This window comes from Amphiprion ocellaris, chromosome 17 (assembly GCF_022539595.1).
Source record: "Amphiprion ocellaris isolate individual 3 ecotype Okinawa chromosome 17, ASM2253959v1, whole genome shotgun sequence".
In the NCBI taxonomy this organism is placed as follows: Eukaryota; Metazoa; Chordata; class Actinopteri; family Pomacentridae; genus Amphiprion; species Amphiprion ocellaris.
In genome coordinates this window covers 15,978,102-16,122,280 of record NC_072782.1, presented here as the reverse complement: position 1 = coordinate 16,122,280, position 144,179 = coordinate 15,978,102, and the positions used below count along the sequence as shown (strand labels likewise).

At 40.8% G+C, this 144,179-nt stretch overlaps 1 protein-coding gene and 1 long non-coding RNA gene across 6 annotated transcripts; both read left to right on the top strand.

Annotated features, from left to right (window-relative positions):
- The first annotated feature begins 36,944 nt into the window (after nt 1-36,944).
- On the top strand, nt 36,945-128,953 carry col5a1 (procollagen, type V, alpha 1). Of its 5 annotated transcripts, none has more exons than XM_023281044.3 (66): nt 36,945-37,387; nt 55,994-56,161; nt 63,799-64,012; nt 64,430-64,592; nt 77,782-77,913; nt 79,425-79,532; nt 79,613-80,107; nt 80,735-81,178; nt 81,291-81,347; nt 83,407-83,448; nt 83,957-84,019; nt 84,106-84,180; nt 85,980-86,072; nt 86,550-86,606; nt 86,785-86,838; nt 87,076-87,129; nt 87,302-87,355; nt 87,476-87,529; nt 87,614-87,667; nt 88,118-88,162; nt 88,909-88,962; nt 90,114-90,158; nt 90,963-91,016; nt 91,104-91,148; nt 93,243-93,296; nt 94,397-94,441; nt 94,663-94,716; nt 95,561-95,605; nt 96,010-96,063; nt 98,095-98,202; nt 100,210-100,263; nt 100,702-100,755; nt 101,533-101,577; nt 101,773-101,826; nt 101,908-101,952; nt 102,054-102,107; nt 102,193-102,246; nt 102,338-102,391; nt 103,041-103,148; nt 103,260-103,349; nt 103,900-103,953; nt 104,213-104,320; nt 104,426-104,533; nt 105,656-105,709; nt 105,873-105,926; nt 111,752-111,859; nt 112,647-112,700; nt 112,810-112,917; nt 114,535-114,588; nt 114,833-114,940; nt 115,079-115,132; nt 115,221-115,274; nt 115,368-115,421; nt 115,545-115,598; nt 115,722-115,829; nt 116,054-116,107; nt 116,213-116,266; nt 116,513-116,620; nt 116,918-116,971; nt 117,077-117,112; nt 117,214-117,267; nt 117,420-117,687; nt 119,390-119,502; nt 121,246-121,314; nt 125,893-126,126; nt 126,324-128,953. In XM_023281044.3, exons 1-66 carry the CDS (start codon nt 37,288-37,290, stop codon nt 126,468-126,470), a joined length of 6,021 nt encoding a protein of 2,006 aa, XP_023136812.2. In that variant the 5' UTR covers nt 36,945-37,287; the 3' UTR covers nt 126,471-128,953. The 5 variants fall into 5 exon arrangements, with proteins under 5 accessions (XP_023136812.2, XP_054875440.1, XP_054875439.1 ...); XM_055019465.1 differs by lacking the exons at nt 105,656-105,709; nt 105,873-105,926 and adding exons at nt 111,381-111,434; nt 111,598-111,651 and having other exon boundaries at nt 36,946-37,387; XM_055019464.1 differs by lacking the exons at nt 105,656-105,709; nt 105,873-105,926; nt 121,246-121,314 and adding exons at nt 111,381-111,434; nt 111,598-111,651; nt 121,116-121,184 and having other exon boundaries at nt 36,946-37,387.
- A 6,136-nt stretch (nt 128,954-135,089) lies between these two features.
- On the top strand, nt 135,090-136,656 carry LOC129347301 (uncharacterized). Its single transcript, XR_008599334.1, has 2 exons — nt 135,090-135,481; nt 136,240-136,656. It is a non-coding gene; the product is annotated as an uncharacterized LOC129347301 (long non-coding RNA).
- The last annotated feature ends 7,523 nt before the right edge of the window (nt 136,657-144,179 follow it).

Below are 144,179 nucleotides of genomic sequence, written 5' to 3'. Positions count from 1 at the left end.
CTGACCCATTGAGGCATGGACTCCACTAGACCCCTGAAGTTGTGCTGTGGTATCTGGTATCAAGATGTTAGCAGCAGATCCTTTAAATCCTGGAAGTTGCGAGGTGGGGCCTCCATGGATTGGATTTGTTTGTCCGAACAGTTTTGTTTTGCTCCCCGCTCCCCACATGCATCAATGAGCCTTAGCCGCTCATGACCCTGTTGCCAATTCACCATTGTTCCTTCCTTGGACCACTTTTGATAGATACTGACCAATGCAGACCAGGAACACCCCACAAGAGCTGCAGTTCTGGAGATGCTCTGACCCAGTCATCTAGCCATCACAATTTGGTCCTTGACAAACTCACTCAAATCCTTGCGCTTGCCCATTTTTCCTGCTTTTAACACATCAAGTCTGAGGACAAAATGTTCACTTGCTGCCTAATATATCCAACCCACTAAGAGGTGCCATGATAAAGAGATAATCAGTGTTATTCACTTCACTTGTCAGTGGTCATAAAGTTATGCCTGATTGGTGTATGTCCAGCACTTTGGTGTCTCCATATTCCATGCATGTACATGATGAATCAGAATCAAAATGACCCATTTTGGTTTTACAGCACATGCACAGTTGGTGCTATTGTACCATATTGACCATAGGAGGTAACACAGACATGCACAGAACCTTGCATACATATTCATGGATGCAGAAAGTATCACACTAACCTAAAGAGTAATTCATGATTTCCACATCCCTGTGTGCTGACCAAGGTGTACTTTGAAAGCAAACATTCATGTGTTCACTCTGTTCACGCTACAGTGTGTTATCATGGGTGTTCTGAACAGCTGTGATTTTTTCTTTTTTACAGGAAGTAACAGTATGTCTCAAATTGGCCTGTAGTACTGGGTCAGTGTGATTCTTCCTGAACTGTGTCAAGCACAGTGGGTGGGCATAGCACGGGATTTCTGGATTTTATGTGTTTAAGCACTATTGATAGAAAGCATACACAAATCAGAGCTCCTCCAAAGTCCCTCAGGCACTACTTCAATTGCAGTTCTTTTAATGATGAATCCTCCTCACACAGCTTCCCCTCAAAACAACTATTTGTTCTGAGCACCATTCATTGTTCAGACACATGTGCAGAGAATGATAATATGCTGATGTTTACCAAGTATGATGTTTACCGTGTTTTATTTATCACAGCAGGTCAACATTTTGTACTGGAACAACAGAACGACAAACCAAAGTGTGACTATGTTATCAGTGAAGTGACAAGTTGTCCAAAATAAAGCTTTAATACATTTTTACTTAGAACAGACTTACAGTGGCTGATCAGTACTGTAACTCCATCAGCTGAAGCCATAAGTAGAATACATAATCCTGAGGTGATTTAAGTGTTAGTGAAGGAAAGCAGAGTACAGACTGAATGTAGCCTGTGACTAGGCCAAGACAGACGCAATGAATACACAGCTGTTTTTCACAGTGTACATGTGTTGATTAAAGCAATTTCACTGACTTTTCTTTTAGAGAGTATGATATACGACACAAGAGTATGATCCATTACATTGTTTATCCATTATTCATGATTCAAAAGAAAACATTAATTCACGTTCTGTGGAGAAAAGGTCAGCCTGCCAAGTGTAATCTGTCTCTGATCTGTCATTATGCAAAGCTGCATCAGAATCTCATTTCTTCCTTGCATAGCTGCCCTTGACACTTTAATTTGTAATTGCATGTCTCAATTACAAAACTTCATCATGTACACTACCAAAACTGAGAATTATTGGCTTGGCACTTGCCACTTGGAGCTCTCTATAACATGTGCAAAGCAGAGTAAGTGACACCATGTCATTTATTTTGCTGTCGACTTGTGATGATGTGTAGAAGTCACAAATGGTGTCTCTCTCTTTTGAGAAATAACAACGCAAACTATCCTTCAATGATATATTGATGCATGAATCAGATTTATGTGGAGAACCCATTTTACTGAAAGCCAGGCAGATAAAAAAGAAATCTAAAAAATGAGAAATTAAGAGACTCTTAGGCCAAACATATGGTTTTCTATATAAAAACATTGGATCTAAAGATTAAGAATAAGCCAGTTGGCCGATGCTTCATAATTCCTTGCTGCTCGTAATGACACTTTCTTGATGTCTTTATTGATTTGCAGTGAAGCTCGCTCTCTGTCTCCTGCTGTTCCCATCTGCCCAAGAGATTTTGGCTTTTCTTGAGCGATTGCTTTCACAAGTCGAAACAGTGCTGATGGCTATTTCATGGTGTTTGTACACCTCTTCAAATCAGCACTACTGGAGTGGCAATTGACCCAGCAGTTTGTGTTGCCTCCAAGAAAACACTAAATGATGGCATATCCTGTGGAAGAACTGGGTTGCATTCCTCCATTATGGATCCAGATGGCTGAAGAATCAATGCCAGTATGTGCTGCAGGTTTCTGGCAGTTATGATGGCTCACAGTCCTGCTAACACACATTCCATTTTGTGGTTCATTGTCTTTTAAGGGTTACTTACCTGTGTTCAGACAAAAATGGTTTAGAAACACTGTTCGATTTCAGTTCAGTCTTGGATCACCATCGTCCGACTTGGCTCCACAGAAAAATATCCAGACCATTTTGCTCTCTGTTTTTTTGCAGGATCAGCTGATGTAAGAAGTGTTAATGAAACACAAATGTATGTAGAATCTTTTCTGATAGCACAACCAGGACTTTGAGGTACTTTAAGGACTTCGCTGAAGCAGCATAACATGTATCCTATCCAACTAAACTCCTCAATATGTTGTTCACATAAGGACTGAATGTTCTTTTGAATTTATTGGACATCCCAGACTTTTTGAAAACAACACTGTGCTGAGGGAAACGGGATGAAACTCAGTACAAGCAGTTCTTGCTCGACATCCAGCACCACAAACCTGGGCTCTACTTCTTTGTATATTATACTTGCAGCGTTAATCAGGTCATCAACCAGCATCATCAGACCTACCTGCAGGAGTAAGATTCATGAATGTGACAGAAATTACCAACCGCCTCTCAAACTCTCACTAATTGTAGGTAAATGTATTGAATTTTTTGTACTGTATTGTTACAAGACTATGCCTTTAAAAATCAGAAATTTGATTTAAATCCCTGTCAAAGTCTATGGCAGTAGCGTACTGCTCCTAATGCTTCTGCAACACTTGTAACACTCCCTAAAAGTCCTGGCCCTTCAGCTTTTTTATCAAATACTGTATTGAGCCTGCATGGGAAATTGTGTTGTTGCGTATGACAGCTTGTTAAGAAGATGGGGTCAGAAGGTGAAGGGCCTTGCTAAGTGGCTCAACAGTGGTAACTTGGTGGTGTCGGGGCTCGAAATCCAAACTTTTGATCAGCAGTCTGAATCCTTAACCGCTGAGGCCCTAAGAATTCACAGGGAGCACCCATATGAAGTGACCAGGTACACTCACATGCCATTGTGTCACACTTAAGCTTGTTTTGCTGAAACTTTGCCATTGGACACATCACATTCTTATAGAAGAACCCTGTCTCTAAGGGTTTAATCCCTGGTACACAACCATGTCAATGTTAAAGAAAACAATTAGCATGCTCCTGACCTGACATGCCTTGTTTGGAAACTGCAGGCTCTGCCAATGTGAGAACTTCTATTTCTTTCCTCTCCATGTAACTGTAGACATTCATCTCCTCACTAGGGCCCAATGGTTGTATTGAGCAGAGTCCCTATGAAATAAACCGATCGACTAAACTAGATCTTTGCAAAGTTGTGCAGTGGGTGGCGAACATCACAAGAACATTTCTTGTTCTTTGTCCTGTTTTTCCTCTGAAGCTTCACATGTATTCCATAAAAATTACTCACATAATTTCTGACTTTTGGAAGCCACTTGCAGAGCCATACTGTGTTAGGACAGTAAGTTGGCGGTTAATGTGAAGTTAATCTAGTACAGATTTATAATCCACGAGGCAGACAGTGATGTGATACAGTCCTACAAACAAACAGGTTTCAATTTGGACATTAAATAAGGTTAAACGTCAAGACCACTCAAATCATAAAAAGTGTAATTTCCCATTTACCACTTGTGGTATCTTGAAAACTTTACAGAAACAATATCATGGTTTCTTCTGACAATCAACAGACCCTGATGTGGACAGTTTTCTCTACTTTCTTCCAGAGAAACAGTGCAACAAACTCCCATTCACTTCTTTGGTTTTGTGTTGGCACCAATGGTTTCAGGAAGCATCTCCAACTGTCTGCATGGAAAAATGTCACCATAGAGCAGCCCTATTCAATTAGCGGCCCGCGGGCCACATGCGGCCCGAAAGCAACCGTCGAGTGGCCCTAAAGCAACTGCCGAGTGATTGGGACTTGGGTCAGAGAAAAACAGAAAAACATCTTTCAGTATCACTGACAAATTCTTACAAAAATTCCAACATTATTGCAAACATTGAATGCAACACTTACCGTAACCTAGCAACTAACCCACAATGCATTGTGTTGAGGAGACGCGTTTGAAAAGTTAACATTAGCAGTTCTATACAGGCGAAAATAGCAGCATGTCTTTTTCTGTCCTGAAACGACAAATCGGCGAGGAAAACCGTCGGTTTAATCCTGCGTGAACTGACAAGTATTTATTTATTTACCACCAAGTCCGAACGCCAAACCAATGCGTTTACTCTGCAACGAGTGCTTTGCAGCGCTGAAAGATTATAATGTCCGAAGACACCACATTGAAAAAACATGCCGCGTTTCGGACAACTTTCCTGAGGGATGTCATGAGAGAGCGGCTATAATTCAGAGTTTGACTGCATCTTACAACCGGAACTGTACTACAATGAAGCGGACCTGCACAGCTCAGGAAAGGGCCACGAAAAAGAGGCCGTTCACAGACTCAGAAACTGTGAAGGACTGCATGTTGGCTGTCGTGGATGAAGTTTTAACGGACGGTAAAGTTAAGACCAGTGTGGCATCTGCTATCAAACAGGTCTGACACGTCAAACATTCTCGCCACAGATGTCTTCGAGACATGGTAAGTGCAACAAAGCAGCGTGCTGTAGCAGACACTAAAGGTAGTTTTATGTATTTATGTGACTATTTTCTGTTCACCTATTAGAAGTTTAATATTTAAGAAAGACATTTTGTTTTGACAGTTATTTCACTTAGTTGCACTTTATTATGCACTTTGATGTCAGCTTTATTTCGTTTCAAAGGGATAGTAACTATCACTGTGCCTACTGTTTATTTTTTTGATTATATGCACTGAAGATGTGACTGTCTCAGATGAGACCAAATATGGACAGGGACAAACTCTGTTTTTTTTATTTCAAAAGAAGAAAAATGTCTCAAGTTCTGTAAAGTTACTGTTAAGCAAGTTACTTTTTAATGCACTTTGAGATGTGACCAAAACAAAAGATGGTGTTTCTAATCTGCACTTAGTTTTTATGTTCATATGCACCTTAACCTGTGCTTATATTTACCTATCAAAATGTGTTGAAGTTGTGTGTTTGAAATGTAAAATTTAAAGAAGCAGTATTTCAGCACAGGTTTAGACTAAGTACTGCTCTTCTATTGTGTTTATGTCCTTTTGGATGTGGCAATACGTTTATAAACATCCAGTGTGTTTGTTATCTGATCTGTTTGTGTTTATTTTAAGTGGTTAACTTTGCTCACTGTCTGCTAAAAGCATCCGGCCCAGCTCATGTTCTTAGTCTGAAAATCCGGCCCGAGTCAGTTTTTAATTGAATAGCTCTGCCATAGAGGTACTTATTAACTGTTAATATAACATTTACTTGAGGCAAATACCAAGCTTCATACTGTTGATAATGAAGTACAAAGAGAGAGATATGAGACAAAGATTCTGCATGAGGTGAAAGACAAAGTTGCTTCTTGAAAGTAGATGTACTGTTGTTGTGGATGTGACACACAACTCATGGAGGAAAATATGGTAATTTGAAGCTCATAGCACCCGTTCAACTGAAGTTACATCAGACGTCTTATTCTTTCTCATAGGAGAAATCTGTAAAATCCCAACAGAGAGATGCATATATATATATTTTGTAAATCAGTGTGACTTACACTTACTTATTTTTTTCCACATTTTTCCAGCTTTTTGAGAATTTCATTATTGCTTAGATGTCTATCATGAATAATGGGTACACTTCAGTCCAGAACCAATAATAGTGTATTGAGGATGCTATTAATGGTGGTCAATTTGCCAAAATGTAGACAAATTAATATATACATAAAAAAAACTTGAAGTCTAAAGCGAACTAACTGCTTCCATGACACCATTATACATCCAGAAATTATGGAAAATGTACTTCCAAAACATAGCACTTGATTGTGATCCAAATTAATAAGATACATCCCAATCACAAGAATAATGAAATCAGTTCCTGAGTATGAGTTGCTTTCAATATACACCAATCAGCCACAACCTTAAAACCACCAACTGAATGTTGATTATTTTATTTCCATGGCACCTGTCATTGAGTGGGACACATTGGACAGTAGATGGAAACTTGATGTGTCAGAAGCAGAGAAAATAGGCACCTGTGACTTTGACCGGGGCCAAACTTTGATTAAAAGACACCTTGGTCAGAACATCTCCAAAATGTCTGGTCTTTTAGGATGTTTGTAATGACCATGGAGCAATGGGTGAAGGTTGACTGCTGATGAATCACGTGGTCTTTGACACCATAAGGACGGCAAACTGGTGGAGGCAGCGTGATGCTGTGGACAGCGTTCTGCTGGGAATTTTAACATTCGTGTGGATGTCACTTTGACATGTATACCCCTTCATGGCAACAATATCTTTGATGGCAGTGGCATCTTCCAGTAGGATAATATGCCCTGCCACACTGCAAACATTGTTCGGGAATGGTTTAAAGAATGCACACAAAGAGGTCAAAGTCTTGACTTAGTCTCCAAGAATGTCTGTGCAATGTAAAGAAAAAATAAATCCAATTCATGGTGGCCCCACCTCGCAACTTCCAGGACTTAAGAGATCTGCTGCTGCCTGATACCACCTTCAGAGGTCTTGTTGAGTCCATGCCTTGACAGGTCAGAGCTATTTTGGCAGCACAGTCGCAACTTTAGACAAAGCTGGCTTTTAAAGTTGTGGCTGATTCGGGTATTTTTGACATTACTGAGGTTCAGAATATCCCATCAACATGGTTCTTGTATTCCTGCAGCACAGACATTCATATATCCATTTTTATACAGATACTGGCCCTGTTTCCTGCTGCAAATTAATTGTGGGCTGTACTTTGTTATGCAGATGATTTATACATGAAATGGCAGATCAGCTTCTTCCTCTTGAAAATTAAATATAATCTTTCATTGAGCTCAGCGTTTTGTTGAGCTAATTTTTTATGCTGGTCCAGTCTGGGCATTTGACATCCTGATGAAATGCCGGTGAAAATGATGCCTTCGTTGGGTTTAGCCTCGAACCGCTGGAGGTAGTGGTGAGGAAAAGGATGTCGGCGAAAAACTACGTGCCATATTAGACTCAGTGACCTCCTTGCTTCATGCCATGCTGTCAGTGGAATGAAGCTCATTCTGTTACCAGCTAATTCCACTGAGGTGTGCCAAGGAGTGCTTGAGGCGCTGATTTGTGCCACAAAGGATGATTTGTCCGTCTCTCACTCAGTTCATCTTCCTATCTGTCTACAAACATGCTAAAATGGAGCACTACTACTCTGCATTTCTACTAAGGAACGACTTTCTTATCTTTTTTAAAAATTGCCTCAGCCACGTTTGCCTTTGATTCTCATTCTCCACACATTTTATGCTTCTATTTGAGTCATCTGTTATCATTTTGTATTCTGCATGGTACTCTAATTCCTTTTCCTTTCCACGGAACCCATCTCTCTGTAGTGTGCGCTGACGTCACACCAAATCCCCTCAACCCTGAGCCAAACTACAGCAAAAAATTGACCGCAGAAAATGTTGTCATCGTGTTTAATTCACTTAGCTCATTATTTCTTCCCACTTTCTTTCTGAAAAATACACGTTAGAGACACACACTTTGCCTTCCACAGTAGGCTTTTTTAACAAGTTTCTGGGTGTACATTTTTCTCAGTGGGTCGTATAGCTTAATAACTGCCAGCAGCTCCCTTTGGAGAAGACAAACCTCCAATGCTTCCTCTCTGCCCCTCCTCCTCCTCCTCCTTCACCTCCCCCCTCTGGCCTCCCACCCTTCTTGTAATTTTGAGAAGATTCTGGAAAGTGCTACCTCACCCTTTCTATAAACCCCCCATTTAAACACAGCAATACTTTATGTGCGATTTGCTGAAATGTTTCCACCACAGCTAGAGCTGGATTGTTAAAAGACTCTCTTTTCATTTGTTCAACTCCAGTACAGTGCACCAAATCTTAGAAATGTACACCTCTGTTTTTCTGTGCATTTGCTAGACTCATTACTGCTGCTATGTATTTATTTATTTATTTATTTTGCTTTTTGGGGTGGAAGTGGCTGACTTTAGAGGTATGGCCTCAAGAGAGATCAGACAGAAAATCAATTAGAGCATCCAGGTATAAGTCCTGTCTTGGCATCCTTCTCTTCCACTCACACTTATGTAGTGTGCACACACACACTCACACACACACACATTAACATCTGCTTGGAATGTGGTGGGGGCCAGCGCTGCAAACAGGACAGAAAATGGCGTGAGGGAAGGCAGGAAGGAGAAGGGAGGAGGGGGGAGTGCATGAAGGAGAAAGAGATCAGTGGAGTGAATATGAATGGAAGGCGAATAGATGAGCGATGGGCATGGAGACTATAAACCCGGAGATGATGGTCTAAAAACAGAAGATCTGGAGTAAGCCTCATCAGAGCCCTGCACACATGCCCTGAGAGTGCAGCACGCATCACTAACACGCACTTCAAAGAGCAGAGCTCAGGCAGGCCAGGAACAGTCTAGACACGCTCTTCCCATCACACCATCCAGTCCCCCTCTGTTCATTTTGGCCTCTCTCCACTTCTTTTAAGTTTATTTTGTTTCCATCTATGTGTCCCCCCTTTGGACTGTGCCATTGCTGTTTGGCAACAGTGACTAATGTCAATTACATTTATGGTCTCTTTGAACTTACACAAATGAAATGGTAAAGAGACTTCACAGCCACGTTTACAGCTCTGTGAGATGGTCAGCGAAATGCTAATATTAGCATGTTTACACTCGGAGTTCTAGCAGGTATAAATTTTTTTACCATGCTCACCATCTTTGTTTGGTGTGGGATCATGGTAATATTTGCAAATGTCATTAATTTTGAGCAGATATTGTAATAAACCACATCATTTTGACATACTGAACCAATTGAGAGTTAGATCTTGTGCATGATTCATGATTCCCATCCTGAGGGGACAATGAACATCTGCCAGTGTGGATGTAGCAGTATTTCACTGAGTAAGTACATTTTGTTTGCCCTGCTGGTGGTGCCATGGGTATATTAAAGAGAGTCATTGCTGCCAGTTTGTCCCAGCGGATGACTGCACCGCTGCAACTAAAATCTCAAGCCACCCATGAAGCAATTTCACCAAACATCTGTAAAACAGTTGACACAGCATCCCCCAGGTTCAAGCGAGGCCAGTTATCACTCTTCATGTTATTAATTTGTAAACCATGATGGTGTAATGTTTAACATACAATAAAGCTATAGGACCAAGTAGGTAAGGCCAGAAACAATGTGTACACAGACAAGAAAACCAAAAAAAGCTTTTAGTGTCAAGCACCTGGTTCTCATAATGCATCGTCTGGACACCACAGATCTAATATTTGTCATGATGTTTCACTAAATACCAGAAATCATGTGCAAAAGGATAATACAAATAGGATTGCTGAAGTCAACAGGCCACGTTGTTCAAAAGGTTTAATCTAGATCAAATGATCCAGATTTGGGAATCCTATATTTTGCTATCAAGGACCAGGGAATCTATTGTACATAATCCTCACTGTACTGAGAGAGTTAATAGGTATTCAAACATGTATCTCAGTTCAACAGCTTTAAAGATTTGTTACTGAAATACACCCTTCTGTTGGGATCAGGGTAATCCTAATTTTTTGTATCACCAGTATTCCAGTCCTATCAAAAAGTTTTGAACGTCACATTCGGAAGTTTGATCCAGATTAAAGCCAAAACTGGATTACATAATCTGATCCGGTTTCAGAATCCTTTTTTCCTTTTGAACTGCCTGTTTTTGATATTTGATTCAGTCCGATTTGCGCCGAACAAATGGGCCCTGGAGTCATCCTCGGCAGACCTCGAAACTTCAGTTTTGTTTTGTTTTTTTCATTAGTTGGTAATTCAGTACCAAAATGGTGGATTGACTGTCTGAAAAACTAAAAAAAAAAAAAAAACCCAGAAAGAATCATATCATTAGATTTTCAGTTTTCTGTCAGGCCTTGAACTGAAGTAACTGCGTGGGATGTGGAGTGTTCTGTAGTCAAAATCACTTTGTTACTCTGCCAGGGAATGTGGTGGAGTTATGTGATGATCGATGTACGTTTGTCTGTCTGTCTGTTTATCTGTGCTCAACAAGAATCAAAAACGGAATAACAGATTTGGATGAATTTTTCAGGGAAGGTCAGAAATGACACAAGGACCACTTGATTAGATTTTGGCAGTGATGTGGCTTATAGTCTGAATCCACGGATATGTTAAAGATTTCTGTATCATTGCGAGATAGCGGCACGGCGTCACTGTAACTATGACAAGTGAACACTGTCTGCTGCCTGCTGATGATCACATGATTGTGATCCTACCACAAATCTACCGCTGCAGACTTCGCGGGACTTATCTGCTGGAAATGATACAAGGAATAATTGATTAAATTGTGGGGGTGTTTCCACGTCCCATCAATTCCTGCCGCCTGCTGAATTTTTAGGCCACACAATTTGGTATCTGTACGTAACGTACACATGCGTAACACACGCCTGTGCTCAGCGCAACGTCATTTTTTAGCAAAGATTTCATCCATTGGAAATACAAAAATACAAAGACTGAGCAGCCTTGGCGGAGTACTGCGCTCGTTAAGTGCTTTTCTTGTTCCACCTGTCTCATTTATAAACACTGTGAAAAATTCGCCATCTGCTCTAACCAGATTCTGTAAAAACTGAAAATTTATTTGTGCACACCTTTTAGCAACTGTGAAGCCATGAGTGACCCAGGCACAACCAACAGTCACATTATCAAAATTTTGGAACTTTTTGGCTGAATTAGGCTGAACTGCAGGCTGTGTCTACACAAAAGCAGATAGGAGACAACTATGGGAACAAAATAAAAATGCAAAAAGTTAAATATTTACAGCATGTGGAACACCTATTTTTTCCAGAATTGGTAATACCCGTGGGCACGTGAAAAAATGTTGTGCATGTTGATTCCAGCATTTGAATTTCTTTGTAAAAGAAATTATCAATGAAATTCAAATCTCGTGTTGTCTTTTTTTTTATGATTTATTGTGTTCTAATGGTGTCATATGGCACAGAAGACATTTTTGAGTTTGGATTTTTCCACTTCTAGCCACGATTGTGCTGTTTTCATACTTTATAATGCCATTAAAAAAGAGCCCCCAGTGAGTAGAAATGTGACAGTTTTGGAACTACTTGGGTTTCTAAGGGTTAAATAGAGTTTTAGAAGTAAAAAGTAGACATACAATGGAACAATACAGCATAGAAGGTGTTAGAGTTAAAAAAAAAAAAAAGAAAAGAGAAAAACTAGGAAAAAAGTGATTGAAACATACACAGAGCGGATGAGTAGCTCCCAGTGCGTAGTGGGAAAATCCCCCCTCACTCCCTACAAGTCTTCCTCCTCCCTCCCTCACCAGTCGTCCAGGTCTTCAGGGACCAGGTCTGGATGGAGCTGAACTGGACTAAATCAAGGTTAGACACTGAGCAGACGGTAGGCAGAATATTCCACTGATCACCACAGACATGCTTCAGGATGGTTTTGTCTCAATTATGTTCCCGTCACTATTTCAACATCCACTGTTTATGTCTTGTTTGTGGAGTAAATTGCCTAAGTCTGTTGTAGTCTGGAGTTGTATTAGGGGAAAATCTTTACAGCCATTTTTTTATGCGTTGAGAGTGTTGTGGTGTGGTCGTGTGAGTGTGTCACAAGCCACATGAAACAAGAATCACACTGGGAATTCTGACATACACGTTGCCCCCTGGTACCACTCCTTCTTCGGACCGTCATGTCCTGTGGCTGTCTACATACTTTCAGCACCGTTTGTCCCCATCTGTGTTTTAACAAACACTTTTGAACCATATGGGTTTTCCCACTGAACATCGTCCCCTTACGACCCCCCCAAACTCTTTACCTCCCTCTCTGTTCACTGTTCCCTCCCACTTCTTTCCACTGAGAAAGACCCTCCTCCCTTTCTTTTTTTCCAACTGAGCATTCAGCAGCAGACATCTGGATTTCAACTGCAGACCATTACATGGTAACAGCTCCAACTTTTATGATCTTAGCAAGAGAAGTGGCAAGTAGTAGCCATAAAATGACAGACATCCAAGGAGAGGCAATACTGGAACAGGCATGTTATGAATGGGCAAATTGTGCCCCTGTGCTCCTTTCATGTAAGCTTTGATAAAAACTGTAGATTTTCTTATGTACTTCAGCAATAAATTGACAACAAAAAGTCATGGCTGTGCTCCTCCAGACGCTGTGTTTATCAAAACCAATGAGCACTTTGGCATGAGTTGCAGTGTTAAGATTTTCCATAGGACTGCTGCCAAACCTCAATGAGATGTTTGTGATGAATCCCGTTAGATGGAAAGTGTATTAAACGGGGCTGAGCGGGGAGATTACTAGTAAAATGATGAGCGATGGAACAGTCATGCACATGTATGCATTTCATATGCGTGTACGTGGCTGTGTGTGTGTGTGTGTGTGTGTGTGTGTGTGTGTGTGTGTGTGTGTGTGTGTGTGTGTGTGTGTGTATGCGCTAAAACTCACACAAGAGCAGGGTTGCTTGTATAAGCATGCAATATCCTAAGAAATCCATTACTCTTTGTGTGTAAAGCCTTGAAGTAAAGTGGGGGGAAGGGGATGACTGATGGATTTATATCAGATCCATGTACATGGGATCCTCCTGCCTTCATGCAGCTCCACCTGGTTGTTAATGCGTCTATTTAATACACTCGTCCACGCATACAATAAACAAGGGATTTTCTTGGGTAGCAGAAAGAAGGGCCGAGGTGAGAAGGATTCCTCTCTTCGGCTTAAAACACCACAGGGAAATAGTTTGAATGTCTGAGACGGGTGCTGCTGGAATTCAGAAGGGCCCATTAACTGCAGCGGGACATAACCGTATTACATTTGGTGAGGCTTCTTTGTGTGTATGTGAGAACATCTGCAAGGCAGATATATTAGACAAGAGAGATGAGAAGGAGACTAGGGTCAGTCAGGTAGGAGTTAATCCTTAATCTTTGGGAACTTTTACACATTTTGAAAGATTTATTGTATTTAGGTTTATAATAGTTTGGACTTATGATAGAAGAAATGTGTCCTGCATACTGGAGTCAGTTTCGCAGGCAAGGGTTTCTCTGGAAAGAAAGATGAGAAAGACACCAAATGTCTCGGAGTGTCTAGTGTCTAAGAGGGTTTGTATGAATTTGAGTCCAAACCCTCACGTTGGACCTCTTAGTCAGAGGTATCTGAGCCAATGACATCATGACCAGTTAAGGGGAAAAAAATGACCACAGGCAGTTTGACTCAGCACTTCTCACTGTTTCCAGCATTTCCTGACTGTCCCACAATGCTTCCTACAGAGAACTCCTTGTGCAGCTGAGTAAAAGGTTAAACATTAAGTGAAGTTCGGAACGACAAACAAGAATAAAGGCCTTTTACACTGCGCAATTTTGGGCTGTCTTGCTTGACAGTCTAGAGAGACGTGGTAAAATCTAAGGTGGTCCTCGATCACGTTGTGAGACACATCCACTGATGGCCCATTTGGAGGTTTGGCGACCACAGACAGCCTGCGGCAAACTTCAGGCAAATTTAGCAGCAGATTCTCACTGTGTTTCTGCTCCTACGAAGCACTCCTACAAACCAACTAATAACAATGACAGTGAGTAGAAATGTGACAGTTTTGGAACTACTTGGGTTTCTAAGGGTTAAATAGAGTTTTAAAAGTAAAAAGTAGACATACAATGGAACAATACAGCATAGAAGGTGTTAGAGTTAAAAAAAAAAAAGAAAAGAGAAAAACTAGGAAAAAAGGGACTGAAACATACACAGAGCGGATGAGTAGCTCCCAGTGCGTAGTGGGAAAATCCCCCCTCACTCCCTACAAGTCTTCCTCCTCCCTCCCTCACCAGTCGTCCAGGTCTTCAGGGACCAGGTCTGGATGGAGCTGAACTGGACTAAATCAAGGTTAGACACTGAGCAGACGGTAGGCAGAATATTCCACTGATCACCACAGACATGCTTCAGGATGGTTTTGTCTCAATTATGTTCCCGTCACTATTTCATCATCCACTGTTTATGTCTTGTTTGTGGAGTAAATTGCCTAAGTCTGTTGTAGTCTGGAGTTGTATTAGGGGAAAATCTTTACAGCCATTTTTTTATGCGTTGAGAGTGTTGTGGTGTGGTCGTGTGAGTGTGTCACAAGCCACATGAAACAAGAATCACACTGGGAATTCTGACATACACGTTGCCCCCTGGTACCACTCCTTCTTCGGACCGTCATGTCCTGTGGCTGTCTACATACTTTCAGCACCGTTTGTCCCCATCTGTGTTTTAACAAACACTTTTGAACCATATGAGTTTTCCCACTGAACATCGTCCCCTTACGACCCCCCCAAACTCTTTACCTCCCTCTCTGTTCACTGTTCCTCCCACTTCTTTCCACTGAGAAAGACCCTCCTCCCTTTCTTTTTTTCCAACTGTGCATTCAGCAGCAGACATCTGGATTTCAACTGCAGACCATTACATGGTAACAGCTCCAACTTTTATGATCTTAGCAAGAGAAGTGGCAAGTAGTAGCCATAAAATGAAAGACATCCAAGGAGAGGCAATACTGGAACAGGCATGTTATGAATGGGCAAATTGTGCCCCTGTGCTCCTTTCATGTAAGCTTTGATAAAAACTGTAGATTTTCTTATGTACTTCAGCAATAAATTGACAACAAAAAGTCATGGCTGTGCTCCTCCAGACGCTGTGTTTATCAAAACCAATGAGCACTTTGGCATGAGTTGCAGTGTTAAGATTTTCCATAGGACTGCTGCCAAACCTCAATGAGATGTTTGTGATGAATCCCGTTAGATGGAAAGTGTATTAAACGGGGCTGAGCGGGGAGATTACTAGTAAAATGATGAGCGATGGAACAGTCATGCACATGTATGCATTTCATATGCGTGTACGTGGCTGTGTGTGTGTGTGTGTGTGTGTGTGTGTGTGTGTGTGTATGCGCTAAAACTCACACAAGAGCAGGGTTGCTTGTATAAGCATGCAATATCCTAAGAAATCCATTACTCTTTGTGTGTAAAGCCTTGAAGTAAAGTGAGGGGAAGGGGATGACTGATGGATTTATATCAGATCTATGTACATGGGATCCTCCTGCCTTCATGCAGCTCCACCTGGTTGTTAATGCGTCTATTTAATACACTCGTCCACGCATACAATAAACAAGGGATTTTCTTGGGTAGCAGAAAGAAGGGCCGAGGTGAGAAGGATTCCTCTCTTCGGCTTAAAACACCACAGGGAAATAGTTTGAATGTCTGAGACGGGTGCTGCTGGAATTCAGAAGGGCCCATTAACTGCAGCGGGACATAACCGTATTACATTTGGCGAGGCTTCTTTGTGTGTATGTGAGAACATCTGCAAGGCAGATATATTAGACAAGAGAGATGAGAAGGAGACTAGGGTCAGTCAGGTAGGAGTTAATCCTTAATCTTTGGGAACTTTTACACATTTTGAAAAATTTATTGTATTTAGGTTTATAATAGGGGCTGCACAGTGGCGTAGTGGTTAGCACTTTCGCCTTGCAGCGAGAAGATCCCTGGTTCGCGTCCCGGCTTTCCCGGGATCTTTCTGCATGGAGTTTGCATGTTCTCCCTGTGCATGTGTGGGTTTTCTCCGGGTACTCCGTCTTCCTCCCACAGTCCAAAAATATGCTGAGGTTAATTGATTACTCTAAATTGCCCGTAGGTGTGAATGTGTGAGTGATTGTTTGTCTATATATGTAGCCCTGTGACAGACTGGTGACCTGTCTAGGGTGTCCCCTGCCTTCACCTGAGTCAGCTGGGATAGACTCCAGCCCCCCCCATGATCCTAGTGAGGATTAAGCGGTGTATAGATAATGGATGGATAGGTTTATAATAGTTTGGACTTATTATAGAAGAAATGTGTCCTGCATACTGGAGTCAGTTTCACAGGCAAGGGTTTCTCTGGAAAGAAAGATGAGAAAGACACCAAATGTCTCGGAGTGTCTAGTGTCTAAGAGGGTTTGTATGAATTTGAGTCCAAACCTTCACGTTGGACCTCTTAGTCAGAGGTATCTGAGCCAATGACATCATGACCAGTTAAGGGGAAAAAAATGACCACAGGCAGTTTGACTCAGCACTTCTCACTGTTTCCAGCATTTCCTGACTGTCCCACAATGCTTCCTACAGAGAACTCCTTGTGCAGCTGAGTAAAAGGTTAAACATTAAGTGAAGTTCGGAACGACAAACAAGAATAAAGGCCTTTTACACTGCGCAATTTTGGGCTGTCTGGCTTGACAGTCTAGAGAGACGTGGTAAAATCTAAGGTGGTCCTCGATCACGTTGTGAGACACATCCACTGATGGCCCATTTGGAGGTTTGGCGACCACAGACAGCCTGCGGCAAACTTCAGGCAAATTTAGCAGCAGATTCTCACTGTGTTTCTGCTCCTACGAAGCACTCCTACAAACCAACTAATAACAATACCACAGAAAATGACTCAGAATGTACTAGTCAGTGCCAAATTTGAATAAAGTTTAGGAGCAAAACGCACTCACATGCACGCAAAGCAAATGGAAGTGGAATGAAAAGCAAAAAGAAGAGCTGTGCAGTTCACTTGCCTTTTTACTTTACAGCTCGGTACTGCGATTCAGCTCAACTGTCTGGCATCTCTCAAATTTACATCATATTATCTGACACAGACTGAGACGGAGACTTCACTAAAACCATTTTGCAGTGTGGTGTGCAATAAACTATTATTGTTGTTACTTATAGGCACCTTAAGACTCTGTGCTACAGTAGAGGCTCTGTAAAGTTGTGTGTTTATTGGCAGAGCATGGCTCTGAGCTAAATTCAAATGTCAACATGTCAACATGTTGGTGTTGAGCAAGAATAATGAACATGATCTCCATCTTAGTTTATCATATTTGCATGCAAACAAGGTAGCTTCCCCTTACTGGTGGACATGCACAACCACTAATGGCAACAGATTTTGGAGGGATAAAAGGAGGAAGACCAGTAATTCACCAGTAACAGTCAGTTATCTGTGATTCCCACTTATCTCCATCTGATGAAGGTTTGTAAAAGTAGTCCAAGTAAAATAATCGCTGAAGAGGCAGGTGTTCGTGGCAATTGTCAACTCTCCATCAGTGTGGCACTCTGCAAAGTCATCCAAGTCTTCTTTATTTCTTTCTTAGGAAATTTAAATGAGGCCAAGCTGGCTGCCATCAAGGGAAGATGCATTTGCATATCTAGCAAACTGTCAACAGTAGCAGGTAAAGTTACTTTCAATGTACACTGTTATACCACTATAATGTTAGAGGGAGCAATCTTGCAAAATATAGCCAAAGTGCAGCATTGAGCCATGATTTCTGGCCTGCCCAAAAATCCCAGTAACAACAATTAAGAAGTGTATTATTATATAATATTCACAGCCTTTTCACATGTTTTCAGGAGTTATTTTCTGACATGTACAAAGCATTTTGGAAAAAAATCTCTGGATTGTCTTTAAGTTTAAAGGACCAGTGACAAATTAGTCTAAGATTAAAAAGCTGTTTGAACTTAATGCCAATACATCCAATAGATATGCAAACATTTTTTTCACCAAAAGCCAAAAATGCAACAGAGGAGAAGTCAAAGGATTATCATATCATTAAGACGGATCCTGGGCTGCACAGTGGCTGATGCTTAGCACTTTCACCTTGCAGTTAGATCCCTGGTTCGCGTCCTGGCCTTCTGAGGATCTTTCTGCATGGAGTTTGTACTTTCTCCCAGCGCATGCGTGGGTTTTCCACAGTCCAAAATAAATGATAATTCTAAATTGTCTATAGGTGTGAATGTGAGTGTGCTTCTCTGTCTCTCTGTGTAGCGCTGTGATAGACTGGTGGCCTGTCCAGGTTGTCTCCTGCCTTCACCCTAAGTCAGCTGGGATAGACTCCAGCCCCCCAATGACCCTAATCAGGATTAAGCGGTGTATAGATAATGGATGGATGGACAAAGATGTATCCTTGTGTAACCATAATTTGGTTTTGCTGGTTTATTTACACTGGTTTATTTATGTTTAGATTTTTCACTGGATAATGAAAAACTTCAACATGCTTTTGACAGTTGAGGAAAAGTCAGGGGATTTAGCCATCAAAGTCATAAGGAGTCATCCTTTGGGACCATGATTGAGAGTTCATCCATTGGGGACAATATACTGTGAAAATGCCAACTTATATTCTTTACCATTAATCAGAATTATAAAGTGTAGGAATATAAAATCTAAGTATTTACAAGAATAAATTTAATTTGCAACAAATCAGTATCTTGCTTCAACAAAATAGAGTGATCTCTGATAACTTTATTCTGCAGCTGTGTTGAAAGAGTTCTATTAAGTTGAATTTTGACTGACTGAAAATGCTGTGCCAGTAATGGGCTTAAAGCCTTCAGTATTAAAAAGAATTCAACAAAAGCCTTTTACCACAAGATTTTCCTTCCAATCTTGCATTTATAAGGGACTGCTTCTGCTTTATCATGTGGCAGCCCATCGGGGAAGAGGATCTCTTAGAACATCCAAAAATCATCAAAGCTACAACAAACCAAGAGAAACTGAGAAACGATAAAAGAAGATTTGTTCCAGATTTGGGGACAACCCCTTCCTTCCCCCAGTGGCATCGCTTATGTTTCAAATATACCACTTCAGACACGTAATGTGGACATTTTTCTCTCAGCTGAGGCACACCCACCCAGACTGCAGCTGTACTATCTCTTAAACTCCCCTTCTATCGTGGAGTCTCTGATTAGCATATCCTGCTGGCACTTAATTATTACAGCCTGTATTTGATGTTTAATTAATGACATCAGCTCTCCGAAGAGTACAAAAAAATAACAGTGGGACAGAGAACAGCAGGATCGATGCGAGCCAAGAACAGGGGCTGCATGCCACATGTGAGACTGAGGTATCGTATCTGAGTGGTTGCTTGCCTGCACAGTTGTGTACAGTCAGCTCAGGGGCAAGTAGCAATCCAGCGTGGTTCTCAGCTGCTGACAGAGTCAATGGAGTCACTGAGTTACATACAAGAGATGAAAAACACTAACCTCTGAGGCACAATTACAATTACAGGTGGTCACAATTAAATACATGGTGTAAGCTTGATGAATTTGGTATGTTTTAAGCATGCTCCAAAACTCAAAATGAATATGAAATGAATACATCGTGACACAAACAAAATATCTTCGCCAACCTTGTGATTCTCAAAAAGTAATGGGAGCTTTGAAAAGCATGTTTTCTTTAAAAAATTTCACCAAAATGTCATAATATTGTCAGAGCCATAGATTTCAAAAACCTAAACAATTGATGGATTTAAAACTTCCTGTCAGTCCATGAATGCATCATGTTTGATAAGTGGTTCCATTTTTAAAAAATGCTTAAAATGACATTGACAAGAGAAGTTGAGGGGAATTACATGCAGTATCACTCAAAAACGGTGTACAGAAAAGTGAGTAAACAGCAAGTTGTTGGAGGATACATTCAGCATGGTGAAATGTTGTTATAGAGTTAATGTTCAGAATAGTGTGAAAAAATTATAAAATGTAAGTTGTAAAATACCTATTAGTATGTGGAGCCATTTTCCCCCAGTATTGGTAACATTTGTGGATGCTTGGAAAAATGCTACAGTGAGTCTATTCCATGTCTTTGTCATTTTAAAATAAATAATCAAAATAAAAGGTCACATTGAGCTTTTTCCTTTTTTGAAATTTATGGCATTATAACGTTGTCATACTGCACAAGAGACACTTTTTATGTTCTCTCTTCCTCTAGCCATGGTTGTGCTGTTTTCATAGAAATGCAGGACTTTAAATAGAAGTGAAAAATCGAAACAAAGTGAGGAAATATGTGATGGAAAGATCAGAAAAAAATGTTGCAAAACTACTTGAGTTTCAGCTCTTCTTCCAACAAAACACGTTTCTCTAATACATAACGAAAGGTGTGAGTACATCAAACTAAGACAATTTAAAGTAAAAGAATACTGATATTAAAATGCACAAACTTCTCCCAGTGGATTATACAAAGGCCATTCAAGAAGCTAAAAGTCTTGGATGTGCTAACATATCTGATTTGTTGATTTATTTCAGAACCTATACTACTGTTCAAAAGTTTGGGGTCACCCAGGCAATTTCATGTTTTCCATGAAAACTCACACTTTTATTCATGTGCTAACATAACTTCACACGGGTTTTCTAATCATCAGTTAGCCTTTCAACACCATTAGCTAACACAATGTAGCATTAGAACACAGGAGTGATGGTTGCTGGAAATGTTCCTCTGTACCTTTATGTAGATATTCCATTAAAAATCAGCCGTTTCCAGCTAGAATAGTCATTTACCACATTAACAACGTCTAGACTGGTTTTCTGATTCATTTAGTGTTATCTTCATTGAAAAAAAAGCTTTTCTTTCAAAAATAAGTGACCCCACACTTTTCAACGATAGTGTATATTGCACACTTTTACTTTCTGAAACCACTGTTTAGTTTTACCGGGGGGCAATGGTTAAAGTGAACAGAGTCTGTCCAGGGTTGTTTGGATGTGCAGTGGTCCGTGGTTATCTCTCCAAACCTGTACCTGCTTCAGCCTGCTGTTTATTTATGTTTTTATCCGTATATCATTGTTTTGATCAGCCTGATAGATTTGGAAATAATTCCCATTGTTGGCCTACTTAGAAGTGAATTATGATTTTTAAAGTAGAGAAGCAAGGCTGAGGCTGAAGCAGGTACATTTCTGTGAGTTTATGTTTGGCTTGTTCAACAGGTGTTTCAGAAATCATCTCTTTCGCTCCCGGATTTCGTGGCTTTAAGAGATGGAGCACTGTTTCCTTCAACTTGAGTAATATACACCCAGAAGCCCATTTAATTATCTCTGCGGCCTGAGCCCTGCAGTTTGAGCAGGTCAGCCCCACCCTTGTGTAAACAGGCAGCAACACAGAGAGCAGAGGCGAAAAACCACCACTCACAAGTGGGTTTGTGGCATCTTCAGTCCTCAGCATGCTGTGCATTATCCAACACAATTATAATATGTTGACATGCAAATCATTTTCATTACTTTTCTGTCACTGATAATTTGTGCATCCCTAGATATGTTTAGAACAGTATAGACTTCAGAATACAGTTTTAGTAAAATGTTCTTCTTCTGATTTGATACTTTTGAAAAGCTTGAAGTAGATTTAATCCTGTGCAACCCTTAGCAGTTTGTGGTGTTTTTTTGCTTGTGTCTTTCTCCCACAGTGGGCTTATTTTTCAGTGCAATATGATGTCTGGATTAAATTTGATGCTCTACATACCATAGATGTTTTGGCTTACATTTTTAATTTGTTTCCATACTTCTCTCATATCTGTAAACACAGCCTGCAGTTCAGCCAAAAACTCTCGAAATTTTTGTCACAAGACTGTTTGTCCCAGCTGTGTCACTCATAGCTTCATGGTTGCAGCAAGGATTACACAATGTTTTGTTTTTACAGGATGTGGTTACTGCAAATCTTTAATTTTTGGCAATTTTATAAAATTAAACAAGCCATAGAAAATAAAGTGGTTTTCATGCATTGTCACTATTTTAAGCTTAAATTGGGTAATATCTCTCGATGGCACCGCAGATCACACATGATTAGTTCAAGGGCTGTCATAAAATTAAAAACTTGTGGATTTTTTCTGTTTAAGTGGTTTCTGAGTCTGATAAGTAGTATAATTTTCAGATTTTTTTTGTAAAAGATAACATGCCATTCAGACTGGCAAAGCTTTCAAATCAATGATTAAGCAGTTTTTGAGAGGAGTACGTCATTCTTTTTATGTTTGTTGTCTCTCTAATATAGTCTCTAGTACATATACACTACCGTTCAAAAGTTTGGGGTCAATAGAAAATATCCTAATTTTTCAAGAAAATCTGTTTTTTCACTGAGGATAACATTAAATTAATCAGAAATACAGTCTAGACATTGTTAATGTGGTAAATGACTATTCTAGCTGGAAGCGGCTGATTTTTAATGGAATATCTACATAGAGGTACAGAGGAACATTTCCAGCAACCATCACTCCTGTGTTCTAATGCTACATTGTGTTAGCTAATGGTGTTGAAAGGCTCACTGATGATTAGAAAACCCGTGTGCAGTTATGTTAGCACATGAATAAAGTGTGAGTTTTCACGGAAAACATGAAATTCTGTGGGTGACCCAAACTTTTGAACGGTAGTGTAGCTGAGCAATATTCCTTGCAATTCTACTGGAGTACAGATTTTCAGTACTCTCTCCACCTCTAACACTAATATATATATAGAGCTTAAGTCTGCTAAATGAAATTGTAATTCATAACTACTTCATAACTACATTTGACAAGGAGAAGAGGATGAATGATACCACAGGGCTTCTAGCCAGTGTCTTGTAAAAGGCCTGCATCAAAATGTGTTGTCTGAGGGCTAAAGGTCACCATTAATTCGTTCAAATTATACATCCTTGGCCCTCCAACCTGAATGTCTGTACACGTCTTTTGTCTTTAAACAATTAATCTAAATGGCAGTCATATTTGCTTAAGTGAATGCAGCTTGCAGCTACTTTACCAGAAATCGAAAATGGAAAAATAATACATTTTAATCAATAGAAACCACAAAGACAGGAACTAGTCTTCAAAGTTACATTGTGCTTTAGGAAATGGTCAGCAGAAATGAAAGGTTAAAAAAAAAATCATGTAGAAGGATCTGTATGATTATGGCATCAGTGTGTGTATTTAGCACACTACACAACGAGTTAAGAATGTACTCATGAGGGAACATTTTATCCGTCCGATTTCATTCTGTGAAATTTTTATATGCTGAAATTTTTTCCACAAGGATTACTCTCCGGACTCAGGAGAGAGGTGTCCCTCTAGAGCACAAACATGCAGGCCATGGGACACTGCCAATGGAGGATTTACACTCAACTGATAACTGGCAGCTGGTGAGTTCACGACAACTTGTCAAGCGTAAGAGCATATGTGTGGAGGGGAGATGTTTGTTTGCGTTCATTAAGTGTATGTGTGAGACTGAGTGCGTGTGCGTATCCATGCTTTTATGGCTTAATCTGATGTATTACTCTCTTGCGAGCAGCTGCTGAATGCTTTCACATGTGCTCAAGTATTATGAACTCATGATAATATTTATATGAACTCGGTTCCGACTAAAAGCCAATGGAAAACCCAGTGTGTCTTGTGCACTCCTATCATCATGATCAAAACAAAACACAGAAGGAAGGGGGGTGTACCATGTGGGTTTATTTTGGTCTGTGTAGGTGCCTTAAAGCAGCCATCAAAACTGCCTGCATAAAAATAAACACATTTAGTCTAATTCCTCCACCGATACTTGCTATTTCCCACCTCCATTTATTTGTTTTAAAAAGAAGGTTAAAAAGAAGTTCAGTACGGGCTGTCTAATTATGTAGGAAGATAAAGAAGAAGCTTTCAATTTTAAGACATAAACCTGTCACACAGTGCCAAGGTTTGGTTTGTCTGTTGACTTAACTGGGCCATGATGGACAGGAGGCGGGTCTTAACATAACCATAGACAAAACAGCCAGCTTTTATTTTGGAAAGGAGGCAGAAAGCAGGCACTGTCTCAATGTTTAAATATGCTAATGGTGGCACTGCTATGTCATAAGTTTGCTTTCATTCACAAAAAGGTGATCCAAAATGTTGATATAGAAATTGAAGTTTTATTGTGGCAGATTTTTTTTGTAAATGTTTTTTTTTCTTTTCTTTTTTTTTTTTTGCTTGACGGCAAAAAAAAAGAAGAAAAAATAAAAGAAAAGCCAAATCCCCAACCACAGCTCTGCCTGCATCATGGTGGCGTCTATGTGGTCCAAATGCACAAACTTTGACTTCGCCACGATGTGATGGTTGGGATGATGGAGCATTATACTGTGGTCACACTTTAAGGGTATAAAAGGTTAAAAGTATACAATTTCAGCAACGTCTTGAATATGTTTTATTCATCAAGTCAGTTGGTGTTGCCGAGTTGTCCTTTGCCGAAATCAGAGGAACCGTGCTTCCACTGTCCAAAAATCCTGAAACTGCGTGTTGCCCAGACAAAGGCTGCTGGCTTGTTTGAGAGGCAGCAAGCCCCATAAAAGATGACCCTGACCCTATAAGCTGTTTCTTTTGAAAGCAAGAATGACATCCAGCAAGCAGAGAATGTGGAAGGTTTGCAGGGAGCAAATTAACTAATGACATATTGGGAAACTGTGTTATATAATGCCTGACAATTTTGTAATCAACACATTAGAATACAGTGGAAAGAGGCCCTGGCAGAGGCTACAGAATATGTGCATGCTCCTTTATAGGCAGAATACTGTGGGCTGTAAGCAACAAAAGAGTTTTATCCATTTTTAAGACACTGTCCCTTCAAGGAAAAAGAAAGCGTTTCTGCAAATGCTCCAAATAATAAGTGCAATAGGTCAAGTGAGAAAACCCTCTACAATTGTACATAGAGAATATGTTTATGTAGAGCAACAAAGTCCAGTTCTATGAGCATGTACTGAGGTGGCTGGAGTAGATGGATGGCTCAACAAAACATCAGACTTTAGCATATGAGACCACAGGAATTTTTTTGTTTTATTAACATCATCCATCCATCCATCTGTCCATCCATCCGTCCATCCATCCATCCATCCATCCATCCATCCATCCATCCATCCATCCATCCATCCATCCAAGGATGAAAGGCATTTCAGACGGCTCTCTCTTCAATAACATTTTGTGGATCCTGCTGTCGCAGCCCATAGTGTTCAGAGTTAGATGAGACATATAATCCCCTCTCTAAGTTCTAGGTTAACCATCGAGTGTCCTCGCAGTTGGATGTGCCCAGTTGTAATGAGATGGCCAAACCACCTCCTGACTCCTTGCAACACAGGTCCAGCCACCCTGTGGAGGAAACCCATTTCCGTTGCTCGATTCTGCAATCACTCTTTTGATTACTACCCAGAGGGTTGGAACATGGATCGAGAACCTAAATTGAGAGCTTTCTCTACAGGCACAGCATTTCTTCACCACAATGGTCAGGTACAACACCTGCATTGCTACTGTTGATGATCACAGTCATGTCTTCATCTTGATCACTGGTGGTTGTAGGTCCCAAAATCTTAAATGATAATAGTAATAAAAAAATGGTTGCAACAGCTAAATTCAGCATAGAGACCAACTAGTATTGTTGTTGTTAAAATGAATGCACCATTTTTGTCCTTTATTTCTGTTGTATCACATTTAGTAGAGTTGCAGCATCAGTAGTGTCAGTGTTTATTGATGATATTATAAGGCTGCTATTTGCTTTCTCACATACAATTTTGATAAGGTTGAAGGAAAAATGGAAGTTTTTTCTGGAAGCTCTTAAATGCCAATCTGGTCTGATGATGGGGACAAAGGGACTTATTTTTCTTTTTCAAAATTTCCCCAAGTGTTTCTTGTCCACAGAGCCCAAAGTTTTTTTTTTTTTGTTTTGTTTTTTGGCCTTACAGTTATGCAGCTTTTAATGACTGAATTTGGGGATATTATGGTGATTGGCAGGGATTGACAGATTACGTGTTCCTGCTGACAGCAAACACTTGTCGTTTTAGTATTTCTAGAGGGCATGTACAAGTTTAGTCTATATCAGGTATGAGAACCATGTATGAAGACATGTTGACTTTGCTTAAGTCACTTTCCATAATATTTACATTTCATAGTTATCATATACCCGTAGAACGTGAAAGAAATCTGACAATCCCTTTTAAGGTGTGGGCCTGAAGGAATTTGCTCCTACTTGCATTATAGGGAGCAAAATAATGCTATCAATCACTTAAAATCACTCTAAAATGGAGAAATTTGTTTTGTTTAAACAGCTTGTAATGGAAGGGCATTTAGCTGGGACAAGATGTCCACTATTGACACAGTGGTTAAAGGCAGATGTAAAAATAAACATCAATGTAAAAATTATTCTGTATGATACAATCAAGCAAGAAAGTTGTAATAGGCGAACTGTAGAGAATCTTAAAAGAAAAATAAGTTCTGATGCAGAACCTTCATTCACCATGCTGATAGCAACCAATTGTTACTTTAATTTGAGGTGTTTGAGCTCTGATGCAAGATTACAGTGAGTCACAGGTGAGCTGCCAGGCCTCAACCTTTTCGAGTAGAATGGAAAATGGTCTGAAGAAGTGAGTGAAATACAAACTGGTCTGCATTTTTCAGATACTCCCAGATTGACTTTGGCCTTCTTAAACAGAAATATGCTTATTTCCACTGTTAAAATGTAGGCGCACGGTTTGAGTTTCGTAAACAGTTTGGGGAATTCCTACTGTCTGTCTGGAGCCTGATTAAAGATGGTTCACTCTCATAGGTAAATGGGAATTTCAGTCATTTTCCATCATCTTTAAACAGTGTAACATTACACGCCAAGTAATGTCACCTCTAAGGAAGGTTACGCGAAAGAAGCTCAGCTCAGACTTCTGAAGTATTCAGAGCTGACTGTGGATTTGACTGTCTTCTTGAGAAAACAGCCTGGCACCTTATACTAGCATTAATTCTGAAAACATAAATACTGTACTCTTGCCCTCTAATAAAATTGTTCTGTTCAAACCTAAAGAACTTCCCATAACAATGACATAAAGTAGTAACTTGTCTGCACAGTTTCACTCCTCAGACCTTTGCAATTATGCGACAAGCCACCTTCAGCAGTGAGAGAGGGACATAGCAAATGGGTCTTGTTAAAACACATGGGCATGAACTGCCTTTCATAATTACAGTCACCACTACAAACAGCCGACAGGGTGGAGCTGGGCTCGCAGGGGTGGGGAAGGAGACATGGTTAGTTAATTTCTTAGACAAATGGCGACAAGTTTGGCACTTTAATTCTTGCTGCTTCGGGCAAAAGTTTTTATTTAGGGTAGTGTGAGGTCTCTTCATAGGAGGATGGAGTATAAATCTGAAATGACAACATGGGATACAGCAGTTTACAACAAGAAAAAAAATATGCAGTTTATACTAATGTATGTAATTTGGTGTAGTTTTGCCAATTATACCTGAGATTGGCCCTTTTACATTGTTTGAACAAGTATAACTTACTAAGGCAAGAAAACACCTCACAGCTGTAAATTCATGTCAGACAACTTCAGCTAATTAACATCTACATCAAAGCAAGTGTCTTATTTGTTCAAATCTTCCCCTTTCACTTTAAAAGAGAACACGTATCGACTTGTTTTTTTTCCTCATCATCTTCTTGAATGCTTTGGCAGCTCCTGTTCATTGTCCTCACGCACTCCATACATCAGTGCTTTAGGCTATGCTGGCGTAGCTATAAGGAGTTTTTTCATTTTTACTTTTGCTGCCAAGGAAAACAGCAGTAAAGTCACCTGCTGGGATATGACAATTATTTGACACACACAGAGTAGTGAAAATTATAATTCGTTGTTGTAATATAATACACCAGTTAGCTAGAACCACCTGCCTAGTATTGTGTAGGTCCCCTAGCTGTGACTTGTCGCGACATGGACACAGGACTTTTGAGGGTGTCCTGTGGCGTCGGCAGTGGTTCCATTGGATCCTATGGGGTGTCAGGTGGGACCTCCATTGACTGGGCTTGTTCCAACACCTTCCACGTATGCAAAGTTAGACCAGAAGTTTGGAGGTTTATCAACATCTTGGGCTCATGTTCCTCAAATTGTTTCTGAGCAGTTTTTGTGATGTGGCAGGACGCACTGTACTGCTGGAGAAGGCCACCGACATTAGGGAGTGCCATTACTAGTAACTTACAAGGTGTTTTAGGGCAGTCCAAACCAAGAATCCCTTTCAGAGCTGTTTGTCGGGGAGGTAAAGCACCCGTTGGAGGCTAAGTACTTCTGAGCAGCACTGGCAAACTGTTGTGCGGATCTCAACGCTGATTGGTTAAACTCAAACAAGACAAATGCTGATTGAACTCAGACATGACAAAGGGCAGTCTTCTCTTTAACAGCACCATCAGCAACAAAAAAATTACCATATAAGCTGCCGTAACAAACCATCCGTTGTTCCGACATGCTCATAGACCTGGACTTCCAGTAAATAGTCTTAATTTTGGTAAGTTCCTGCAGTGAATAGCTGCCTAATGTCTGTTTAGGGGTACCTATCAAGTAACATCCCCATGAAAGCTAGAACCCCAGGTTTCCCAGAAGAAAACTGCATTGTACCAAAATGGTCAAAGTTATTCAAGTCACCTGTCAATGGTTTTAATGTTTTGGCTGATAGGTGTATATTATTACGATGCATTTCTTCTTTGATTTATTTAACAATAGGTAATCTGCAGGCTCTTCACTGCTACCACAGTGGAGAATGACAGCATATTCTGTCTCAGCATTTCATCTTATGAAGTCATATCTTAGCAAAATAATCCAGACTTACCTCCTGTGAGGACCCTCGTTGGTACAATGGTAGAACGTGATTCGGTTAACAGAATCCCTGTGAAAAGCATGTGATGACCTCCCTCTAGTACTTACTCAGCTAATATGCTTTTTTCTCTCCCTTTCTCATCCTTCTTTAAGTCCTTTGAAAAAAATGTGCATTTTTTGCACTCAATATGTTACTTCATGCGCATGCAAGCCTTGTGGTATTTGGGTCAGGTGGAATGCTGAACCGAGTGGTGAGGTAATTCTTCTTAAAGGCTTCTCCTTGATCTGCTGTGATTTACTCACACATTAGCACCCCAATACTCACTGTGCCCGTTTTTAAAAAAATGGAACCCTTGTAAAGCAAAGACATTGTTTTCCAGCTCAGTGACCAGAAATATAATTTTCAGTCTGTCTGTGGGAATTATCATCTGTGTGCATCAGACAATGCATGGAATATACAAAATTCTAAAAGATAGCCATTGAATCAAAGAAAGAAAAAAATGAGGAGACTCCTTTTGAAAGAATAAAGCTGGCAATTTTCTATGTTTTTGTTATTCTCTACACCATCTGAGGCTCTAACCCCTAAAGCCAGTTTGCTCCTAAAAACATCACCGATATAGACTTTCATTTCCAAAAAATAAAAGACTAAATCACTCTTTTAGACAGCTCAGTCCTCATGTGTTTAGCAAACATAACTCAGACAAAAGTGAAAGTGTTGTTGGGGACTATTCTAAGTCACCAATTTAGCCCTCTGAGCTCCACATAGTTCCTGGGCATTTTGTGCATTTTGTAGTTTTTTACTCTCTCTGGACTCATTTTTCACTACAATATAAAGGCAACAGAACAGCCATGGCTAGAAGTAGAGAGAGCTCATCATACTACACCATAAACCCTAGCTCTTTGATTATTAAGTTGCATTTTTTTAAATGGAGTCAACATGTACAACATATTTCTACAGATTATGGTTTGGGCTACCAGTTTACGGATGTTTCCAGTACTGAAAAAACGTTGCTATGCACTCTAAACAATTTATTACTCACATTTTGGAATTTTTGCTATATTTGCTTTGTGTAAACACTGTCTGCAGTTCAGCCAAGTAGTCAGATGTTGGCTGCAGCTGAGTCATTTAACTGCAAAAAGGCATAACTGCCTCACTTGCAACCAACTGTATCTGACTACTTTTGTATTTATTCTTTACAGCCTGTCCAGTGCAAACAACCTGTTTTTGCTGAGATTTTAAATGAGACATGTAAAATAATTTTGATAACATACTATAATTTTAGGCTTAGATTTGGTTAATCTCCAAGGGTTTCTCATGTCACAAGTGGTTGGTTTAGGAGAGCTTTTTAAAAAAAGATATGGCTTTCATATGGCTTTCAAAACGGCCAGTAGGTTTTTTTTTCTGAGACTGTAGGTGAGATCAGTTTAAAATAACTCCAGCAGTCATGCTACTATTGTATGTGTGTCATTGTCATGTTTTAACCATTTCTATAGGTCTGTGACACAGAGGTATCCACTGTTTCAGAGTTTTGATGCACAGGAAACTCCTGTATCATCAAGTCAGTGTGGATTTTGGCTCGTCATGGTCCTAAAGTATATATATATATATATATATATATATATATATATATATATAGTAACAATGGCTCTATGTCACCTCAGAATGAATATGTAATATGCACCACTTATGAGAAATAACCCCCCAACAATAGCATCAGAGAGTTCTTAGAAGTTAACATGTTCAAAGAGTGTAAGCAGATGTTCCGCATTTCTTAAATAGCACAAGTTGGATGAAGCTCAGTACTGTTAAAACAGGAAGGTTGCAGCCCTGCAGAACTAAAGCATCATGGAGAACACAAGAGTGTGCCACATGGCCGATACACTTAACTCCCTGTTGCTCTCTAACACAATCATGTTGTCTCCTCTTTTGAGGATGAGATCAACAGTTCAGCACCACTGCTGCCTACCTGCTTCACACTCTTTGGCATGCTTATGCAAGTCACGCAAGGCCATGCATGCATCACCGTCTTAGCGTGTTTAATTTAGTTAATGCCCAATGATTGATTCATGCTTGGCATCAATATTTTTGGCCTGCGTCTTTTACAAGAGGAAAAATGCATTTGAAATATCTTTCCACCATGTCAAAGGAGATGAGCAGCAGCTGGAAGTGTGAGCAGATAGGTGAGAGTGACTCATTAAACGCTGGTGTTTTTCTTCTCCGATGAAAGACGCCATCCCGACTGTATGTGTACGCTCGGGTTTTTTCTTCCTCTCCAGACTTGCTGCAAATTTTCCCTACAGTGTGCATGGGGAGGTTAGCCATGATAAAACCTGGCACAGGAAGGAGGCACACATTGTGGAATGGAAAATATGGTGTCCTGCCATAGTACATCATGCCAAACAGGCTTTCACAAGGCATAACAACAACTGTGTGCATCTGACAGAGAAGGCACTGGGTTCATTTTCTGGAAATCACTTCAGTGCTGTATTTGTGATAACTTTGACAAAAAAAGCACACGTTTATATACAGCTTGTTCTGCAAAGTCCTAACATTCTAGCAAATAATGTAACATCACAGAGTGAAAAAACATCTGTGATTTGACCTAGAGACACACATTTGTGTTTCAGATGGTTGTCCCAATTAATTACACACTGTCTTTTTCTTACATGCTTACTTCGATACAGAAAATCAGCTCCTGGGTCTCCCCCCGTCTCTGTTGCCTCTCTTGTATCCCCGGATTTGCATTTATGCCAGAGAGCCCACAATACATGCAAACACACAGAGACACTCTGAAGCTGTAATACAACTTTTGTTACTCTCAGATTCTTGATCTCGAGTACAACATCCTACATTGCGTAAAAACCTAATCTGCGTTCAGAGCTGCCAGGAGCTGCTCAGTGCCAGGATCCATGATTTATCTGGTCTTTTGGTGTGCTGTAGTTGAATTTCTCCCTCTTCTAGCTCCTCAACACACTATGATTAAAGTGAAACCACAGAATCAGCCCCATTCTGTAATTCATTCCCATCACAACAGCGAAGAGCAATGTTTTGACATGGATGCTGTGAAAAATTATTGGTTGGGATGAAATGGTTGAAAAGATGTAGCTTGCAGGTTTGAATATGTGTAATTCAGCTTGTACAAAGTTTACAAGTTCTTGACAAATGAAATGCTTTGGTTTATAGGGAACCTGAGCAGGAAGAAGACGTGCAGATGCAAGCTTCTTTTACAGTCTTGCTCATAAAGACCATCCTCTAAAATCCTACTTTTAGATGTTGCTAAAGATGAAAACCTTGTTTTATAAGGAATATTTTAGTAGACTTTTTAAAACTCCTTTTTTTCTTTTTATTTGCGAATGAAGCAGATGCTATCTAATGTGGATGCAATGTTCCCATAGAGGCAGTTTGTTAGTTAGTAGATCCTATGTGTAACAACTGGAGCTCAGTTTTCTTTATTTAATTAAACACAGTGAATGCGAATTCTACTGCTGGTGGTCTCTAAATCAAGCCACTAAAAAAAGACATAGTTTGGTCATGCTGTAAAGTAATATAGGATTATGGGAGTCATTATCTTCACTACCATTGCCCATGGGAATCTTTCTGATTTAACCAGTGACGTACCCAAACAGCTTTTTTGAGGGCAGCCAGGCTGGGATGCTTACTGACTCTGGGTGGCACAGAAACCGATACTGCTTTAATTTTTGTTTTCTGAGTGGCAAATGTCTGTAGGACAATGAGGATTCATATATTCTAAGCTTTTTTGTAACCCTCAGTTGATTTAAAAAAAAAACATCTGAAATGGTTATGCTTTAAAAGTTTAGGATTTATCTCTACTTCTACGAGTATGTGCAGCCCTCTAATAGGCTTCACAATTGGTTGTGTGAGGTGGTCACTGATTCCTCCACTGGGCTTGATTCAGGCTAAAATCATGTTCACGGACAAGGTAATATACATATTATTTATGTATCTATGTTTTAATGGTCCATGTCACGGAGATTCATATTCTGTCATTTTCATTCCAATGAATGCTGGACTTGTGTGCGTATCTTGAAGCCTTGAGTTCAGAATTTTGCTGTTGTCTTCTTGGTTTTGAGGCCTAGAGTTAGTTAGTTGGTCCTTAGTTCTATGAAACTGAACATTGTGAGTTAGAATCAGACCTGCTAGGCAATACAGTTGAAACCTACCATTCACAAAGTATCTCTAACCCTAACCCTGGCCAGAAAATACCATATTTTGTCTTCCATTTTACAAACTAAGCATCATGGTATATTCCAAAATCTTGAAACCAGCAACTGAAACCATAAACTCATATGAAAATTATTACTGAGGTAATAGGTCAAGTGAAAAAGCATAGTCATTTTCTCATAAACTTCTATACAATCAAGCTTCTTTCTGCAACCAGAGGAGTCTCCCCCTGCTGGTGATTGGAAAGAATGCATTGACTTTACTTGTTACATTTAGGCCACATCCATCTTTTGTATGGAATCTTTGGGGACAACTCAGTGTTATTACTTGTGGATAAATCAATCTAAACTACTAATTAAACTGTGATCCATCACAAGTGAGCAATACAAACTGTAGAATGAAAAGCATGACCATCTGGAGTTTACCCTGTTTCCATGACTATAGGGGATAAAGATGATGCATATATGCACTAAATAAAATCTCTGGATTTAAACATTGTTGGGAACATTTGGCACAAGGTAAGTACACAAATCAACAACGTATATAACAGTGGCTGGGTCCTGTTTAGACATTTTAATGTGGAAGTGTTACACAATTGAACCTGTATTAGTTAACATTTTGCAAATAATTGAAAGCATCCTGTCTGAAATGTTCCCATGGTAGAAAAGACTATTAATGGATAAAACTTAGAAACATGATGATCCTCAGCCAAGCTGTGACGTTTTTTTTTTAAGTTTTTGTCCTGTTTACTAGATCGACTCGTGCAAATCTAAGAACATATATCCCATGCTTCAACTTGACTGAGTAATGACTCCGAGAAGGGTAAACATTCAGATTCCAACACTTAGGAGTAGATGGAGATAACTGGTTATGGTTGAGATAGGGGTAAACAGATCAGTGGAGAAACTTGTCTCAGAATCCTTTTCTTAGAGTTCAAATCTAAGGTTTACACTTCTTGGAGTCATAATTCGGTCAACGGCAACCCTTGGACAAGGAGAACAAATTAGATGCAATTTGCTGCAATCAGGTGTTAAGGGTTTTAAAGTGCTATGCTGTGACAACTTGTGTTGGCGTGTGGGTCAAACTGCAATAACCCCATTGTTAGCATGCACAGTTTGCAAACCTTTTCTCTAACTCAATATTTTTAGCTTCCCCTTTTATTAAACCTGTTTTAGTTGGTTCATTTATCTACACAACAATTCCACCTAGTTGTTACTGGGTGTCTGCATGTAGTAACAACTAATGTCTACGTATGAACTAGTTCGTGTGGTGCAGCAGGTTTTGATTTAGTGTTATGTAAATCTTGACTTCACTAATGCTATAACCACACTACGTTTGAACTTAGGAACAGCTGGTGCACTCTGCTCCTAGTGAGTGTTTACTGAGGTTACCATCAAGCAAGGGTTTGGAATGTCTCAGCTGGTTTCAGTAACAGTCTCACCGGCTCTAGGTGTTGGTTTAACAGTGAAGGACAATAAAAAAGATGGATTGTATTAGGTTCTGTCTGGCTTTTATTTCTAGCCTGACACCTGGTGAATGTGAAAGTAGAAAATACAAAGAAAGGGGACTAAAGAAATGAATAGAGACACTTCAGCACTCAATCACAATTTCCTGTCCCAGACAACCCTTTACGTCTCACCGGGACTTACTTAATGAACAATGAAAGTCAAACCGAAATGAAGCATAACCATCAGTGTTCCAGATTCAGATAAGTTGACGTGTTTTTGGTTAGAAGACAAATTAAGTGAGCAAATTAAGGCCTTGTACAGGAGTAGTTTGTGAGCTCTGAGATTAGTCTGCTGTAGGCATAAACCCACCCTAAATATAGGGCTTGGGCCATAATTTGACCCATATATCTCACCACTTAAGTGTTATAGGGCTAAGTGGTCAGTTCAGAAACGCTGGTTCATTCTTATGTAAATCTCTTGGTTTCTGTTTCAGGCCAAGCCATTCATTTTATACAGTTGAGCCAAAACTTTTACATCTTTAAATCCAAAGATGTTTTCCCATGTGGTTGAAGGGGTTGCTTTAGGTAAAACTGCTCCAAGGTCAGCAAATATTACAGTCTGTACAGTGATGATATCTGACAGGTTATCGCATGTGTGAGGTTTTCTTTTTGCAAATACCTCTGTTTGTCAGTGAGGGAAGCCTCTGAGCGTTGGATAACACACATGCACATATAGAACAGTCATGCTACAACTACTTTCACCAAAAATTACCATCTGTCAGAGCTTTTTCGCAAATTTTGCAAACTAAACAGCCAGATGTTAAAGACGCTCCTTTGCCAGACACCTCCATGTCTGCATGTAGGTACGGTGAGCACTGTCACATGGTGTCAGGTGTCGCCATAGTTACAGTGCTGTTTGTTTACTGTGTTGAAAACTAACTTTTACTGGGCAATTAATAGAAGTCTGCCCCCCACTGCAGGAGCCATATGACAACTTATAAAAGACAGCTGCCATTTTTGGCAGTTTTTGTGACAACAGCAGCAAGAGCTGGTGTTTTAAGCTCACTGTAGTTTTTAAAAGTTATAAATGTTTTAAAAATTATTATTCTTTTCCAGACAAATGTAGTACAGTGGCCATATGCTTTCTATAATCAGGCTCATGGCTGCTTTTTTACATCATGAAGGAAACAAAGAAAGTCTTCTTTGTTTATTGATACACTGTCAAAGTGACTATATTTATCCAATTAAGTCAATCCAGCAACATTTTAAGATTTTAGCAACATTTTTATTGTACTATGTGGTTGTACTCTCATACATTATGACACCTATGAGCTGCAAACTGAGGTTTCTGTTAGACTTGCAGCTGATCTGAAATTCTACTGTGACCCTTTAAGGAGCAGTCTTTAATCCAAGAACCCTCCAATGATTATACATTATACTGATAATACATGATACATGTGACACTCAACTCAAGGTCCACTTACAGTTCTGGAAGTTTCCAGAGCTTTTAACTGCATCACACAGAGTTTAACAGTGGGTGTAGTTTGAGAAAACTATTATTTCCCAGTTGTTGAGAATAAAATATTATTTTTGTGCCAACTGTCATAATCAAGAATGTACATTTAGTGAGGAAAAAACACCATATTAGCACAATATAAATCAAAATAATGAAATTTTATCTCAGATTATGACACAGGCATTTTAGGTAATACTGCGTGTCCCACTAGATTAGCAAGGATTGTACTTAAAAAGTGGAAATTCTGTAACAAATTTGCTATTAATTAAAAAAATTCATCAAATATTTTTAACTAACCACATTATTAAGGCAATTTCAGCTGAATATAACACAATTTAAAGTGTATCTGGTTGCCTAGAAGCAGGTGTGTGACTAATGGTTTAAAATGAGGAGGCATGAAACAAATTTATGTTAATTAATCAGTTATGGTAAATAAATATTAAACAACCTTTGATTGTGGATTTGATAGGGATTTAAGATTAAGGTTTTGCTGATATGGCACACATGTGCACATTATCAAATCAAAAATGCCACATTTTTACAGACATATAACAAATTTTCAGTGTTCAATATGATCATAGCTCAAAACTATCCTTAGCTTTGGACAAATGAGGGCTGTGGTTCCCACCTGTTGGTGGCACAACGCAGTTTCATCCCGATGCTTATGTCTTTGATTATCTGGGAATCACAATAAGATTTTAAACGCAGCCTTTTTTTCACGATCTGTCCCGGGAACAGTTTTGCTTTTCCCGCTCTGACCCCTCTCCTCTGAAAATAGCGGACTCCATGTCAAAGAATTCCGAGCGCAGGAGTTGGAGGCGTGAAACTTTCCCCTGGAACTTTTTCCTCTCCTCCCCCGGCCAATAACAGGGCCGCCTCTAATATGCGCGCTGCTCTGATTTGCCCGATCCTGCTGTCCTCGGACTGACTGACAGCCTGGGGGAAGACTTTTTCCTCCCTGAGTGTGTGTTGCCCCGTTGACTTGAAGGGGCTCTACGTGACGACTGAGAGACAGGGGGCAACACTTGAGCTCGGAGGCGCAGCGGAGCAGGACAGTCGAGCAGCGCAGAGAGGAGCAGTGCGCGGAGAGACGGTGTCCATCCGTCAACCAGCTGGAAGGATCCCACACTAACAAACCCCTTATGGCTGCTTGAGAAATAACGATACACCCCCCCTCCCCCCTTTTTTCTCTTTTTCTCTGGGACGTTTTGGCTTTTTTTTTTTTTTTTTAAATTGGTCCTGACCAGAAGTTGTTGCAAGTCACATTAGTTGCTCCAAGTTGAGAAAAAAAAAAAACGAACAAAAGGTGAATCCACTTGCTTGCAGTGGACGTCTCTGGCGGTCATGGATACCCATATAAGATGGAAAGTTAAACGGAGGATAAGGGACGCCCAAATCACTTTAGCGGTGATTCTGCTTTTTGTCACGTCGCAAGCAAGTTCAGGTAAGATGCAGCTGGGACGTTTGTGGATCCACTTGTGGAGGAGTGCTGCCCTGAAAAGTTTTTTTTTTTTTTTTTTTTCTTCTGGATGTGTGCCCCTCCTCCCTTTATTGGTGCCTTAATGTATTCACTTCAGTGTGTGTGAAACTTTTGGGACTTGTTAAAGCATTAAACCCCCGTTTTTTGAAGAGAGAAAGAGCTATTCTTCAGAGAAATACTCTTATTGACACTTCTGCATAGAGGAGTCTGCTGTAAACATGCGCAAAAGCGCCGCAACACCATCTAGTAGCTGATAAATATAGGTGTAAGAATGTATTTATAATCTTAATAACTTGTTGTGGGGGGAAACCTTCGGGATTATAAATATATATATACATATATAAATCATTTCTAAGAAGTCACTTTAATATCTTGCAGATTTATTGCAGTGTTGTAAGAGTGGAGAGTTTAAATCAACTTTTTCTATTGCCTTTTTCTTTTTTTTTTCCAAGGATGAAAAGGATGAGCATAATTGTTCTAAAGAGGGAGGGGCTGTAGCTCTTCTGAAGTGGTAGGGTGGAGCCGCCTTAAGGACTTGACATCGGGAGGGGGGGGGGTGCAGTTTCTAAAGCACTGGGCCCTTCGCTGAGGCTCAAACAAACACATAGTTCATTAATTGCAATCTACACATTCCTCTCATGCTTCTCAGCAACAGTTACATTGCGCAGAATCTGACGATCTGGTGGTCAAAGTTTGGTATGCTGCTTAAATGTCAGTGCACGGTTGATGGAAGAAGTGATGTTTTCCGTCACTGGTCACTGCTGGGTGTCACTGTTTTGTCCCAGGGTGTTGAGAGGTCATGCCGACGGGCTTGGGTCCGGCCTATAAGTATTATTAGCACCTTAAGACTGCCTGGCATGGTTGGTGGTCTGCTGTCTGCTGTGAGACTCTGACATAGGACCTTGAGGTGAACAGGTGGCTTCTTCTGTCTGCTTCGGACGGTTAGAAAGTGTCCACGGTTGTGCTGATGGTGTGGATTTGTTGCGGTGCCCGGCAAAGCCTTATGCTCAGTTGAAAGCACTTCAGAAAGTAAGATGGTACTAGGATTAAAACAGATGAAGTGGCTTAATAGGCTCATATGGTCTATATTGTTGGCATTTAAAGGAATTACTGCAGCCTGTTTGTTTTCATGTTGCCTATAAACACTGGTTGTTAACTGAACACTTCTTAGGTCACTGTATAACAGCTGGATCCAAATCTGGGTCATTTTTGATGAGATCAGAGGAGTTGGGCTCTGGTAGGATGCTTAAGAGAATGGGTCTGAAATCATTTTGATGCTGCAGACTGGATTTAATCATCTCTTAAAACCGACACAGAGGAACCAGAGTCTTGTAAGTGATCCTCGGGGGTACTGGTACACTTCCTGAAACTTGACACTTGACACATGCCAAAAGGGAAATACTTGATGACTTGAGTGCTAGCAACATGTCAGCTACATGCAATTTTTTGTGCAAACTAATTATTTTGCCCTGCAAATTCAAGATTTTTCCTGTCATTGATCTTTTCCCCCCCCATTTGCTCCCAGTTCTGTATTAAAGCTAGAATAACACTGGAATAAATTCAGTTTTGGCTGTAGTATTTTGGTTTTGATGAAGAAATCTTTTTCTGTGTATCTTAAGTTAGGTTAGACAAATATCAATTACAGGCAATTAACCAGTTTGTCAACGTTAAAGTATTAATCTTGACCCAAACCTCATGACCTCAAGCCTCAGGGAGGACCTGAGTGAACATTCAGCTGAAGACTTGCAGAGGCCTGCACAGACACACCATTACTGGTTATCTGCAGCTTGTCAACTCTATAGACAGCGTGTCAGCATAAATGTACAGGTGTAATAGTACTGAAAAAGTAAAATAAAAACATTTATACTCAACATTATGATAAAAAAAATTGTTGCGTTTTTTCATGAAGGATCAAATATGAGGTGTATTCTCTTAAATTGTGGGATTTCTTCACTGAAAAAGAGCAACTAGATAGCTTGATGGTACAGTACTGTTTCACAGCTAATTATGTATTTATCAATACTTTTTAGATATCATGAATTGGGCCCAAGAACTAGATCTAGAATGGATCAGATTCCAAAAAATATACACACCTAAGCTCTAATCATATATAATTTATCGATAAATGTTATGTATTTATAAATGTAAATATATTTATTATATAAATATAAAAAAACCCTAAAATTTATACCATGGTATTTAAAAGCAACAGCATTAGTATATGTAGCTGTATTAATTGACATTTTTAACCACCAGGGGGCAGCGATACAAACTGATAACATAATACCACATTAGCAACAAATCTTACACATTGGCTTAGAGCAGATATAGAGCAATGTTAGCATTCATTTGGAACTGTCTGGTCTTTAGCTTAGGGATGTAAATTCAATATTGATTTTTCTTTCAGCCTTGTTTTATTTTCCCCTAACACTCAAAGAAAATACAGGTCTTTAGCTTGCTAAATGACCCCCAGTGCTAACTAGCTAGTTGCTGACTTGCTGTGTGGTAGTAGCAAGTAACATACAGTTGGTTTATTGGTGCTTTTTCCCTCAGAAAACAGCTGCCTGTTGATGTTGCTTGAAACAAAGTCAATGAGAATGGTGTCTATGAACAAAAACTATTTTGTTACTAGGTGCAAACCAAAGAGTAAAGTAAGGGAAAAGTTATCAAAATGTGGCAAACTGGTCGCAAATTTCCTGTGACATTGTCACTGTTATTAAGTCTTTTCAATAACACTGTTGACGTATAATTTAAAAAATGTTGACAAGCACTGTTTTAAGATTCCACTAGTGTCCTAAACTTTGAAAAGATAAGTCTGTTTGCTTAAACATTTGGTTCATTAGCCTAAAATGCTATCATGGAATAGAATGTAATATTAGCATGAAATAGCATTTTAGCTGTTGACAAGAGAGAAAGCTTCAAAATGTATCTAGAAATTTGCAGCATAGTCATTGAAATTATAGCGTTGTACAAACAACAGCTAATTTCAGTGATATTTATATATTGCCAGTTCACAACATGTATCATCTCAAGGCATTGCACTAAATAAGATGAACATACAGCGACAAACCGGATAAATCCAAATGATTCTCTTTGGGCAGTTCTTAGGAAGAAAAAACTCCCATTTTACAGGATGAAACATCCGGCAGAACCAGGTTCAGGGAAGGCGGCCATCTGAATCAACTGGTTGGGGTGAGGGTAATGAGGTGAGACAAAAAATTAGCAGAAATAATACAGACAATGTGCAAGACAACAATATACACATTTAATTTTTTTTTTGCACACTGCCAAATTGTTTCACACTCAGAGCTGCTGAGGTTATAGAGGTTGAGCGCACTGACTATAAGTGGAGCTTTGTTAGTAAAACTGAGTCTCAGTCCACATTTCTTTAGGAAGGTCGTGTTCTCTGGGCTTTAAATGAGGAAGTCTTACTTTAAAGCTGTGTGAAATGTGTTAATAACAGAAGGCCCAAAAGACATAAAGATCAAGAATGAGAAGAAGGGTCAGAGTTCAGAGGTGAAGGTCAGGGCTTTCAGATTGCTACTGCTGTCAGGTTTACAGTTTCATTGCCTCAAGAAAGGAATTCTTTCTGTTGTAGCTCCATTGGTCCTTGTTTCACTAAATTTTCCTCTGACTCTTGGAGGTAAAAGAGAAAGATAAAGGGTGTATGCGGTTTTCATGGAAAGAATCTCTGTGACAGTTTGGAGTATTGTGAATTCTGTAGTATTTAACAGCCCAATCCAGTCTTTAGCCAGACATGCAGAATTCGATTTGAGGCAGCTTTAGGCGATTAAAGTGTTTTGTCTGTACAGTTTGTAGCTAGTTAATGTTCAGATGTCTGTGGGACAGCATATCTACCGTAGACCAAATCTAGCTTAGTCTGCAACAGGTTTCCTATGTCTTTCTGCTGACTAGCTTCTTTTTTTTGTACTTGGTTTCCCCAATCAATGGACTCTTTTCAAGCATTAGAAAATCTGTTTTGATTCTTTCCACTGTGGTTTGTTATCATGAATTAACCAAAAGATTTTTTTGGATGGCCTTTGTCCGTAACAAACATGCACACAAGACCAACACCTACATCTACAGAGTATTTTAGTCATCAGAAATACTGAAATAACATTCCTTGAATACCTTGTGCAAATGAAAACAACGGTGGATTTTGGCCAAAGCCACCAATGGTGATATATGGCAGTAGCGAAAGGACCAGCCGATATGCTAAGAAACCACAGAATATAGCTATGATATAAGAATTATGCTATATACATATTAGGAGCTGATATTTGTTTAATCTTTATGTACGTCTTAATGGGATAAACAGAAGAAGGCCTTGCTGTTTCACTGAGCGCCTCCCCATCTGGATTTGATAAGTTCCATTGTGCTGTCTGCTAAGCCCTCCAAAACGCCAGAAAAAATGTCTTCCAGATGTTTTCTCCCCATTCTTGGTGGAAAGGGGACCATGAAAAAAAAAACTTTGTAGCATTTTTTCAAGAGAAAATACACCATTCTGTGCTGGTTTTAGAGAAAAATTCTAATCAAATAACATCTGCACTTTTAAAGGGAAGTTTGTAAAAATAATAGCAAGGTGCCTTGCTTTTCAGCCAGGTCTGCACATACACATCCAGGGTCATTAAAAGGTTCTTTTTGTTTAAGCAAGCCAAATTTATGATAGGGTTAAAGGTCAAATACAGCTGGCTCACTGCTGTTTTTCATTTGCAGTCTCTTTATATCTGGGCAACTCTTCTTCAAAAGGAATTTATATGGATTAGTCAATTTATTTATTTTTTGTTACCATATATAGAAGTGAATCCATACAGAAATAACATTAACAAAACATTGCATAACTTCCCATATACTTCATTTGTGAATTTTACGGGATGAAAACAGCTGGTTGCCCTGAAGGCAAAAGTACTTTTCGTTTATGAATTAATGTCCATTAATGTCAACTAATTTATTTAACTGAATTACAGGGCAAAGGTACGGTCTGTTTTTCATCTAGAACAGTAGATTCTGTTGAGATCTGTCAAATCTGAGGCTGTTCAAGGTGAGACACAGGCACGGATTTGCATTACCATCAGATTCCTTTATGAATCATCTGTCAGCGAGACATGTAATTCCTACATGGAAGTTCAGCTGGCTGCCACTCACCTCTAAGTGGCAATCAATCAGATCAGTGACGATGAGAAAAAGTGGCTTCTTGTGTGTGCCTATTGCCATGGCACTGAAGGAAGGAATCTGAGTTAGCTGGACTGTGGAGAGAAGCAGTGACCCTGCAAGTGCATGTGCCACTTCATCCTGTAAATGCAGGCTTTGTGGAAAGGACTCTGTAAATCAGCCCTAATGCCTGATAATAACATGGAAGATAAAACAAAATATGCAGGACAAGTTTTTGACCCAGTGTCAGAGTTAAGGAGATCCTTTGTGTAGCACAAATAGCGCATTATTTTCTGTATCCTGGATGCCATATTGCCTATTCCTCTCCAGACTAATTAATGGTCAAATAATTGTTTTGAACCACTCAATGGTGCTCTGTGCTCACGACATAGCGTGCTTGATTTGAAGCCAGTTGCAGATTTTCCCTAAAGGTGCTTCTTGCCCAAACCTCGTGTCTGCTAAAATTAAAAGATGGAGCATTTCAGCTGCATATTACAACCGAAAAGCACAGTGTGTATTATTTTAGTCCCTGAGAGACCAAAGGGAACAAAATGTATGATGTAAAAGTTGGATGGGCTACCTCATGATGCAACTCCCACTTCTGTATTTGAGTTTTGACAGTATGCTTTGTTGCAGCATGTAGTGCATGGCAGAGTGAAAAGCTAAGTCTGGTCCAGGCTCACAAGCCGAGTATTCACTTCAGCTGGGAAACAGTGCCTTTCTCTGTAATGGGGTATTATAATCATTGAGCATGGAAAGCAATGTATGACTCATCCTTTCCAACCCCAGTCCCCCTTCCCCAGCCCGAGCTTAGCCACAGGCTGGGCAGCAGAAATACTGAGTGTAAGCATCTTTTTTCCTTCTGGGGGAAATACAATGGTTTCTAGTGACTCCAGAAACTTTACTAGTCAGATGTATTCTATTTTTAATTTATTAGGTGATGAAATTAGTAAGTGTTGGAATGGAAAGGCAGATGACTTTTTGCTTATTCAGCCGTATTTTGCAATCAAGCCAGAGACCTAATTAATTTGGTTTTGTTAAACAACAAGGGGGGCAAGCTTGAGCTTTACCACAAACACTAGTATGTGTTGAAGCAATGGAAATGTGTTAGACAAATGAAGAAACCACGCAATACCAGGAGAAGTAAGCAATACTATGTCTGAACAATTATGGATAAAGTCAAACATGTGACATACCAGTAGGTCAACATGAGAAGAGAATATTTTTTATTGTTCTATCTTCAAAGTTGCAAGTAAAACGTTCACCGACAAAATTACCAGACTATTCTCTAGAGTGCTGTAGAATTGTCTGGCTGCAACTCGTTACCATTCTTTTGCATGGGGAAAAATACTCTGCATTGTTTGTATTTGTTTAAAACAATCACAGCTGGCTTGGCCCAGGTTGCAGTGATGGTGTCCCTCCAAAATAATGGCAGAGGAGTTAATTTGGTGGAAGATTCGCATACAGGGAGGAGAGTGCAGTCATTAAAATGTCTATTTCAACAGTAACATGCCAATATTGGAAGTGGGAAGGAATGTCTGTGAAAGTTTGCAACACAAATGTCAGTCTTCGTCCAATCAGGCAAAGTATTATAATCATGTTCACGAACATGGTTTGATGAATTACTGGTTACATATTGAACAAGTCAGTTGATAAAGTATGCGACACAGTGTTGCTGCATCAAACCTGCTGTGCAGAACTTTTGTCACCCCCTTCTGGCAATGAGAATAATTACACCAAAACTGTCGATGGATTTTGCGACCAATTCTTATTTAGAATGTAATCCTTCCTCTGAACACCAAGTTTCTTCTTTATCTGGAGCACTGGAAACTTTTCTTGATGCTTCCTAGGTTTTGCTGGCATGGGCTCCACCATAATTCCAGTTGCTGTTGCCTACTTCTATGTCGCTAGGGTTTGTACAGTCTTCAGCTCTGGCAAACACATCATTGCTGTTGACGTAAAATGCACCAGTGTGGGAATGTCGCCACAGACACCTCATTTAAAATTCTGGAATACGGCGAAATAAAGGGTTAGGGTTAAAGATTTACCTGCTGGTGACTGGCTTGATCAGCACTGCGTGAATTTGCTTAACAGGCAATGACTTTTCCTGTACGAACTTAACCACATACAGGACTCAGCATACAAATCCTGGCCAGCTGCCTCAAAGTTCTGTACTTCATTTGCACAAAAACCCCAAGAAAATGTTGCCAGGAAACATAACTCAACAATAATTAGTATTCCTCATTAAATGCAGTTGGGGAAATGAAGACATGTAATTTATAAAGCCAGGGTTGATTTGACCAGCAGTCTGTAGCTGATTTAGATGATTTACAGATGATTCAGGTAAAGCAGCTGTCATTCGATACGTTTGACTTCTGTTCACCCACAGGCTTGATGTTGCTCAAGGGTGACACTGGTTAAAGTGTCAGGAGGAGATGAATTGATCGTTGACTTGGCTGTCACTGTAACTTGTGCATGTATTTTGGCTCTGTTTGAGATGGCAAGCTTTCCTTTCCACGGGGTTCAACAATAATGTGTGCTATCATTATTGCAAGAACAATGATTGATAACCTAAGTATTGCTTTTTTGTCGCTCTTTTCATGCCTCAATGATTTTATTTTTTAACTCCGCCAATCCTCTCACTGTGATTTCAGCCATCATTGACAAGACTGTGCTTTGAAATGATGCTGCTTGTGATACATGACTTACATTTACTTCCTCTTCTGATGTAAACATACTAGTTTAGAAACATTACTAGATTTTCAATGGGACACTTTATGCTTTTTGCTGCACACAAAATGAGTTTGTAAGTCATTTTTGTGTGTTGTGTGTTTAGATGCTTCATATTTTTGTCTTTATTGATTTTGTTCACCGGTTGACAACATTTCTTTGTAAATTCTCAGAGGTCATTGAGTTCACCAACGATGATGAAACTCTTCCTTTGTGAGAAGACATTGCGTATTTAGATTGATTCCCATCATTAGCCAAGAAACAGCAGCTCAGTGAATTGCTGGAGAATATGGTGGTTCGGTTTGATGGGTCTTGCTTGTGTCAGTGCCAGATAGTCCTTAATGGTGAGAAAAGCTTTATTATTGAGCAGGATCCTGTTTCATTGTTTAGTGTGAGTGTGTTTGGTGCTGGAATAATGGTTGTCTGTGAAGCTGGATGAGAGGAAATGGCTCTGTAATGTCAGTGCTGCAGGGCCCTCCTTTATCATAAATTTCTCAACAGTCAGCCATTAAAACTATATCGGCTGCGGGAGAGACAGAATGAGGGAAAGGCGTCATTGCAGGAAAAGATAAAATAGGCAGCGGGAAATAAAGTTGCTAATGGGTATTAAAAATAAAACTGAATGAAACTGGTGAGAGAGAAGGAGACAAAGCCATGGAGGGTGAATTGAGAAACAGAGATAATAAAAAAGACAGAGGTAACAGTGATCACACACGTGCCTCAAAAGTCCTATTCCTGCAAGTTCTTGGTGTAAAATGAGTGTTCAGAGGCGCACCATGGAATCTTGACTCAGTTTTTCCATCTTAGTCTGTGGTGGACGGCAGACAATGATTTATCTTCACCGCCGTGAGCTGCAGCTTGGAGACAGTGAAGTAAACCATCTGGTATTCCCACTGTTAAAGCAATAAGTCCGATTAAACCTCTGAGCCTCAGAGTACACAAGAGAAGCTCTAGTCAGAAAAACTCTCTGTTCTCTGGCTCATCTTTCAGGTGTGTGTACCTTGTGGCCTTGTGTGTAAATTAATCGGAGCATCTGGGAGTCATGGTATGAATATTCAAGACTTTGTCTATGTGGATTTTTCCGAGTTCATGCCTTTGTATCTACGTGACGGCTAATCATTTCTTGCTGTCTGGTCATTCTGCAGTAAGAGGCTGGAGTTAATGTTTCAGTACCTTGTTGTGAACGTCAGAATGAGATGATTAAGATCAGGAAAATGAATGTATTTGGTGTATAAACACAAAGATCCTGCTCTTATCGTTTCCTCCCCTGCCTCTTCCTCCCTGCTGCTTTTTCCACGTGCAGCTTTCAGCCCAGGTCATTGGGTCAGTGTCCTGAATCGTCTGGGCTGAAGTTGGCCAACAGAATGAAACTTCACTGATACTGGCATGTGAAGTCATTTATGAACTTACTTTTGCTCATGCCGCTTGAAACACTGACCTAATTTGCTTTTGAGAGAGTCAACTGAAAAGCACTGCCATGATTTTGTCATATGCTTCCATCTTGCTGATATTCATACTTTGAAAACGAAACAAGTGGCAACATAATGCTAGTTACTGCTACAGCTCATAGTATAACACATTTAGGGAGAGTATTACTGTGTTTTCATAAGTATTTTATGTGGATTTTGATATTTAGAAAAAGTTATTAGGAATGACAAAATTCCACAATACATGTCCAATTTTTCAAAAACATTTGTATGCTCCCTTAAGGTACTTTTTTTTTTTGTACAAAAAAATGAAAAAGAGTTAATGGGAAGAACAGAAGATGGAAAGACTTTTTCCAATTAGGTTCTGATGTAGCAAACATCAGCTGTTTCAGCTCCTTTTATTGCCTTTGTCTCTGGACAGAATAAAACATGACCAATGCCAGCGGACATCAAAGAACAATCACAACTTGCCTGATTGAAAGCAGTTCCTGATGGCTTCTCTTCATTTTTCTCTGTTAGATTGCCAAAGTTTTATTTGTACCTTTTTTTGGAGAGTTTTTAGCAGTTGGCAAACAACAGCATTTGTTTCTGTGTGTTACTCTGGTTATGACAGCCATGCTGCCACTTTCTGATGACACTATGCAGCCTTGTTTATTAGCTAAAAAGCAGTTAATAGCATAAGATTTTCTTTATCATATTTTTTGTGACTTTTCAAAAGTTTGCTACAAATTCGCCTGACAGTTGACGTATGAAGACAGCTTATGCAAATCTTGCTGAACTCCATAGTTGTGATTAAGAAGCAAGAGTGAGTCACTGATAATTATTGATTCATCAATTAATTGCAGTTTATTATTGAATTGACTAAATAAGGCAGAAGATGAAGGACATGTATGTCAGAAAATGTATTGTACAATTAGCTCATACAAGGCCACAATGAGAAAGTCTTCTGTATGTCTTAATGCCTATCGCCCAGACCTCTCCTTGTGTAGACGAGCTGAAGACTGGTGTCAGTGTGGCCTAGTGCTAATCTGCTAATCTATGCCATTAATGTGGCAGTGCATTTGCATTCAACATGACTGTGTTGGGACACGGACTGATGTTACATTAATTTTGTGTTCTTGATTAATTGATTATTGAATGATAGTTATCAGTTAAGAAATTTGTTCAAAATTTAAATCTCTACTACTATTAATATAAAGTTTAGTAACTGTCATAAGCTAATAGTCATATGTATTTGTTGGTGGAGCATTCAGTGTTTTATAAGGCAATTTTTCATTTTTAATAAGTATGATAATTCTTATTTAAAAAGCAACATAATCTCTCTTTAAAGCCCATCTTATCATTCAATGGGACTGTATTCTTGGGTTTCATGATTGCATATAAATGCTTCTTTTTTATTTAGATTCCTTCTAGCTGCCGTTATGATTGTGCATGTGTCGGTACAATGTATCGTACACGTTGATACAACTTGAATCTTCGTTTGAACCTCACTGATCGTCTTGTGATTGCCAGGAAATTTGTCTGGCAGTGGTTTGTAGATGTAATTAAACTGAGGTGTAGAGGTATGTGTGATTGCTTGCCATCTTGCTTCTTGGCACTCCATCCAGGTATGTGCTTGCATTAATTTACTTATGTGTTGCTCTTCTGCTGGTATGTGTGTCCATGCAAAGTAATGTGCTCAATCTAGCATATGCTTAATGCTTGCTGTATAACTCTCATGTCTGGTCACATGAAAACCAGAAGCAACAAGTTAGGGTCAGAGCTGACAGATGTGCCTTTTTTCATATTTTTTGGCCCAGCAGATGGATGGTTTAGTATTTTGCAGCAGGGGTGGGCTGTCTTACTAAAACAAAGACCACTGTCATAAACCTAATCAAAGTTAAGTCATTTTTATGACATGTGAATCTTTAAGGGAACAAGATCAGCAAATGTAATATATTTCATGAATATTATTATTGAATAAGACTTTGGGTTAGGATCTGAACGATTTCTAGGAGAAATATGATGTTATAGACCACACAGCAAGCCTTTGTAACTTTTCTGAACATCTGCTACTGTAGCCATAGTGGCAAGAATGGGATATGGATAAATGCTTAAATGAAGTATAACAGCATGTACAGAATTACTTAGATAGTAATACCCATCATAAGTTTAAGAACATAAGCCAACACAGCCAGCATGAGGTATTGATCATGCTGGATCAAAAATAAATTCCACTTTTAATTTGTCAGAGTAAGAATGTCTTCTTTTAAAAGTTATATAGTGTCAGTTTAAGTAATTAAATCAGGGCCTTAATAGTAACCTGCTGTACTCACAGTGAGGCTCCAGTTGGCTTCAAGTTTTATAACAGAATCAGGTGAATTAAAAAAAAAAAAAAAAAAGGCTCCTGCACCCTCCCTGTCTGTGATGCGCTCTAGGAGGGGGAAGTCTCTCATTGGGCATTCTTGCTTTCAGCTGTGCTGGTTTCCAGGAGAGGCAGGGTCCTCTTTATGGCTGCTAATTACTCCTTGTCCTCAGCGCCAGGTCAAGCATGTGCCGGCAGAGTTAGGCCTCACTTCAGGAAGGACTGGAGGAGGAGGATAGGGGGCAGTGAAAGAATGAAGAATGTTAATCCCCCCCACCCCTTGAAAAAGTACTAATTCACTGGTCCAGCACCCCTCCTCCTGTCAAGTGAAATGGTGCCGTCTGGAGTCACTAAGTGTTGCTGCAGAGCAGTGTGTGTATATGTATGTGTGCATTTGTGGAAATAGAGGGTAGATGGATATTTAGGGGAATGGGATCCACCACAGACTTGGCATGGAGCCGAAAGCAGGATTATGAATCTGCCACTCAAGCTACTGTTCACATAAAGAGAGAAAAAAGTCAGCAAGATGGTAGGGAGGAGAAGAGGTTTATAAAAGCACATTATGCCTCCTTCCTCACGTAAGTTTGTTGTAATGTCATGTTTTGCCAACACCTTTAAAAATAACTCACACCATATACTTTTATGAATTCATTATCCTGTGCTGTGCAGAAACCTCATCCAGTGTCTGACAAACAAACCCATAAAAGAAAGTTAACCGCTCCTCTTTTAGCATCAAAGATGCAGCACTTTGCTGACTAATATGTGCATTTACAAGTCTTTCCTGTGCACATAGTTCGTGAAAACCCAACTGTAGGAGTAGCAGAGGATAATGCGTCCATCTAAAAGTTCATCTTTCATTTAAGAGTTTGGAAAGCCTGAACATTAGAGATTAAAAAACCTTTAAGTGTTGCACAAGTTGAATGCAGTTTTTATCAACAAGGGCAAGATGAATAAATCCTGTGTGGATCCTGTTAACTGGTTGCAACATTCACACTTCAGCAACTCCTTTAATATGTGATGCACTTTGGTGTACTGTCTAGTATCTGTTCTCTACACTGTAAAAAAAAGTGAAAAATGGTAATGTTTTGGCAACTTGGGCACAGTGTACAGTAGAATAATGGCACATAGCCATTTCATAAAAATACAGTAATTTTCCATAATTAAAATACATTTTCTTGCTTTAATTTGAAGGAGATCATGTGTATTTTTGGGGGATTTTTTAATGTTAAGATAATAGATAGAGAGACAGACAGACAGACAGACAGACAGACTGATTGATTGATTGATTGATTAATTGATTGATTGATAGATTGATAGATAGATAGATAAAGTTATAAACCACTGTATGTTAATTGATTAGCAATGCCTGTTATACAAAATTATACATGATATCTCTCATTTAACAAACAAATCTGTGTAAAATGATAGAACCAACACTTCTTGTCTCTAAATTCATCTAATTTTAGAAATATAATTACAGTATTCAACATTTCCGTCTATATTAATTGGCAAAGGACATAAATTTGCTAATGTTTTGTGCAGACTTTTAAATGGCAAAAAAAAACGAATTTCTTCTGAAGAATTGACATTTTATTCACTGTAATTTTTAGTAATTTCATTAATGTATATATATATATTTTTACAAAATAAAGTACATTTACTTGAATACAGCAGAGTCCCTGTGGCTGATCGAGGTACTGCATACAGGGCAGATTAAAAAAAAAGTTTAATTTACATAAGATAAAGTTTCCATCGAGTGCTGAAGCTTAAGGGATTCACTGTATTGATCGTATTACCTATTTGTATCGCATTCACTTGCATGAAAGCAGTTAAAGCAGCAGAAGAGCGGCAGCAGTCTGACCGGGAGCAAATGTACACAAGACCGAGTCATATAAACAGTTCCTGTGTTTATGTGTTGAACCTGCCTCTTGGATGTGAAGGTCTTGTGGTCAGAGGTAAAATTATTTTTAGCATCCAGTGCCAGAGGTGTTGGTCTCTTGAGGAACCTGCCATGCTAAGTGGGTAAACAGCTCAGCTTAACAAGGGGGGATTGAGACTCATACCTGTGGCTTAGGATGTGGTCAGGACTGCTTCTGCTGGAAGGTCGACTGCCGGTGACACAAACTCATGAATGAAGGTGTGTGAGAGTATTCAAATGAGGGAGGGAGGAAGAGGTGATAATGTTTGCATTAGTGACTTTAAAGTGCCAGACTGTTTTATCACTAAGGAAAATGATTTTCCCTTCGCATCAGGTGAATCATTACGTTATTGGAGAAGACATTTGCATCTCAGATGGGTATTTGATGGTTCCTTAATTCAGTAATTGGTGTCTGGATAGTGATAAATGATGCTTTCCTCATTGGCCCTCTCCACCTGTCTCACCTCCAGGTGACCTGTAGTTGCTTTCAGATCCAAGAAGATCTGAAACCTCAGATGAAAAAAAAACAACAAGATTTCATGTGAGGAAAATAGAAGTGAGAAAGAGGAACAGTTCATTGTTTAAGAGACTTGGAGAGTGGTCAGCAGGTATGGAAAGAACAGTGTCTTGATGACAGTAGTTTCCATCCTAAAAAGCTGCTGATCTTTGCTGGGATTTGATGGTGTCAGTGTGGATTAGCAAAAGCAACTCTCCTCAGCAAGAGGTCATGACACAGTTACCATCGAGTGGATGCTCCTTCAAACCTCCCCCTTTATTCTCTTCCCCCGTGGTGCTGAGCTGGCTGTTGTTATGGTATTATGAGAGCCATGTTGTTGTGATGCATTGTAAGTGCAGGATGCTGTCGCCCAAAGGTACTTATTTGAATCATTTATCAATATTTGTAGGTTATTGTGATGTATAAACTAATAAAATGGTTGTGGCTTATTGGAAACATCTAATAAGTGGAGAGTTTGCCGTCAGCTACTGCTAGAGTTTAGCCGCTTGTGTTGAGATGCTTTTACATGAAGACAGACCTACAAACATTTAGTTTCAGAGAAAATGCAGGACCATTTTGACAGGATAGTCTTGAAATACTGTCGTCTGTATGAGTACAACAAGGAGGATTATTATTATCTCTGAGTTTGAGATGGATGAGTGTTTTTACCTGTCTGTAGCTGGAGGTCAAAGCAAGGATGTCTCCAAATAAGGGAATGGTGTGTTGTGAGGGGGATATGGAAAAGGGAGGCTATGGCTGGCTGGTTCTAACAGTCTGAGACTCAGAGACACCACACCACCACCTAACTTTACTATCAGTTTGTAATACTGTAGCTCAGCTTTAATCCGTCCATCCTTCAGACACTGTGTTAACTGTAACACACTTAATTCCATGCCTTGTAGGGACGGTCCCCGTGCAGCCATCAGTGATCAATTGATCTGGCAGGTTAAAGAGAGTTACTGCTGTGTCAAAGCAGGCTATTGTGTCTTTTACAGGGAACATTTGTGGCTGTCTGAGAAAAGGGCGAAATCTGTGAGGTTTGCCTTTGGTCAGCTGTGATCCTTGTAAAAGTGGAATTAAATGGAAAATGCTTTCTATTCTAGTTTATTGTGTCACTTTGCTCTCAGTTTAGTGGCCTGGTGGGCGACATATGTTCTTAGTGTGTTCTTAATAGAAACCGATAATGAATTAAAGTGTCTACCGCTGGGTTTTTGAGGGGATTTTTGGATTGTTGAAATGATTCAAGAAGTGTGTCTGATATACAGTAGGTGTGAAGTAATGCAGGAGATTTACAAAAACCTTTAACCCTTTAAACCCAAAATCTGCCAAATGGCATGTTATCTTTAAAAAATTACTGTAAGGACAAGAATTGGTCTGAGCCAGAAACTGTAAAAACAGAAATAATCACCAGATTTTCAACATTCCAACAGCCCTCAATCTACTCACCTGTGGTGTGGTGCTCAACCAAGATAATTTTCCAAATCTAAGCTTAAAATCGTGATATTTCATTGAAATTGCTTAATTTTACACGTGTCATTTAAAAATGTGCAAACAATAAACTGTTTGCACAAAAAAACTAACAATTATTCATTTCTCTGTGCAAATGGGAAGCCATTAGTAACTTAGACAATCGACAATCACATGACAAAAATATTTGGTTGAAGTGGACTGAACTGTGTTCATGCAGAGCAGATAGGAGACAAATATAGGAACAAATTACAAATGTAAGGGCTCTACTCTTAATATCTATGAGTAGAGCCACCATTATTTCCAGTATTGGTAATATATTGGAAAAATGTTGTACATCTTGATTCCGGTTTTTAAACTTTTTGGTTTTGCTTTTTTGAAAAGATTAATGGCATTTTAACTTTGTTATAATATACAAAACACATTTCTGAGTTCTCTCCACTTCTACTCAAGGTTGTGTTGCTTCTACAGAGATGCATAGCTTTATATTTCAGCGAAAAATGAGCCCACAGTGAGTAAAAATATGACAGGGACAAAAAAGAGCTTAGGTTTCAGAGGGTTTTAATGCATGTAGCAACTTCTGCAGTGCAAGAGTGTACTTGGTTGTTTTGTCAGAGTAATTCCTGTAGAGTTTTCTGAGGAGTTACACAGACATTGATGTAAAGTGCGGCACTTCGCTGGTGTAAAACATGTCAACATTGTTTCAATAACTGTACTGTATGTGTCAGACAGCAACACCTAGCTAAACCATCAAAGATCTGATCTATAAACTTTTACCAGTGGACTTATCAACCCCCAATAAACTCCATAAAAGCTGAGGAAAGGTAACGGAGGTAACAGATGGCTGTTGTTTGACAGTTATAAACAGACTTCATAAGCGGTTAATATTTTGTTGCTGGTTTATTGAGTAAATAAAACATTCAGACAGTGTAATTATTTGTCACGCTTTCCTGAGTGCTCACGACTTAATATAAATGCCATTTTAGATTGAATTTGCTGGATAGTTTGGGAATAATTATTTGTACACATGATCTTGTCTTTCCTTCTCAGTTAAGATCTTTTATGCTCCTGTGACCTCTCAGTTATGGACCAGTGAGTGATGAGACGATGTAGAACATAGTTGTTGATTAATGACAGATGAATCAGGGCATTTGTAACAGAGGAACATTTCCCATCAGCTGCCAGGGTGACATATTAATGCTGTGCTGCAGAGCTCTGAGCGACGGCCTCATTAAAGGAACCTCTGTGATCACGGTGAATGATTGAGTTTCTGGCTGTCTCTTCATTGTGGGCTGATGACAGACAAAGCTGTCTTTTTGTTTAGACCCTTCACTAGCTTCGAGGCTCTGTCAGCCTGCGGTGTGGACTGACAGGAATATGAGTGTCATCTTTTCGACAAGTTTAAAGGCTTGGCTCGGTGGGTTCCCAAATAGATGGGTGTGGCACCTGGAAAAAGTAGATATCTTTCAGATGAGCTGCTGTTCCAAATCCATGTGCCTCTTCCTAATATGACCCCCAAAGCAACACTGCTACTCTCTAAATTTTGAAATTATCACACAGAAAACTGATTCAGAGCTCTCATTTTTTCCTCAAAAGATTTCTTCCAGGCTTTTGTGTGTTTAAACAGATAAAATGTGTTTATATCTGATTTTATTTGTTGTCTCATAAGTTGCTCCATGTCTGATGTCTGGTTTGCACAACAAAGAAGTAGGTTTTTTGCACTAATTATGACATTAAACACTCTTATCTTTCTTTAGTTTGGTCGTTCTCTTGCCGGCATTGTATGCAATCAGACGTCTGTGGTTAAAGAGGAAGTTTTTTTTTCTTTTTTCCACAATCACTGCACAGCTGCAGAGGAACACGTGCAGCCAAAGCCTTCTTAAATGGAAACCTCTGTTTAAGAATGTCGAGTTTTTTTAATCGATCTGTGCTGCACGTGAGTCATACATAATGACATCCAGCTGGAGGTTGTTGCAGGGAAATGCAGGCTGCACTAAAGCGCTGTTTCGATCTCACCTTTCCACCTCTCCTCGCCGCCCTTTCACTCTCAGATTGATGGGGCTATTGACGGCTTCTTTTTTGAACAATGTGTGTGGTCTTTTACTCAACTACTGCTTTACCTGTGTGTGTTTGCATGTGTGCTTTAATCTAGTCCCAGGCCTTTGACGCTCAGTATTCACATAACAGAAAAATGCATCCAGAGGAACACCACAGCACACTCGCTTTTGTTTTATTCTTAAACTCCTGTGCCATAAAATCCTTTTGTTTTCCTCTGTCGTGCTTTTTTCCCTCTCTTTAGTGTTTGCCCTCTTTTAAAACAACCTGCCAGCTCCCCAATCCTTAGCCGCTCTGTTACTGTCCCTAAAGACAGAACGCAGTGTCCTTGGGCAAGGCTTTATGCTAATGCGTGTCATTGTGCAGCTTGCTGTGTGTGCATCTGGCTGCAGGAACAGCTGTTTGCCCTGGGTGGTTTTGGCATGTGAGGGTGCGGTTCAGGGTCAAACCCCATGTCACATTGTTGTGACCCAGTATACTTCTGCGGTGGCCTGGTTACAGCCGGGACGACCGGCCTGAGAGTGTGCTAATTGCATGGTTGTGGTCGAAGAGAGGCAGCAGTAGATTTAGCATCGCAGGAAAATGGATGGAAGGATGGGTTTTGGTACAGCTGTAACCCATGATCATGGCAATCTATAAATGGGCATGTCTCTGTTTAGCACCTAAATGGATAGCAGAAATCTTCTCTGAACCACAACAGTGAAGCCTCCTGCTAAGCAACTAGAGCTTCTGAGTCAGCAAAAGTTAGAAAATAGAGGGAATGGAGAAAAGATGTGCCATAATTAAGGCTTGCTTAATATGCCAAAATGTTAAACTGTGTACAAAAAAGACTGGATCTCTCTTTGTGTTGCATAAACAGTATAATATATTGACTGTAAATTTAGCAATGGGCACTTCTGTGTGGGATTTAAATGTCATTCCATGTAATTGTTGACATAAATCTAACGTCATTTTCTCTTTTTGTCTCTTTTATTCTCTGTAGCGGAACCAGCAGACCTCTTGAAGATTTTAGATTTTCACAGTTTACCTGAGGGTGTTACAAAAACAACGGGTTTCTGCTCACATCGGAGGTCAACACAAGGGCCCGATGTGGCTTACAAAGTATCCAAAGACGCCCAGCTCAGTGCCCCCACCAAACAGCTGTACGCAGGTGAGTATCTGACTCAACCCTCCCTATCTGTCTACATCTAAGCACTTTTTAATTTTCCCCATTCAGACATCCTCCTCAGGTTAGTCACTGCACATGTTGTGTCTTTTCCAAGATCTTTAACTCACCTTGCAGTCTGACCATCTGTTTGGCTCTGTGACCTTTCACCTCACCTCACAGTAAACTGCAGATATAATGTTTTAACATGACTGGAAAGCAATTGGTATTTGCCCCCACCTAGCTAGATCTTTTCTTCCCCCTCAGGTTGCAGTTTTATTAGTTCCTTTAAGTTGATTGTTTGTCAACTCTGCCTTAAGTTTCTAGGATTGTGCCTGCTGTTTAATCTCTCACTTCCCTGTAAACATGTTGACTAAAACATGCAGTAAGTCTGCATTTTTTACTGTAAACTCAGTGCTGCTAAAGAAATGACAGATGTGTAGCACACTTTTAGTAGATGAGTTGGTTTACATGCGCAGTCACATACACATTAAAATGAGAAATACAGACAATTCATACCCTTTGAAAAGTCACACCACACGCATGCGATCCAGCCCTGTAATATGTGATGTTGTAGGAGGAGCTGGACGATGGAAAAGCAGTGAAAATAGGGGTGGTAAAGGGGAGGGAAGTCTGGGGTTCCACTTTTGCCTTGTTCTATTGTGCTGACGTGGCTTTGAGTTACTGCTCGGCGCTACGCTGCAGTAGTACTTTCCTCCTCCCTCTCCCAGCAGTCTTTCCTTTGCTTCTCTCCCTCCTTCTCCCTTTATTTTCCCTCAAGCGTCATAATTTTTCCCTCTATCATTTCTCCTACGCCGCCGCTGCCTTGCGGTGTTTTCTTCCTTTGTGTTTTATCTCACTCCTGTCGAGAGAGACGTGCAAAACTCCCTTTTCTGTATTCTTATTTTGTTCATACCCATAATTCCGTGACCCAGACATCCAGTTTCTGAAAATTATTATGATCTTGCTTTTCTTGCTGTTTAAAAATATAGAAAAAAAGATAAACAATTACACTTCCTGTGAGCTAAGCTTCCACAAAGCTTAGATTGGATGACAGCCCCATTCATGGTTTTCTCAGATGTAACATTGGCCTTAGTGGACCTTTGATCCGTGGTATGACTCTTCCTTGGGGCTTAAAGCAGAGCCAAAAGGCTCCTGTGGCCTACATGTCTGTATATGCTCTCCAATCAAACAAATACCGTTCACTTTGATGCTCTATGACAGCGCAGCCTCATATCAGTCTCTGTTTAGACACACAAACTATAATTACACACACGCTGCTCCAGATCATCCGAAATAACAGTCTACATAAAAAAGAAACCAATCGGAGGAGTTCATAAGAGGCACCGCATAGTCTTAAGGTGCAAACAGAAGGAACTAGCTGTCTGTGGCTTGAAGGTTTTAAAATCCACTCGCAGCGTTTGTGATGTGGCCTCTTTCTCGCCTTGACATTATGAGAATGTACAGCTAATATATTCCAGACGGCAGCTTAACTAGTGAGATCATTCTATCCATTTCTTTTTTCCCCCTTTAACTAAGTTTGCTACTGAGTTATGACTTTGGCCCGAAGCCTGGAATTTGCCGAAATTATCAACACAGCGTCCTGTCTCCATAAGTAGAACAAATAAAAAAAAGTCACATATAGAAAAGAAAAGCATGCAAACATGCTCTTTTTGTTATAATTCTGCTAACAAACAACACCCTAGCTTTGATTAAGTACACACTGGCCCGTGACCCCATAACCACAGACAGTCTGTGATGATGTGCTGGAAAAGAGCATGTGCAGACATGCAATCATTAGGCAAACATGTGGAAGAGATGATTCATTTGAAACTACTGAGGGACTGAAAACAGAAGAGACCTTTCTTACCTTTATTATGTGAATGAGGAGTGAAGAAAAAGTCCAGTGAAACTGTCTGCTCTCTTTTACTTTTACGACACACACCATGTTTCAATAGCCTGTCCTCTATTTGTGATTCTATATGCATTCTGATGAATCTATGACAAACAGGCACATATGAGCATCTAAATTTACATTTGCGTATATCCGCAAATTCAAGTTGGCAAAAATCTCTGGCTGTCATTTTGACAATCTGGGAAGTTTATGCAGATTTTTTTTCTTCAAACCCAGCTGTGTTTTTCTTGCCATGATGGACAAGAGCCAACAAACAGCAAGGAAAGAATGATGCAGCAGCTCCTACTTTCTCCCTGAATGGGGTTAGCTGGAGCTTGGCATGTGCATTTGTGGTCTGAGCTGCTGTGCTGAGATGGCACTGTCCATTCAGTTACAAGCTTCTGCTGCAGCAGACAGTGAAATCTAATTGACCAAGCTAAGGTCACAAGCTGGAAAATCAAATATTGGTTCTGTTGTTTACGAACAAAGCTCATGAGTGACATTAATTATTAAATTATTATTTAGTGTCTTACAAAACATCCCCATGCTACATGAATAGTGTCATTTAATATGAGCAATGAGCGTAATTGTGTTTATCAGTATTTAGATGAGAGACATTATAGATGAACATCACCAAAAAACACAGCTTTGAAAATAAATATTAGAAGAGAGACTTTCTTTAACTAGAGAATACACATGTCGATTCAACATGTCATTGAGTAGTTGATATCTATTAACCCTCTCAACCCCAAAACATCTTTTAAAAAAATGACAAAATTGCACCATTTCTCAAAGCCAGAAACTTTAAAAACAGTTCAGTCCTGAACTCATCATGTGTGGTGTGCCATTCTGTTGAAGAACAGAACCAAGTCTGAGCTTAAATCTTAATATTTCACCAAAATTCCTTTTATTTTTAATGTTATTTAAAAATTTACAAAAATCTATCATTTGCACTAATCTCATTCTGTAAAAAAAAAAAAAAAATAATAAAAAAATCTGTGCTCCATGAGTGACTTAGTTGTGACCAACAGTCTTGTGAAAAACATTCTTGGACTTTTTGGCTGAACTGCAGGCTGTGTTTACACAAAGCAGAGACAAGTATGGGAACAAATTCAAACTCTTAAGTAGTAAATTATTTATATAGTATGTAGAGTCATCATTTTTCCAGTATTGGTAACACCTGTGGATGCTTGGGAAAATGCTCACACGTTGATTCCAGTATTTTTTTTTTTTTAAATAGCTTTTGTAAATCAGAGAAATTCAACTTTTTCCAACTATTTTTTTTATGGTTTATAACTTTATAACTGTGTCATGCTTAACAAAAGACATGTTTGAGTTTTCTCTACTTCTAGTCATGGTTGTTGTGTTTCCATTGAGGTGCAGGATTTTTGCTGTAAAAAATGAACCCACATTGAATAAAATTGAACAGGAGCAAAAATGCAAGGAATACCAAGCTATCAAGTAGTTATTATGGTCATTATGTCTGATATAGATAATGGCAGAGGTAGTTTAGTACTCATATTTCTTTGACATAAATTAAAAAGGGATTCTTACTTCTTTTTTATTTCTTATGGGATATGTAGTTTATCACCTTCTAATCATTTCCTTTTGGCCTCTGACCATGTGAGGTGAGGACAAGTTTAAAGACACCACAGTAGTAAAGTAATACCTCATCAATGACAGACGATAGATCATTAGTTTGATTCTCTTATCAATGTTTTCAAAGATTGTACGTTTATTGGTACATGCACTAATTTTTCAAAAGTTTGGGGTCAGACAGTTTCATGTTTTCCGTGAAAACTTACACTTTTATTCATGTGCTAACATAACTGCACAAGGGTTTTCTAGTCATCAATTAGCCTTTCAACACCATTAGCTAACACAATGTAGCATTAGAACACAGGAGTGATGGTTGCTGGAAATGTTCCTCTGTACCCCTATGGAGATATTCCATTAAAAATCAACCGTTTCCAGCTAGAATAGTCATTTATTAACAATTAACAATGTCTAGACTGTATTTCAGACTAATTTAATGTTATTTTCATTGAAAAAAGATATTCTTTCAAAAATAAGGACATTTCTAAGTGACTCCAAACTTCTGAACGGTAGTGTAATCTATATGAGCTGTTCACATACAACTAAAAACTGTAAAAACAGTAAATAAAAGTGTTTATTTCTCAGGTTGTTACCTAACAGCAGACCTTCAGTTGCATTATATGATTTGCCCTATTCACAGATGCCTACTTCTCCTAGAGCCTCCTACTGTCATACAAGCTGGTCCACTTGTTGTCTCTGCAGCAATATGTCGTCCCACTGGAATGCAGCTTGTCTCATACAGAAAGAGAGACTTGGACACAGCGATGACTGAATGACCAATTACAGGACGCAAGACTTTCTACCTCATTTACCTGCTTGTATGCGCACTGACAGACGGTAGAGAGCATCATTCAAAGAGCAGCCATTACTCCTTCCCCTCCCTGACTTTAGAGCTGTTCTTTAGTTTTCTGTAAGTACTGCAGTAGAGGAAGAGTAATTGAGGTTTACATGTCAAATGTCAGTGTGTGACATCAGTCACAGGGCAAAGCACTTTCTCTGTCTCCTTTAACTTGTAAATAAAACCTCCCACTGTCAGCGCTGAGACTTCTACCACAGACTTTTTTTAGTAGACAATAAAAGCTGGCTGTATTATACTAGAGATATTTTATCACAATAAAAGCAACTTTATTTGGTTATTTAACCCAGTGTACTTTTTGCTTTTGTCACTGTGGGCTCATTTTTCATAGCTGCTTCACTTCGGTGGTAACAACACAACCATGGCTAGAAGTAGTGCAAACTCAAAATGTCTTTTGTGCAGTAAAACAAAGTTACGATGCCATAAATCATAAAAAAATCAAGTGAAAGTTCTTTGATTACCTATTTTACAAGAACTACAAAAATGGAATCAACATGTAAGGCATTTTCCAAGTGTCCATAAGTGTTAACAATACTGTAAAAAAAATAAAGGTGGCTGTACGTACTATAAATATTTTACTCCTTGCAGTTGTCTCCTTCCTGCTCCATGTAAACACAGCCTGCAGTTCAACCCAATTCAACTGAAAAGTCAGAATTTTTCTCATGTGATTGCTGACTGCAGCTGAGTCACTCTTACCTTGTGCTGAAAAGTGCAAAATATTAGATTTTTTTACAGAATCTGGTTAGCTTACACTATTTATTTTTGACATTTCTTCAAATGAGACATATAGAATAAAGTGGTTTCATTGAAATATCACAATTTTAAGCTTAGATTTGGTTAATTTTCTCGACCAAGCACCTCATCACATATGATTAGTTCAGGGACCATAAGAAAGTTCAAAATCTGTTAATTTTTTCAGTTTTTACAGTTTATGGCTCTATTAAATGGTCTCATTTTCATGCCTTTTAAACCTTTTTGCAGGTTTTGGGGTTTAGTGGGTTTATCTGGAGAAAAAACGATGGACTCTGCCTGACTGGCTGGCTCAGATGTCTCGGGTTGTCTCGAAGCTTCCCAGACAGTTTTTGGCCTGACACCGTCTGTGGTAATGCCAGCGTAAACTCCCAGGATTGCTGGCACCACAGGCTTTCCATTCCCACCATATCGACACTCGCACTCTAAATGAGGAATGAGTATCTCTCATCTGGTGGCCTGAAGTAGCAGGTTGAGAGACACATTCCAGAGAAACCAGAGCTCTTCTGAGCGACCCCTCCCATCTGTTCCCACTTCACATGAGGTCCTGGAGGAAGGTAGCTCACATTTTTTGACCTTCTTCTCTCTCCATCATTTTAATGGCCGTTCTCACAGGGCATCAGGTCCATGTTGTGATGACTGGGAGGACAGATCAGCACATAAACATGAATCCACAAATTAGATCCCTTGCTATGAGAAATGCTACCGGGGAATTCAGAGGCAGTTTAATTTTGGCTGCTGCTTTGAATGCTTCAATCTAGAAAGCTATTTATTCTCTTTTGTTTCATCCCCCCATTGTTGTCCTCCGTGCCCTGGTTTTTCTCTCACCCCTCAGCTGACCCTTCACCTCCACACAGAATCAGCTCTGACTCACTGTGGCTAGGATGTAGCAATAAACTCTTTGTTGTCTTTCTTTCCTCTGGTGTTTCCCACCTTCTTTTTATTTTGTTTGCATCGTAGCCCTTTTCATTTCATATATTAAACCTGCCAAGGCTTTTTTGTATCTATCTTCCTCACCAAAATCACTCACATGAGGAGGCTTTTGAAGGCTTGTCTGTCTTGTCTTCTCACTTCTTATGTTCTCTTGCTTTCTGCTTTACACCATCCCAGCGAAGCATCTGTCAATTAAAGCAATGTTTCTCATATGATGCCAAGCAGAATTCCTGAGGGAGCACACTGCCAAGGCATGTGCTCTCCGCATGATGTGATTTGATGCCTGGCATTAATGAAGGAATGATAGAAAAAGGCAGGAAGACCAAGACAGGAAGGCAAACAGACATCCAGATGCTGACAGGGTGGAAGAAAACAAGAGGGAATAAAGTGAAAGGGTGATGGTGGCAAAATTTGGTTCTTCTTCTTCTTCTTCTTCTTCTTTTTCTTCTTCTTCTTCTTCTTCTTCTTCTTCTTCTTCTTCTTCTTCTTCTTCTTCTTCTTCTTCTTCTTCTTCTTCTTCTTCTCTGGGTAAAGGGGCTTTGATGGCTGCACAAGGAGTTACAATACCACTGTAACCACAAGCCCTGCCTCTCTTTTCCGGCCGTCTGGAAATCTCTTCTTTGCACATGCTGTAAAGCAAGAGATTGCTACTGGGATTCAAGCGGTTCCTATGTTTATGTTAAATATAATCCAGATAGCTGCTTTCTCATAACAACAGCAGCTTTAATATAGTCTGATAGCCTCTTTTTTCCCCCTAACTAAAAGATCAGAAAGTTCTGTTTGCCTCCAAGTGTAGTCTGACCTCAACATTAGTGAGCAACTGCCTCCTCGGGTATTTGGAAAGCCGGCCCCTCTTTCTGGGGTCTTGAGAACACCCCACTAAGGGAATTTGTCTGGCAGATGTGTTCCATTCTTGAGCAAAATGGAGGAAATACTTGAGGCTGCTCAGTGGAACCATGCAGATGGAAGCTCGCACATCTTTGTCGTATCGGTTGTGTGTTTTCATACCAATATATTGGTGGTATTTCTATTTCCACACAAATGTGCCTTTAATTATTTTTCCTGTAAAAGTTTTGCTCCTCTCCAACCCCTTTCGCTCGAGCGTCTGTTAGATCCATCAGCTGTGGGAGAGGAAAGGAGGATAGTTTGACAACGTCTCCCAGGATCACATGCTTTTGTCGTTAATGCTTCTCATCCTGTGCTGCACTGGAAATGATCCACTTCTTCGAACTGTTTCTTTTCTTCCCCTGTCCAGCCTCTCGTCTGCCTGCCATCCCTTTCAGATTAATCCTATCCTGTTACATTTTGGGCACTCCATGAGTCGCTGATGTTTCCTCTCGGTGCTTAAAGCCCAATCTTTCACAGTTCCTCCAATCTAAATGATTTTTGTTTTTCTAACATTTCTTTGTAGCAATAAAAATATTACACTCGCTCTTGACACCAAAGATCACAGCCTGTCTCCCAGAATAATAATACGATTACAACATCCTGAACACAAAACTAGTATTTCATTCCTCTTATGATGATGATGATGATGATGATGAATGGTTACTGCTACTTAGCTGTCCAAAAACTTTTCTCCCTCTCTTTCCAACCCACCATCCGTCCTGCCAGGTGATGTCTTCCCTGAGGACTTTTCCATCTTGGCCACAGTGAAGCCTAACAAGGGCAGCCAGTCCTTCCTGTTGTCCGTGTACAATGAACAGGGCATCCAGCAGCTCGGACTAGAAGTGGGCCGCTCTCCAGTGTTCCTGTACGAGGACCACACAGGCAAACCCAGCCCTGAGGACTACCCCCTCTTCAGAGGAGTCAACCTAGCTGACGGAAAGTAGGTTCACTCGCCAGCACCTCAGCCGTACAGTGCTCTTAAATAAACGCTCTGCTTTTTGTGTATTCACCCTCCCCTCTAATCAGACTCCAGGTGTCTGCGCTCGGCTTTGATAGCAGTTTATTTTCATTTTAGCGGTTTAACAGCACCTGAACCAGGTGTCTCTTTGCAACACACGTACAGTACGCCACTTTGTGATATGGTGCTTTTATTCCCCATTCTCCTCAAATGTGTAAATTCTGCCACCAAAAACTAGGATTTAAGACTGAAAGGAGATTCGAGTTTCAAAACAGAAAGGCGTGTATTTGAATTTGAAAAGACAAAACACAAAAAGGGGTCCCTTAGCCTGTTAGCGCTTTGTAATTGGGAGGCGTGTAACCCAGTAAGTGTGTGAATTAACTTTACCTCCCATTCCAGGTGGCATCGAGTGGCCATCAGTGTGCACAAGCAGACCATCACCCTCATTCTGGACTGTAAAAAGAAGACCACCCAGAAGCTGCTCCGAAGCCCCCATCCCATCATTGATACCAAAGGAATTATAGTGTTTGGAACAAGAATACTTGATGAAGAAGTCTTCGAGGTAGGCATTACTCTGCAACTCTCAGTCTCATCACTTTTTAAAAATTGTGTAATTGCACATTTTAGCTGTTTAATGGACCATTTCGGACTGTCTGTGCGAGGGTTGCTCGCTGGATGCCATTTATGGATGCCAGATTTGCACTGACTTTCCACTCAGATGTGTGCAGTTTGGTCCGCTTTGTTACTTGTGAATTGATTTATAAGTTTGACAGCTGATTTGCATCTCCAGTTAAATGCTATTTTCATAAGCATACCGACATACCAGTCGTTTTTAATGGGCGACACTTAACGTCAGCTAAGGCCAGCTTGACTTAGATTTAAAGCCGTGAAACAAATGAGCGACAAGCTGATTCAATCCTTCATTTTAACTGCAGTACAGACACATATGGATGTGGTGCAAATGATGGTCATCCCCAGTCCTCATTCTGCTAGACATGGGAGATTGCGGTAGTGGCCACATCCTCTATAGATGTGTGGATTTGGCTCTTGCAGCCCCCCGCATCTGATCCCCCGACTTCTGCCACCCACTCACACACATGCACACAACTGTAAATCAAACTTAATTTTAGGTGCCATATATTCCACATCTTCCACAGAAGGACTTTGTGTCCCGGAATTCTATGTGTTTGGTGCATCCGATGTTGCTTTTTTTGTAATTTTTGCCTCATTGTGGCTTCTAAACCTATAAGTCAAGTGTTGTATTTCTGTTTGTGGTTCCACGACTGGGTGCTTTGTCTGAATCTGCTGCAATATTTTTGTTTTGAACAAGCATGTTTGAATCATTAGAAAGAGAATTTAATTTCTTAATTTTCCGTCTGTTTATTCTTAGAAAAGCTTTGTGGCAGGAGATACAAGGTGTATAGTATTATGACTAGTGACCGGAAGCATTTTTGGGTTTACAATATGAGATGATACCTGATATGAGTTAAATACTATTTGCTTTTACCTAGTGTGAAGAATTCATTTGGATAGTTCCTATAATGAGCTTTTGTCTGGGTGTTTGTGGCTCTTAAACATGACCCCTGTGAGGGACACACACACACACACACACACACACACACACACACCAAAACACACAGAGAGCACACGGCACAAGGAATAGTGTTGTCTTTGTCCCTTCAGAGTTGTGCTTGTTTAAAGGGGGATTAGTCTATGAGGCCGAGGCCCTCAATAATAATTAGTAACAGAGGCTGACTGATGTGACTGATGCTGAGCCAGCTGACCTTTAACCTTACTGCAGCTCAGTGAGAACAGATGGAAAGAAAGAAATATGACATCACCCCTTTTTCCAAAATCGCTGAAGTCGGCCTGCCAAGCCATAGGCGAGATAGATATATGATGGGACATAAAACTGAGATGAAAATTTTACTGCTTGCCGCTCGTTTGGAACCATGAACCTATCATAGCTTTGCAAAACCAAAACCAGGTTTCTACATTTCAAGAAAGACAATCTTTATCTGTAAGATGGTACTGTACATAGACTTTTTTTTCCCAGAAGGTGTAATGGGAAAATGTGATTAATGATTGAAGCAGGGAAGTACAACACTGTTTTATACTGCACGGACTATGTTCACATTTCTAGTGAGACTGTGGACTGTGAACTATTAAAGAAGGCATAAATACAGATGTTTTCGTTGTGTGTGCGTGCATGGATGTGTGTGCATTGTGTGTCACAGCTATTATTTCCCCCAAGCCTACTGGCTGTTGGTAAATTCCTCCAGTTTCCAACAAGATGGCTTCATTTATCCAGCTGTAATTCTGCTCTACTTTTTTTTAGCATCCTCATCATAAGATTGAGGTGATACAGAAACACTTTAAACCTGAGACAGCTGTCAAAGCTGCAGTAACAGTTCAGTGGTTACCGTGGGAACGGACAGATATTTTGTGAGGGATGTTTAAAGCCCTCCTGCTGTGTGTCTGCCAGTTGGGAGACAGGACAGGCTCCAGTGCGTGCAGAAAATGGAAAATATGCCACATAGTTTCCAAATTATGCTCAGGCTGCACTCCTTTCCTCCCCTTACTCCCTTTTCCCCTTTGTAGTTTAGTCTGATCCTGTGTTGACTTTTGCCAGAGTCAGTTACCACTAAGAGGTGGTCAGCATGAAAACACACACAGACACACACACACACAAAAAAAACTATTTGATTTCACTGGCAGGCCAATTATGTTTCAGTTGACTCAAGGCCCTGTGATTTCCGGTCAATCTCTTTAGAAAAACGGCATGTTTTTTTTTTCCACCGTAGATTTTTGATGACAACTTCCTCTGGTGAAAATCAGGTTTTTTACCTTCCAATGTGTCCTAATGGTCTTTTTTATATGCTGGAAGACATATCATTAGTGAAATAAGCAGTCAGCACACCATAACTGAGAATTCCAGACTTGAAAATGCAGATATTCCCAAACATGGATTCAAACTTTTGGGATTTCATATGTAACAAACAGATTAAAATACATTCTGTAAACTTGCAGGGTGGACATTCTGTGTCAATATTTTCCATGTATAGCTGAATTACACTGATACTACCAGTTGCCATTGTGTAATGCCGAGTTGCTTTACTGTATTCGAGCAAAGTTGAAGGTGAGCTGGTGTGCTCAGATTGCATTGAATGCGGAAGGGTGGGTAAAGAGGGACTATGTAGATTAACATAATCTAGAAGAGTTCCCAGCGTAGGGTTGTTGCTAAGTCATTTTTCAAGCAGGAATAGATTATTTCCATGGACAAAACTTCTAAATATCTAATTTTGATGCATAGAGATGATTTTCCAGGGGTTAAATCAATGATTTAAAGGATTTAAAATCACATAATTAAAGTCAGAAAGGAGATAATTGGATTTAAGATTGCATTATGGTGAATGGCGAAGGTTTTTTAGTGCAGACTGTGCCTTTGCTTGCATGCAGCAGTCAGAAGAGAAGTAGTACTTATACACTGAGGTGGTTTGTGGTTTGGTTTGTGACAAGGCTATTGTGGTCGCAGGGCGACTGTCTACCCTCTATAAGTACCATAATGTTTTTTTTTCTTGCAGCATGCATAAGAGTGCTGCGTTTGTGCTTGTGCCAGTAAAGACTAAGGAGGTGATTACTTTATGTATTTACGCATTTTACGTGGTAATCAATGCTGCAAATCTAATGCAAATGAAGTACTCATTCTATCATGGCTTAAATTTATATGTAAAAATCAGTCATTCAGTGTCATTATCTTGAGCAAAATTCACTTTGTGACCTTTCGCACTGTTATTTGTCTTCTTGGCTTGCGGTTGTTGCGTGTATCTCAAAACCGTTTTTTTTTTTTTTATCTCTGTTGTTCTGAAAGTAAAGGCCATCCACAAAACGTGTCCACTGACTTCGCTGCTTACTTGTTTCCGAGCGAGTTTGCCAAGAAAAACCAGAGATAATTTAATACCCATCCCCTCGGTTCTAAGTAGCATTCAGTGAAATAACGGTCTGTGGTTTGTCTGAGGGAAGTCAAGTGGGACAGATGCACCGCTTGGCCTCATTCAGAGGTAATCTGCAGGGGACAGCGGCTGAATCGAAGTAGCCGAGGTGGAGCTGTGCAAACACAGCGCTTCTTGTCTGGCCTTTATTGTCTCGGATATAGCAGAGCAACAGCATCCTCGTCCTGTATGAATGTGGGCGATGCTATATTGTATTAGTTGAGCTTATTTCAGAGTTGGAGGAAAGGACGTCTGTGTGTCGAGAAAACAAGATGCAATGTTCAGGATCGAGAGGCGGGGAGGCGGAGGAGAGGGGAAGCTGGAACAGTAGGTGTGGGGAGGGGAGCCAAAAATTTTGGGTCATACTCTGGAAAGAATGAGGAGTTCTCTCTCCACTGATGTCAGTCTTGGAACAGCAGCCACACCGCATGACATCATCCAGAGGTTTCCTTGGTATCCGCTGATAGGCCAGGCCAGGCTGTTGGAGTGGAGGGAGGGTGGACATGTGTAAGTGGGTGATAAGTTGGGAAGAAGAGGTCACAAAGTATGGTGAAGACTGAGGTTAAGATGTCCTGAAGTAAAGGATTAGCGCTGGAATGAGTGGGGGGATTTACAGACTGCATGATAAGAGTAAAGGGACAGTGCAAAGGACTGAGGAGTATTTAATAGGACTGGGATGATGCTAGTTGTGAGGCTCCCGTGGAGCAACCAGAGCCAGGAAACAGTAGTAAAAACATGCAACGCTAGAGCTTGATGCTCGTAATGAGCTTTAATATCGCACTGCCCTGATGAGTTTTACACATCCTGTTTCCTCATCCTTACCTCAGGACTTGACTTCATTTTTCCTGCAACCCTCATCACAGCTAACATGTTTCAGTCATCTGAGGTAAAGATTTGACAAGATGATTTGTATTTATAGCAGACTTTCCAGATTCTCAGAAAGATTTCAGTTTTGACTTGTTTTCTACTTCGTTTTCTGTCTGTTAACCTTCTGAATCACACCAAGCAGTTTCTGGGTGGTTTTTCGCTTCCTGTCGTATTTTTTTTTCATTTTTCACTGCAGTATAAAGTCCTGCACCTCTGTGGAAACAGCACAACCATGGCTAGAGGTACAGAGGACTAAAACACATCTTTTGTGCAGTGTGACAAAGTTGTAATGCCACAAATCATCAAAACTGAAAAATCTAAAGTTTAATTTCTTTGTTTTTTCTTTTTATAGAAACTGAAAAACCTGTACCAATAGTGGAAAATAGAGGAGCAACTTTACATACTATAGATATTTTACTACTTTAAATTGTCTTCATACTTGTCTCTTATCTGCTCTGTGTAAACACAGCATGCAGTTCAGCCCCCATCTGGTAGCATCTGAGGTCAGCCATAGCTTTACCGTTGTGCTTTTTTTTTTTTTAAGAGTCTGGTTAGACCAAATGCTTTATTTTTGGCAATTTTTTAAATGATACATGCAGAATGAAGTAATTTTATTGAAATGTATTTATTGAAAAATAGATAATTTTTCAGACAAGATGGTACATCATCCATGAGTCGTTCAAATACCATTGAAAATCTGTCATTTTTTTCTTTTTAACAGTTTCTTTTCTGTGAAAAATGGTGTAAATTTGTCTTTAAAAAAGATATCATGTCTTTAAACCCACCCAGCAGATTTTGAAGTCAGAGGGTTAATGGTTACATTAGTAGCTAAAAACAAAGCTGCTGTGGTTCTAGTTTTCACAAATGTGCCTGGTCTCAGATTGTTGTAGTAAAAAGCCCACTGGGTGTCAAAAGACTGTAACAGTTCATTCACTGTTTAACACACGGATAATGGCTTCTCTCCTGGAGCCCCATTAGAGGAGACCTGGAAATCTGATGCCCTGCTTAGGCCTTCGTGACCGCTCTGGTGCAAAAATATAAGGGGGTATGACGGCCCTGTTTTCACGAAAAACTAAATTGTAGCAGCAGATCTTATCACCAGTGGACAGTGTTCAGTGCTGTAAGTGGTCTAAAAGGAACTACAGTTCGTGAGAATGCATCAGGATGAAGCAGAGCAAGAAAACCCTGCAGTAAACAACAGCTGTTTATTACATGAAATCATTTGTGTAAATATAACAATACAATAATACAATTAAATAATGTGAGGCACATCTGTGCAGTAAATGTGTGATTAATCATAGTGCTGTGTAGTAAACAGATGAAAAGATATATGAGAGCTGAGGCTTCTCAGCATCCATCTGCTGTTTTTAAACTCAGCAGCTCTCCAGGGTTATCCACCTTCACCAGTGTCACACAGATGGTTTTGTGTTTGCCTCTGTTGTTTTGGTTTTGTATGTGTGAACAGCATATTGTGTGTCATTTCATGTGGTATTCTGATAGGTTGATTTGTAGAAATGTGTTCACAGCATCAGAATTTGATCCTAAATTTCCCCACATGCTTTCTTTCAGCTTCAAACCTCTAAACCACCAAATGTTTGAAGTACTGTATGTCAGTGTGATTGTTTTGCATTGATGGAAACAGATTTCTTACACTTTCCTCCAGGCTGTCATATTGCACCTCAAACATCTCAGAACTTCACAGTATAGACGGCCCTTAAAACTCTATTCAGAGGAGCGATGGCAAAGTAGTCCTTGACAGAAGTGTCAGACACTTAAAACCACACAAATGTGTTTGATTGACACCCAGAAAACAACTCAGACAAGTTTTGGAAGTACCTGCCTCAAGCAAGATACCAAGAATCCACCTCAGTCATCTCACACTCTAATAACAGAAATCCTACCTTCATGCTCAGTTTTTCTTCACATAATTGCTGATTTAACTTTATTATCGTTTTTGAGGGAGTAGTTCGTGGTGGTGTTGAACTGTGTTGCATTATACAGAGAAGTGTTCCTGTTATTTTAGCACACTCTCAGTCATCTAAAAGGGATGGACATAATGAAATAAAAAGAGCTATCAGTTTAACATTGATTATTCTGTTAGAGCATTTTTTCAGGAAAAGGGTATAAATTCTTTGATTTCAGCCTCTTCAATCTGGATATTTTCTTGTTTCGTTACTCTTCTGTGACAGTAAACTGAATATATTTGGCTTGTGGACGAAACAAGACGTGAAGACGTCATCTTGGACTTTGGGAAACAGTGATCGACATTTTCTGATATTTTATACACTAAACCACTCATTGGTTAGTTCAGTAAATTATTGAGGGATTAATTGACTATGAAGATAACCACATATGCAGGCCTAAACTTAATTTAACTTGCAAATCTGTATGTTGATATGAAATAAAGTTCGGGAGGAAGCAGTGTATTTAAGACATATGGTAATCCACATCTATCTACATACATGCTTTTTTGAACTATCCATCCATCCATCCATTATCTATACACCGCTTAATCCTCACTAGGGTCGCGGGGGGGGCTGGAGCCTATCCCAGCTGACTCGGGCGAAGGCAGGGGACACCCTAGACAGGTCGCCAGTCTGTCGCAGGGCTACACATATAGACAAACAATCACTCACACATTCACACCTACGGGCAATTTAGAATAATCAATTAACCTCAGCATATTTTTGGACTGTGGGAGGAAGCCGGAGTACCCGGAGAAAACCCACGCATGCACAGGGAGAACATGCAAACTCCATGCAGAAAGATCCTGGGAAAGCCGGGACGCGAACCAGGGATCTTCTTGCTGCAAGGCGAAAGTGCTAACCACTACGCCACTGTGCAGCCTCCTTTTTTGAACTATTAGTCATCTAATAATGGATTATTACAGATTTAAGTGTCGAACTTTTTACTGTGTACTGTTGAAAAAATGTAAAGTGTTATATTGTGGCATAGTTTTGCAGTCATGGAGATATCTTTAAAGCCCAGCATGGACATATCAGGGCTGCAACTAACAATTACTTTCATTGTCGATCCATCTGTTGATAATTTTCTCAATTAATCGATTAGTTGTTTGGTTCATAAGATGTCAGAAAATAGCAAAAAACTGTTGATTGGTATTCCTAAAGTTTAAGATGATGCCCTCAAAGGTCTTGTTTTGTCCACAACCTAAAGATAATCAGTTTACCATCAGAGAAGTGAAGAAACCAGCAAGTATTTGAAGTTAAGAAGCAGATATCGGAGAATTTAGACTTTTTTTCCTTTAAAAATTATTCAGACAGATTATATTAGGCATTTAAGCGGTTACTTGTTGCAGCTCAAGTATATTGTATTGAATCCAAACATAGTTGTGTGCTGTTGCATTCACATTTGTATGCATTATCTTGTCCCAACTATGTGACATGCTTCACTGACAGAGCACACTGCTTTTATAGATTTCAGGCCAGACTTCAGTAGTCCCAGAGAAGATGGAGTTTCCACTACGGATAATTAAGTAAATTTCCCTAACCCATGTCAGATGTTTGTCTTTCTCCCCCACTATTCTCCATATTATTCCTTTCCTGTGTCAGCAACCCCTGAAGTGTGCCCTCAGCACTTTTTTAAAATGTAGATTTCAGCAAATGGCCAAACCAAACACTGAGAATCTATGTCTGTTAGGTGAAGACTGCCGCTCCGGTTTCCACTATCCCAAAAAGAACAGGAAATGGGAATATGGCTTGGCCACACTCCTTAGAGGCGCAGGATTAAAATCTTATACAGAAGGGAGTGTTAACTGAGGGGTGAAATGGCGGAGAAGACCTAGAGGGAATCCAGAAACAGGACAGGGGCAATGAGGTGAGGGACTGGTTACGGTGCTGTGTGGTGGATAAGTGGGGTGGGAGACAGGCTTGTTGCTCTTGGCAGCAGCTCTGAGCATTGAGATTGCACTGCAGTCTGGAAGGGAAAGTGTATGTGGGGGAAAATGTTGATGTCTAGTTAAAGGGTTGAACGTGTGAATTTGTTGCACATGAACACGTGTATGTTTCAATGCATGTCCAGCTCCACAGTCAACATGTGTGTGTAGTTTGTGCGACTTTTTGCGTTGATTTATGGCCCCTGCCCCAGCGAGCTAACCTCTGCAGCATGTTGTTTGGTTTTTGTGGTTAGGCTGGAGAATGCCCAGGCACTGGGACTGTGATGGTGTGGGCTGGCAGCAGGACCAAGGCCTGGCTCACAGCTCAGGGGGAACTGTGTAAATATGTTGTGAAAGTAGCTTGCCTTAAAATGCAGCAAGGACCTCCCAGAATCTTATCCTGCTTTGTGGGGCCCTCCTACCCAGTTTTTTCTCCTCGCTGACATCTGACCAGAAAAATGATGAAAACTAGACTGAGCTTCTTTTCTTGTTTAAGCTGCTGTTTTGTTTGTAGCTTACAAGGTAAACAGCCATTATCAGGTGTCCCTGGGGGATATGGCGAAATAACGAGCATCGGTTTGTGCTGTTTATTTCACGGTATGCTGCTCTAAGCCCGAGAAAGCCCAAATTTCGTGGCATGCTGAGCCCGGCCCCCCTAAACTGATCAGCGGGGGGCCGCTTGACATCACCTCAAGACCTTACGCTAATCAAAAAAAGCCTTTGTTGGTCTTCTTTCGCCTCATGCCTGAAATATGTGTATATGCAAGAGAGAAAAAGAAAAAGAGTCGATCTGTTTGCATTGTTCATTTTCAGGTTTTAGCCCCTCGTGCAGCAGTTTATCCCATTTATCTGTTGTCTTGTGGTGATTTTGTGTTTAGCTTTTGGTCCTGTGCATCATATTTTTTAATTCAGAAGGGGAGAACACAATGAACTCGGTCCACCCTGCAGGATTGTGGGTCAGATTCAGATGGAGACAGATGTTTGGCTCTGTGCTCACTGGAGCACTCTCCTGCCCCCATCTGGACACAAGCAGAACATCCGACAGGGATAAATATGTGGGGGCAGGACAGGGTGAGGTTGTGGAATGAAAGCCTGAAAAGATGATGAGCCGTTTCATGTGGTAAAATGCAGAAACAATATATCAAGATGAACATTTTACATGCCATCCATCAGTGTGCATTTGCTCTGCTTCCTTAATCTAGCTGCATTACAGTCACCTGTGGATTCATGTGTGTGTTTTTGTTGCTTGCGTGCGACTGCCTTCGACTGTTTCTTTAACATGAAGTATGTCAAGTGAGGTTGGCCGATGCTCACAGCCACAGGCGATGGCTTTTCCACCAGATCTCAACATGAGGAGAGCGTTGGCCAGGAGCAGAGTCATATTTCAACCCAGTCCAGGGAGATGCTGACAACGGCAGCCCTGTTATTGTCTGAAAATTCCGGCTTAAGCACCACTCTGATGTGCCACATGATGATCCAGAGTGAAAAATGTCACTGTCCATTCTCTAACAGGAAAGCTGATTGCATGTGTTTTTATGGTTTCCCCCAGAGATTCGGATGTGATGCTATAATTCCAGTGTTTTTTTTTTTTACCACTTGATGTGCTCTGTCTGGGATTGGTTGTGCTTGTGTGTCTGCATTCACACGTAACGCTGTATTTTAATCATCTCATACATGGCATACGAGTCACATCGAGCTCACACCAATGCGACTTGGTGAAGAATAAGCTATAATTTCCTGTTCTTTTTAAATGTAGGGGTTAACCAGTCAGCCTTACTACATGCTGAATCCCTGACTCTGCATATACAGTAGTTGCAATGCAATTTCCTGTTATCAAAATATAGCGATGTTGCTGCCATTTACAGTAATGGCGTAAATATCTCATGCTTTTAATGGGTTGCTGGACCAAGTTCACAATTCACTGCCAGCATACAAAATGAGAAATTTAGCATTAGCATACAGCTGGGGTACAGTATCGGAATATTTACTGCTTCCCTACATCTGTAAAACAGCGGCTTATATAACATTTGGCATCAGAAGCTGTCGAGTGACGTGTGGTGAAAAGCGCAGCTCTGACTCAAAGAAAGGAAATTAGAGGCAGCCTCAGTGCTTGTCACGGTGGATCAAGACTTTGACAATAGTTTTACTGTGAAGGTGTGCAGCCTTCGTGTAAATTTAATTCACTGTCACTGTCAAATATATATGTCAAAATGAAATATACATTCGGACAGGAGGCATATTCTGCGCACAGACTAGCATGCATGCATATTTTGTATATAATCACTAACTGTATGTATGTAAGGTAATTTATTCTTTACACTTTTTAAATTTACTTCAGTACTGCATACACACTTTACGTTACTTGTGTAAAATGTATAGGGACAATCTGACCTGCTCCTTCAACAATTTAAACATTCGTTTGCATTTATCTCTCCTAAGTATTTATGTGTTGTGTACATTGAGGAACACTAAACCTGATTTCAAACTCCTTGTATGGGTAATAAAAATTCAGTTCAATTCAATTAAATACAAATTTTAAGCTGATAATGTCAATTGTGTGTTCCCCATCAGTGTCTACACATGCTCAGAATCAGAAAACAAAAGAAGCCTGCATGTCAGATTAAATATATGACATTAATATAACCATTTGCTATTGTTTGAATAAACTGAAGGCAAAAACATGGAATGAGAACTCCATGGATTTTACATGGTAAAGTCAAATTACTCACTACAGGGAAGAAAAATATTTAGAATGTCAGAGTCACGTCATCAAGGTTATCCCAAATCTGCATTTTATAACAGAAAATACCAGAATATCTGCATTACCATTGGTGTGGAGGCAGAAGGGTTGAAATGAAGACACGCTGTAAAGTTGCATCATGGGAAAAATACTTACGATGTTTGACCCATACTAAGAACTGGAAGAGTCTACTGCATTGATTTTTCCATTCCATTTTCTCCTCTGAGTGCAGCTTTAACTAGCTAGAGTGCCCCTCGAAGTAGAAAAACTTTTCTTTGCTATTCCATCTGAAGTTGGTTTTGTGCTGTGCTCACTTTCTGCTCACTTGCTTTTTTTTTTATAGCCTAGAACTTTTAACATCGAATCAAACTTCATGTGGCTGGAATGATCGGAGCCACATTATCTCATCCTTTTTTTTTTTCTCACCCTCACATATCTTTGGTTGTAGAGTTCGTACCATCAGATGTAGCCGTCATCTTTTTCTGGCCTCAGTAAGACCTATTTTAAGAGCCCATTTTTCTGTCTAGGTATGCACACGCCTCTTTCTTTCACTGTGTACATGTCACACATTGTTAAACACGTTCTGCGGTGATACGCTCGGTGCTGCAAGGATGTTGTCCTTAAATTAGGTGTGTGATTAATTATTTCATCTTAGCAAACTTAGGATTGCACGTCTTGTGGCCATAATCTACCCTGACATTCCTGTGGCTGCTCTGGGAGATGCAGAAAAAGAAAGTGGAGAAAAGAGAAAGAAAAGAACAAGAATGGCATGTGAATAGGAAAGCAATGCTCCAGACGGCGGGGCTGTTTTGTTGTGCAGGGGGCTTATTTCTTATTGAGTGTGACCTCATTTCAAACACTGAATTCCCATCGTCCCCTTTCAGTGCAGCTGTGACACATGGTTTTGCAAGAATAAGGGAGACAGAGCGTCAAACTGATACCAAGTCTCGCCTCCTTGCGGATTGCAACTTTAGACAAACGGCTCAGAGGTAGCCATTTGAAAATTTCCTGGGAGCTCAGGGTACATAGCTGGAAGTACTGTGTAATGGCTACTCCAGTTCTTCTGTTATGGAAGAAGGGATTTGTTTTCCTGCATCCACCATAAACCCTGCTGATAACATAAGCCAAGGAAGGAGCAGGAAACATCATCTTACAAAGTGTTTTGCAAGGGTTATTAGAGGATCCGAGACATGGAGTTCTGTATGGTATGTTCGAGTGCAGCAGTGGGATTGGTGCCTCTCAGTGAACTGTCACTGGTTAGACCACAAATACAATCCGTTTCTGTTTGTCAGAAAAGACAGCAATCCGAGGAGAATTTTCAGCTGGAAAGACATGCTGAGGGATTTCAGACTTTTGGCATTTGGATATAATTAAAAACACTTGATCCCCCATGGCGGTCCGTTCCCATAGTTGCGTCGCTTGACGATTCTCCTGCCCCCTGAAAACCTATTTGTTTCAGCTAAGTTGACACTGTATTTGATTGATGTGGAATGACATCACTGGGTTTGGAAGTGTGATGGTGACATGTTTGGATAGACACAACACAGAGTTTTGGTGCCATATGCATTCTTTTCAGAAACATGTGGCAAACACACCCTGCTCCCTATGTAGCCTGGGGATCCTTGTGAGCCTTTGCTTTTTCTCTCTTGTCCTCTCATGCTCTTTTTCCATCAATGTCTTCTAGCCTGTTTCTTTTGTGAGTTTTCTCTTTGTTACATCTCCGTCTTCTGCTCCTTTTCCACCCCCACACCTCGACTCAGTATATGCAGACACCTTATTTAGTCAAATGGTCAGCTATGTGCAGGTCTGCTACTATACTCCACATGCAAAGCTGATCTATTTGTCTCTCAGTGCCGGCCTTATATATTCTGTTTTTTAAAAAATGCACATTTTGCTTGAGAATCTCTGGTTGTTCTCAGCAGCTACATATAGTCAGTTGTTCTACGTTGTCTTCTAACTGCACAGTGTTTGCTTTTTGTCTCACACTCAAATCTGATGCAAAACGGCACTCTTGGACCCTTGACAAAGTTCTTCATCATTTAGTCACTCTGAGATTCCCCCAGCTTGACCTACTTTCAGAACTGCCTGTTCTGCAGTCGTATCACATGTGCAGATGTTGATGATTTCAATTTTCCCCACAGGTCACAGAGAGTCAGATTGCCGCCTCTATTCCTGCCAATTGTTTGCTTGTTTACTTACATGCACGACTTTCAGCGATGTCAAGTGAATCTCATGGCTTCTCGTTTCTTTGGGTTTCCAGGGAGACATCCAGCAGCTAATGATTGTAGCAGACCATCGTGCTGCCTATGACTACTGTGAGCACTACAGCCCCGATTGTGAAGTGCCGGTGCCCGACCAGCCCCAGAACCAGGACCCCAACACAGACGAATACGTGAGTAACGTTTCTGTTCTCCTCTTCACCTTTAAATTTGAATTATTCAAATGTTTAAACCTCTGAACCCCAAAGTCATGTTCTTTAAAAAAAAAAAGAAACTGTAAAAACAGAATTGTGGGATTTCCAACTGTCTGACAGTCCTTGAACATACCATGTGTCACATGTGGTTTGTGTTCAGGAAATGTAGCCAAATCTAATGCCAAAACATGTGTCATTAAAAAATTGGCCAAAAATACACTGTCTGGTCTACGTAGATCATGTAAAAAAAAAACTACAGTTTCTCTGCTACTTGATGAAACTCTAAAGCAATGAGTGACTCAGCTGCAAAAAACAGTCACTTGACAAAAATTCAGGGACTGTTTGGCTTAACTGGGCTGAACTAAAGGCTGTGTGGAGCAAATGGAAGTCAAGCATGGAAACAAATTGAAAATGTAAGTAGCAAAATATCTGTAGTATGTACAACCTCTATTTTTTCAGTATTTGCAACATCCGTAGACACATGTTATACCTGCAGATTCTGTTTTTCTGTAATTTCTGTAAAAAAATATTAAGAAATATATGTATTTTTCCATTTTATACTGCACAAAAAACAGTTTTTGAGTTCTCTCTATATCCACCTGAGATGTTTCTATAAAGGTTCAGGACTGTTTTGCAGGGACAATTAAGCCTACAGTGAATAAAAATGTGAAAGACATCCAGAGACTGCTTGGGGTTCAGAGGTTTCACTTGTAAATTCAGAACTCGAAGTGCAGCTTTACAAACACAAGGCTCCCTATTACTAGAAGCAGCATACTAAATAATGCTAGACATTGTAGAACCCAGCAAGAGAACCACCTTGTGTTCCTCTGGCTGACCTTAATCAACGGAAGTTCAATAATTGTCTCTAATACTCAAATCAGATCTTGGTTGGATCCTGTGCTGAAAAGAGTCTCTTGGCTTATGCAAGAGAACTGCAATCTGCCAGAGGAAAGTGCTGACTGGGAAGAACAGTGTTATCAGGCTATGCAGTTAGTTAATAATGTTCAGGAATGATGTGGTGCCTGCCTAAGCCTGCATTGTTGCACTGTATAGTTTGCTGCACTGAATGCCGATATGCTGTGTGCATACTAATTAAAGGCGTGTCAGAGAAGTGCTGCAAGATGAGCAGGAAGCTCTTCCTCTTGACCTGTTCGCTTTGCCCCAGAGCCCACTAGGTACACAAAAACTTGTCATGATTTTTTCTCCCCCTAAAGATGGGTGACAGGCTCATTAAGAAAACTGTGGAAATGCAATTTGTCACTCAGTCGTTGCAAGTTACGACAGGGAGATACAGCGTGAGGTTTCCTCGAATAGAAGGCATTCCTGTGTGCTTCTGATCAATGGCCAGCCTGTCGCACATACATCAGCCAGCCAGAAGCAACAAGCAGTGGATCATATTTAACAAGCATGTTGTTAATAATTAATTGTTATTCTTTCTCTCTCTCGGTCACACTCTTGCTCAATATCATTGTGATGTTTTTCTCCTTTAGCACACAGAAGAGGATAACTACTATTATGAATACCCTTACTATGAGGACATGGATAGCAAGCCTTATGAATCAACTCCTGATACTGAGACAACCACAAAAGAAGTCAAGGTATTATATCAATAAACAGAATCAAGCATAATCTTATTATTTCAAAAGCAACAAGTAATAATGTCCTCTTTGCAATACAGGTGACAGACGGAGACACCGTGGTGACCACAGTGGAAGAGATTTTGAAAGGCGGTTCTGGTGGCACAGGTGGCAAAGTCTTGACCTCCACCTCTATCTCCACCAGCTCATCCTCTGGCGGCACGTCGTCCAGCTCATCCAGCAGCTCATCCAGCAGCTCATCCAGCAGCTCATCCAGCAGCTCATCCAGCAGTTCATCCAGCAGCTCCTCAGCGAGCTCTTCAGGCACTGCAGGAGGAGACGCCTACGGAGAGGAGACCAGCCCTTACGACAGCTATGATGGCTACGAGACTAACTACGAGACGTATTACGATGAGGCCACAGCCGCACCCGACGGTGATACATCTCGACGCGTCACCATCACCAGCATTGGCACCGGAGGTGACCTGGACCTCGGAGCAGTGGGGAAGATCGACTTGGGTGCCGGGACGGTCGAAAGGAAGGTCATCACCAGCGGTGGAGGAACTTTGATCACAAACACAAGCAGTAAAACAACAGTAGGTTGACAGTAATCGCCTCAGTTAATTGTCGTTTGCTCTGTAGCAATTCTGTTATTTGCTTTGTTATCCACTTTGCTCATTTGTCTGGGAAACATAAGCAGTTAATTATTTTGTCTTGTGTTAAAATCCACCAGTCCTCACGGGGGAAGCAAAGCTGATGTAGGTACATATTAAAAGTGCCTTCATGAATTAATGCTTTTATAGAAATGTCCAGTGCTGCATCTCTGGTAAACAAAAAGGTGTGCAGAAAATTAATCAGCAACTATTTTGATAATGAATAAATCATGGAAGTTATTTTTAATGTTCCATTTTCTGAAACGTCTTATGTGATAATCAACTCATTGTCGGCTGGGCAAAACAAGACAATATTTTGTCGACATTTTATAGACTGAATAATCAGTTAATAGAGAAAACATTTGATAGAACTATAGAGAATGAGAATAATCATTACTTGCAGTCCTGCTGTGCTACATGGAAGGCCACAAATACAGGACACATTTTGTATAATATATCTCTCCCTTTGTCACTTGTGTTGTGGATGTTTTCTATGTAGAATATTTGACAGTAATGTCCCCATTTATCCAGTTATATTGTATCTTATTAACTATATCTGTGCTTCTGTAGGTCGGAGGTTCCTATGACGACTATGGCGATGGATATGATTACGGAGTAGACAGCCACTACAGCACTGGTGGAGCTGGTGGCAGCAGCAGCAGTAGCACAGTTCACATCAATGGTGGAGGCGGTGGCAGCAGCAGTAGTAGTTCTACCATCACCATCGGGGGCGGGTCTGCTGGAGGTGGTTCTGTGTCCGTCGGAGGTGGTTCTGTATCTGTGGGAGGATCTTCCACCTCTGGAGGCGGATCAGCCAGCGCCGGCACCGGAACTGGTGGGTCTGTTACCACTGGCACCGGCCTAGGCATAGATGGCGACGGCGACTACACAGATCTGGATGGGTTTAAGGAGGACACCATCGATTATACCGATCTAGAAGGCTATGACGACCTGGATTACGGCGACCAAGATGGCAAAGTGCTGCCTGCTGAGACCAACGAGTATTACGGACAGGTGAAGGACATACTGCCAAAGACATGATCTTGATGATGAGCAGGATTGCATGTTGAGAGTGACAGAGAGGACGAGGGTTGATCTGGTTTGTGTCTGTGTGTTTGCCTTGTAGGTCGATGGAGCTCGTGGTGAGAAAGGACAGAAGGGAGAGCCTGCTGTTATTGAGCCTGTGAGTATCACTATTTGAACAACAAATTTGAGCAGCAGATGTAGGCTGCATGCGTGCACAAGGGTGCATGTGAAGACATATGTGTGATCGACGTCTAAACACAATCCACCCTTTACTTCTGAATGAGAATTAGTGAGCTGGTCACAGTCATTAGGGTCCAGCAGACCCTTCTCATGGTATCCTTGGACAAGGCCTCGTTCCTGGCTGTTCATCAGGACTGCAGCATAAACATTTGGAGAACGGCCATGCAGGGATTGTCAATAATCTCTAAACACAGTGTGGGTAGTGTGTAAACACAGGGGGAGATGGAGGGAGGAAGGGAACACGAGGAAGAACAAAAGGGAGTAAGAAAGAGTTCTCCTGCCTCTCTGCCAAAAAATGATGTCTAATTACAAACAGGTGGAAGCAAATAACCCAGATTCAGATACTCTTATAAATGAGGCTGACTCCTCTTGTATGTTTGCAGATGTACATCAGACACAGAAGGAATTTACATCGCTAATACAGCCACAGCTGTTTCCCTTCAAACAAATGTCACTCGGCTCCACTCAGTATACATGCCTCTGTGACTGAGTGTCTTTGTGTTTACACGTGAGAACAGAAAGCAGTGTGTGTTTTTGAATCTATTTCCTCGATGACGCCTTCTGGACACGCCTGTGTAAGCATGTTCCAGGACGTATTACCATCCAGTCTGAACACACATTACCACCCGGCGTCTTTTCTCTCTTGTAAACGTGCAAACAGCCGAGGCAAATATGAACAGTACACACACTATATCAGTATGCACACTATAGGTGGAACATTGATGTAACCCACAGAGTGTCAAAGATAAAATAATGATGAAAATGTTTGGAAACTACAGTGTAGGGGTTAAAGTTTGTGGAATGAGTGGATTTCTGCCCTCATGAAAGAGAAAGCCAGATTGTGACCGCAAGAGCAAACAAACAAGGCAAAATCTTTATAGCTGCAGAGCTGCAACAATGTAATGTGAGCTAGATGTTGCACCAAACTAACATGGCTCACTGTTTTTGCCTGTACAGTGTTATAAAAACACATAGATAAGAATAATTCTGGCCTTGCAATTCAACTAGATTCTTGTGAAATGACAAGAGAATCCATCCTGCCCAGCTTCATGCTGTGCATTTGTGATTGAGCCACAGACCAATCAGTGTACAACGAGGAGATACTGACAGCTACAGGTTGTTTACAGGTGTTTTTTTAAAACATAGCTTTGTCCACGCTCAAACGGAGATTCAGGTCACTGAAAACTGACCTTTCAGAAACCTCCTTCCAGGTTGAATGTTTTTAGAAAAAGTGTCGATATACAAACAGGGACAGTCTCTTAGAAACAATGAGAAAGAAGCCCACATTTGCTTCCCAACTAGGTCTTATCTGAAAGAGCGTGCCCTTCTCTAAGACAGCACAACTAAGCCTCTCCGTCCACTTTACACAGACACACTGAAAATGATTTAGCATGGACATAGCATTACATGTGAATTAGCCCCTGATAGACAGATAGTTCAACCAATCACCCTCCATGTGTCTACCCTTCTCCAAGCAGTTTCCAAGAATAGCTTCTCAGATGATTCTGAACCGTCTGGCGCGTCAGGTTTAAATCATTCCAGAAGATGCTGTCATTAGACACATGTACAAAACTGGTTCCATGTTGCATGTACGATCAAAGAGCACATTCAGCAGTAGGAACATATTAATTATTCCTTCAATTCATTTCGATCTGATTAGGTGCTTCCCCTAGCTTGTCCAGGTAGAGGAACACCTCAGAGTGTCCTTGCATTTGTTTGCAGCCTCCTGTTCTCCTTGGATTAATTGCAAGCTCACCTGAAATGACAAGCAGGAATGTACATGAAGGTAGCAAAGATGGAAACTTGATAGTGGACTGTGTTGGGGCATGTTTTCATGCATATTTAACTCTTACCCAAAGCTGTGTATTAATAGACTAGCTTGGGAGTGCACCATGTGACATGTGCTCATGAATGAGGCCATGAGAAAATTGTATTGACTCCTGTGGTGTCTGATGATTTGTGTTTGTGTGTTTCAGGGAATGTTAGTGGAGGGTCCTCCTGGGCCTGAGGGGCCAACAGTAAGTCAATATGTCTCCAATTCTGACACTTTTTCCTCTCTAAACTTCCTATTTTTGACTCTTAATCACTAGCATTTTCCTTGGTTTGAAGGTTGATAAAGAAAAGCTGACAAAGGTTGAAGTTACACATTCAATATTTGTCTGCACTGCATTACAGTTCAGGTTTTAATGCTTTGCTGTATAAAATCACTGCCTCCTAATGCAAAAGGAGAAGAAGAATCGTAGACATGATCAGATGTTGTATTATTTATATAGGAAGATTTTTTTCAGACAGTTTGTGTTGACACCCTGCAGATGGAGTCTTCCCGAGGCCAGCCATTCAAGTGCTGAGCTACAGTATAGACAAATAAAACGCGCCTCACAAAGGATTTACAACTCAAAAAGCTGCCCCGTATTAGTACATGCATTCCTTTCTCCTGTATGTGACCACTTTGTTAGATGAAGGCGAGAACTTTGCATTGTTTTATGCATATGTACGGAGTCACATAAGCTCTTCTGTTTGTAACAGGGTCTGCCCGGACCCCCAGGTGCTTCTGGCCCATCAGGCAGCCCCGGAGATGTTGGAGAGAGGGTGAGTAGAACTTTTTATATAGATTTTTGTTGCTGGACAAACGCACAAAACAAATTTGTGACTGTGTGTTTGTGCTTCCATTTCAGGGTCCTCCAGGTCGTCCTGGTCTTCCTGGTGCTGATGGTCTTCCAGGACCCCCTGGTACTGTCCTGATGTTGCCTGTAAGTAAATAACAGTTGTTAAAAAGAAGAGTGAAAAGCAAATATTGGCGAGGCTGTCTTTTTTCCATGTTTAGCCCTTTCCATGGCTTTGTATTGTTGTTTCGTCTTTTGTTAAAGCCAAGTATGATGCATCTTTCTGTTTTATCAATAACCCTGACATGTGCTTTACTCTGTGTACTGGAGTGAAGGGGATTTCCTATGACACCCCCCTTTATTTGATAGACCTTACAAATATTTTGTGATTTAAATCTGTGCTTTAGCATCCCCTTGTGGCATGTTAAGTAAGTGTGGTGGCCCCTTAATGTCTCACCTGTTGTGCTCACTCTTGGCGGTTTTTCACTCCCATCAACTCAAGTCTACATTTCGTAAGACTTCTCCACTAACATATTTTTAACTTATCCCACATTCTTTAGCCAAAATTTAAGCTATCGGGTGTCTTTCGAGGAAGTCGTCTGGCTTCAGGTAGGAAGCAAAGCAACGCAAGCGAGTTCTCTGTAGCTTCAGCTGCGTCCCATGATTCAACTGCTGCTGCCATTCTAACGACTTCCTACGAAGTCTGCCTTCTTTGTTTTCTTTTCCTTGTACTTGGAAGATGTCTGACACTGCTGCCGTTGGACCTGATTAGTTGTACAGATGTGAAGTTGTGGTTTCAGGGGTCCGCAAAGCTTTTCTGGCCGAGCCATGTGGCAAGCTCTGTCTGGAGAGTTTTTCTGGTGTATCCACTGGCAGAAAAGACGACTTGAAATCTGATCCTTGAGCTCCAAGTCTAATGAGAAACATGCATTGTTGTTTCGCCCTTGTTTCAGAGGACTTTTTGGCTTTGTTGTGTTGAAACATTGAAGTAATGATATGATAAGGATAGCAGGCAAATCTTAACATGAGTGATTCATCTTCTCGTTTTTATCTCTGCTGTGAGTTGGTGCTATGTGAGCAAAATAATGTCATTCCCATGGACTGTTTTCTGTTTCTTGGCCTTCAAATCAGCAATTTAATGCACTAGAACATTCTGTTCAAAGTTTAATCGGGGTTAGGCTTAAGCTGATGGGCAGCATTGGTAAAGAGATGACATCAAGCAAAAGAGAGAAAGATTCAGGCCAACGAGCTCACGGATTGGCAGGGAGAAAAAATGCGACGACAGAGAAGGGAAGGGCCAATACTTAATCAAAATCAGCAGAAAATTAGACAGAAGAAGAAACTGTGGGATTTGCACTGTAGTTGTGAAAATGTGCCGTGGAGAAATGTTGTTTATGGTGCCTGAGCTGCAGTAGATCTGACTCAGCCCTGATGTTCTGAATCAACTGTTTATATTCTGCTTCTTGGTAACAATATCTGTGTGATTTTGAAATCCTGCTCAGTGTTTCAGTTATTGTGTTGCTGAGCATCTGTAGCCCAAATCGACTGTCAGCCTCCTGTGAACTGTGCCATGTAATCCAGCCGAGGATGTCTGGCCCAAACAAACCCGAGTTGCACCAAAAGCCTGGATATTCACTGTTGCTGTAATGCTGGCTTATCACCACCAGATGGCAGTAGAATTCGGACCTCATGCTCGAGGCTGACGCTCACTTCAGCATCTGTTGCATAGTTTCAAAATGAATACACTGTACTGAAGAAATATTGATGATATTGTTGGGAAGAGATGTGAATATATAAACTGAAATATGTATTCTGCTTCAAGCTGGCATTTGAATCATTACAAATGTCCCTCTGGGTTTTCAGTTTTGTGTTTTGTAAGTGCTTTGGGTAAAGTGGTGTCATCATTATTGGAGTGAAATCTCACCAATCTATCATCCCCTCCATAGTTCAGGATGAGCGCTGGAGGTGATTCTGGACAGAAGGGACCTGCTGTATCAGCACAGGAGGCCCAGATGCAAGCCATCATGCAGCAGGCCAGGGTAACAGTTCACCCCTAAGCATACTATCACACTGCAGTAGTCTATTTTATGCTGTTTGTCTCTGCAGTCTCCAAACTTCAAGCCTCTTATTTTGGAATGTTTAATTTTTTTCTTTTCATTTTATTAATGCTTAGGTGTTTTTTTTTTATTTATTTGCCATTTTTGCAACAATTTTTCCAGCTAAAATGTAATATTCAAATATCTTTGTAATTTTGTTTAGCATTTTTAAACAGTTTTTCATTCGTCCCGTTGTATTAATATGCTATTTTTGTACATGTATTGTTATCATGAGTTGCTTGCAAGCACATACTGTATTATTCATATCAACATTCACATGTAGAATGCATAACAGACACAAATACACTTACAGCATACACAGATATAAATAGCTCAGTCCATGGTAGTAAATTCAGCTTTTCTGTATTTCCTACATCTCTATTTTAATCACATTTCTAACTTCTACCTCCCTGTGTTCAGCTGGCAATGCGTGGTCCTACAGGTCCAATGGGTTTGACTGGCAGACCTGGCCCTCTGGTATGTATCCTGAATGAGCTCACAGACTCGAAATCGATAGGAATTTCATGTGAATAAAATTGGATCAGCTGTTACTGTAGTGCACAGTACACAAAATAAATAGAACAGTCTGTAGCTGTGTTGAAAGCTTGAATTTGTTTAGTGCCTGTCAATTCTGAGACACTATTTTCCTTCCAAGGGTCCTCCTGGTGTACCAGGACTGAAGGGAGAGTCTGGAGAGTCGGGACCTCAGGTAACGGATACTGAAATGCAACTTTGTTTTTAAGATCTTTTTCTGATCAAGTAAATCTAACCAACATAATGTGTTTAACTAAACTAGCGTTTAACTGTAAGTGTGGTATTACATCAGCCTTGACAAATAATCAGAGAAATGTGCAACTCTCCTTGTTTTGTTGATACTGTCAGGATAGTTTCAGAGGTTGCAAATGCAGAAAAATGACTTTGTGTAACATGATTGTTTTCATTTCAGGGACCACGTGGAGCTCTGGGATCCCCTGGACCTCCTGGAAAGCCTGGCAGAAGGGTAACTTGTCAACCAAGTTGTCAGCAGCAAAATCAGAAGCATGCTAACACTAAACTTCAAAGTATTTCTACATTTTTTTAGTGTTCGTTTGTAAATGAAAAGTCAGGCACATGCTGTTCTTCTTGCTTTGTGATCCTCCTGATCTGATGAACAACTGCTGTGGTTTTTACAGGGTCGCTCTGGAGCTGATGGTGCCAGAGGTATGCCTGGACAGACTGGACCCAAGGCATGTTGTCTTTTATATCAATGATACACTTCGGTGCACCATATTTCATAATATCAGTGTTTTTGAAGCCTGTGCAAGAGGCACTGAAGTTTTTTTCTTTTTTTTTCTTTTGCTCTTCAGGGAGACCGAGGGTTTGATGGTCTGGCTGGGCTTCCTGGTGAAAAAGGACACAGAGTACGTCGTCTTGTGAGCCTATGAAAAATGTGTATTCATTCTGATATGAATAGCTGTTAAACTTATTAATGTTTGCCTTCATAGGGTGAACCCGGTCCTTCTGGACCTCCTGGTGGTCCTGGAGAGGATGGAGAGAGGGTAAACCAAAAAGATTTCACACCTACCACTTCATTTTGTTCTATCATCCTGAGGGGGATAGATCTAATGTATCCTGTCCCAAAGCCGTATTTGTTACGCAGCTGCAGAAAGACAGATATTACTCCTGAGTTGAACTTCTACCTCTTAACAAACTCACCTTTTTGTCACCATTTGAATTTGACATCCACTTTGTCTCCCTATTTCCTCTTTCTCGCTGAATCTTCTCCTTAATATTTCTTGTATTTCTGCACATCTTTATCTCCTTCTAATCTCCCTCTCCTTCCTCATTACCGACAGCTGATGCAATCTGATCCCCTCTTCCCCTCCTTTTTCTTTGTGTCTTCCCGTTATCTCTCAATCTCCACAACGCACACACACACATCCTCACTTTCTCCTCCATTATCATTCACTGCGTGTCCCTCAGTCTGACCCGTTCTGTCTCTTTCCCAGGGAGATGATGGAGAGATCGGACCCAGGGGACTTCCTGGTGAACCAGTGAGTGATCACATATATTACCATTCAGTCTTTCACTGAGAGAATGTACGATGGAGCTGAGAGCTTAGGACCTGCTGTCATCGTGTTATTGTCTTAGCGAACAATCATATGGTCTGATGATATCATATATCATCTGCAGACTGCACTCACTGTTCATATCCATATAAATTGGGATTTTTAGCTCTATATTGCAGCAAAGCGTGTGTTGATCAGGCTTTGCTAGCGCCTCATTTGTACAAGAGAATCTTTGGAGGTGAGAAAAGCAGGCAGCTCACATCAAGCTTGTTATAATAGCCTCCCACTCTCAGGCAGGATATTCCCCATGGACGGGGGGAAAAAGACAGGGAAGGAGAAACCATTAGAAAGCCCTTGACATCTCCTGTTATGATTTATTTTGTCCACCAGGGTGTGCTACCTTGGTTTGAATTCACACTGGCAGGACAATATGTCTCGTTAGATAACTTTAGCTGTGAGGCATAGCATAAAAATTCAAAGCATTGTTTGATAGGCATAGCTGTGGGGAATGAAAGTGTAGTAAAGAAAAAAACAGAAGAGATTTGAGCTTTCCCTCACAATCTGACTCTGTAGAATATCCTCAAGGACATTTGGGAAGTGAGGTTATTTCCAGGAGTATGATTTTGAAACTTGATTTAGCTGAACATGTTAAATAATTCATCAATCCTTTCAAAGGTGTGGTAGCGTTCTTAATCTTGTTTCTTTGCTTTTTTTTTGTTTTTCCCTTCTAGGGGCCCCGTGGTTTGTTGGGACCAAAAGGACCTCAGGGACCTCCTGGACCACCTGTGAGTTCCCTGTACCCTCTTCTCATCTTTTCATATCCACACTGTTACCATAGATTTACTGTTTGGAGAGCTGAATCCATATTTCATCGTCTTATATGCAACAAGAACAAAAGACGCTGCAAACAACACCCGCAGGGAAATACAAGATTCAATAAATCTCAGGCAGAATATTCAAAAAATAGTGTATGTTACTGAGTTTAACTTCAGCATTTCAGACGAATGTCTACAGTGGAGTAGAGTTTACACCTAATGTTTGTATTATGTCAGTGGATTTAATTGAACACGGAGAGGGAGCATTAATTAAGCAGCATATTTTAAATCCCAAAACAATAAATTACACACTAAAGTGCAGAGCAGATGCAGCTTCATGGGTTACAAACACTGTTTTTTTTTCTCGACAGTTAAGAATGTCATTTAACTCTGTGAACCCCAAGCTGTTTCAGGGCATTTTTTTATAAAGCCAATATAAAGTCCTGTTGCTCTATGCAAACAGCACAATAATAGCTAGAAACAGACATAACTTAAAATGTCTTTTGTACTGTAGAACAATGTTTTAATGTCACAAGTCATACTATGCATATCAATTGTAATACAGTTTTTAACCAGTCTGAATGTATCTTCCAACATTGCGCTGACAATTTGCTCCTCTTACACTGTTTCTGTGCCATGTTGTATTTATTTCATTGATCAGGCATTTTTTATTTTGCTCTCAATCTTTTTAATTCAGTTCAGTCCTTGTCTCCTACCTGTTTTTTGTACACGGCAGTTAAAAACATAAAGTGACTGAGTCGCCGGAGTCACTTGTGGCCTCTCAGTTGCACTGAAGAGCACAGAATTGTTTGATTTGTACAGAATCTGGTTTGCACCACGAATAGATTATTTCCAATTTTTAAAATGGAAATGTTTTAAAGGAAATTAATTCAAATAATATTGCAATTTTAAGCTTAGATTGGAATTGCAGATGACTAGTTCAAGGATTTTATGAAAACTGAAGTTCTGTGATTCTCTTAGTTTCCAGTCCCAGCAGATTTTGTGTTTCAGAGCATTAAGAACTAAAGTGCACCTTAAATACAATCCATTTCCGTGTATTACAGATTTGCTGCCTTTCCCCTTACTTGTGGCTAATGATCTGTTCTTCTCCTCTGCTATAGGGTGTTACTGGAATGGATGGCCACCCTGGACCCAAAGGAAACATCGTAAGTGAAGATGGAATCGGTTTAATTGCTAATATGCACAATTAGTTTCAGTGAAATCAATACATACAACAACTATTGCAGAATCCAAAACTGAATCTCTTAAGCTTCATTTCACCCTCAAAATCCTTGTGATTGCCTCAGGAGCCCTCTCTCACTCTTTCACTCACACACAAACACACACACATACAGCAGTGCAATCGGAGGATACGACGTAATGAAGAATAGACCGGCTGTGTTTAGATCTATTTGAGCAGTCCACCACGGCCAGTTGTACCATTCCAGCTCAATTTCTGGTAGTGCCTGGCTATAATGAGGGAATATCTAACTTGAGCAGATTGTCTGTTGTGTTGGGTTCGCTCCAACAAGGTAGAGATTGAAGATCAACAACTTTCCCAGACTCTTGGACTGTGGCAACATTTTGGATTGCCAGTTATCACAGAAGGAAGGTGTTTTGTGTCTGCAGTTCAGCACTTTCTTTCATTAGGAAAGCTGGTGTGAGAATGTGTAGTGTGTATGTGTGTGTGTGTGTGTATGTGAGTCTTCTACCTCGAGCCAGAGCAAGATATTGTGCTTTTTGTCCAAAAATTAGGATTTATTTTGGTCTAAGGAAGTAATAATGCACTGATGCACTTTGGAAGTCTTCTAACTTCTATCTGTTCAGAGCAACATTTCACTCTTATGACACCACATGGAGCAACAAATCACTCGTATATTTACATTGGCTGCTTTACTCAACTAAATCAAGTAATCGGTCTTTCTGTTTAGGATGAGTTTTCTAAAATTAGCGTAATTTTTTCCCCCCAGGGACCTCAAGGAGAGCCAGGACCTCCCGGACAGCAAGGCAACCCAGGTGCCCAGGTGAGTGATGAACAGATTGTCTGGCATTCGACGTTTCTCTCATCCATGAAATAAAATGTTCTGAACATTCTGTATCCTCTTCCACAGGGACTTGCAGGGCCTCAAGGACCCATCGGACCTCCAGGAGAAAAGGTACAAAATCGCATGATTTCTGAATGCAACTCTGGCATATTGTTGAATGTGTAATCTCTGCAGCTTCACAGCTGCCAGCCAGATAAAATGTTAATAAATCCAGACCCAGAATCTATAAAATTGCAGGAAATTGTCTCATTCATTTGCATGAGCAATGAGCCAAGTAGCTATCTTATACAGTTCCAAATGCTTATCACATTATTAAGCATCCCCATCCCCAGCACAGGACCAAATATTGCCTAGTAGACAGTACTGCAGATTTTAATCCTGATGCATTTTAATCCAATTTCAGCTGAATCACATCTCCCAGTTTATGTGGAGGATATTCAGGGTATTGTTGGAATTTGAGAATGAAAAGTGTAGGTAGTATGTTTCATTTCATTCTAAAAAATACTAGAAGACTCTGGTATTCATTGAAACATAATTAGATGAAATATAGACTAAGTATGAGGTTATTTGACAGTGCTGGTTCAGGCCAAGATATTTCTGCAAATAGTCTGATAGATTTAAGTCAATACATAATTTCTGTGAAATAAATTTAACATAGCCCGGCTTTTGTTTTCATTAGCTGGCTTGACAAAACCTAAACCCCAGTCAGTTAAAATGATTATTACAACAGTGGTAGATATGTTTGTTAATCTAAGTTTTCTTCATCCGGCTCCCCATAAAAAGGAGAATTTGATGCATTATGTGACTATTCGTCTGCACAAAATGCACCGATTGTTTGCCTACCTAAGTCAAGAGGTCGTTATAATAGAGAGCTATCAAGAATATAAAAACACTTAACATTATGGAATAGAGGAATGCTAGCAGAAAGCTGTTAATCATGTAAGTTAATAGATTTATTTTTCCACTCTGACTGCAGCTGCTTTACGCACGACAGCACTTAAACTTAAAAATTCATACATTGAAACGAGACACTCAGGAAGTGCATTTAGATCTGACACTGTCCCATAATGAAGGAAAAGTGGAAATCACTTCTTTAGTTTTTTGTCAAATCAAAGTGAAATTCATGTTATTGGCTGAATATTGTTGTGGGGAAACTGTCATGACTTTATTAACTAATTTAAAAAAAAACAGACAGACACACCCTTTGCTGGGTTAGTGGTAAATGTTATGCAGAGAGATGAACTCTGTCCAGCATCTTTGTCTCAAAGAGAAGAGAAAGTGTGACCACTTACTAGTCGAGTAACATAGAAAGCAGAACTCTTTTCTCATTGTTTCAAATGGTTCAGTAAGTTGTCCATACATTGTAAGAAACCCTGAGTCCTTCTTTCTTCAGACTAAACAGCTTCCTAGGTATGAAAAAGCGTCCAACTACAAGAACCTGGAGCCTTTTTGACCATACCAGAAAGTCTACATTCCATGAGATGAGAAATGAGTTTCCTCTTAGAAAAACAGGCCTCAACTCCCCATTTCTGTACCCACTTATGTCTCACATTACTGAAAGCAATGTCAGTTTATGACCAGGAAACACAAAAGCATTTTCTCTCCCTGGTAATGAGTACACCATGTAAGAAACAGATCATGTAGAAGATGAATAGATGGATAGATATAAATAAATAATAACCCAAGAGCTGAAAATATATTTAGTTTTCACAATATTCTCTATAATAAATACCAAATGATGGATCCGTTTTGTAATCCGTATTCTATTAGCTGCAGTAGCAGTATAAAACTGATAAATCAGGAAAATCAGGACTGAGTATAAAACATTAATGCATTTTGTGCATCGTGATCTGAGAGCATGCTTCCATTGCAATCCATTGCATATTGTTTGCACTACTGTAACTGCACAGATTTGTTCAGCTGCAATGCCAATGTACAGTTCAGGAGGTTTGCATATTTAATGTATTCCCTAAGAGGAAAATCTGTATAATCCATATAGGGGAATTGTTTGAAGGCTGTTGCGTCTTACAGCTGGTATAAATCCAGAACCTTCTCCGAAGCAGGTTAGGTGTGCAGCATAAGTTACCATGGGGATTTAGCCAATTCACCCTGACTTTAGGTCTAACATACCTCACTAGCTCATTCATTTTACTTTGCAGTACATCACCTTTATGTACTCATGTTTACGTTCTGTTGTCTGTCTAGGGTCCAACTGGAAAGCCAGGTTTGCCAGGAATGCCAGGAGCTGATGGTCCACCGGTGAGTTTTTATAGCACTCTATTGAAGAAATGTCTGCAAATAAAACAGCCTAATTAGTAGAATTGTAAAAATGATCAGTATTTTCGAAGCAGAACCCCTGATTTGAATGTTCAAATGCCATTTAACACATACAAAACACACTAGGATAATTATTTCTTTGAAACATATGTATGATACAACACTTGCCACAGCTGTGTAGCAGTAGAGCAACACACCCACACACAGACATATACATATATACGTATATGTGCAAACCTTTCCTTGCCCAGCCCTGCACAGACAGCACTGAAGACACCTTCACTAATGGCAGATGTTTCTCGGAAGGCACCAGGTGGCACCTAAGAGAAATGGAGACAAGAGAGGCTGTGTGATTTGAATAACTGCAGGGCAAGAAAATTACGCAGGGAGAGTAAAAAATGAGGGATCCAGTGAAGGAGGGCAAAGGCAGATAGAGGAGAGCTCTTACAATACAATGTCCTCTGGTCCTTTTAATGCTTTTCTTTTTCAGAGCAGCAATAGTTCCCCACCATTTACACACTCAGCTCATTTTATTCATCCATTTGTTGCATATGCCATCAACCACAATATTCCTGGTCTCACTGCTCCCCTCCCTGCCCCTGATTTCTTTCCTCTTTACAAAAATCTATTTCCTTCTCCATCCCCACATCACTAAAAACCCATCAGAGCATTTGCAAAGCTCCTTTGTCTCATGAGAATGCAATCAATTTCCTCCCAGTCTTTTTTTTTTTTTTTTTGCTGGACATCCATGTGTGCATTAGATGAGTGTTTTGTGACTTCTGTATTGTGTTTATGTACACACATACATGTACATTTTGTGTGTAACGTATTATGAATTCCCCAAACAACAGTCTTGGCTTTTAGGACCCAGTAATAGCTGGTAGTGCCTCCGTAATACTCCGCATTAAGGATAAAAATCGCAAATGAGATTGAACTCTAAAGACCCTTTTTGCAATTTTCCACTTTGATACATCCTCCAATAGTTTTACAACCTAATCCCTCCATTATGGGAGCGTTGTAGTATTTATGGTGATAATTATTCTGAAATGATACGCAATAATATTACTCTTAATAATTCACAGGGTCACCCTGGAAAGGAGGGGCCTACTGGAGAGAAAGGACACATGGTAAGTATTATTTTTCTCCTCTATTTCTCTCTACCTTGTGATTGTTCTTTTGTCACTTATTTATTCTTTTTCAGGATTTTTTTTCTTGCTCCAGTTGTCCTAATTTAGATAGATTTGCATAAAATGTTTTGCATAATGTAGATAAGATTAGTACTGTGCATGCAATCGTGTATTGTAATTTGTGTGTACTACAAGCTCTCATCAAACATTTGTCTCTCTAGGGCCCCGCCGGCCCTCAAGGACCCATTGGTTATCCTGGGCCCCGAGGCGTGAAGGTGAGTTGATTATTAGCCACTAAGAAATCAATTTTTGATACTATTATTTTCTAGTGCCTAGCAATTATGAGCTAATGGTTTCCCATTATCTCGTTAGAGCGGCTCTAAAAAGGCATTATTATTGTTATTATTTGCAACTTTTGCCCAACCAAGTGTGATTTTGTAAAAAGCTTGATTACAGTCTCTTAAAAAAAGTTGTCTAGATCAATTAAGCGGTATCTGCGCTTGTCACACAGACAAAAATAAATCATTCGGTGGTGTAAAGACTAAGAGAGAAAAGCATTCTTTTTCAGATCTCGTACGTCTTACTTGACACAAGGTAATGCTCAGGTTAGTCACAGGGGCTGGTAATGGCTCACAGTCCACAGCCCTTGTCTTGTTTGGTGTCATTAGTAGCTGATAAAACACAGACAAAAGAAATCCCATCAAATAATTCTTGGTGAGAGGGTGTGACTGATCCGATCATTAAAGCTTCCACTGAGATAGAGGATCACACAAGTGGTTTGACTTTACTGCTAACAGCCCCATTGTTATACGGCTCAAGTCTGCTCTCTGGGAAGATGAGACGAATGGTCAGGAAAGGAAGAACTGTGAGAGGTTTTCTCTTCTAAAGCGGAGACGAAACACAAATGCATCCATCAAGTGGCGCGTCCTCCCCGCCACACTTGTTAAACACAAAACAAAACCGTGATGACTTTTGTGACTGGAGCAGCCCTGTTTCAGAAGTCATCACGCTGCTGGTGAATGTCCTCCTGTCATGGTGAATGCTTTGCAATTCAGTCCCCCTCCTTTATCCGGTATGTACCCAGCTGCCCTGTAATATCTGCCTGTTCTTGCATCACAGGGAGCTGATGGTGTTCGCGGCCTTAAAGGAAACAAGGGTGAAAAGGTAAGAGGATGCAGGCTGAAAGTCACCACGTGAATACGAAGAGATTTTAGTCTTTGAAGAAATTATAGTGTTTATATGGATTATACTGAACATTAACAGGTAGATAATGGTGATGGTGATTATGATGATGATGGTGGCTGTAGATGGCGGTTTCATGCTAATGATATTCTCAATTAAGTCCTGTAATAAAATGCATTTGAATTTTGCTGCTACTGAAGAAAAAAAAGGCTATCAAGGGTTTCTATGGCAACAGGGGGATCTTGCCAAGACTCAACATCTGCGTGTATATGTGTGTGCTTGTTTTCAAGTGTGTCCCTGTATGAATCCCGTACAAATGGTTTCAACATCTGTATTAAGAAAGTCTCCCTCATTGCACCCATTAACACTCTTTATTCCTCTGCTAGGGAGAAGACGGCTTCCCCGGCTTCAAGGGAGATATGGGTATCAAGGGCGACAGGGTAAGGCTTTATATCTCACTCAGCTGCGTCAGTCACATCTCTACTGTCGGATGCATCATTCAAACAAATCACGCTGATCAGACAACTGTACCATCAGCACTCAGGATTGTTTTGGGCTTTGTTTTTGCAAGGGGGTGACCTTAACCTCCACAAAGTGAAAGCACCAACCACTTCTGTCACGTTTGCCGCTTATTGCCCTAAGCCTCTGTGACTACTGTGGAATTGTAGTTAATGAGCAAACATAAGGTATTGTTCCAGGTGCCAGCTGTTTGGGCGCATGACCACTTTCCAATTCCTTTTCGCTTTTCCCCCTCTGCCACTTTCTCAGTCAGTCCTAACCGCAGCAACTTTAGCAGGAAAAAGCACAAGTTTGACAGGTATGCCGCGCAACAGCTTCTTTCTCCAAAGTGCATTAGGGATTTATACTGTCAAGTCGTAGGAAAAATGCCTTCTACAGTGAGAAACGTAACTCACACCAGCCACTACGTCAAACATCAAATCTCAAATCCCTGACCAGGCTGTCTTGAGCTGAGTGCAAGAAAAGCAAGGAGAAATCAATGGCACTTTAAACCCCTTCAAACCTGAGAGAAACATGGGGCTCCAGCCGTGTTTTCCTCTGGAGATGTAGCAGATCCAGATGAAAGAAGATTTGAGGAGGCCCTCTGCTCTAGAGACGCACACATGGACCAGAATCTAAATGACTACATTTTGCCTATGAAAAGTCTGTGTGTGTGCCTGAGAGAGAGAGAGTGCGCAATTTAAAGTGTTCTCTTTGATGAGCTTGCAAATGTGAGTCAAGTACAGTTTGCTTGATGCCGTTTTATGTGTACTTGAGTGTGGGCGTGTGCGCGCACTCACTTGCTTTGCAACTCTGCACAAGCCTTTAACTAGATACCTTTCACACACCAGCGGGTCTCCGCAGCAGTGACTGGTTGTCAGAGCGAGTTTGTACTCTGTCATTTAGTGTGTGTCCTGCTAGAAGGAGAGCACACTTACAGAGAGGAGCAATAATAGGGTCGCTAACTGTTTTTAAGGGCAGGCCGCAAGGGAAAACAGCATAACTTGATTCTTTAAGCAACTTAACACTCACAGCACTTTAAAAGGGTTACTTGAACTACACAGAATTGACTGACTTGCGTGTGCAATAAGAAAAATCAATGATTGAGGTCTTCATGTGCTCCAAGTGAATATTAATAGGATTATGAAAACACTGTGAAGGAATTATTTAAGACAGCAGGAATCCTTTTCTTCTAAATGACGTAAGAAAGTAGAGAAGACGTAAGCATGTGCATCGGAACAAAGACCTTGGAGAGCTTCGACCACTTTAAAGAATCTGATCACAAGTGGAGATGTGGACTGTTGTTTTGATGGGCGCATGCACATAGACTGATATACAAAAGATGGATGTAGCATTTTGGTAGCACTGCTTTGATGCATTGAGTTTGGAATTTTGTTGCGTTGCTCTTTGGAACCAGACCTAACAAACGAGGAGTGGATCTTGAGGAGTGAAACTAAAGCATACCTTGCTGCATCATCTTTTTTTGCTCTAAATGGGACCATGACTTAGGAAATGAACGTGATTTTGCATTAAAAAAAATCTTGAAGCTAGCTGTCGAGACCATTAACTCATGAGGAGATTGTTTACTGAAGTAAAAAAATCAAGTGAGGAGTAGGGTAATTTTTTCATAGACTTCTATACAATCTGACTTCCTCTTGCACCCAGAAGAATTGCCCCCTGCTGGTTGTTAGAAAGAATGCAGATTTAATGCACATCTATTTATGATATTTAGTATGCTGCCTGGCATATATTTGGTTAGTCAAATATGCTTCATTAAACTAGTGAGCTACATGAATGAAACAAGACTCCCTACTGGCTATATAGCAAAAAAACCCCAAAAACTATAGCCAAAAGAACAAGCTTTGCAGAATGAGTGTGGAAAGATGACCCTGTGCTGACAGTAGACCCACCGCCTTGTGTTTAAGTGCACAGCAAGGGTCATACCTGTGCTTTGTGTCTCCTCTGCCTTCCAGGGAGAGCTTGGACCAGCAGGACCCAGAGGAGAGGACGGTCCCGAGGGGCCAAAAGGTCGTTCAGGACTCCCAGGTGATGCTGGTCCACTTGGATCCACTGGTGAGAAGGTGAGCTCCGTTTGACAGTTTTTGCTCCCGCAGTGAAAATATGCTGAAGATGAAAGCGAATAAAGAAAAAAAACAAGCTGCTATTTTGTGTCTCCAGTCATGTTTGATCTGGGTATGATGGCTCAGCAGGGTTTAACAAGGAAAATTGCTTTTGCGATCGTTCGTTCTGAACAGCAACCAATTTTTCATTGCTGCTGCTCTTCAACCAGCTGAGAGCATAAATGGATTCAGATATTTAACATTCTTTATTGTTAAACTGAACGCTGGGTAAGCTCTTGCTTACAATTCTTCAGCCATCGACAAACCCTCTGCCAAATGACAATACCAATGATTGACCAACTGCTTTGGTAAGACATTAGCCAACAAGCACAAGTGAAAGTATGTTTTGCTCCACAGTTTCCACAGTGTATATGTCTGTGATTCTTAAAGCTTTCCCCATATGGCGAAGTGCTTGTCCTGAATCTGAATTGTACATATACTTGCAGTATATATACTGCAAATCAAAAGTACATTTTAGTCTGTATCTGAATCGCACATTAGTTTTTAGTTGACTCATTTTTATAATACATTGCAGCATCCACACCAGCAAACATTGCTATGTTTCGACTCAGAGGTTCTAATAAATACTGCTGTAGTGCTTGTGCGTGTCTCAGTGTAACTATCAGAATAAAACTTCTGCAATCCTAATTGTTTTATTTGCAGATATACGAATATATTTGTATATTTTGGGATTGATACAGTCTTCTAGTCTTGCGTCTAGGTTGGAAATATACTTAGGAGGAGTTCAGTATTGTATGAAAATTCTGCAGATAATTTTAGAATCCTATTTGGACTGTGTGGGCAACTCCAAGCACACTTATTATTCTGGTTTATGTAGGTGTAGCAGTGCAAGGTACAAAAGAGCTGCATGAAATCTAATATAAATTGGAGGGTGTGGTAATTTAATAAATGCACCGCAACATCGACAGTAGCTCAATAAATGGAAAGATGCACCTTCAGAAAATTATACTGTTGTGTTGATGCTGCAGATGACAGCATAGTGTACTGTCATGATGGAATTAAGTAGGTTAAAATGTTCAAATCAATTTGATGATTATCTCAGTATTAATCCTAAATTCTAAATTATCACACCATATTGTAAATGTGGCAAAACAGCATTTGCAGAGTAATGCATCTCAGGAATAAGACATGCAATGCCTCTTTCTATGCAAACAAATCTGAAAAGTAGGCAATGATACATGGATTTATGAGCTGCTGTAATCTGACAGCTCCTGCAAGAGGAAATCCAACACATTTAATGTGACTGTAGCAGCCTGATGTCATTTAAACCTGATGTAATCAAGGTATACGTTGCTGTGTGCAACAGCTATAGTGTCCTGCTGCCTTCACAAATGATTCAATTTACTGCAGGAGAAGGTTTATATACAGTCTGATGTACTATGGATAATCAGTATTCCAAGACTTTATAATATTTTTCATAAATAAATTAAGTTTGCTTCAGGCACATTAAATATTTTAATTTGATGTTGTCTTATATGCACCTGCTGGCTGAAGAGGGAATAATTTAATATATTTATTTACATTTTTTATAGATTCTGTCAGACAATTTGCATTTTGTGTATGCTCACCATGCACTCTGAGACCTTGTATCTTGTCAGCATGAGAAAAGGTTACCATCAATTGGTTATTAATCACCACAATGTAGGAAGACAGAGGCAGTATGGGACTAACTGATGTCCTCTGATTTCTTAACAGGTTTGTGAACGAGATAATAACATAATTATGAGATCAGAATCTCATTATTATCAGGCTTTTCTTGTAATTATGACATAGTAAGACATAAATGAGACAAGGTTTTTTCGTTGTGAATGCAGTGGAGTAAGAGGGGCTTGACAGTCTCATTGGCATCATTTCTGTTACATACTGGGGATCTTAAGTTTGAAAGAAGTTGGACTTTAGAGGCTTTTCAGCAAAATCTAAAAACAAACAATTTTTTGTCTTTTGCAGGGTAAACTTGGAGTTCCTGGATTGCCAGGATACCCAGGAAGACAAGGACCAAAGGCAAGTGCACACATACTGCACAACAATGTTGCATTTAGTTCTGTGATTTCATCATCTATAATATTCTTTTGATAAGGGAGATGCTTTAGCTGGCCAGAAACGCTTGCATGTTTTTGTGTGTGTTTGAAAGGGAATGAAAAATCCCCACACGTGCATGTGACTGCTGCTTTGCTGAACTTTGGATGGCTCATCCTTTAGCCTCTGAAGCAAAGCCGCAGTCTGACAACTGGACATGCTTGAAGCTTCCTGATCAAAGAGCGGAGGATTTGAATATGCTATTTGGTGTCAGCCTTCAGCTGCTGATACAATAACAATAAAACACTGCTTTTATTTATGTGCACACGATTTAATAAGCTGTTGATATCTCAGCGAGTAAACAAGGGATATAATGCTTAAGGTTCGTGCCTCAAATGATTAATTACTCTCTTTCTCACACAGGGATCTCAGGGTTTCCAAGGTTTCCCTGGTGCTAATGGAGAGAAAGGAACTCGGGTATGTCTGATACACTTCTTGTTATTCTTCTCATTCCTACAAGGGTTCAATGCAGGTGTAGCTCCGGATACAGGCTCTTTTCTCAAGTTTCACATTCATCAACATGGAGGAAGTTGCATAGCTCTGAAACAAAGATTTTTACCAAGGACAGAAAGACAATTGCATTCTTTCTTCATTACCACTTACACAACTCATTTGGAACTACCAAAAGCTTTGTTTATCACATTATGGTGCTTGAGCAATGTTTCATTTTCTTTGTTTAAGGGAAGGGCCATTAGCTTGCTTGCAAGACTAATGGTTTGTCACCACGAGCAGAGCAAGGCACACAATGCTTTTCATCTTCACAAAACATTTGTGAAGTTTATGAGACCGAGTTCCCTGACAGACGGGGATAATAGTGCTATTAACATAGTTTCACAACACTTATTTGAAACTTGAAAGCCACACTAAAGATGTAATTGTTTTTCTCATTAAAGTTGCATGTAGCCACTATATTTGTAATATTGCCTGTAAAATTAGTATATCATGCATTGCTGTTTATTAAAATCTAATTTTCTAAGCTGGTAAATGTAAGTGATGATAAATGTTCATGGTGATTTCAAAACAGGTAGCTCCTAATTATGGATCTCAGAGCATATGAATGGCCCAATTCTGTTGAGATCTGCTTGCAGATGTAACTGTCTGCTGGCATTACAATAATTCTTCGACAAGATGCAGCCTCTTTAATGATGTGAATGCCATTGCTTTGATCATTGTGTGTGTTCTTGGTGTCCTCAGGGAACAGCAGGAAAGCCTGGCCCACGCGGACAGAGAGGACCAACGGTTAGTCTTACTCAGCAGACTCATGCTTACATACAGATGGCGAGCTTGGCACCTGAGTGAAAGTGGAGGTTCAACCTGGGCACGCTTGAGGGAATTCCAAACTGCAACAATAATTAAGCTTAGCATTTTCAGGTCATAAATATCTCTCTCTGGAGCGTATCTCGTGATTTTAAAATCACGTTTTATTTTCTATAGGGGCCTCGAGGAGAGAGGGGACCAAGAGGACCAACAGGAAAAGCTGGACCAAAGGTGTGTGAAAGATTTACCTGACACTTTCTTGCATATATTGTGGTACGGGTTGGAAGTTTACTCTGTATTTTGTCTCTTCAGGGTAACTCAGGAAATGACGGCCCACCAGGACCTCCCGGTGAGAGGGTACGTAGTATCATCAGGAGTCATTTTAATCTCATGACATGTAGAAGTTTCTATCAGTGATAATTGATTATTGACCAGGGATCGTGTATTGTTTGTTTCAGGGTTTGCCAGGGCCTCAGGGACCAACAGGTTTCCCAGGACCAAAGGGCCCTCCTGTGAGTCCAGACTCTATAAACAGACTCATCATGACCTTTTCTGTACATTTACTGTAAATTCATGGGTTTGTGTGATTTTTCTCAGGGACCTGCAGGGAAAGATGGACTGCCTGGACATCCTGGACAGAGAGGAGAGACTGTGAGTGAGCTGGTTTGGTTCTTCAACTCTTCATCTGTATTCCACTGATTCAGTTATATCACAAATCTTTTGTTTGTTTTTTTGGATACAGGGATTCCAAGGCAAAACGGGCCCTCCTGGCCCTCCAGGTGTAGTTGGACCTCAGGTGAGTCACAGTTAATGTGCATGTGTTATCAGTGAAGGTTTTACTTGAAAATTGTTTTGTTTCACTCTGTTTCCTGTATCCCTTTGTGACAAATCACCGTTAAGTGCTGAAAAACAACAATTATGCATTTTCATTGTTTATTGAAAAAGTTATACTCCATAGTAGAGTCCAATATTTACAACCAAAACAAAAACAGAAACCTGGTCATTAAGAACACTTTCTCAGCAATTTGTTCGTCCAACAAAAATTTGATTGATATCTCAAGAGCCATGACTTAAGTGTTGTTTATCCTCTTTCATATTAGCAATGGGCTCTCATCTTCATCCATTATGCATAAACGTTTAACAGACTTTCCCTCCCAGCAGCTCTGCTAATGCCAGCTGAGAACATTCATGATAATGGAGCTGTATGTGGCTTTAATGACTACTAGGCCTCCCACACAGCAAATGCTCAGCTTCTCCCTGCCATTTTTTGTGATAGATGGAGAGGTTGTCGCATCTTTTTTTGTATTTAAATTGCTGATTTAGCTCACAGTGTCCTCTCTGCTTTCCTCTTGCTGTAGTTTCTCTTCTTCGCACCTCCTCTGCAACTTGGTGTAATGCTTGTGTCCATGAGTTTATGTTTGTTTGTATTTTTTACCCTATTGTAGGGACCAACAGGTGAGACTGGACCAATGGGAGATCGAGGCCATCCTGGACCTCCAGGCCCACCTGGTGAGCAGGGTCTACCTGGAGCTGCAGGGAAAGAAGGAGCCAAGGTGAAACACAGACCTCTGTTTAATATCTTTCTTATCACCCCATCAGCTTGATACATGTCCATCTAGAGTTTTTGTTTTGTATGATTAATGACAGTGTGCTTTTGTCTGTAGGGTGACCCTGGTCCTGCTGGCCCAGCAGGTAAGGATGGTCCTCCTGGGCCAAGAGGATTCCCCGGAGAGAGAGGTCTGCCTGGCCCTGTGGTTAGTACAGCCTTCTGCTCAGTTTAATACCTTCTGACAAATTCAATACCTCTCACAGCTTGGTTATTGCATAATAATTCTGCGCTATTAAATCGCTGTAAGAATGTAGTGAACCTCAAGAATCAGAGATGATATCAGATCCCTGAGTGGGCTTCAGATGAGGAACTGTGCGCTCAAGGCTGTTTATTTTTCTAATTTTTTCCTCTGACTTGACAAAGTCGCGTCCTTGTAGTTATGCAATTTACGCTCTTTTCTTACTGCAAACTTGTTAGAAAGAAATCAATTGCAGACACAGCTTTTTTCCCTTAGCTTTAGGATTCAGAAATTATGCAGTTCACCAGCTCCTTTCTAATGTAAAGGATGCTTGCAGCAGGTTTAGTGAATAACTCTTCTCCCCATCTGCTCTCAGCCTCCACTTTGGAGAATATCGGAGGCTTTCCGTCTCATGCTGAGCCTGTTTGAACATAGGGAGTCCAGTGTAAGGCAGGGTGTGTGCTTCCCCAACAGATGTGTTTGTTTTCTGAAGCCTTCGTTTTATTTTCTTCTGCAGGGGGCTCACGGCCTGAAAGGGAATGAGGGTCCTCATGGCCCACCTGGCCCTGCTGTGAGTACAATTTACTGCATCCGCATCCTTAGTTTGTCACTTCCACTCTCACCTTCTATATTCTGTCTTCAACTCTGGGAATTGTCTTCATAGTAAAGTTCCCATCCTCTTATATAATATGATGATATCCACAGTTTGCTACTTACATAACAGAGGTACAATGTATCTGATGAAGTAGATGTGCGTGAAATGATGCTTTATTTTTTCAGTGTTAGATCTTTGATGTATTTAGTAACATTGATGTGCAATGCTGCTGTAGGGTTCTCCTGGTGAGCGTGGTCCTGCTGGCCCTGCCGGACCTACAGGTCTTCCTGGACGCTCTGGCCCTCAGGGACCTCCTGGCCCTGCTGGAGAGAAAGGGGGACCGGTAAGAGCATCATATTATAGAAAATACTACAAACAAATACAGAAATAGTGCAAATATTGCCTGGCTCACAGCATTATGTTGCAATATGAAAAAACTATATTTTAGGGAGAGAAAGGACCTCAAGGCCCAGCTGGAAGAGACGGTATTCAAGGACCTGTGGGTCTGCCAGGACCTGGAGGACCTCCTGGACCCCCTGGAGAGGATGGAGACAAGGTGAGTTCCTTTTCATGGCTCGTTCCACACTCGAGTGCAGAAAAATGTAGTTCAGTGAAGCTGCACTGACATTTTTTATTTCTGAACAGTCTGTATCTTTCTCTCTCTCAAACACACACACACTGGATGTACATGCAGACTTATCACCTTTACAGTTTAGATCTCAACCAGATATCCTCTTATCTCTTTTTCTGTGACCTTAAACGCTCTAAGGGGAATTTGTCTGACAGAGTTTGCATCGATTAACAGATCTTTAAAAGGCAAACCGGCCTTGTTGCTGCTTTGTACTCTTCTGTACAAACAGACAGAGGAGAGGGAGGGATTTTGTGGCAGTGACAGAATGTGAGAAAGTGACCCTTTAGTATTCAGAAGCAAGAGAAACTCCTCATCCCCTCTAAAAACATTTGCAGGAAGATCATCCACAGAGATGCTCGAAGGATAATCTCTTATCCTTTGAAGAATGCCTCAGTTCTTAACTGGCCTTACAACGGTCCCTGCGGTGCAAACGGACACCGAGAATACAGAGGGTATTTGCCATGCAGATAAAAAGGATCTTGCAAGCTAATGTTTACACACATTCAGACACTTTCTCATTTAAGTCCCGTCCACGGGGAATTGACAACTCAGAGGCCTGTATTTAAGACACTAATGCTGCCTCACAAAGAGCATTGTTTGACTCAAATCCAAAACTAAACTAATTTCTCCACATTTCTTCATTTCTCCACAGCATGTGAATGGTTTGAAATAAGTGTTTTTCATTTTGTATATTCCAGTGCAAACAAGTTCAGAAGAGAATAATTATTGATTCTGTTTTGGCTGCTGGTACATCCAGTGACTCAGTCATCATGATAAGCCCCCTTCAGATGCGAAGTATATTTGTCACCATTTGTCAGAGAGCGAGCGACATAAGTAAAATATCTATAGGCAGATCTAAAAAAAAGCAGTCCTTTTAAAGATGGGATACAGCTGAGTGCAAGTTTTAGTCTGCTGTGATATGTCATCTTCTGTTCTGGGGAATGGTTGATATTATAGTATTAACATTATTCACTGTCAAATTGTATCTGTCTCTTGTGTGTATTACTACCTGTTTTTGTTTCACACTGTGATGATATCATTTCACAGGGAGAGATTGGCGAGCCTGGCCAGAAAGGAAGCAAAGGAGACAAAGGAGAACATGTAAGTTTGTCTATTTATTGCATTGTGGAAAAGTCATGATACATTTATCAATGTACTTACTTTAATTTTGAGGCAAATCCAACTTTCTTGTGAATACATGGATTTTATAGTAAGTAGTGAACAGTAAAATTGCTGATTGTCATTTTAATTCGGTTCTCTGCAGGGTCCACCCGGTCCCACCGGCCCTCAAGGACCCGTTGGAGCACCAGGTCCTGCTGTAAGTGTCCTACTTTTGTTCGGTGTTCAGCTGTCGATGTCGGCTGACGGAAGGACGTGTTTTGTCGGGCTCCCGCTCCCACATTACTATTAGTCGCAGCGAGACAAACTCCTTGTCCTGCCGTGACAGACTTTTGACAGATTTTTATTTTTGTACAAAGCTACACCTTCTGATGAAAAGACTTTGAGCGTAAACCACCTTGTAAAGAACATTCAGACTTGGACGGAGCCGCCGGTCAGAGGCTAACCGCAGCTAACTGCTAACGGACAGTGGCTATCAGCAGCGGCTAGCTAGCTGCGGTGGCTCAATCACGTCGGTGTGTTACAGTGTTTGGATGCTAACAGCAGCAGATTAGGGCTCTATAGCACCACAGAAACAAACCTAGTTCACTGTTTAGTTCTTTCGGAAGCCAGGGACATGGCGGACACAGCCAGGGACTCTCCACCGGACACCACTTCCTTGTCCGCCCCCCACACCTCTGATCTAGATGCAGCCAACACAACCATCATCCGCCTGAAGGCAGACATCCGTCGTCTAACCGAGGAGCTAAAAATCAAATCAGATATACTCACCTCCTACATGAACGTCGCCTGCAAGCAGTCCCGCTACCTCGCTTCAGTCCAGTCCTCCCTCCACGACACCCTCCCGTGGGTCCCCGTCAGCCCTCGGCCCTCGTCCTGCTCAACTCCAAACCGACATCCATCCTGGTCCGAGGTTGTCATTCGTGGCAGAAGCAGCTGCAACGACCACACCGTCTCCCCGGCCCGACCAAATCTCATCAGCTTTGCGGCTCTGTCCCTACCGGCCAAGCCCCGGCCCGCCAACCCGGCGGCGACGCTCATCGGCGGCGACGCCTCCTCTTCCTCCAACCTGCCAGCTGCCGGAGCCTCTACGGCTCCCATCCGAACAGCCGACGGACCGCCAAAGGCTCTGGACCCCCCGACGTCCAACGCTGCGGATCAGCCGGCCTCCTCATCGGGGGCGGCTACCTCCCGGTCGCCGCTGGACGCCGGCGCAAAGACCACCTCCGCGCAAACGTGCGGTGGCCCCCGGGCTCAGCCTGGCTCCACCTGCAGGGTCTCCCCTCCGCGGGCGACCGGCAGCACTCGGTCCTCCTCCGGAGAGCAACAAACCCAGCGGTCCCAAACCCGGATATCCTCCGCATCCTCCCGACGACGTCTGCTGCGGGACGCGGTTCGCCGCCACTCCGCCGGGTCCGTCGGCAAAGATTTGGACCATCATAGCAGCTGTCTACAACGCGAGTTTGTAGACTCCTCATCGCTGCGTTTCCATCGCTCCACCATCACCTCCCCCCTTACCGACACCGAGCCACAGGGACAGCTGGCACCCGCGGCGGCTCCTCTGCACACCAGCCCCGACGCAACCTCAGCTGGAAGCCCTCCACTCCACCTCTCCCGTAAGTTCACAACCTCCCGTCCACCACTTGCCCCACTCTTCGCCCCCACTACGCTCATCATTGGCGACAGTATCATGAGAGGCATCAGGTTCTTTAACGCTATCACACTGTCATTCCCCGGTGCTACAGCTGCAGATATCGCTGTTAAAATTCCTTCCGTTCTCCGCTCACTCCCCTCCTCTGTACACCGCATTATCCTTCACGTCGGCTGCAACGACACAGCGCGCCCCCAGTCTGAGCAGACAAAACGTGATTTTCAATATCTGACGGACTTACTGAAAGACTGCGGAAAGTCTATTTTTATTAGCGGGCCCCTACCAATGGTGAACAACAGTTCTGAGCGCTTCAGCAGACTGCTCAGCCTGAACACCTGGATTAGCTCGTTCTGCTGTGCCAGCAGAATTAACTTTATTGACAATTTTAACTGTTTCTGGAACAGGCCAGAATATTTTAACAGTGATGGCATTCATCCAAACAGGTCCGGCAGATCACTTTTAGTCTCAAATATCCAATACACCGTCCACACTTCAGACTGACTAGTGCCAGTGTTTACATCCATCTCTTCTTCACGCTCCACTGAACCGCCTCCCAGCTACAGCGCCCCCCTCTGTCCCCACCTGGAACTCCCCCCATCTTCCCCTCCAGCACACCCACTGCCTCCCCCCTCTGGCTCCCCCTGCCCGTCACCCCGGCTCTACCAGAATTCAACTAGCTGCCAAATCCCCACCATCATCAGCTTCAGACAACCTCGGCAGCCCTCCCTCAGAAACTGCCATTTTGCTAACCTTCGCCCACTTCCACGGACCTCACAGCCTTGTCCCCAGAAGCCCTCCCCTAATCACACATCCACACTTCACCTGAACTTTGCCCTCTTCAACACCCGCTCCGTCACCAGCAAAGGCCCCATTCTACAATTATTCATCCTGGACAATAAACTGGACTTCCTCTGTCTAACCGAAACATGGCACAAACCACTGGACTTCTACCCACTCAACCAAGCCACTCCCTCCGGATACACGTACCTCAACTCACCCCGCCCAGAAGGTCGAGGAGGCGGCATCGCAGTCATCCACAAACAGGTCTTCACAACCATCCCACTTTCCATCCCTGCCTCCCCCTCCTTTGAACACCTTGTTTTTAAATTACCCGGTCCCACCCCAATGGTCACTGCTATCATTTACCGCCCACCTAAACCAAACCCCTCATTTCTCCCTGACTTTTCCCACTTTGCCACCCAGCTATTAGCTACATCTCCATCAGTCCTCATCCTTGGTGACTTCAACTTTCACATGGACAACCTTCACAGTAAATCTGCCTCTGACTTCCTAGACCTCCTACAATCACTCAACCTCACCCAGCATGTCAATTTCCCCACCCACAACCATGGACACATCCTCGATCTGGTTTGCTCCTCTGGTCTTACAGTCCTAAATATCTCCAGCTGTCATCTCTCCATCTCTGACCACCTAGCAATAACTATGGACATCAGCCTCCCCACCCCCCTGCCCAAGGAAAAACGGACAATCTTTTTTAGAAACACTAGATCACTCTCCCCCTCTGTATTCTCCGCCTCACTGACCACTGCATTGTCCATCTCCCCTCCCCCATCAATCAATAACCCCACTGACCTCATCAACCACTATAATCATACTCTCTCTTCCTGTCTTGATCAGCTTGCTCCCCTCAAATCCAAATTAGTCACTTTCTCCCACTCTGCTCCATGGTACACCCCCGAACTCCACCGCATGAAAGCCCATAAACGACAGCTGGAACGTCTTGTCAAGAAAACAAACCTGACAGTTCACCGTCAAGCCTACTCCGACTTCCTCCAACAATACAAAGACGCCCTGAAATCTGCACGGTCCACTTTCTACTCTGACCTGATCAATACCAGCTCCAACAACCCCAAGTCCCTCTTCTCAACTGTCAATAAACTCCTTGCCCCCCCGGACACCGTCTCAAACTCGTTCACCACTGACAAGTGCAACCTATTCCTCTCTTTTTTCCATAACAAAATCATCTCCATCCACAGCAGCCTTGTCACCTCTCCCACCTCACTTGATCCCCCCTCTCCTCCACCAAACCCTCTGAACTTTCCCCCCCTGGCCCACTTCTCGCCCGTTTCCCCCCTGGACCTGCCCAAATTCATCACTGGAACTAAAAACTCCACATCCTGCCTGGACCCCATCCCCACTGACCTCCTCAAAAACTGCCTCCCTGTTATCTCCCCCCTCATCTCTAACATCATCAACACTTCCCTCAGTACTGGCTGTGTCCCCTCACCCCTCAAGCTCGCCTCTGTCTCCCCCATCCTCAAAAAACCTGGTTTGGATCCAACCTCCCCTCACAACTTCCGGCCCATCTCCAACCTCCCCTTCTTATCCAAAACATTAGAACGTGTCGTCGCTGCCCAGTTGAAAACTCATCTCACCTCCAACAACCTGTATGAAACCTTTCAATCCGGATTCCGCTCTCATCACAGCACTGAAACTGCTCTCCTCAAGGTCACCAACGATCTCCTCCTCTCCTCAGACTCTGGACAAGTCACCATCCTCATTCTTCTCGACCTCTCTGCAGCATTTGACACAATCAATCACTCCATCCTCCTGTCCCGCCTTCAATCCTCCATTAACATCACCGGCACCGCCCTCACCTGGTTCACATCATATCTCACAAATCGACAACAATTCATCAAGGTCAACAACTGCACATCCGCCACCGCCCCCCTGTCCCATGGTGTCCCTCAAGGATCAGTCCTTGGCCCCCTCCTCTTTATCCTGTACCTCCTCCCCCTCGGCAACATCATCCGCCGCCACAACCTACACTTCCATTGCTACGCCGACGATATCCAACTCTACATCTCCACCAACACCACCGCCACCACCACCCTCCCCTCTCTCTCCAGCTGCTTGGCCGACATTAAATCCTGGATGAGGAAAAATTTTCTCCTGCTAAACTGCGACAAGACTGATCTCATCTTTATTGGACCTAAATCACTCACACCATTTCCCCACCCCCCCATTACCATTGATAACACCACCCTATCTCCTTCTGCTCACATCCGCAACCTCGGTGTGATATTTGACAGCAACCTCACTTTTGAACCCCACATTAATCAGATCACCAAAACTGCCTATTTCCATCTCCGCAACATCGCCCGTCTCCGCCCCTTCCTCTCCTTCTCAGCCGCTGAAACCCTCATTCATGCCTTCGTCACTTCCCGCCTTGACTACTGCAATAGCATTCTCTTCGGCTCCACCTCCAAAGTTCTCAATAAACTTCAACTCATTCAAAACTCTGCTGCCCGACTCCTCACCCGAACCTGTTCTCACGACCATATCACCCCCGTCCTGCAGAACCTCCATTGGCTCCCCATTTCACACCGCATCCAGTACAAACTGCTTCTCCTCACCTTCAAGTCCATCCATAATCTTGCCCCCTCTTACCTTACCGATTTGCTCCTCCCCTACACCCCCCCCAGGAATCTCCGCTCCTCCCACACAAACCTCCTTTCCATCCCGCACAGGACCAGCCGGCGACATTGGGGGGACAGAGCCTTCGCCATTGCCGCCCCCACACTCTGGAACTCACTCCCCCATGCCCTCCGTGACTGCACCAACCTCACCACATTTAAATCCCTTTTAAAGACTCACCTTTTTAGATCTGCTTTCCTTAAGTGATTCTGTATTTTATCTTGAACTTGTTTTACTATCTATTGATTTTAATTAACAGTTTTGTTTTATCTTATTGTATTTTATGTACAGCGTCTTTGAGTTTTTGGAAAAGCGCTTTATAAATAAAATTTATTATTATTATTATTATTATTAAAATATCTATAGGCAGATCTAAAAAAAAGCAGTCCTTTTAAAGATGGGATACAGCTGAGTGCAAGTTTTAGTCTGCTGTGATATGTCATCTTCTGTTCTGGGGAATGGTTGATATTATAGTATTAACATTATTCACTGTCAAATTGTATCTGTCTCTTGTGTGTATTACTACCTGTTTTTGTTTCACACTGTGATGATATCATTTCACAGGGAGAGATTGGAGAGCCTGGCCAGAAAGGAAGCAAAGGAGACAAAGGAGAACATGTAAGTTTGTCTATTTATTGCATTGTGGAAAAGTCATGATACATTTATCAATGTACTTACTTTAATTTTGAGGCAAATCCAACTTTCTTGTGAATACATGGATTTTATAGTAAGTAGTGAACAGTAAAATTGCTGATTGTCATTTTAATTCGGTTCTCTGCAGGGTCCACCCGGTCCCACCGGCCCTCAAGGACCCGTTGGAGCACCAGGTCCTGCTGTAAGTGTCCTACTTTTGTTCGGTGTTCAGCTCATTCATGCCTCTCTAAGCTCAGTGTTCCAGCCTCTAGTATCACCTGATTATCTGTTGCGCTCTGCAGGGTGCAGATGGTGAGCCTGGTCCCAGAGGTCAGCAGGGTATGTTTGGACAGAAGGGAGATGATGGAGCAAGAGGATTCCCTGGACCTCCAGGCCCAGTTGGGCTGCAGGTGTGTACAGCAATGAACAATAGAATCTGTGAGAGTGGTCAAATACTTTCATTAACCCCCTGCACCGCAAGCTGTTTCTGGGCGTCTTATTTGCTCCTGTCACATTTTTGCTCCTGTAGGCTCATTTTTCACTGCAATATAAAGACCTGCACCTCTGTGGAAACAGCAGCTTCATGGCCAGTAGCATAGAGAACTCAAAAATGTCTTTTGTTCAGCAAGTCAAAGTTATAATGCCATAATTAATCATAAAAAAGAAATAAAATTAAAATTGAATTTCTTTATTTTAAAATTAAAGAAAAAAACGCCCGGAATGAACATGTACAACTTTTTTTCCAAGTAACTTGTGATGCTACACAGTCGAGATATTTATCTACCTACATTTTTAGTTTGTTTCAATACTTGTCTCCTATCTTCTTTTTGTACACACAGTATGCAGCTCAGCCCAGTTCAGAAGGTAATTTTTGTCAAGTGAACGTTGGTTTCAGATGAGTGGCTTCAGTTGCACAAGCGTAATTTTTTGTTTTTTTACAGAATCTGCTTAGAGCAATTTTAAATTTTTGAATTTTTTTGAATCAAATGTTTGTAATTTATTTTAAAAAATGCTTTTGATGAAATATCACAATTTTAGGCTTAGATTTGGATATGTTTCCTGACAGAACAGCGGGTTGTTTTTCAGCCTTATATTGACTTTTTTTTTTTTTTTTCAAGCTGCCTCTTAAACCCACCAGTGACTTTTGGGCTTCAGAGAGTTAAGAATTAAATCTTAAATCTTTTGCAAACTTTTCAGGGCCTGCCTGGTCCCCCTGGTGAGAAAGGTGAAACTGGAGATGTTGGTCAAATGGTAAGCGCGTAATTTATACACATTCAGACTGTCATTCAGTCCCTTACATTGCAAGCAGCATGCAGATGAAATAATTTCAAAATGAAACCGGCTTTTGTCATTCCCATAGGGTCCACCTGGTCCCCCTGGTCCCAGAGGCCCCTCAGGACCCCCTGGAGCCGATGGCCCTCAGGGACCTCCTGGTGGTATTGGAAACCCCGGTGCTGTAGGAGAAAAGGTAAGCCTCTCTTCTGTTTCCAATTTAATCACCGCTGTTTGGTAACTTTGCTGAGTCTGCTGGCACATTTTGATGGCTATATAATCATAATTGTGATACCGTCTTTTGTGTTTTGGGACCAACACTCCAGAGAGAAACAGTTGTCTCTCAGAGAGTGTAGCAGCACTTGGGAAGAGCCAGAAATAATGTGTTAGACAGTTTATTCGAGTGTTCTTTGGTTAAGACTGCGAATTATACCACTTTACAAGGCTTTTGCAGCCATTAATATTTCACATGCGTATTTGTATGATACCCTTTTAAATGGGGCATGATTATTTTTTTTCCACAGTGTGACTGATGCACACCAAATCTAATGGACAGGCTGCCATTCTCAACAGTACTGCTGGGTGGAGAGAGTATGAATAAATACTCAAAGGCATCATACTGCAATTCTAAGATGATGGATGCATTATTAAAGTCAACTCTCATAAAATCAGCTACAGCACTTATTTGTCGCTGGTGTTTCATTATGAAAGGCCTGCTCTGGCAGCTTTTGCAGCCGCTGGAATGCAACGCTGTGCACTTTCTCATCAGTTTCTGTCCATAGTGATGGTGTGATTTGTTTTATCTGTTTCAGTCAATAGAATCACCTTTTGCTGCTTTATAGTCTCCCTGAGGATGGCCCATCCTCCTCCTGTGCAAACAAACACAGTGTTCTTTGGGCTAATCGCGCTTTAGCTGATCTGGCATTTTATTAGCCAGCCCAGGGACCTGGCAAGCAACTGAGGCTCAGTCCTTTTCTGTAAACACATCCCACATATATCTGTGATGAGCAGCTGTCTTTCATGCTTTCGGTTTTCCTGTTCTCAGCAGATTTTAGCAGCAGCTCTTCGGTGGACCTAAGCAGGTTGTCTTATGGATAGAATCAAGGCCTGTGCAGTGCTTCTTATTGCATAAAGAGCAGTTTACGCTGCTAATACACTGGGATCAGTCATGCTTTTAAACAGGCATATCACCTGCTTAGAGTGGATTTCTTGACAGGAACAAGAGAGGGTTTTGGAAGACAGCCAGACACTAATTTAGAGTATCGGTTGTTGTTCACAATACAGAGCTGTTCATGCCAGAGGGAATTTAGATATGCTTATCATAACACAGCCCTGCACAGCTTGTCATTGGCTTTGCAGCACTATCGATTGGCTCCCCGTCTCCCAAACGTGACATGGGCTAACATTTTTCTGCAAAACAGGTGTGGCAGACTGCATCTGCAATAAAACCCAGCGGGGAGGACAGTAGGCTTATGTGACAGTGAGTAACGATAGTGCCTGGCGTATAGGTGAGTCAACAGGGCAACTATCCAATAAGGCAAGAGGAGGAGGACAAGATGTATGGGTAGGGTCGAGGGAGAACAGTAAGGTCAGCGCCCTCTGTGCTCCAGCCACCCAATCTGGCTGCACTTGATGGATTGAAATCTCTCGTGTCATCTCTTTCCATTCCCATTTTGGTGACAAGGGCGCAGGGATAGTGAGAGCTGCTGTAAATGATGGGATTTTAAAACCACGTTAGATCAACAAATCACCCTACTGATAATGTATGTGTCTATCTCTCCCACTAATACCCCTCCCCGCCTTCCTCGATCAGGGAGATGCTGGTGAAACAGGAGAGCCAGGACTTCAGGGAGAAGTTGGACCACCAGTGAGTTATCTCATTTTCTTTTCTTCATTTTTATATAAGAGCCAACAAACAATGAAAAGACGTGGGAAAGTACTGAAAAAATAGATTAATCTTTGTTGGCTTAACTACAAAAGCCTTCATCTACAGTGACCATGTACAACAAATAGCCCATTTATTTCTCATTCAAGTTGCCTTTGCTGTTTCCCTCTTGTTTTCTAAGAGCATCTCTTAAGTAGAATTGCTGACATGCTGCATATTTTTCTAGGGCCCAAGAGGAGAGCGTGGAGAAAAGGGAGAGGCTGGCCCAGCTGGTGCTGCTGGACCTCCTGGTCCTAAAGGTCCTCCTGGAGATGATGGTCCCAAAGGCAGCCCAGTAAGTTCTTTTCCACCTTTAGCTTCAACAAATGTTTTTTAGAGCATAAATCAGCACACAGAGGACGGTCATAGTGGTGTATCGGTAAATGTTTCATCTAAAAAAAAATAAAGTAATGCACCTTTTATTCAAAATCAGGGTCCAAGTGGTTTCCCTGGTGACCCTGGCCCCCCTGGAGAGCCCGGTCCAGCTGTACGTATGACTGGTCTATGAATAAACTGCAGACTCTTGTCTTTAGTGCAGAGCATCATGATTGAAGTTCTGCTCAATTCTGATGCAGGGCTTAGACGGTCCACCTGGTGACAAGGGAGATGATGGAGAAGCTGGTCAGGCTGTGAGTATTTGTCTAACTTTTCTACTGTGCTGTGTGTCATTACTGAAAAATTTAGATTAGAATTTAATTGAAATTTGTTTTATTTTAAACCAGGGCTCCCCTGGACCCACTGGAGAGTCTGGTCCCTCTGGACCACCAGGAAAGAGAGTAAGTACTGTCTTGTGCTCTTTGTTCCTGTTCCTTATAAAAGGTTGTCAGTGTCAAAATGCAAAAATGTTCTATCTGTATATCACACAATGTTAATCTTTGTCTTATATTTCTTTGAAATAGGGGTCTCCTGGACCAGCAGGGCCTGAGGGAAGACAAGGAGAGAAAGGAGCCAAGGTACAGCGTCCAAGAAATAATAGATTTTCTGTCTCTTCTTTGTTTACTTTGTGTGCCTGTAATATCAAAGTAACAATAAATGAGCAAGAATCAAACATTGGTTTGTGTGTTTCTGTGTGAAAGGGAGAGCCTGGCTTGGAAGGTCCCCAAGGAAAGACAGGCCCCGTTGGCCCTCAGGGATCACCTGGCAAACCCGGTTCTGAAGGACTCAGAGGGATCCCAGGCGCAGTTGTAAGTAGCGAGTTTCTCACCCACACATCACTTCATCACAATCATATTTTCATGTTGTGTAGCATTGCTGAAACAGTATATACAAACACAGTTTTCAATAAACAGAAAGGATGCATGTTAAGTGAAAACTGTGTAGGATGTAAGGGGTCCATATTATTTATAGAAACAGTGTTTTCCTTTGAGCTGGGGTTGAAAGTAACTGCATAATTGGCATTTCTTTGCAGGGAGAGCAAGGGTTACCTGGTGCTCCAGGCCCAGACGGACCTCCTGGACCTATGGTGAGGAGAAGTTCTTCCTGGCCTTTGAACAGAGACATGTTATCTAATATGTGATCTGATCTAAAAGACTGTTATCTCTTCTCCACTGTGAAATTTCTCTCACAGGGCCCTCCCGGTTTACCTGGTTTGAAAGGAGACTCTGGTGTTAAAGGAGAAAAAGTGAGTCAGTCCATTATTTGCCCAGCTGACCTGAAATGTTTAATTAGAGCATTAGCGTAATACTGAAACTAATGGATGAATGGATTTATTAACTGATGAGATCTGTTGTTTGCCAGCAGCCATGAAATCATTACCCTAATGATTGGAGGGTGTGCCAGATAGATATATTTGGTGCTAATGTCTGTGGCGTATCATTGACTGCTGTATTGATAATGTCTATACCGGTATGCTTTTCTCTGTCCTCAGGGCCATCCGGGTCTTATTGGTCTTATTGGACCCCCAGGTGAACAGGGAGAAAAGGGTGACAGAGGTCTTCCTGGTCCTTCAGGATCATCTGGTCCCAAAGGAGACACTGTGAGTAAATAAAACAACACTGGAGTCACGGGAAATGGCCCACACATGCTCACACAATGTATTTGTAATTCTGTGCACACAAAACAAACTGCCCAAGAGCAGCAATATTTATGCCATTAGTTAACCCATTGAAAGTTATCGACACTCTATTCAATATTTTTGGTCTTTTTAATTTAGCAAAGGCAAAATTTAGCCACCGGTGTTAATATCTCTCATGTCAGTCAATACTGTTGGTTCAGGAATGAACAAGACTCCTTCTGTTGTCACACAGCAGTTACGGATCTCTTTTTCCTTCAGGGTATTGCTGGTCCTTCAGGTCCACTTGGTCCCATCGGCCCTCCAGGATTACCTGTAAGACTTTGCTCATTTTATGTGTCATAGTACAGCAAGTGTGTAACTCAGGGTTAGGTAATTTCTGAGCCAGTATTGATTACTTTATCATCTTTGTGTCTTTAGGGTCCTCCAGGTCCCAAAGGTGCTAAAGGGTCATCGGTAAGTAATCTACTGAAAGCAGAAACAATAACAAGCATTTGTCATGACACCCATAAACTCATTTGCAGAGGTTAAGCATTTGTTAAATTTATCCTGCATAGGGCCAAACTGGACCAAAGGGAGAGAGTGGTATACCTGGACCTCCTGGACCTCCTGTAAGTAAATGCCCTAGTTTGGGAATTGTGTCATTATTCTGTATGATATGCTTAGTTTAAGTCATTATCATCTTGGTTTACGGATATTATAAATTCCCCATCCTTCTCTCTAACTGGCATTTGTCTCTTTCTCTTTCATCTCTCCGTAACAGGGCCCACCCGGTGACGTTATCCACCCACTCCCCATCCAGGCTCCTATTAAGGGCAGATCGCGTAGGAACATCGACGCCAGCCAGATGGTGGACGATGCGGCCGTGGACGCCAATTATAAGGACTACGATGACGGCATGGAGGAAATCTTCGGTTCGCTCAACTCCCTTAAGCTGGAGATTGAACAGATGAAGCACCCACTGGGCACACAGGGCAACCCCGCTCGTACCTGCAAGGATCTGCAGCTCTGCCACCCTGATTTCCCTGATGGTTTGTATCATATTTACTCTAAAAGGAGGCATTGTCTGAACCCTTTTCTCCACAGTTTTTAATTTCTCCACTGAAATTATTCATTATGCAGCAGCCTGCTAGAAATGTTAAAAGGAAAAACACTGCTACTGGGCACTACAGTCAGTTGTTTGTGTAGCTTCCTCATATGCCCAAGTGACACACAAATAGAATATGCCACCAAAAATCACTGAAATGCAGATTTTAGACCTTCAAATAATATACCCTGCTCAGCTATATATTAAGCTATGTATGCAGTGTGGTTAAAATATGGATATATAATATAGACTGTGCCTATGAAGACCAAGAACCATACCTTTTTAAAATTAGCCTCCTTGTGCAACAATGCACCGCTCCCAGTGCTCCTGCAACACCCGTAATGCTCCCTGAATGTCCCATTATTCAAGCATGTCAAGCACAATCCATAATGGCCACTGAACCTCCTCCACTCTGCCAATACGAGAATCTCTACACTTGAATTCCATTATGAGGAAGAGGAAGAAGTTGAAGCAAGCCAAATTTAGTACATAGGGTGAATGGGGAGCAACCATTGTGTTGTTTTGACCAAACAAGACGTGTGTAATCACCGCCTCAGGTTGTTAGACTAGATCTTCACCGTGACTGGCCGAGCCTCAGGGATGAATTCACAGTGCACAACAATGGAAATGTTGGACAAAACACTGAGCATGCTCTTGATGCACTCCTGACCTGAGGCACCTTTTCCAGGCTTGGATGCAGCGGAATCTTTCACTGTGAAAACTGCTGTTTCTTCCTTTTCCCATTTCCATCTTGTCATTTGTGAGGATTTGCTGCTTTGCTTTATCTTATCTGATGGTAAATTGAACAAGCCATTTCATGACATTCCCCTGGTCTACAGGTAATCTTGTCTGACATTTTAGAAACCAAAGGATTAATCGATTACTTGAGAAAAATCAACAGATTTATTGATAGTGCAAATAATCATTAATTGCAGCCCTGGAATCAGCCATCAATCATGTTTGCGTGCTTCATTTTGGATATATAGCATTAGCAGTTTATCCATCACAGCTACATGGCACTTGCAATTGCAGACAGATGGACTGATTTATTACAACTATTAAAGCATTTGCAGTTCACAATGTATCATCCATCTCTGGACAATGATGTTATCTAAGAGCAGGAATTACTTCTCAAAGATCAATGTGGGTTAAACCACATTAAACTGGGATGTTGCCTAATGAATAAGGTGTATGCCACATAATTGATTACCCCTCTTTACCCTAGTTTCCTGTCTGACTTTAGACTGACTAGTGCTGAAATTAAGGCAAAATGGAAGCAATAATCTTGAAAATAATATGTTAGTCTTGTATCACTAATGCAGAATTAAATAGAAAATGATAACCTCTTGTATATTGCGTTCCACCTTGTTTCCCTTAAACAATGTGATTTTAAAAGTCTGTTTTTCAAAGAAGGTTTGGTGACTTTCTACCTTCAAAACAATATTGGCAAAACATGGATTCAGAGGCCTGTATAGACACAGTGACATGATATTCATGTATAAAACCCAAGCACATGCCATACAGTGGGAGACATCGCCTTGAACTGAACGATTACAGCATGGGTGTCCAGTTACAGATGCTGCTCTATAATTGCTCTCTCCCTCTTTCTCTCTGCCTATGTTTTCTCTCTCTCTTCATCCTTCCAGGTGAGTACTGGATTGATCCAAACCAGGGCTGCTCTCGGGACTCCTTCAAGGTTTACTGCAACTTCACAGCGGGTGGAGAAAGCTGCATCTTCCCAGATAAGAAGTCTGAAGGGGTAAGTCTGGCCGCATGAACACCAGCACTCACAGAGTAAGCAGAAAATGTTGGGATTGAAAAAAAAAACATTATTTTCAGCCTACAGTCTGTGATTTGATTGACACTAAAATAATGTAAGCTGAACACTCCAGATAAGCAAATGACTCTCTTTTTCTTCGTATGTGGGACCAACCGCTGTGCATGCTGTATAAATAACCCAACATCTCAAGACAACAGTATTTGCAAGAGTAACTCCATTGTACCTCTTCATGTACCAGTATAATGAGCCTCCATGAGATTATCAGGCGTGTTGCTACTGAGAAGAACTGGGAGATGATTCACCAGGACTCCCCTGCACTTCTCTTGAGGACCCAAGTTATTTTACAAACAAAAAAAAAATCTCATTGTAGTTCGGACAGTTGGTACAAATGCGGGGAGAGGAGCCTCTCATTCAAACACACGCTTTCACTCTGACTCATCCACGCTCTATTCTTTTAGTGCCATTTTTAGAGAGAATGTCATTAAGGAGTTTATCACCCCTAAAAGCGTCTGGCAGGTGACAGGCACATTGAGAAGATTTTTGGTTCATTATGCATGAGTGTGTAGAGGAGAGGAGAGTAGCAGAGTGGTGAAACATAGGGAACGCTGTCTTTGACAAGTGGAGGGTTGTGTAATAGCACACTGCTACAGCCATTTTAATGATCCCCCTCACCAAGCCTCAGAGGAGCAGGAGTTTGCTTAAGCTCAGAATAATGAAGCAGACTTTTTATAGCATGCTGGTGATGGGCTGCTCTCATTTGTGTCAGGGGTGAAAAGAAAAGCCTGTGCTGTCAGTCTTTGCACAGAGACTAAAAACACTCCCACGTGTGCTTCAGACTGGCACAGATATTAGAAGAGCACGTACTTAAACTGTCCACACGCTTTATAGAATCACAGTCGCAACACTAGACATGCTACCTTTCAATCTGGAGAAGGAGAAAGTCACACCAAGGATATATTTTCTCCTCTCCTCAGTCCACTCCGGTGAAAACAGAGTGAAGGTCACCTTCAAGGCAGCATGGGTCTAATGTATGCCATCTCCCAGAGATAAGCCATCTCCGGCCCATCATTCATTAATGCATTAGGCTATTGATGACACTTCCATATCAAACCCTGCTCGCTAATTATAGAGAAATTCATCATTGTCATGGCTGAGACCATTAGAGCCGTGCCCCGTTGGCCAATCCACAGCTTTTAATGGCATAACAAAGTTAGTGCACCATGGCTGTGCAGCACTAACACTGAACAGCAGGGACAGAGGCCGCTCCATAAGAGCTCCGTGCACATGATCATTTCTTAATTAATCACTGTGTACTCATGAATTTTTCAGCAGCAATTAGCTGCCAGCTACAGTTTGTACTGTACAAAATGGCATAATGTGTTACAAAAATCTTCTGCCCTGGTCCAGTTGGTCTTCTTGATCTCAGTGAATGCTGGTTCAGGTCTTGAAGACTCCTCAGAGGACAAACACAAGGAGAAAGAAAAAAAAAAGCTGAGAGGGGATGTGGGATTTCTGTCAGATCTGTTTCCTTTCTTTAATACTGCTGTTTTTTCCTCCTCCTCCTCTGGCTCTTTATCGATCCATGCCCCCAGGCTAGGCTCACATCCTGGGTAAAGGAGAATCCTGGTTCCTGGTTCAGTGAATTCAAACGTGGTAAACTGGTAAGACTCCCGACTTTCCCTAGTCCTTTTCCCTTCCCTGAATGCCTCTTATATTTTACAGAGCAAAATGGCAAAATGGCCCAAAGACTCGCCAGGCACATGGTATAGTCACTACAAGAGAGGTTCCCTGGTAAGTGGCCCTGCCTGTGGTCCCAGAGTCCTGGCTGAGGCCTGGACTCTGTGTGCCTGAGGCTCTGCATGGTTCTGGTTCTGCCGTGTAAAGTATGTATTGGCACTTTGCTTGTTGGTTGTTACAGTATTGGGGTGCATGATTCAGCACGAGCTGCACTCAGCTTCAGTCCAACAACACAGGCGATGCTCTTACGTGGAAATGGAGGAGAGGTTTGTGGAATATACAGGCAAGAAATAATGTGATGAAGAAATATATTCGGCATCTAATGGAGTTTAACAAACAGAAAACAATGTATTGGTGTTTCACTGTGGAAACTCCAGACTATATTATCCACTCTGCCATACCTCTGCTACATTCAGAGAGCATCTCTTAAGAGTGACTGTGTGCCTTGACACTCCAACGACTCAGGAAGCCTCGGTACACCCATAGATGGTTGATTTAATAGTGTGGACAAACCATCTTGTAATGAATACATCACTTTAAACTTCTCCTTCCTACACATTTGTTTTTTGAGTTGTTCATCCCAACAAGTTCTCGCCTCAGCAGGTCATCTATCCTCCACAAATAGAGAAACATAAGTGTCACTCCCTCTCTGCTGTCGCCATTCAGCTGCACTCACATTCCCAATGTCTCCCTTAAACACTACTTATATCCGGCAGAGTAGCTCTGAGTCCAACAGGTCAGGCACTCAGTCACCACCCAGGGGCTTCTGGGTACTCAGTCACTGTTGACTTGCGACTGTGATGATAAAGAGGTAATGTTTCTCTGGCGATGTCGGGCTGGATCCTCACGCTGAGCGGGGCAGGGAAGGAGGGAGGGGGGAGATGAAGAGTGGTGGGGTAAGTCAGGAAAGCATGGAAGTACCCAGCCACTCAGAGGATGAAGCTGAGTTTTAATCTGAGCCACAGTGCCGGCACTCATAGATATAAATTACACAATGAAGCCCTCGTTGTGTATATCCAGTGATTAATTAGCCAATTAAATCAATCATTGGCACTAACTTGTTGCCCAAATAGATGGGGATGATGATTAGCTCTCTCTGTTAATGTCAAGTTTGAGTGTCAGCACTCTGGATTCTTATATGCATGTGTGTGTGTGTGTGTGTGTGTGTGTGCGTGTGTGTGTGTGCCTGTGTGTGTGTGTGAGCGTTCGCTTGTGTGCAAGAACAAAGTCGAGTAAGAACACCTCTAGACTCATAGATCACGGTTTGCTGCTCTGGCTGCATGGCATGGATTCTGCATGTGCTCTACTCTCAGTAAGTCCTGTTTGTCTGAAAGACGAAGCGACCATGCGGATCTAATGGATTCCTGATGGTTGGTATGCAGATAGTCATTTACGGACATTAAAATGAACTGTGACTGGTTCCAAATCTGCTAAATCTTATCAGTCAGATTTACAAAGTGATATAATCAGCCTAATGGGATAAAACTCAGTATTCTGTAACATGAGCTTGAAAAGCGGGATACTGGGCTAATTATAGGTTAATTACCAAGCAATTAACATATCATTACTGCAACATATTTCCTATTAGGAGAATTATGTTTTCATGATTTTACCATAATTTGCTGATATTGGTTATACATTTTACATAATTACATCATTTAGATTTAAATTAGGTGTTTAGATATGCTGCGCATTAAGCCTTGAACATCGGTGCAGCTTCCAGATGTTAGTCCTTGGAAATATTCTGCACCGGTTCTCCTCTTCTAAACATTTATACATATTTGTACTTAAGGATAAGACTGGTAAAATTTAATGTCTTTTACATTGTCAACTAATTTCATAAAAGACCAAAACCAACAAGGAATTAACATACTAATGAGTATTGTGTGCCTAAAGCCTGATACAGACCTGAAATAGTGTAAATACTCAGTAGTGCACTAAATCTGTATTTATTTGCAGGTGAAAATAGACCCACACAAATGTGCTTATTGATGTTTTTTTTTTTAGTTATTTTTGCCAAAAACTGCAGTACTGTCTCGGAGGAAAATGTTGCTGCTCACAGTAGTCTTTTCTTTTTCTCATTAGAAATAAATCATCTTCTTATTTGGAGATTACTGCAGAAGAATAAACCATTCTAAGACAAATTACCCTGTCCAATTTTAGAGCATCGGGATAAACACAGGATTTATTTTTTGACTGTCTTCATATGCTTCTCAGAGTTTTCTCTTGTAAAACCTTATGGAGCAATAAATAGGAAAATAAGTGAAAAATCCAAGCTGACGTTGGGGGAGATGCAGTGTATACAGAGCTAACACAAAGACACAGACAACCATCACCACCCACATCTGCAGCCAGTTTAGAATCACCCACGAACCTACCAAGCATGTCACGCTGAGAGAACATGCAAACTGTACACAGAAAGGCTCCAGCAGACCACCAGGTTTGAGAAACATGAAAAAAACCTTCCATCCACACAGATGTGCACTGAAACAGAAAACAAAAAGCATACCAGCAATTCTTCATCTACATTTACTCAGCTACGATGCACCATCATATTGACCTTCATGCATCCACAAGGACATTTTCATCCCTGTCATTTTTGATTTTTAGATCATTTTGGCCACATTAATGCATTTGGCGTAAAATTTGGTAAAGGTGTGTATTTTGATGTGGACATTTTTGTCCTTGAGGTCATGAGTTTTAAACATTGTAGTGCATTCAAAATAGTAGTGCATCAGAATCAACACTGACCCATCCTAGATTGAGATTATCAAAAAAAAAGAAGAATTTTCCTCTTGGGTCTTACTGTATAGGAAAAAAAATACTTCTTCTGTTTTGTTTTCAATAAAAACAACTATGGCATCATGCACACAAACTGAGATTACAAGCATTGACATCCTGAAAATGAATGATTGTTTGATAATTATGATCAGAACCGATGCCGATTAAAAATGAAAAACAGTATTAGTATAATTGTTTTTTGACATAATTTCTGACATTCTTGTCCTTAAATGTAACTTTTTAAAACTGACACTTAAGGATTAAGAATGTTGCCGCCACAGTTACATAAAAACTACAAAGTTACACAGAAAATTAACAAAAGCAGTGCAGTTGACTCTGTTACATTTATTTTAGCATTGGTAATGTTAGCCAGTGGTAAGTCTGGAAAAAGACCCCAGAAATGGCCACTGATGATCTGAATAACTTCAAAGTCAACACTGCAGCTCCTCAGGTTCCCACCAACACACACACCAAATCTGAAGCAAAACGTATGTACGGTTGTCCAGATATGTCAAGAACAGACAGACATACAGACAGATTCCTGCATTTATTAGTGAGATTTGTGGCAAATCAATGAGAAGCGAAGAAGATTTGAGAATTGAATGTGACCACTGAGATATATTTGTAATATTCTACAGGCTCATTTAGAAGCCAGTCAGGTTTTCTAATTAAACTCACTTATATCAAGAGATGATGTTTTCCACCATGTACAGATCAGTGCAGTGAGAGAAAAAAAATGGACATTTTAAGATCTTAAATTGGGATTAGATAAAGATGAGAAGGAAGCAAAGTCTCAGTTATGCTCATTTATGTTGATGAGAAATAGTCTGCACAAGAAAGATAACTTTTTTAGATTTTTCCTTTCTTCTGGGTAAAGTACAGAAATATTTTTCAAACACAACTAGAAGTTTTGCTTTTCAATCCACAGTGCAGAACTTTTGTCTCCCCCTTCTTGCAGTGGAAGTAATGACAAAAACACTGTGGCCTTATATGCTTTGCTGTTGACTGTAATCCTTCCACTATACGTCGTTTCTTTTTTATCTGGAGCATTTCAAACTTTTCTTGATGCCTTCCAGGTTTATCCAGAATTTGCTCCTCCAGCCAAGTTACTTTAACTCTCCTCGTCTCCATCGCTACAGTTGTTCCAAAGCAATGATTGCTGGTTGATTTAAAATGCACTGTTGCTGGTGCACCAGTGAGGGAGTGTCACCACAGAAAGCAGATTTAAAACTCAGCTGGAGAGATTTACCTGCTTCTGATAGGCTTAATCAGCATTGTGTGAACTGGGCTCAGAAGTAACAGATGTTAATTTATATGAAAAAGTCCCACAGTCTAGGTCCAAAGATTTACACCCTCGGTATGACTGAACGGGCATTTTGCCAAAAACAAGTAATTCAGAGACAAACTCCCACATTGTTGGTTTGGGTCTTTTCATGGGATTATTAACTTGATTAACGCCAGCCTGATGCTTTAATGGCTAGATCAGTATGCACTCCTATATTATCAGCAAATGAAGTTCAATTAGTTTTGTCTGTGCCGCCACAGGGCATGGTAGTATATTAACGCTGTATCCTTAGATGACACCTCTTATTGACTCCGTTGTCAATAAGAAACACGTCCTAGAAATCCCAATACGGCAATAAAACAAGAATATAAATTACTTGTCATGAATTAAAACGGCTCCCGAGCGACAAAAACAGTGCACAATATAGACATGACAGTGTGTCAGTAAATCTTTTAAGTATCTTCAGGATGTTCTTCCTCTTGGCCCACTCATTCTCTGTACTATTCCGTCTTCCTGGTGTTGAATTTTTGATGCTTAACTCCATCTGTGTTTCTGTTTCTTTGCAGCTTTCCTACGTGGATGCAGAGGGCAACCCCATCGGCGTGGTCCAGATGACTTTCTTGCGGTTGCTGAGCGCAGCAGCCAGGCAAAACATGACGTACAACTGCTACCAGTCGGTGGCCTGGCACGACCAAGACCAGGACAACTACGACAAGGCCATCCGCTTCCTGGGCTCCAACGATGAGGAGATGTCTTATGATAACAACCCCTACATCCGTGCCCTGGTCGATGGCTGTGCGGTAAGTCGATGAAATGTGTGTGTGGGTTTGTGTTTGTGCGTCTCTGGGTGGCTGGCAGAGTGCTTTTGATGAACGCTGTTCAGAAAATTCTGTTTCTGTTGTCTTTGTAGAGGCTCAGTTACTAAGAACCCTGTGATGTTTTTATTTTTAAAGAATGTTTCTCACACACTAATCCTCCCTCCTTCTCTCTTCAACAGTTGAAAAAGGGCTACGAAAAGACAGTACTTGAGATCAACACACCAAAGGTGGAACAGGTGCCATTTGTGGACATCATGTTCAACGATTTTGGCGGTTCCACGCAGAAGTTCGGATTCGAAGTGGGGCCCGTCTGTTTCATCGGCTAAGACTTTTTACTGAGCAAAATGGAGAAAAAAAAGCATATTTTTGTTTTCTCAGAAAAAAACAATTGAAAAAGAATAGGACAATTCTATTTGTAAAAAAGTAACTTTGTTTTTTCCATAAAGCAACAAGTATGAGTAAAATGAAATCAAGTTGAAAGTACAGTGAAATTCTATAGGAACAGAGGAAAACGAAAATAACCTTGAAACCTCAGTGTGCCTTCTCCATCACATGCAAGTTTTGAAACTGGATGTCAGATCCTGCCTCCTACACAGCACTCGCACACACAACCTAGCCCCATGCCATCACACTTGATTTTGACTTTCTTTTGTCCAAAACAACGAAGGCGACCCTGAGAGCTGCAGCCGTTCCAGACGGTCGCAGTATTTGCCATGGACTCCATCTGATTTGGCTCTTTTCTTCTCTCTAGTTTTGATCTCATGTTTTCCCTCATCTCCCTGGCTTTTTCCACTCGTCTTTTGTTGGTTTGTTTGCTCATTCACTACGGGAGCTTCGTTTGTGCATAATTGTCTCCCCATTCTCTTGGAATGGACCTTATATATATATATAAATATATATAAATGATTTTTATGTTTGTAAGTACATTCTGTATATTTTTCCTGGTAATTTTTATTGCTTCTGGCTTCAAAACATGCATGTGACTTTATTAATTGTGAGGTAGGAGACCATGGATACGGGGATAACAGCTCAAAAGTGTAGAAACAAAGCGAGGAAATTCGACTTGTAAATTGAAAGACGAAAAAGAAAAAAAATTGGTAAGTCCTGTCTTTTTGCAGTTGTGGAGCACACCTTGTTGTAATTTAAGAACAGAATGGAAATAAAAGACGAAAACAAGCTCTGTGATATTATGTGACAGTTGATTTGCAGACAAACAGATAAAAAAAATACATTCCTCCTTTTGTGCCCTCTGAACTGAACACCTACCTTGGTGGCAATATCATTAACTTAATAAACAGCTTCTGTATTTTTTTTTTCCTGAAGTATTCATCTATCTGACTCTACGGTGGGAGATGATGTCACATTTTAATGAGAACACAAAGAAATCAAAACCTAGGTGCTATTTTCTCTCTTCTGTGGTGCTATGTATTTTTCTAGTATGTGTTGTTTGAATGAAAGAAAAATTTGTAGCGATCATACTCCATCACCGGCAGCCCCTTGACTCGCTTAACCACCATGTCTGACGCAGGTGGATCTTAGCTGCATCCTTTAGTTTTATTTTAATGTTCAGTGGTGGTATTTGCATGCCATTTCTCTACATATCCACTCGCAGATCAGTGCAGCATGGCGCCGTATGTTATATCTACTGCTTCAGCGGACCGCACAGATAAGAAAACGTGTCCGACGCTTGTACCAAATGTTGGAATAACAAGAGGAAACTGAGATGGTGCTATTGGCTTTACATATCGTTGCTTTGTGACCCTGCAATTTTTTTTTTTTTTTTTTTTTTTGTTGGCTCTTGCTGTCAGATCATCTGTGCCACATCAAACTGATGGAGTTGAAAAGTGGACATGTTGTGATTGGGCCAAAGGGATATGGTCCAAAGTTTTGTTTGGTGTACGAGACCCTAAACCCTTCCACCAAAGGTTATATATCTAGCTTTAAGTGGCTCAACATGGCTTAAAATCATTTCTATGTGTATGGGAAACAACTTGAAAAGTTCTTTTTCTTGATTTAGCCACAGGAGAAGTCACCAGATTAGCCAGATGGAATGAGTTTCATCATGCAGCGTCAAAAAATTGCTTGTTGGTCTATTTTTGCCCTCATTGTAATATTGCTCTTTGTTCAAACTATGCACTCTCTATGCTTATGACCACTAGTATCTACCACAGAATTTTTACAGCTCTTCATACATAGGTTTCTTTTGTTTCCTTTTTTTTATCTTCAAATATGTGACTTGAACCATTTCTGTTAAGGAACTCAATATGCTTGTAGATCTTTGGCTTTATTTTTCATTGTGATGCAGTACACCCAAATTTAACGCTCAATAAAAACGGACAAACTGATTTTTTGTAAATTTCCAGAACCAGCAGTGATGCTGCCATTGTTTTTGTTTTGTTTTATTTTTGTTTTATTTTGTAGATTTCCGTTTGTCTGTCTGTTTTTGTTTGTTTTCACAGTCTTGTCAAACCTGTGTAAGGATAGGAAGATAGAAGATATATTGGTTTTTATGTCAATAAATTCAAGTTTACTGTGGCCATCCACTCTTGTATGTCTTTTGAAGCATTAAAACCTATCTGTATGCATGAAATTGTAAAGTTTTTTCTCGTGTTATAACTTTGTAGCGTGACATGATCTCCAGTCCACGTTTTTAACTCATCAGGATCCATCAGTTTTTCAATGAGTCATGTCCACAATTGTGAAGTGGAGAGAAAATGATGAACTTGTAACTCTACCAAAGCCAATGTTCGTTTGTAGTATATTTATTGTATTATTTAAAATAAAAAAATAAATGTTAAATGATACCATAGTGTAAGTGTAAGAGGCCCCCTCTTTACATGCACACAGGAGAACAAAGTTAATGTCTAAAGGTTATTATTATGCTATTTTACACAAGCAATACAATGCATTTGGCCACACCCATTTAAATCGTCATGTTTTCTTGTTTACAACCTGTGGACGTGTGTGTGTGTCTGTGTGTGTGAGAGAGAGAGATAATGTGTTTTTAAGGTTAAATCAGCCACAACGTAGAAACACCAACAGGCCAAGTGTACAACATTGATCATCTCTTTACAAGGCAAAGCTCTGCTGGGAAACCTTGGGTCCTGGCATTCATCTGGATATTACTTTGCCACCTAAACATTGCTGCAGATAGAGTACACCTCACAATGTCAACCACACATTCCGACAGCGGTGGCTTCCCTCAGCAGAACACTGCACACTACCCTACTGTAAAAACTGCTCAGAAACAGCTTGAGGAACATGACCAAGAGCAGGGCATCCAAACTCCCCAGATCCTAGCAGAACTCTTCGCTCTCAGACTGCAGGCTTACTTGTTGTTCCTAGAATCTCTAAAAGTAGAATGGGAGGCAGAGCCTTCAGTTATCAGGCACCTCTCCTGTGGAACCAGCTCCCAGTTTGGGTTCGGGAGGCGGACACCCTCTCTATTTTTAAGACCAGGCTTAAAACCTTCCTTTTTGACAAAGCTTATAGTTAGGGCTGACTGGGTGACCCTGACGGGGTATGCTGGTGTTTTCATTTGCACAACTGACTTCCCCTCTTGACGTCCCTTTAGTTTGCCCCTAGTTATGCTGCTATAGGCCTAGGCTGCTGGGGAACCTCTCTTGAGGCACTGAGCCCTTCTCTAACTACCTATGTATTTACTATATATACCATTATTGCATTACATTCACTCTGTTTCTTTCTGTGTCCTTTCTCCGAGTGTCCCTGGTCCCAGAGCTGGATGCTGGATGCTTCAGATGTGTGGCTGTGTTTTATGGTCCTTGTGTCCCACCCCCCCACCTCTCTATCTCTACCCCTCTATCTGTATCCCTCTATCGCTACCTCTCTACCTCTACCCCTCTACCTCTATCCCTCTACCTCTATCCCTCTATCTCTACCTCTACCCCTCTACCTCTACCCCTCTATCTCTGCCTCTCTACCTCTACCCCTCTACCTCTACCCCTCTATCTCTACCTCTCTACCTCTTCTGTCCCTCTCAACCCGCCCGGCCAGCAGGCAGATGGGTCCCCCCACATTAGAGCCGGGTTCTGCTCGAGGTTTTTTTCCCTGTTAAAAGGGTGTTTTCCTTGCCACTGTCGCCTTTTGGCTTGCTCTCGGGGTCAGGCATATGGGTTCTGTAAAGCGTCTCAAGACAATTTGACTGTAATTGGCGCTATATAAATAAAATTGAATTGAATTGAATCCCAATCCGATCAAACATCCATGGATGCACCAGAGCAAAGGACCCAGACGATCCAGACTCCAGAGGATCCAGGACACCCTCAGAGGTCCCATACCCACAGATCAGAACTGTTTTGGTGACACAGCAGGAGCCTTTGCAACATTAGACAGGTCTTAATGTTGTGGCTGAGCAGTGTAAATACTGTAAATGCTTAATGAATGATTGGTTGTCTGTTCAAGCTGCATAATAGTTAAGGTTATCAATTGCACTACAATGTGTTTTAATAGTATCAAACAATTCTAGCTCCACAGATACTACACAAGAGGGAAGACCTCAGCCTGCATCTGATCATACCTGCATTCATCCATGGATAATTCCCCGCAGATGCCTCCAACAAACGGCGGCTTCATGGCTAGGCATTTTCGGACTGCTAATGTACAGTATGTACTTCAAGCTAATTTTTCTGCACTGCTTGCAACTTATGATAAGCAAAAAAGAAAATATGTATCATCCGCTGTGTGCATTCCATGCAAACCTTCAGCGATCGTTATAATGAAAGATGTGTTTTTACTCCATCATGCGCTACTAATTTCAATAATCTGCAAAGCTTTGATCAAAACTGTGCTTGGTGGAGATGACTTGCAGCGAGTGTCTCATTAAGAAAAAAAAAACTTGCACAGTGTGCATTTAAGATTAGCACTGCAAAAAAAATAAATAAATGAAAAGTTGTCCTGCATGATACCGTGATCAATATTTAATGACGTGTTTACAGGATTTAGAACGATCAGAATGCATGGATTCTACTGAGGCAGCATCTTGCGTGAGTAAAGCAGAAACCAAAGTGAAAAGTTAATTCCTCATCTAAGCACAGAAGTACGCACAATGGCAGCAGTGATAAGTGGGGCAGGGAAGTGGGTTGGGGATGAGGGGAGAAACAAGGCAGGGATTTAGCTCCGTCCAATTATGGCAACAGGTGATATGTCAACAGACTACAACAGCACCCGGGTGTAATAGGCTTGTGAGACACTTTGGAAGGGCAGACTGAGGATGTGATGAGATTTAGGATGGAGGCAGGGATCAGTTCATGCACTTGGAGCAGTGCAGTATTTGAGGGAATTTACAGTAAAGAAAATGCATCACCAAGTGCTGAGTGTATCAGGTAATATTTGAGCAGCTCAAGTCAAAGAGCTCAGGGATGAAATAAGTGAAACTTTGAGGTTTTACTACACCGTAAAAATTCTTTAGTATGACTAAAAGTCTTAGTTGCAATCAGCAAAATGTACTTAAAGTAAATATTCTCACACAGAAGAATGTCCCCTGTGAGCAATAATGAAAAGTAACTAAGTACATTTACTCAAGTACTGCACTTAAGTACAATTTTGAGGTACTTGTGCTTCAGTCAAGCATCTCCATTTTACGCTCTTTTAAACTTCCACTCCACCACATCTCAGGGGGAAATATTATACTTTCTGCTCCACTACATTTAATTCGCAGCTTTAATGTTGACTTTTAGGTTGGAGATTTTACAGAATGGATGAAAACAAGCTTTTAAAGTACAACATGCTCTTAAAGGTTAAACCAGTGTTCTCCAACCTTTCTGGCTTCTTACAAAAAGCAATTCATAGTCAGGCTATCATTTGAGATGTCTATGAGTTTTTAACAGCTCAATCCAATAGTGATTTTTTTTTTCTCCTGTAAGGTCCCACAAGGTTTAATTTCAATAAGTGATCCAACATCTCACCAAATATCAAAGATTGGAGGCAAAGTCCAGAAACTGAAAACAGATTTGTTTGTCACAACTTTAAAGGAGGGCTTTCCCTTACAATGGACTGTTGTTAAATTGATGTATTGGTACTTTTAGTTAAGTAAAGGATCTGAAAGCTCCTTCTACTGCTGCTCTGAGCAATATGTCATATTAGTGCTGTAGCTGGTGGAGCTGGTTTCAACTGCTTTGTATACATTCAGTAGTACAAAGGCTCCCAACTACTTTTTGACATCTGGAGACATTAGATTAAACAAGAAAAGCACTCAGAGAGCGCAGTACTCCACCAAGGCTGCTCTGTCGTTGTATCATTTCCAACGGCTGAAATGTTTTTTAAAAAAGTCGTGGCAGAAATCACGGCACCATAGAATGTGGCCATTTAATATAGATGTACCCACAAACAAAATGACGTTGCACTGAGTGTAGGCGTGTGATATGAATGTATACGTTATGTACGGATACCGAATCGCATCACCTAAATATTTAGTGGATGGTGGGAATTGATGGGACTCAGAAACACGCCCACAATTTATTCAACTGTTCCTCATATCATTTCTGACGGATAAGTCCCAATCAGTCCACAGCCATGGATTTGTAGTAAGATCGCAATCATGTGATCGTCAACAGGCAGCTGATGTAGTGTTCACTTGTAGTCATAGTTACAGTGGCGCTGTGCTGCTGTCTCGCAATGATACAGAAATCTTTAACAAATCCATGGATCCAGACTATAAGCTGCATCACTGCCAAAATCTAATCAGGTGGTCCTTGTGTCATTTCTGACCTTCTCTGAAAATTTCATCCAAATCTGTTAATAAGTTTTTTTGATTAATGTTGCTAACAAAGAGACAAACAGACAAACCAACGGCGACCCTTACAGAACTCCATCGATGCTCCACCTCCTTGGTGGAGTAATAAATGTCTCTATCATGGTGCTGCAAACAACAAATATGACAAGGGGGCCCGACTAGATGCTGTTTTTTTTTCTTTTTGTAATCTAACGATCTAGTGGCTTATTGTACCATACAAGCTTCTGTTTTTTGTTTTAATGTTGAATCTTAAAGTTTTATGCCTTTGGGGATTTTCTCTTTCTTTAGAGTGTTATACCTTGTTGTGCATGTAAAAGGCCTGCAAACTGATAAAGCCAGAAGTCCACCCTAAAGGGAGTTATTCCCTCACACAGGAAACACTGATCCTTACTTATGTAAAATGCCTGAAGTCCAGGCTTTTCTTCAATTACTTATTCACATCACTGTGTAGCATATTTACATACCGCCTACCTAGCAGCTAGTTTGGCCCTCAAACAAAAAATGAGCAGTGTATCACAGTCGCTTACTAATTCCTCACTACAGCTGCATCTGCTAGGGCTACATCTCTATGCTCAGAGATCTGGGGTTACACTATGTAATCAGCATTGTTTTACTTTTGTGAGGACAGCTGACCAATCAGAACAGGCTGTTTTTTTTTTGTTTTTTTAAGGGTGGTCTAAAAGAGACAGGAGCCAAAACAGAATTATTTAGACGATGGTGAGAAGAGGTGTTGCAGCAAAAGTACAGTATGAGAATTAATTTTTTTGAACATTAAACATGCAAACAAAAAAACAACAACATATAATTATGAACCTCTAAATGTGCATCACATGGGCTCTCTAATTTGTAAAACATGACCGCCTTTGCAAAAATGCAGTGAAACACAAGAATGAAGTTTGATTACACAGAAATACTTCAGTACATACCGATAAGTGAACGCTAAAGTATGTGTTCTAAATACCATAGAGAAACAACTAATTGACTAATCAACATTTTTGGTTTAAATCGATACCCCAACCAATATGTGTCTTAGGAGGATTATAAAAACAGCAACACCGATTTCTTTATATGATCAAAATGCTTGATATATTGTTTGCTCTGAGGATATAAAGAGACTTTCAGCAATTATGTTTCTAAAAATACTTCTGGAATACTTTGCAAGTGTTGAATTTCTGAGGTACAAAAAGTCGACAGTAAATTTTTAAAGAAACGGTAAATAAAGAATGTGAGGTTTGGGATCAGCAAAAGTAGCAGCTGAAACTAAAAGGTCTGGTTGGAACAGTTGGATGAGCAGTGTTTGGTGTACTATGGATTTATTATTGACATTTTGTGTGTGACTGGTTCATTTGGTGACAAACAGCATCTCTGTCTGGAACTACCGCAGGCCATTTCTGAGGCAGAATAAAATCCAAACACACTGTTAATGTGTTTCTGGGTGTCGTTAATCTGGTCCCAGCTGCTGCTATTTGCTTCTTCCGTTCTATGATCACTTAGCAAACAAGAAACTTTTGTGTGGAACACTGAGTCGTGTGGGCTGCGGTTGCGGCTTTTTCTTCCATGTCATGACTGATCCGATCAATAAGACATTTAATGGTGCTTCTAAAAAGTACTATTGCACATTCCTTCACACCTTCTGTACAGCACATTAAAGGTTAATTATTATTAAATGTAAAAAGTGCTGTTAATGTGTGGTCTTGGCTGGCTGACGAAGAGCTGAGGGGTCAAGCAGAACACGTTTAAAAGGAAATTCAGGACGGAGCCCTGGTGTTAATGTGTAATTGCTCTGAGCCTGTGGATCTTCAGCTAACAGAGCCCATTCATAGCCAGGCCCTGGCACCACTGACCTACTTACATACGAATCAGAGAGTAGAGAGAGAATGAGATAGTGTTACAGAACAGGCACTGACATATTGGAATATTAATAACAGGCTTTTCTGGTCTAATAGACTTTGAGATTGAGGAGGGGCTCTAGTTCAAGTTGTTGGGTTTTCTAATGTGATTAGGGCCAGCCGCCCAAGCATTACACATGGCTGCATCTCTCGAATATCACCACCGTGTTTATAAGCTGTTGCAGTTTGAGCCTGGTAGCCACCAATTTATACTGAACATCAAAAATGACATTTTGCAAAATGACGGCAACATCTCGTTAAACAGATGTAACAAATATGATCAATTTTAACTTAACATGTATGGAAGCAAATCAGACTCATCAGATTCTGAATTTTAAAAGCTGCTGAATTTCTTACTTTGAATTTTTTTTGCATCAAAATTACGTATGTGAATTTTTTATGCCTGAATTTAGCTCATCAAAATTCTAAAAACCAGTTAAAAATTCAATGTCTTCAAAATTCACCATCAAAAAATTCAATGTTCAAAATTCGCCATCAAAAAATTCAATGTTCAAAATTCGCTGTCAAAAAATTCGCTGTTCACATCCGGGGGACTCAGGCGTAAACAATCGATCCTGGCCAAAATCGAACCAACGCCCAGCCAATCACGTGGCGGTCCTCCGGTCATGTGACGCAGACGGTTCATCTCACAAGACCGGGGTCAACCACGGCTACCAGCATGAACGACGGCGCTTCAGTGAGTGTATTAATCCTTTTTGTCCTGTATGTGGTTTGTTTTTGTGAGAGTCAGTAAGCTGTAATGCATGCCGTTAGCTGCGCTAGCACAGCGTTAGCCGCGCTAATACAGCGCTAGACAGCGTTAGCCGCGCTAATACAGCGCTAGCACAGCGTTAGCCGCGCTAATACAACGCTAGCGACGTTAATACAGCGTTAGCCGCGCTAGCCGCGCTAATACAGCGCTAGCCACGCTAATACAGCGTTAGCCGCGCTAGCCGCGCTAATACAGCGCTAGCACAGTAATGAGGTCATACAGACAGCACGTTCTGCAGCTGGGTAGTTGAGTAACAATTTTATAAACGCACAAATGGGTGGAAGTGTGATTTATGCGCCCGAAAATGCAGTTAAGTCACAGAGCAGTGCAAAGAAACTGGTCGCCTAGCAAACTGAATTAGTCTAGGGAACACTTTGTTTATTATGTGTGTTTTCTGCTCAAGTTAATGTCCTGGTTTGATTCATTTTAAATTACTCCTGATCTTGAAAGGTTTTAAACTGTGCAGTCAAAGTAGTTATAACTGTGAGCGAATAGCTTGAAATGAACTGTCCTAGACTCTGTTCATAGCTGACCACAGCATGCTATATCAAGAGTTATTGTGCAATGATAGTGATAAATGCAGCCCATTTTTTCAACTGTTTCCTGTTTAGTATGCGTACCCTAGATTGTTTTTGATCATTTGTTGTAGCCATTTATTTAATCAATTTTAATCCACTCCATAGCAACACCGTCTGAACTGACCAGTCTGTTGAAATTCTGGACTGGATGGGAGACTCTACCAAGAACTCTCTCCTCAGAAGTAGTGAATGGCAGATACCTGACAGCCTCCACCTGCTATGAGACCTTACACATCCCAGGACATTACAAGGACCACACATCATTTAAGACTGACATCCTGGCCTGTATTTGCACTTGCCAGTCAAGATATGCTAGGTGTTGTTCTCTAGTTAGTTTTACTTGACTGACAAAACTAAGTGCACTTTTGGATTCCCTCCCCTACCTGTTCTCCCAACTCACCTGACAGGTTATCTGGCTCAAGTATGCGTGTTTCTGCCATACATTTAAAGTATCTGAAGTTAAGAATATTTCTGGTGAACAATACATGCAATCACAGCATTAAAGCAGGAGTTAAAAATGAACTGGACTGTACTGACTTTATTTTCTCACTGGTGAATGGGATGAAAATCCGTTGCAATATTACAAAACAGCAGCCTATAAATATATACACACATATATATATATATATATATATATATATATATATATATATATATAGGCTTTATTTATAGGCTGATAGTATGTGTATATATATATATATATATATATATATATATATATATATATATATATATATATTACGACAAATACTGTCAGAGCAAAAAATATTTTTAAATTGGCTGTCACTGTCAACCTACTTCAACAGGCATTTTTTTGCACATTGAAATTTGAGGTTGTTTGAATTACACTATCTCAGAACAATGATTAAGAATCTATAATACTGAACAAGTAGATCAATAATCTCAGATTATGGGTGAGTTGAAATATGAAAAAAATGAAGTGGTCTATGAAAAGTCCAGTCTTCGAAACCAGACACGTTGTTTTGTGTAATTTCTTTGTAAATTAGCCCTGCATCCAATCATTACCATGACATTGGCATAATGGAACCATGACCACATATATCCTTCTGAATATAGTGGCATTTTTCCAATGGCAAATTTTCATGCTTTGACAGATACAGTGGTGGAAAAAAGTTTTCAGGCACCTTGAAAATTTTCCACAATCTCAAATATTATCATGAAATATTTGTTGGAAAGTCTTTTGTGTTTCAAAAGGTGTGACTGCATTAGACAGACACAAATGATGCTTTTTTTGTTTATTGTTTACATGACTAACAAAACTAAATTCTACCAAAATGACCCAATACTCAAAATTTCTTATTTTTAAGGAACCAATGAATTTCAAGTTTTTATTGACTTTTTTAGGATTTGTTTCGTATTATAGCTGTGACTGAACTAATAGAAATTGCATTTGAAGACCTCAGAGGGATTCTTAATGCAATATTTCACAAATGTATGAGGTGTCCAAAAACTTTATTCCACCGCTGTATTTAATAGCAATCAGATATGCTTATGTTAGCAAGACAAATAAATGAAAATTTCAGGCTTTTATCTTGAATTATTCTTGAGATATTATATATAATATATATAGCCTCAAATTTGAATGTGAGAAAAAAAAATACTGAAACTAGGTCTACGGTCCACTTAAAAAAATTTAAAAGTATTTGACATACTCAGCTAATATTTCACAGATACCATTATCTATACATGGGACAGATATATTAAGTTCCAGTAAGTTGTAAAGGTGCTCTGGGGATGTGACCATTCTTTGTCGCCCAGCTGCTCCTCTCTCTGAGTGCACAGTTGCAATGTACCGATTCCTGTTTTCTTTTTCTGAGCTAATAAGATGGTGTAGCTGTGTCAGTGCATTTAAAATAGCTGGGCAAACTTCTACTTGGTTAGATAAAGCATTTAAAAACACAAGTTCTTGTGTGCAAGTGAACTCTAAGAAGTCCAGATCCAGAGGCATGCGTCCCAGAATATGCTCCAAACAAGAACAAAGTCTCACATAAAGATGATTTAACAATAGTTCCTAGAACAGAGAAAAACAAAGCTATATAATGCAAACCACCAATGGGAAAAATGACTTAACCTGACTGAAAGACTAGACTGCCTCATTAGACATTTCTTTTAGAACAAATTAAGAGGAGGTTACACATACTAAACAGGAAACGGTTGAAAAATGGGCTGCATTTATCTATCATTGCACAATAACTCTTGATATAGCTGTGAAAGAATGGTTGGCTAGGAACAGAGCAGTCTAGGGCAGTTCATTTCAAGCTATTCGCTCACAGTTGTAACTACTTTGACTGCACAGTTTAAAACCTTTCAAGATCAGGAGTAATTTAAAATGAATCAAACCAGGACATTAACTTGAGCAGAAAACACATAATAAACAAAGTGTTACCTAGACTAATTCAGTTTGCTAGGTGACCAGTTTCTTTACACTGCTCTGTAGGGTTGCCACCCGTCCCTTAAAATACGGAAACGTCCTTTATTTGACAATTAATTGTTGCGTCCCGTATTGAATCAATACGGGATGCAACTTGTTCCGTATTTTCATAAATGCCCCGTACACGTCTGTCACACACTCATCAAAACTGCATAATGAATAAAATAAAACACAGGAAATATTAAGGGCAGCCAATGTCATCTTCGTAGGACCTTTGTAGCGAGGACCCGATGCCAGGTCCAGTGGACCGACTTCAGACGTCTCTGTGTGTCCCGTCCTGTCCGGTCCTGTCTCTGGTCGCCAGGTTACAGACGCTGCTGCACCCGCACGTTTAAAAATGTCTACACCTGAAACTCCACCACGTCTAAAGAAGCAAAAACGTTTGCAAATGTACAGACTGGAGTGGGAAGAGTGGAACCCCTGGCAATGGATACAAGGCAAACTGTGTTTTCTGTTGCTCATGGACTGGCTGAAGTAAGGCAGCATCAGGAGACAAACATGTAAGAAACATGAGAACAGAGAGAACCCAACCAGCAGGTCACAGTTTATCATCATCTAATCATCTCCTGAAGTCCATATGGTAAGTGGACATCATGATGAGATCAGCTAGATTTCCTACAGTGTATGGCTGTGAATTTACCAGAGGATGCTTATAATAATGCTGCTGTGGCCGTAGACTGTACACTATTTTAGTGACTCAGTAAATGCCTAAGTTGGTTATTATTTTTTAATGCTTTTTAGTTTTTAATAAACATTTATTTAATAGCCTATATGTAATCAAACATGGCCTTTGCCTAAAAAGAATAATATTTAATTGCACAAGTAAAAGTATAGTAATTTTTAAAACTGTTCAAATTATATGTTGCTAAAAAACAAAAAAACACAAACAAAAAACACATAGTAATATGTCAATTAAAAAAGCCTATAGTATGGCATGTTCCCAACAAACATCATAATATAGCATGTTGCTCTTAAAACGTCATAGTATAGCATGTCGTCCAACAAACGTCATAGTATAGAATGTCACTCAAAAAATGTCAGAGTGTAGCCTTTGGTCTAAAAATGTCATACTATAGCATGTCGCTCCAAAAACGTCAGAGTATAGTCTTTGGTCCAACAAACGTCATAGTATAGCATGTCATTCAGAAAACGTCATAGTATAGCATGTCGCTCTAAAAATCTCGTAGTATAGCATGTCGCCCAAAAAACGTCATATTATAGCCTTTGGCCTAAAAACATCATAGTATAGCATGTCGCTCAGAAAACGTTATAGCATGTTGCTCTAAAAACGTCATAGAAAAGCCTTTAGTCCACAAAACGTTGTTGTGTCCCGGCTGTCTGAAGTAGGTGAGGAGCAACACAAAAACAGTACAAACGCTGGTTTCCAGAGGGTTAGACGAGTATTTATTTGAAAGACTAAGTTTACAACAACACAACATGTGAGGGGGTTAAAAGCAAATGGGTGTTAGTAAAATAAAAATAAATAAACAGAACTCAAAGTGAACTTCATGTTGACATTGATGGGCATTCCAACCAGGAACAAAGTAAAAGATAATCAATACAAAAAAAACCCTCTTCCTGTTCACCTCTTAAAACCCCAAAACACACCTCAATAGCACTCTAAACTAAAACTACCACTGGGTTTCCTGTTTTCCTTTGTGAACAATTCAAAGGTCCCTCTCTATCTCCCCACACATCCACCAACCACTGGAACACATCTCCAAAGTTCTGCTGGGCCAGCTCAGCTTCCCCTCAGAAGAAGTGGCGCCACCTGCCAGATGAAGGAGCCTTTTGAGAGGCAGCTGCCATCGTGATTGGACTGTACTTTGGTCTGTTCCAATCCAGCTTCAGCTCCAGAGACGGCAGGCGGGACGAGTCAACGGAGGCCTGGTGGACGAAGGCATGCAGCTGAGAACAATACAGAAAACAACAGAGGAGGAGTGCAGCGGCCCAGAGCCAGAACAACCAGAGTAGCATCATATGTCTCTTAGAAAACATCATAGTATAGCCTTTGGTATGAAAAAACGCCATCATATACATCGTATATTGTACAAATAACAAGTCAAAGGAAAGAGACATACATTGTAGAATTGTAGTAATTGTGGGCTGACTGATTTACTGATTATCAGTATTTTATTTTTTTGCTGATTTATGGTAATAAATACATTTAAAAAGGGCGCTACTTTGGCTCTGAACCTTTATCTACCTGGTCGCTCTGTCTTCTGGAGTGATTTGATTGGTTATCTGTCACGAATAACACTCCTTTAACTTAACATCTGTAAACAAAACAAAAATGTATCAACAAAGTTTTCTGTTAGAGTTTGTGTTCTTCTAAGTTTAACTCCAAGATTTTAAATATTTTCATTTACTGCAAATGAATATCGACTCCAAACGTCTCACTAATAATCATTATCAGCCTTAAAAACCCACAAAACACCCCTCTATACTCGACCACACTTAGTACAGTCCGGTTCCCCCTTCTATAAATCTGCTTGGAATCTTCCACTTCCTGTTTGTCAAAGTGGCCTTCTACCTGGACAGGTTTTGTTGGAGCTCATGCAACAAACATTTTGGGTAAGTGCACTTCAATATGGATGGATGACACTGAATTAGAGTGTGTTTTAATGAGACTGAGTTAAGATGTGTAGCTCTGTCATTAAATAGTAAATTATTTCTCAGAATTCACAGAGAAAAGTCTGAAATGTTTGCTAGGTTAGCGTGCCACATGTTCTTTGGCTCAGCTAAAGCTAACTCTCTCCAACTTCTGGATCTCTTGAGTTACTTGTTAAAATATCTTGCTACAGGTGCTGAAGCTCAGAAAGTCTGAGATGTTTGTTCAAAATAAGCTCATTCTCAAGTCTGATCTGAACTGTCCTCTTTTGTTTGATCTTTCCCTAAACTTAGGAGTTAATGACAGAGCAGCACATCCAGACTCAGTCTCATTTATGTAGAGATTAAACTTCAGTGTCATTCATTGATGTTAAAGTGCAGTTTTTCAAATGTTTGTTGCACATGCTCCCGACCAAACCAGTCCAGGTGGAAGACGATGTGAAGAGAAAGCTCCAGAGGATGAATATCACACATTTACGTTGGAAATAAATGTCCTTTCATTAGACATTGTCATGCAAAAGTTGGCTTTCCCTTTAATGATGTTCAAATCTTTGTTGAGTGTTTTGTTGATGTTGGTTTCTAAATGTTTTTTGACACTCGGCCCCAAAGATTAAAACCTTTTACAGCTCGCAAGCTGCAAAAATTCACACATTATCAACTATGTTTCTGACTAAACTAAGATAAAAAGTGAAAAACTGCCTGATTCTTGCATCATGAATGTAAATCTTTTTGGTTTTTATGACAGTAAACTGAATATATTTGGGTTTGACATTTTATAAACCAAAACAAGAAATGAATTACTGGAGAAAACAATCAACAGATTAATGATCAAAGAAAATGTGTTTTCCAACATATATGGCTGAATTACTCCAACATTACAAGATACATACAACTTAAATTCAATTTTATTTATATAACGCCAATTACAGGTGAAATTGTCTCAAGACACTTTATTTTTCCATTTTCTGTCACATTTAAAATATGACAAAGTAAGAAATTTAAACCGCTTGACTAATCCAATTTATTATTTGGTTTTTAAGAGACTAATCGACAACTAATAACTTTCTCCACTAAAACTAATAAACATGAGGTCAAATAGAAGGAACAGTTTTAAATACTGCAGTCCCACGATGACAAGAATAAAGTTTCTCAACAAAAACTAAATCTGCTGTTGGATTCCATTAAAGTCCTAATAAATGATAATAAAGTGTGATTCTAAAGGTTTGTGGTGCTAAAAACGTCCAAGTAAAGATATCAAGTTGAAGATCTGGATGGAGGTTGATAAAAGTTTCTCTCCCTTCATTTCTCTGGAGCGACTCCATGGATTTTATGGATGGTGGTTAAAGACCTGCTCTTCTAGTCGTCTTCCTTCTAGTCGCTGTAAAAAGTCAGTCCATCCTGGCCGACATCAACACCTCTTCATGACAAGTTGTTCTGCCTCCGACCTGGTGGAAACTCCAGAAACTCAGGAAAACCCATGGAGACTCGAAGAACTCGTGGAGACTCGAAGAACTCGTGGGGCGGGGGAAGGTGTGGTGGGTGGTGGGGGGAGGTGGGGGAGTAGAGGGGGGAGGCCGCCACCCACCTCCCCGCCTACTCTCCGCCCTGACTCCACCCAGACTCCGCCTTGGCTCCACCCATGTGGTCACTTCAGAAACTACGATGCCAAAGGGACGACGAAATCATTTCTTTTCATCTGATCTGTAGCTCAGTGAGTTAAGGATTTGCCTATGGAGCTGCAGGTCGCTGGTTCAAGACCAGACCCTTCTTAACTTTTATCAAAATCCTGACAAAGACAAACAAAGAAAAATGCCGGTGGTGGGTCTTGAACCTGCGACCTTCCACTTGGTAGTCCTCTTCTTATCCCCCTGAGCTATTCGCTCAGATACTAATTCTTCTTTTTTTTGCGCATTTGTCATCTATTTTTTGTTGTTTTCGAGTTTTTTTTTTAACTCGAGTCTCGACTCAACCGTTTTTCTCAGGAGGCTGGACTTCAGCCTTTATGCTGGAGGGTTGAACCCTCAGTTCCAAGACTTTCCAAAGCCTCCACACCTCCCGAGTCCTCAGGAACTGAGCTTTCACATAGTCTGAGGGCTGAAATTTTCTAAGTCCCACAGTAGTTCTCTGTTAGTTTGAACCTTCAGACAGTCCAAGGACTGATATCTCCTAAGTTCCTGAGTAGTTCTCTGTTAGTTTGAACCTTTAGACAGTCTGAGGACTGAAATTTTAAAAGTTTCTCAGTACTTCTCTGTTAGTTTGAACCTTCAGACAGTCTGAGGACTGAAATCTTGAAAGTTTCTCAGTACTTCTCTGTTAGTTTGAACTTTCTGGTTAACAGAAGCCTTAAAACTTGTGACCATGAGTCTTGATTTCACATTTAGATCATCCATCTGAGTTCTTCTCAGACCTTCACCTGTGGGTTTTTTAGAAATCCTCAACAAACTTTGATTCTCTTCACTGAACAGTAAAGTTTGTGGAGCTCAGAAGGTAACATTAGTTTGATAAATGCCTTCAACTACTAGTAGACTTTATCTGGAAAGCAGTTTTCTGAAATGAGTTCTTAGTAAATCTGTCCACAATCAAACCAAGAACATAGAAAGAGGAAATGTTTGAAGAAACAACTGGATGTTTTCATTTCAGACTAGGAAACGCTTTCAGACCTTTATCTGTTTTTGCTCTTTTGATCATTTTATTGTTTCTTCTGTTTAATTTGATCTTCTAAAGTTTAACTGGTGTCTTTTCAAATGTTTTGTCTTTAGTTTGATTCTTCTTAAATGTTTAGTTTTGCTCTTTTCTCACCTTTTATTCTTTTCTAATGTCTGATTTGATTTCCAAATGTTTTGTCTTTTTAATGTTTAATTGTTTTTTCAAATGTTTTATCGGCTTGTTTGAAAAATGTCCTTTTCTTTCCCCGTGTTTTTCGATTAAATCTTTAAGGTTTTTCTTTTTAAAAGTTTTACCACCTTTCAATGTTTAATTTTCT

Bases quoted from the DNA above. Each gene is read 5' to 3' on its own strand.
- col5a1 (XM_023281044.3), top strand. From the start codon at position 37,288: ATGGATACCCATATAAGATGGAAAGTTAAACGGAGGATAAGGGACGCC. The intron at 114,589-114,832 runs GTGAGTTATCTC...ATATTTTTCTAG, and splicing joins AGGGAGAAGTTGGACCACCA to GGCCCAAGAGGAGAGCGTGG. The intron at 115,422-115,544 runs GTAAGTACTGTC...TCTTTGAAATAG, and splicing joins CTGGACCACCAGGAAAGAGA to GGGTCTCCTGGACCAGCAGG.